At 43.3% G+C, this 121,896-nt stretch overlaps 1 protein-coding gene and 1 long non-coding RNA gene across 3 annotated transcripts; one reads left to right on the top strand and one right to left on the bottom strand.

Moving 5' to 3' along the window:
* Nucleotides 1-210: 210 nt before the first annotated feature.
* LOC141991707 (uncharacterized) lies at nucleotides 211-92,003 on the bottom strand. Its single transcript, XR_012640440.1, has 3 exons — nucleotides 91,946-92,003; nucleotides 20,360-20,529; nucleotides 211-298 (listed from the first exon to the last, which is right to left on the bottom strand). It is a non-coding gene; the product is annotated as an uncharacterized LOC141991707 (long non-coding RNA).
* Nucleotides 92,004-92,362: 359 nt separating this feature from the next.
* On the top strand, nucleotides 92,363-99,623 carry EMX2 (empty spiracles homeobox 2). Of its 2 annotated transcripts, XM_074960036.1 has the most exons (3): nucleotides 92,391-92,970; nucleotides 95,192-95,376; nucleotides 98,394-99,607. In XM_074960036.1, exons 1-3 carry the CDS (start codon nucleotides 92,580-92,582, stop codon nucleotides 98,559-98,561), a joined length of 744 nt encoding a protein of 247 aa, XP_074816137.1. In that variant the 5' UTR covers nucleotides 92,391-92,579; the 3' UTR covers nucleotides 98,562-99,607. The 2 variants fall into 2 exon arrangements, with proteins under 2 accessions (XP_074816138.1, XP_074816137.1); XM_074960037.1 differs by lacking the exon at nucleotides 95,192-95,376 and having other exon boundaries at nucleotides 92,363-92,970; nucleotides 98,394-99,623.
* The last annotated feature ends 22,273 nt before the right edge of the window (nucleotides 99,624-121,896 follow it).

The raw sequence follows: 121,896 nt of genomic DNA, 5'->3' as shown, positions 1-121,896 counted from the left end.
TGCAGGGAACATTCCTTTTCCCCACTAGGCTGTCTCATGGTGTGAGGAAGAGAAAACTTCACTCTACCCCATCCAACTCTCTCTCATTATATGAGTGGAAGAAGACATCCCTCTATTTCTTGCTGGGGGGAAGGGAGATATATCCCAACCCCTCCTTTTCTCCCTTTAAATAAATAATTTAATACATGTAATAAATAAACAATAACTTGCCTCCGTGTGCAGCAGGAGTTGAATCCAAAGCCTCCATACCTGCAATGGTGGACTGCCCTTCATCACCTCAGCGTTGGCTGCCTAGGAGCTTATATGGAGAGACATAAGAATGTAAGAACAGCCCTACTGGGTCAGACCAAAGGTCCATCTAGCCCAGTATCCTGTCTTCCGACAGTGGCCAATGCCAGGTGCCCCAGAGGGAATGAACAGGCATAAGTGCAGAGTACCAAGGTGACACGCATAGAGCTACTAACTCAGCATAGCAAGAGAGGCAGTATCTAATAACTTACACCTCTGTTTTGCTTAGCAGTAGTCAGATCTCCTTGTAAATTATTCATTCAAGAACCAGTGTATTTAAATAGGGACAATAATTTTGTTACTGCAATATCGGTGGGGCTCCTGGGGCATTTTTCTAATGATTAGGAAACTGGGTTGAAGATATTTGAAAGCAGCACTGTCAGGAATTCATATGAATTACCTTAATCTATAGGATTGTTATTAAAATACGAGTTGTGTATAAATAATTGTAAGTACTTGGTGTTGTGCAATTAAGTAATTTGAACCTGCTGCCATGTGTGTCCCTTTTGCAACCCCAGCGTTTTTTTTTTTAACTCTCGAAGGAGGACTAAATAAACAAGCATCATAGGAAAAGGGAGAGGGCCCTGTGGAGCTAACATGACCCCAGAATCCAAACAACCCAGACTTTGAAGGTTCAAAATCCAGAGCTGTATTTTGCAGCTTGGCTCATCGCTAACATTTTGTAAATATGCTACAAAACTTTTCTTTGTTGAGTCCACTGGAAAATTGCATGTTTCATGCTCATTTTTTCTTGTACAACATGCTTTTTAACTAGCAATGAAGCTCACTGTTCTCTAGAGATTTGAACCCTGTTCCATAGATTCCAGGGCCAGATGGGACCATTTTAATTATTTAGTCCAGGGGTTCTCAAACTTTTTTTGCTGGGACCCCCTTTGAAAATACTTCAGGCTCTGATGATCCTTCCCCCATACCATGCCACCCTTACCCCTGGGTTGCTGCTGGCGGCGGTGCTGCCTTTGGAGCTGGGTGCCCGGCCAGCAGCTGCCACTCTCACGACCCCCCTAAAGTAGTCTTGCGACCCCCTTTTGGGTTAGGACCTCCCCATTTGAGAAACGCTGATCTGGTCAGGTCTCCTTTATAACACAGGCCAAAGAATGTCCTTTTGAACTAGAGCATATCTTTAAAAAAAATCCAATATTGATATAAAAATTGTCAGTGATGGAGAATCTACCACAACCCTTGGTAAATTGTTCCAATGATTAATTACCCTCTGTTAAAAAATGTACATCTTATTTCCAATCTGAATTTATCGAGCCTCAGCTTTCAGGATCTTGTTAAGCTTTGTCTGCTAGACTGAAGAGCCCAGTATCAAATATTTGTTTCCCCATCTAGGTACTTCTAGACTAATCAAGTCACCCCTTAACCTTATCTTTGTTAAGCTAAATAGATTGAGTTCCTTTAGTCTTTCACTATGAAGCATGTTTTCCAATCCTTTAATCATTCTTGTGGCTCTTCTCTGAAATCTCTACAAGCTATCAACATTTTGCCAACTTCTCGAATTGTGAACACCAGAATTGGACACACTAGTCCAGCAGTAGTTGCACCAGTGCCAAATAAATAGGTGAGATAACCTCTCTACTCCTACTCAAGATTCCCCAGTTTATGCATCCAAGAATCACAATAGCCCTTTCGGCCATAGCATTGCACTGAAAGCTCATGTTCAGCTGATTAGCCACCACAATGTCTTTTTCAGAGTCACTGCTTCCCAGGATAGATCCCTCCCGCCTGCCATCTTCTATGTATGGCCTACATTCTTTGTTCCTAGATGGATATATTTACATTTATGTGTATTAAAATGCATGTTGTTTGCTGGGCACTCTACTTACCAAGTAATTCACATCACTCTGTATCAGTGACCTGTCCTCTTCATTATTTACCACTTCCCGATTTTTATGTTATCTGCAAAACTTTATCAGTGATGATTTTATGTTTTCTTCCGGGTCATTGATGATAGGATGACTATAACACCCCATGTGTAATAAAAACAATACACATGGCCTTTCTGTTCAGATACCATGGTGATAGATGCAGTATAAGAAGCTAACAGGTAGATATATTCCAGGATCTCAGAGGACTTTTCAAGCGCTAATTAAAGCAAGCTGTAGTCCTTCACATAGACAATTCAATTTTTCCTTCAGGCTGCTTTTGTTTTAATGTCACTTTAAAATAAAGTTGTTAAGTACTCTATATAAACCAGGCTGCTCTCAAATGACATCCCAACTGGACGTGAACATATTTCAAAGTGCCAGGTCTACCCCAAAGAAAGATAGTTGTTGAAGTAGTGAGGTGCTTTGCAGAATATTTTTGCAATACATTTCTATCCACTCCATTCCTGCTCTGTCCCCCCTGAAAAATTGTTTATAAATCTTTATAAAGGTGTTAGTACAAAGAACAATTTTATTAGATTCCATAAATACATTAGTATGACTCTATTTTGAGTCAATTAACTTGAAAAAATATCACAGACATCTTATAAATCTTTGTGGCCACTGGGTGTCGCTACAGATCTATTTCAAATAAGTAGAATGTATACTATGGGATAAAAAACAAAACAAAACAAACAAAACCCCCCTACCAATTTGAATAAGGTAAAATTTTGTTTTATTTAATAATGTTGTTTACAAGACATCATTAGCTCTTTTTCTTAAGTCAATATAGCGGGCCTGTCACCTTGTCATTCCTCATTTCTATAAAAACAAATTCATACCATCAATAGTTCCTCACACTGTCAGGCAGCTCCCCTCATGAGGGAGAGGAGGTTTCGGGAACATGTGGAAGAAGCCCTGGTGGCACAGCTGCTATGGAGATATACTGCCAGGGAATGGGGAAGAGTTGTAGGGAACTTCTGAGCCACCATGGAATGAGGCCACCGAGCTAATGGACCTTGCATGTAACAGACATTCTGAGATTCAGAGATCTCAGGAGATCTGCGGGGTCTGGGGACTGGACCAGCTGTTTCTTCATCCCTCTGCCCTTTCTATGCAGATGAGGGAAGATCTACTTTAGGATTTAGGGGGAATGGGATTGCCTCCAAGTGGTTTGTAAAATGCCATGCATGCCTTTAGTATTACATAAATACAAACAAATCCATTGCCAGCTCATATATTATTTTCATTACAGTAGAACCTAGTGGACTCAGTCTAGATCAGTTCCCATTATTCTAGGCACGATAGATCAAAAAGTTCAAGGCCAGAAGGGACCACCAGAGCATCTAGTTTGACCTATATAACAGGCCACTAATCACCACCCAGCCAGCCCTATACCAAGCCCAACAACAAGAAACAGACAAAAGTATTACAGCCCTGATGAGAGTAAATTTCTGTTTGCCACAGGCAGAAAACAGGAGAGACTGAGGAGCACCAATGCCCAAGGCCCCTTGAATGGCAGAGAATTGAGTTAGAGAGATATACCTATTTAATTCTGGCAAGAGGCCAGTGCTGCAGATGAAGGTGAAAAAAATCCAAGTTCCCTGCCAATCTGACCTGGGGAAAAATTCCTTCCCAACCCTAAATATGGCAATCAGTTAGACTCTGAACATGTGAGCAAGATCCACCAACCAAGCACCTGAGACAGAATTCTCAGTACCATCTCGCATCACCAGCCCACCCCATCCAGTGTCCAGCCTCTGATGCTTCAGAGCAAGGAGACCAAACCACCCCCCAAACTAGAATACATCCTGGGGACCCCTTTCTGACTCCTAGAGGTGATCAGCTGAACAATGAGATTTTAGGAACATAAGATATGATCTGGAAGGGACCTCCAGAACTGTGAAGCCCAGCCCCTCAGGATATCCTGTCATATAATGCCACTCACAAATGTATTGAGCTCTGTCTTAAAATTATTCAGGTTCTTTCCCCCCACAATGCTTACTGGGTGGCAGTTCCAGTGCCTCACTCTCTGATGGTTAAAAACCTTCTTCTAATATCCAGCCTAAATTTAATCATGGCCAGTTTATATCCATTTGTTCTTGTGCCAGCATTGTCTTTTAGCTTAAATAGCACTTTAGTCTCCTTGGTATTTGCCACCCGATTTATTTATAGAGAGCAGTCATCTCCGCCTCAGACTTTGTTTTACTAGGTTAAACAAGCCAAACTCTTTTAGTCTCCTCTTATAACATAGGCTCTTCATTCCCTTGATCAAGCTAGTAGCTCTTCACTGCACCTGTTCCAGTTTGAATTAATCTTTCTTGAACACAGGTGACCAGAACTGTACACAGTATCCTAGCTGAGGTTTTACTAGTTCCTTGTGCAATAGCTCCAAAGCATCCCTATCTCCGCTGGAAATACCTTGTTTAACATATCCTAGGATCACATTTGCCTTTTTCACAGCCACATCACATCAGCAGCTCCTAGTCATTCTATGATCGATCAACACGCCTATGTCTCTCCTCTTCTGCTGCTTTCAATTGATGAGCATGGGGCTTATAGCAGAAATTCTTGTTATTAGTCCCTAAGTGCATGGTCTTGCACTTTGTACTGTTAATTCATTTCTATTAGTCCAGTCCTCAAGGTTGTCCAATTCTTAATGCATAATATTCCAATCCTCAACTGTATTGATGGTGCCTACCAACTTTGTGTCATCAGCACATTTAATTAGCACGTTTCTACTTTTTGTGGCAAGGCCATAATTCAAGATGTAGTTTTCTGTGTGTAACAGTATTAAGAACGATGCACTGGTATATTATACAGTACTGTAAATACAAATTTTTTGCATAATAACTATATGGTTGCTAATGCCTTTCCTGTGAAAAAGATGTACCGTGATTTCACAATACATTATATTAATTGGCTTAGCTCCCCAACCACAGCTGAGGAGGCAAGGTAAAAAAAAAAAGCAGACTTAAGCTACTTTTGTGCTCCCTAAAACAGAGCTTTTAATCTTCCACGCCCCAATAAAAACCTTCCCTGCTACTTCCTTTCCTGATCACTATGGACAACACCACCATTCTGCCTGTCACTCAGGACCATAACCTGGGTGTTATCTTTGATGTGGACCTCGCTTTAGGTCCTCACATCCATGCTATGTCTAATTCTTTCTGCATAACATCTGTAAGATTTGGCCTTTTCTGTCCATCCATTACTAAAACTCTATCCAGGCTCTCATCAGCCCACATGACAATTACTGAAACATCCTTTTCCCTGGCCCTGACAAATGCAGTCTTGCCCTGTGCATATCCATTCCGGATGCTGCTGCAATGGTAATTTTCCTAGCCCATCACTTTGATCACATCACCCCTCTTTTTGCATCTCTCCATGGGTTCCCTTTTCTCTATCATATCAAATATAAGACACTTGTCTTCACTTCCAAGGGCAAGACACACACAAACATGATACAGGGCTCAGCTACTTGTTCATGCCTCCAGAGAAAGTGAAGACTAAGGCTACGTCTACACTACAGCCTATCTTGTTATAACTTATGTTCCTCAGGGATGTGAATAAACCACCCCCTGAGTGACATAAGTTACACCGACATAAGCGCTCGTGTGCACAGTGCTATGTTGGTGGGACATAGCTTCTGCTGTTTGTGGGGGTGGTTTATTATGCCAATCAGACAGCTCTCTCTGGGACAATAAGTGGAACTGGAGTTCCTCAATTTAGCATGATAGACAGCTCTTTTTACTTCCTGGTAGGTGGAGTTGTATTAGTTCTGTGGGGACTGGAAGAGAGAGGATCACATGCCTACATGTAATAGTCCATAGTAAGAATGATATAGTGGGTGGCTGAGACGGTTGGCCAAGCCTATTCCTCAAAAAGCAAGTAACTGTATTTAGGTACCTACTTTCTCATCTGCATGTAGAAAAGTTATTTTTCTCTTCATAAATCAATAACTAATGAAAAACAGCTCTCTCTCTCAATGGCTTCCAATACCCGAAAAGCTGGGTGAATTGCTATAGGAAAGGAAAAGTGGAAAATACTCAACAAATATAGGTTTTGTTTTACTTTAGAAGCTTGTGGGATTGGCAGGCTTTCCAGTTCATCTGATCTCAACATTGGATGTCTTTGTATACATTGGGGAGTATGGAGCAGAAGGCAGGCATGCAGTCTTTTTTCATTCCCTGCAGCATTCCCAGTCTGGCACAGCAAGTCAAAAGGCATTTCAACACACAAACAAAAAATAGGTATTTGGGGCCATTTCTGCTACCCTTACTCATGCCCAAAAGTATTTTAACTCCACAGGTAGTTCCACTGGTTTCATTAGAGCTACTCATAGAGTAAGATGCTACTTAATGTGAGGAAGAATAAATGAACTAGCCCTTAATTTGCATTGTAAGGTATACCTCATGGGACAAGGACTACATTTTTGTCACACTGAGGGCCTGATCTAGGTTCCCCTGATGCTAGGGGAGGGAAGATTAAAATCTAATTTAAATTCTGTCTCCTAGCATATCATCTAGCATCAACCTAATGTCACCGCCGCATCATAAAGTACACCAGGAAAATCGCATATTTTAACAGGAAGCAAAGACTGGAAGAAGCACATTGTTGTTTGAAGTGCTTTCTAGGCATATTGGCAGAAGCCTCATTTTCATACCACATCACATGCTGCACTGGCAGCTAACTTCTATAGCTTCTTAACACAAACTATATGTGTTTCCCCCTTTATGTTTGTATATTGCCCTTTGGAAATCTGAATGTGTCAAGTAGACATGTGGGGCTTGTTTAGACTGGCTCCTTTTATGAGCATCGCAAAGGATGACTATTATCAGGGGCCATCTCAACCATTCCACCAAACGCACAGCTACAGGGGGCCTTATGTGAGCAGGGGATCCTGTGTCTGAAGATTTTTGGAGAAAGTAATTTGCCTCTCCCACTAGCAAAGATCAAATACACACATTTGTGGTTTCGTAAATGTTCGTTTACTATGTGCATCTAATGGATATACAGGAACACATATGGTTTTGGTGGATATGGACCCCATTTAATGTTAATTTGGCTCTCCTTCGCTGGCATGAAAGAAAGATAAGAGGAGCATGTGTTTGTATGGTGGTTATGCACAATTTAATTCCTCTAAGGGCACCCTTTCTACTAGGGCACCTTACCACCTGTATGAGTAGGCGCATTAGATACTCATTTATCCCCCTGTTACCATTGCCCAAACTCCACATCTAGGGGAAAAAGTCACCACAACACAGAAAGAAATGAGAAATATAGGGCCTGTCTCTCCACCATCTTGCACTTTGTGTAGTCACCTATTCCTGTACAAAGTGGGTATAAAGTGCTACCAAATCAAGTAAGGTAAACTCACCGGATTATAGGGTTGCCTTAAGACCCACTTTACCATCAATGCAGCACATCTTTATTAGAGGATTGCACTGGCATAACTCCACTGACGTAGTTACATTGGTGCAAATTTCTCTAGACAAGGCCTAACTTAATCCTACAAAGATATTAAAAGAGTGGTTGAGGGAGCTTATTTTCAAATGTTGACGTTTTCTCATGCTTTGTATGTCTTAGCAAAGTCCTGTTACCCATCTCCCTGCGCTCCAGAGTTCTGGGGCCTTAATGAGGAAGGAGACAAAGAAGATATGGGCGTTTCTACTCTCCCATGGGCTGTATAACAAAACAGGACTTTTCCCTGAAGATTTCTTTTTTAAGTTGATTTTAATACTTTCCCCCCGTCTACAAGAAAGCTAAACAGATTGCGAGTCAGTGAATTTGGGAGCTGAAAGAGGTTTTTTTTAAAATACCTGCCCCCCACCCCGAGCAGCAGTTCTGATGTGATGTTTGTCCTAACCCAAGCAAAACTTCATTGGATACATGCAGCAGCCTAGCCTTTAAACTGCCCCTCAAGTTTGCGTAGCCTTAAGAAGTAATTTTCCAAGCACATGATGACAGCAGTTACTTGTTCTCATATTGACCTTTATGTATTTATAATTATGAAGAATTTTTAATGACTCTATTAGGCTGGTTGGTTCAAACTACCCATTCTCCAGGCAAAGGCGTAGGCACTGGGGTGACAAACTCAAGAAGTATGACATACACACACTTAGTTACTCACAGGCCACCAAATGATGATTCCAATTACACTGGTGTAAATCCAGAGTAACTCCACTATAGTCAACAGCATGCGCCATATTTACACTACTGTAATGGAAATCAGAATCTAGTCCACAATATCCAGCATGCCTGTGAGCTCTTGATTCAGAGCGAAGGTTAGGAACTCCTGCAATGAGCATTAGTTACAGAGAGACATTTAATAAGTTGTACAAAGCTTTCTGATAGCACTGCATAATTTTTGCCTTGTAAATAGTGTAAATTAATTGCTACACAAAAAGACTTTTAGTAAGGACATATCCAATAGGATTTTCTCTGCCTTTCATTGCTTATTTTTATTTTGAAGGTCATAGAGGGAAAAAAGGGATTTTAGTAATTTAAAAAGCTACAGAAAATTATGAGCTTACAAATGTACAGATGAAATACAATTACAAAGAAGGGGCACAGAAATCTAGCATTAGGGACAGTGTAAGTACAGAGGATAAAATAATAAAGGTAACAATTACAATGAAGTATCCCAATGGGATATTTAAAGTTGTATGAAACTATTTATACCAAAGGCTGACTGGTTTAATAGCAGGAACACTGTATTCAGTATAATAGTGGACCAAATAACAAAATATTCTGAATAGAGTCTATATTTGTAGCTTGTGAGCTTTTCAACAGAGCCATGATACCCCAACTTTACAGAACTAGTGTTTACAATTGGTACACAAGAATTGGGCCTTTGGGGCAGTGGAAAATCTTGCAGAAATTAGCAAGGAAAAGGCTCAGCTGGACTAGAAGCGAAGCATTCTTGGTATTTAACAGTGCTTTTGACACAATGATTTTAATTGGGTACCCCAAAATTTTACCAAACATATGTTTAACATTTCACAAACACCTAGACTTTGGAGGCAATCCCACTGCATATTCCCCACTTCAACAAATTGTACCAGTAGTACTGAGCATCACACATACCTTCTTTACAAGCCTTGTCTACACTAGAGCACTGCATCACTGCAATGGTGAAGAACATCTCCACTAGCCTGTCCTGTTTAGGGTGCACACAATACACTGAGTTAAAAACACAGCATGCCCTGTACCATTGCAACTAGCGGTACATTGTGTTTATATATCACACAATTCCTGGGACAGCTCCCATCCACTGCCCAATTCAGTTTCCTTCCTGAAAAATATAAACACTTGCATTTTATAAGTATAATTTGCAAACATATGAAACACATACCTGTACATTGGTACCTATGCTAATTGTATACATTTGAAAATTATATTTATAAAATTGACATGACTGTGAGTTATACATATCTCTACACATATAAAATGTAAATATATTTTAAACACGCAATATCACATCTGTTCTGGAGTGCAAAGGCTTGGCCAGAGGTCACTGTAGGGCACTGTGAGAGTGCGACTGAATCACGCAGTGCTTTCTGTCCTGTGTGCACTGCAACAAAGCAGAGTTACCTGATGCAGCATGCAGTGGAGGGAAATCTTGCACATTAGCAAGTGCATTCGCAATGGTGCTGGCAACACATGCAGAGCTGCAAACTCTTTTGTGTGTGGACATGTGGTGCGATACAAGTATGCACTACTGAAGTCTTGCGCTATAAAAACTACCCATTACTGACAACTTGATGTCAGGAATGAGTATAGCTGTAGTCTTGCTGAACACAGCTGAGCTGCAAGTGTAGACAAGGGCAAATTGTGTTCTGCACTGTTTCATAGATTCCAAAGCCAGAAGAGACCATTGTGATCATCTTGTCTGACCTTCTGTATAACATAGGCCAGAGAACTTCCCCCAAATAATTCCTTTTTAACTAGTGCATATCTTTTTAAAAAAAAATCTATTCCTGATTTAAGAATGGTCAATGATGGATAATCTACTGTCACCTCATTTACTGTTTGAATTTGTCTAGCTTCAGCTTCTAACCATTGGATCTTGTTATGCCTTTGTCTGCTAGACTGAAGAAACTGTTATCACATATGTCACTTGCTGGAGGATTCTCTGCTCCTTGAAGTCTTTAAACCACGATTTGAGGACTTCAATAGCTCAGACATAGGTGAGAGGTTTTTCGCAGGAGTGGGTGGGTGAAATTCTGTGGCCTGCATTGTGCAGGAGGTCAGACTAGATGATCATAATGGTTCCTTCTGACCTTCGTATCTATAAATCTATGCATTTGTTCTCCATGTAGGTGTGACCCATGTGCCTAATAGGGAGATATCTCTTTAAGAGACCCATTGGGGAGAGGTAGGAGTGAGTTGTGTCTGGGTCATTGTTGCGAGGCGGATTTAGCACTCCACATCCAGAAGCTTCTGGAATTGGGTGTGGTAGTTTTGGGTCTGCTCCAATAGGTTCCCTGTTGCTGGGGTTAGACTCCATGAGGGCGACCAGTCAGGGCAGCTGCTTTGCAGAAGGCCCTGTGTGAGTTGGGAGAAGCTGAGCCCAGGAGCAGGAAGCAGGCTGTTGTCCCTAACTCTGAAGCATTTTGCAGCAGGGTTTTCTTTAAATCTATATACTTAACTGAGTGGTGGGTTAATCAGTTAGCTGACTGGCTAGCAGTGATTTCAGCAGAGGAAGAGTCTGCATGAATTCCAACTGAAAGTTCCTACAAGAAAGTGGAGGGAAGATGTTGTTTTAGACCACGGGTGGCCAACCTGAGCCTGACAAGGAGCCAGAATTTCCCAATGTACATTACCAAAGAGCCACTGTAATATGTCAGCAGCCCTGCATCAGCTCCCCCACCAGCCTCCCATTCACCGGCAGCCCCGCCACTCAGCGCCTCCCGCTCCCTCCCCATCAGCTGTTTTGTGGCATGCAGAAGGCTCTGGGGAAAAGGGGGAGGAGAGAGGGCACTGCAGGCTTAGGGGAGGGGGCAGGGCCTCTTGCAGAGCCAGGGGTTGAACAGTGAGCACCCCCCGGCACATTGGAAAGTTGACGCCTGTAGCTCCAGCCCCGCAGTCGCTGCCTACACAAAGAGCCGCATATTAACTTCTGAAGAGCCACATGTGGCTCCGGAGCCCCAGGTTGGCCACTCTGTTTTAGACTCAGCGAACTGTCTAGATTTTGTGATCAAAGACTCTAACTGAGATTTAGGTGAACTAAACCTAAGCTTTTGGGAACTCTCAGTTTCTTCTCACTGTGTTTCTGTGGGGACTGAACTGTTCAGATTTTAATTTGGTTTCTTTATTTATATTTATGTGTAACTATGAAGATAATGTCTGTGGATTATAAAATAGCTAAGTTATGTTATAAAATTAGATTATTATTTCTTTATCATAAGATTTTATAAAGTTATTTAATTAATTTCATTTCTTTAGTTCCTTTTGGGACTTGAATGTGGGGAGGTTGACCCTGTGCAATCCTTGCTGAAAATCCTTAGAGACTGAACTCTGGGTCTCCAGCTACTTTCTATGGGAGTTGTTTTTTTTTGAGGCACTGGAGACGGGAAATGAAGTGAACTCTAGCCCACCCAAAGCTTACACAGGTACTTATAGACTGTGATCAAGTCATCCCTTAACCTTCTCCTTGTTAATCTAAATAGATTGAGTTCCTTGAGTCTATTAGTATCAGACATGTTTTCTAATCCTTTAATCAGTCTTATGGCTCTTCTCTGAACCCTGTTCAATTTATCAGTGTCCTTCTTGAGGGCCCTGGTCATAGTCCTGGTCTGACCTGGGCCAGTATACTGTTTTATCACAACTGCCTGCAGTGATAAATAGCTGTGCAAAATTTAGTGCTGTTGCTAAATTTCTCATGCATCCACAGTATATGGACTATAGCCAAGGCCTGGTCTACACACAGTGTTTGTACTGGTATAATCATTTTAGTTAGGGGTGTGATTTTTAACTGATATAGTTTCACTTGTACAACCCCTCATGTGGATGAAGTTATACCAGTAAAAATGTGCCTTATTCCAGTATATTTTATTCCATATCACATGCTGTACAGGAATAAGCTATACCAGCATGGTTACATCTACAGCACCCTAGAAGGTTTGTACCACTTTAACTATACTGGCATAGCTAAAGGATTATAACTTTCTAGTGGTAGACAAATCCTGAATTTAAAATGATAATCAGAATTTTAAAGCATACAAAAATCATGAAATAGTAGTTAAGGTTCTCATTACCATCAATATTAGCTCTCCCACATTGCACGCAGTATTCTTAATATATAGTTAAATGTGTAACTTAATAAACCAAGTACGGTATGTGCAGAGTCAGTTAATATTGCAGACAAAACTCCACTTTTTCATTTGCCAACTTCACTACATATATTACATTTCAACCTTAGCCTTGCATTTACATGAGTTGTCGCACTTAATATCAACTAGGTGGTAGCCTGTGATCAAGCTAATTGTCTGGGTCAATTTCAGTGAGGTGGGAAGGGGCCTAACACCAGAGTGAATATTTTCCACTTGGAAATTCTTTGGATTTTTTTAAAATTATTAGTAAAAGTTTATGGCTGTGTAGGAACTGATGACTAAGGAAAGGCTTAATAGATGTGATGGCAGTTTGGACCTTGCCCCTGGGAGAAGCTTAGGTAATTCAGGACAATCTTCACAGGTGTGGGACGATTCTCATCTTTGAAAAGGGATCTTGTTTCAGGTTGTAAGGGAAAAGATGCAAAGGGATCTTGCATTGAAAAATTGATGGGTCTTATTTACTTTCACACAGAGGGCCTCCTTCTCACCACTTCAGTGGAAGTTACTCATATCCTGTGATGGGAGAGTAGGGCCCACAGGAAGTCAAACCTTCTCAAAAGTCTAATCAGGATTGCACTCGTGAGTAGAGCTAAAACAGACCACTCTGGCAAGGTCAAAATTCTTCTGTTAGAATCAGTTGTAAATAAATAAAGTTTGGGGTGAGATTTTCAGAAGTGCTCAACGTTGGCTTACCTCTGTCCATACTGAAATCCAGGGTAAAAGTCCCATACACTTCAGTGGGAGCAAAGTTATCCAAAGCAGAGCGCTTTGGAAAATCCCACCCCCAATACACTGTAAATACAAAATGTTTGTTTATGTAACACGCTGGAACCTACAGGTGTAGATCATTTGGAGCCACTGATGAAGCGTGAATATGTGCGGTGTGAAGAAGTTTACTCCAAAGGGCAAAGGCTATCAGCAAGACAGCTTCCCCACATTCCTCTCTTTGTCTTTGTATAATACCCTAGCCTTATTTTACATCCCTGCAAAATAAAATGGTGAGGTTTCAATTATTTCCCACCCTTTGCAATTGATTTATAAAGCATTTAAGACCATTAGATCCATCCTTGATTAGAAATATTGCAAATACAATAGTGTAACTATTATATCATTAAAAGTGGCAAAGAGACCTGTGGAACCTTATAGACTAACAGACGTATTGGAGCATAAGCTTTCGTGTGTGAATACCCACTTCATCGGATGCATGTAGTGGAAATTCCCAGAGGCAGGTATAAATATGCAAGCAAGAATCAGGCTAGGGATAACAAGGTTAGTTCAATCAGGGAGCCTCTTCTAACAGGTGAGGTGTGAACACCAAGGGAGGAGAAACAGCTTTTGTAGTTGGCTAGCCTTTCACAATCTTTGTTTAATCCTGAGCTGATGGTGTCAAATTTGCAAATGAACTGAAGCTCAGCAGTTTCTCTTTGAAGTCTGGTCCTGAAGTTTTTTTGCTGCAGGATGGCTACCTTTAAATTTGCTATTGTGTGTCCAGAGAGGTTGAAGTGTTCTCCTACAGGTTTTTGTATATTGCCATTCCTAATATCTGATTTGTGTCCATTTATCCTTTTACGTAGGGACTGTCCAGTTTGGCCAATGTACATAGCAGAGGGGCATTGCTGGCACATGATGGCGTCTGTTACATTGGTGGATGTGCAGGTGAATGAACCGGTGATGGTGTGGCTGATCTGGTTTGGTCCTGTGATGGTGTCACTGGTGTAGATATGTGGGCAGAGTTGGCATCGAGGTTTGTTGCATGGATTGGTTCCTGAGTTAGAGTTACGATGGTGTGGTGTGTAGTTGCTGGTGAGAATATGCTTCAGGTTGGTGGGTTGTCTGTGGGCGAGGACTGGCCTGCCTCCCAAGGCCTGTGAAAGTGAGGGATCATTGTCCAGGATGGGTTGTAGATCACTGATGATGCGTTGGAGAGGTTTTAGCTGAAGACTGTATGTGATGGCCAGTGGAGTTCTGTTGGTTTCTTTCCTGGGCTTGTCTTGCAGCAGGAGGCTTCTGGGTATATCTCTGGCTCTGTTGATCGGTTTCCTTATTTCCTCGTGTGGGTATCGTAGTTTTGAGAGTGCTTGTTGAAGATCTTGTAGATGTTGGTCTTTGTCTGAGGGGTTGGAGCAAATGCAGTTGTACCTCAGCGCTTGGCTGTAGACAATGGATCATGTGGTGTGTCCGTGATGGAAGCTGGAGGCATGAAGGTAAGCATAGCGGTCGGTGGGTTTTCGGTATAGGGTGGTGTTAATGTGACCGTTACTTATTTGCACAGTGGTGTCTAGGAAGTGGACCTCCCGTGTAGATTGGTCCAGGCTGAGGTTGATGGTGGGGTGGAAGCTATTGAAATCATGATGGAATTCTTCCAGGGTTTCCTTCCCATGGGTCCAGATGATGAAGATGTCATCAATGTAGCATAGGTAGAGAAGGGGCGTGAGTGGACGAGAGCTGAGGAAGCGTTGTTCCAGGTCAGCCATAAAAATGTTGGCATATTGTGGGGCCATGTGGGTGCCCAGAGCGGTGCCACTGGTCTGGAGGTATATCTTGTCACCAAATTTGAAATAACTGTGCGTGAGGATAAAGTCACAGAGCTCAGCAACCAGTTGTGCTGTGGCATCATCAGGGATACTGCTCCTGACAGCTGTGTGTGGGATGTTTGTGAGGAGAGCCTCTACATCCATGGTGGCTAGGATGGGGTTTTCTGGAAGATCACTAATGTATTGTAGTTTTCTCAGGAAATCAGTGGTGTCACGGAGATAGCTGGGAGTGCTGGTGGCATAGGGGCTGAATAGAGAGTCCACATATCCGGACAGTCCTTCAAGGAGAGTGCCAATGCCCAAGATGATGGGGGGTCCAGGATTTCTGGGTTTGTGGATCTTGGGTAGTAGATAGAATAACCCCGGTCGGGGCTCTAAGGGTATGTTGATTTGTTCCTGTGTTAGTGTAGGGAGTGTCCTGAGTAGATGGTGCAGTTTCTTAGTGTATTCCTCAGTGGGATCTGAGGAAAGTGGCCTGTAGAATTTGGTATTGGAGAGTTGTCTGGCAGCCTCCTTTTGGTAGTCAGACCTGTTCATGATGACAACAGCACCTCCTTTATCAGCCTCTTTGATTATAATATCAGGGTTGTTTCTGAGGCTGTGGATGGCATTGCGTTCTGCACGACTTAGGTTATGAGGCAAGTGATGTTGTTTTTCCACAATTTCTGCCTGTGTCCGTCGGCGGAAGCATCCTATGTATAGGTCCAGACAGTCATTTCGACTCTCAGGAGGAGTCCATGTGGAGTTCTTCTTGTGCTGTTCAGTTTTATCTTGAAAGTATTCTTTGAGTCGAACATGGCGAAAGTAGGCTTTCAGATCACCGCAGAACTGTACCGTGTTTGTGGGGGTGGCGGGGCAGAAAGAGAGTCCCCGAGACAGGACAGACTCCTCTGCCGGGCTGAGTGTGTAGCTGGATAGATTGACGATATTGCTGGGTGAGTTAGGGGCCCCGTGTGGCAGGTAGGATGTTAGACAGCTTACAGTCCTTTTTCCTTTGTAGAGAGGTGAAGTGTGTAATGTAGAGCTCCTGTCTTATTTTATATCATTGTCATCCTACATGAGATACACAGAAAGGCTTCTTCAAAAAGCCATTTTCCATTACTTGTAATTTCAAATCTTTAAGCCCCTTTATGAAAAGCCATCTGGAAATAAATGTAGCTGGGCCAATTTATTTAATGAATTTAATGTGCCACTCTTCCATATTAAGGAAAAATCTAACAGGATGATTGAGTGGGGCCAAACTTCTCCAGGAAATTCCTTTATAATACCCAATTGAATTATTGTTTTTCTATTAGGGCAGCCAAAACATTTACTGTCCTTGATAATATAGGATATGTGCCACAACTTTCTGCCACTAAGCTAGGCACACTGCATCTGGATATGTGCCCAGTTATTTGAATATTTCCACATGAGTGATTTATTTTAAAAAGAAAGACTACACAAATTATACTGAATACTGCAAGTTCCTATTGGATTATATGACAAAGCTAGGTGTCTTGATGCCAAATGGATAAAATCTGTCCAAGTAATCCATACACATACACATTAAGGCCAAGACTTTCAAAAATGAGTGTCTAAAAGTCAGGCTCGTGGAATGGAGTTTTCAAATGATCCAAAAGGAGTGAAACTCCCAACCCCCATTTCAGTCGGAGTCAGGCACCTAACGACCTTTGGCACCTTTGTATATTGAAGGCCAAAGTCTTTATATAGGCACCTAAATAAGTGGCTTGATTTTCAAAAGCACTGAGCACCCAGCAGCTCTCATTTATGCGAGTGGTAGCTGCTGGGTCCTTACCACATTTGAAAATAAAGCTACTTATTTAGGGGCCTAAATAAGGCCCTAGGAGTCAAATTCTAGGTATCCATTCTTTAAAACCTTGGACCAACAGTTTTATCTGTTTAAGTACCATAGACTAAAGTGTTTGACCTAGAAATGACCAAAAGTGACCAAGCCAAGAGGGCACCTATATAACATGAAGGATGTCAGGCTTACAACAAAAGAGGCTTGCTTTTTAAGAAGGATGTTGTTAAAACAGGACTAGGAGATTTAGATTTTATTCCAGATTGCCTGTGTGAACTTGGGCAAGTCACGGAGCCCTCTCCCAGGGCTTTACGTCTGAAGGACTAGGACTCTCCTTCTAAGATCTGCAGGAAGTGTGGGATAGAGGGAAGGAGGGGCAAAAACCACCTACCTATCTCTCCTGCTGCTCCTCAGACCTCATGGAGGAACCACATCTTTTCCTGCTTGTGAATTCACCTCTGCTCTTACCCACAGTGAACCTTAGGAGGTTCATCAGGGTTCCCAATCCCCTAGCTGGCCTTAGGAGCCTCCGTCATCCCTTCAGTCTTAGAAGCTCTTTGGCCCCAAATGAGTCAGAACTGGATCCTGAACCACAATTGAGCCAAAGCTGAAGCATTAGGATGCCAGCTGTCCAGAACAGGCCTGCTTTTTCCACAGACTATTGCCTGCTTTGGTAGCGCACAGTTTTGGGTTTGGGCTCTCTTTATTAGAAAATGATACATCATTTCCACAGTTTGATCTGTTAATCCTCCTTAAATCTCCCCTGGCTCAACTGCCATAGAACATACTTCAGAGTCAGAATCCAGAGACCACACAGCACTATCTTGGTGGAGATCAAATTCTGAGCTTTGGAAACATCAGCTGAGCCCAGAAATGGGGTTAGTGTTTATGACACGGGCTTTGTCAGTAAGATAACAGGAAACTCCCTATGTTTCAGCACCCAACAGTTTAGAATAAGTCCAAGTGGCTCCATACCTGTTTCAATGTAGCTAACTATTAGTTCACAGACAAAGCTCTTAAGCTTGCTCTCCCCCTTATTGTGCTGACATTTCATTACATGTGCCCCACAATTCTGCATTTAAAGTTATTATGACTTTAAAAATTTAACAGACTACCCCTTTTATGGAGGGTACCAAAACCATCTGAGTGTTCATCATTCTGAAAGAATTCATCCCCTAGAGATTCAATTAATTTTTCATATATCCATAAACAGATTCAAGATGTTCTCTCTCAGCTGGACCATAAAGGTCTCTGCTTTCACCAAAGTTCTAGATCGGTATGCCGCCCACTTTGATATGCCAAGATTCCCCCAAAGTCATAACTGCCATCATCTGTATTTACTAACTCAGGCTTATTGGAATCCTGAAAAATGAGTACAGGAACTATTTCAGTGTGAACCTCAAGTCCGGATTGTCCCAGCCTTCAAAAGCTAGTTCAACTCATATGTAGCCATACCACCTTGGCTATGATCTCATAAGCTAAGCAGAGCTGGGCCTGTTCAGAAAATGAAATGGCTGCAGAAAGTGGTATTGATGAGTCATTCTGTGGCATGGCATTTTTTCCAAAGAGTCCATATTGAGCCAAAAAGAAAAGGAGTACTTGTGACACCTTAGAGACTAACCAATTTATTTGAGCATAAGCTTTCGTGAGCTACAGCTCACTTCATCGGATGCATTCAGTGGAAAGCTTATGCTCAAATAAATTGGTTAGTCTCTAAGGTGCCATAAGTACTCCTTTTCTTTTTGCGAATACAGACTAACACGGCTGCTACTCTGAAACCTGTCATATTGAACCAGTGGCTCAGCACCTCAAGAGTAGAAATGTTAAAATCTGGTATCCGGACCAAATTCCTGTTTGGGTAATTACACTGTCTATCAAAATTTCCTATGTATTTTCAATTGGATAAGGAATTCTTCACTCCGTATCCTAAGCTACAGTGTGATGTTGCAGTGCATTGTACAACTGCTACCATGTTTCCCCCCTGATATTGCCACATTTCAGTGGTTGGTGGAATTATTCATATAAGGGCAGAATTCTCAGCTGGTGTAAAATTGTCAGAGCCTGATTCAAAGGAGCTAGAACAATTTACACCAACTGAGGATCTTCCCCATATACTTTTAAAGCACTTTGGGATCCCACTGAATGAAAACTAAATTGTTACCAAGACAAGCACCCATCATATGCTCAGTTTTCCTTATGCCCGCATTGGCCTATGCAATCTCCATCAGAAGGCCATTTCAGAAGAGCTGTCATAACTCCCTTGCTGTAGACAGAGAGCTCAACTCTGTTACCTTACCTCTGCTTCCACATCCCTTAAAATCAGAAGACAAGTTATTTGTCCAGCGGTGGTTCTGGCCAAGCTAACAGTGTGTCCGAGTAATTTTAGGGGTCTTAAATAAAAGCAAAGGTTATTTGGTATAGGTTTGAAATAACGTGAAAAATCACTAAACATTAAGCTGAATGTAAGCACAACTAGACTAAATCCGACTTAAACCTTAACTAGCTGGGATCTAAGCCAAGTTACTGAGAAAACAAACCAAAAAGGTGAAAACATTGTATCTTAAAATGTCCTTTGTCTCAGCCACCTGCTGCCAGCCTATCTGTCTTTCAGTGTCCTAGAAAGATACTTGAAATGTTCCAGCAAGGGGACAAAACTTCCCTACTCCAGTTTTCTTACAATAAAAAATACATAGCTCTTGAATAGGGATTTTCATCAGTAGATCTCAAAGCACTTTACCAATGAGGTAAGTATGATTATCCTCATTTTATATGTGGGGAAAATTGCAGAGAGTTGTTTGCCCGAGGTTACCCAGCAAGCCAGCAGTAGAGCTGGGAATAGAACTCAGGTGTCCTGAGTCCTAGTCTAGTGCTCTTATCCACTAGGCCATGCTGCCTTCCCAGTCTGAAGTGTTCATGTATTACCTCATCCTGTAGTCCAGACATTAATACACAAAGACAATTGTATTTCAAGGTCATGCCAAATATGTATAGGTTGAGTATCTCTATCTTTTCATTTCCATCTTCTGTCTTGCATGGGTGTATATCTACACTTTACCAAAGCTCTTCTTCCCATATGATAATGAAGTCTTTGAACCTGTCTAAACAGCGAGAGCCATGTATGCACATCTTGTGAAATACTAGTTAAGAAGACCAGACATTTTACTTTTAACACCTTGGAGCCTTTTAAAGCACCCCCACCTCCCATTGCAAGTCTGAGCATATATCCTCTTTGGAACCGCTTCTGTTAGCATGTTAATGAACACTTCACCTTAGGGGTTCTCTCTGTTCCCCGGCTGAATAAAGTTTGGAAAAGTTACAATTCATAAAGTACATCTTTACATCCAATCTGCCATGGCAGCAAATACATTTCATAGCAGACAGCAAGAAAAGGACCATTACAGTCATCAAAAAGTGATTGACTTTAGAGAGGCTAATCACATATTCATCTACACAAGGACTTCTGCTAAAAATCCATCCAGCTCAGTAACCTATGCTAAATATGGCAGGTCTTACCTTCTCTGCACTTACTGTCTACCATACACATCTATCCAACGTCTCAAACAGTGTGGTATTTCTGGTTTACATGACTTTCAGTATCTATAACTTCTTTCAGTCTTGATGCAGTTCTGTCATTCCCCTCTGGAAACTTGGTTGCACTGGCGGATGATATGTCAAGTAATCACCTGGAAAACAAACAAACTGTGTAATAAAAAGAGGTGGAATTTTCCTCGATATAGCATTTTCCAAGGAGATTTCCTGTGTACAGTGTGGTGAATCATATCCCAGACCATAGGCAATACTTTCCTGTAACATTCATTAAGTTAACTCAATTGGTACGTGTGTTATTCCTGAACATTTTTAGCAGCTAAAAATGCCTAGGAAATATATATCTGCTTTTTCCCCCTACGTATGGGTACAAATATAGGGCCAGATCCTCAGCAGGCATGAATCAGCTCCATGGCAGTCAATGGAGTTACACTAATTGAAGATCTAGCCTATATCTATTTAAAATAGGCAAGGTGTCCTGAGGAGGCACTTCTATGATATTAACGAAGAGTAGCAGTCTGCAGAACATTGCAAATGTCCACATATGCCCTAAAGCCAGGGTATTGGTTAGTATGTGAACAGATACCTTTTAAAAAATGGGACATAAACACCAGTAGCCAGGAATCCATGCAGATATTTGCTGAGGGGAAGAATCTGTTCCAGGAAAGCTGAAATATTTGCTTGTATATGCTGATAAGGAAATAGCTACATTGTTCTCAGGGCTGATCCTGCTGGGAATGGAGCAAGTGAGTTCTGTTTACTCAGTGAGGCTGATGGCTTGTTTTCCAGCTGGGTACAAAGAAGGTGTCAGAATTCTTTAGGAAGAGAAGATCTAGGGTGTGGGCAGAGCAGTCCTGTGAGAGGAACTCTAGAAACAGTTAGTCCTGGGGAGAAAGTTTCAGATGACCTTTTCTTACTTTATTGTTAATTTCAGTGTTAAATTAAAACCGAAGAAGAGGGTGATTTTGGATTCTACATAATGTGTACGCTGTGTTTCAGAGCAGAGTGGGAAAGGCATCTGCTCACAGGGCCTTTGCGTGCTACCGCAATGCAAACAATAAATAATTTTAATTCATCTGTAACAAACATTAGTTTGAACTTCTCTCCACAGAACCCTGCAGCTAACTGGAATAACAGGCCTAATTATTGGAACGTGTACTTCAATATGTTTTATTTTTGTGTTTTTTTCTTTAATTGTTTTATACCATAAGCCTGCTCTAGAAATAACACTATTAAAGTTTCCTTTCAAAACAAAGATCAAAGAGACAAGCAATTATTTCATTATCCTTAAAGAGCTCATAACATAATGAAAGGAATGTTAAAAATAAACTAAATGGGTGTTTTTAATTGAAAGAATGTATCAGTCATGATGACTTTCCTCTGGGAATAAAATTTATCCAGGATTAAGTTTTCACTGCTTTGAATATATCATGGATTCTCTGTTTCTAATAAATAACTATAGGAGGTTTTCTCGAAAAATAATCTAAGGATGAAATTAGCAACAGTTGTATCTGCATGCAAGTAAATGCATGGGATTAAATGCTAGCTAATAGAGCATAGGGAAAAGTTAGATAATATTGGGCCCAATTGTTCCCTCTAAATCTGTGTATAGAGTGGACTCTGGACTCAGAGATCTTGCCCTTGTGCCACAGTATGAGGAGGGAGGGTCACTACTATTGTGACACCACCATTTCAAGTCTGCTGAGGTCACTCTGTAGGACCAGGGATCTGTGCATTTGAGTGCTGCAGGGACATGCATCATCCCTGACACTGAGTAGCAAACCTGGTGTCAGGCAGGACAGACTGGGCTGTATTTATGTTTTATCAGAATCCTGCTGTGCTTGGGAATGCCTCTTCAAACAGGGTTACAAGGGAAAACACTGGATGAGGAAATCCTTACAACATGGCTTTAATGTAGCTATGTTGCCTGCCAGGGGGCCCTGAAATCACTACTGAGATATGTTTCTCCAGCTGAGTGTGTGGCTCCATGGAGAGCTCCATGTATTTGCTTCTTTTAGAGAAGGGGTTAGGGAAGAAAGCCACCCTCACCCCCAGTGACGATTTGAAAATAGGTCTGTACAATTTATGAATTTGGTGTGAGATTATGACCCCTATGTGTCATGCTACCAACTCCATTTTGAATGTGCAGCCTTTTGGCTTCTGGAATCGGGTTGCCTAGGCAGCACTCTCTTGGGGCTCATCAGGGCATGGCTCACCCAGCTGCAGATCCCAGATGGTTGGGTGATGTAGTGCCTTAGCCCTCTGGCTATAGCACACACAAGTGTCGTCGTCCCCCCCCCCCCCCAGTCCAAGATATTAAAGACTAAAATAAAAGGATTTGTCGCCAGGACCCTGCCTCCTATTCAGAGCTTGTCTCTTGTGCAGCCAATCCTTTTTGTTAATCTTCCTGGGCTGCACCATCCCATCCACTGGGAGGCTTGCCCAGGTAGCAAGCTGTCCCAGGCTTTTGGCTGGAACCAGGCCTATCTTGTTGAGGAAGATGCAGAGTCCTGCTTTCCTTCCTGGTTAGCCCCTAACTGAGCTGAGTCTCTTCCTTTTAAGTACCCTCTGCACGCCTCACAACTAGTACAGGTGTAGTGAGAAGGGGCCTATTGTGTCCACAGGCCTTTGTTAACCCCTCCCTGGCTCCTCTGTGGAAGAGTGGGTGGGCCAAACCTGAGGGATGCTGCAATCCCATGCAGCAGGCCACAACACCAGAGCAGGGAGCTGGGCCCAGCCCCGCAGGACAGGATCCACTGTTGTGGAGTGAGTGTGGGGGTAGAGGCTCGCTCTCTAACCTCTCTCCTCCCCAGGCCTCACCTTTCAGCACCCCGACTATACTTTTGTGTATGTTGCTGTAAAGAAAATTGCATTATTTTGTGACCTTTCCGTAACTTATTGCTTTTCCCCCGCACCTCTGCTGTGAAATTTACTAAAAAAATTCTGTGCTAAAATTGTAGCCTTACTCATGAAGCAGGGGACTCCTGGACTGCCACCCCGGACCCAGATGTTACCCCATGGACTCAAAAGGGATGGGTGAGCTAGTGAAGGTCATTCCAGTTAGAATGTTTATTGTTTTGTATGATCTGAACTCTCTTGTACTTTGTATCACTAACTAAAAGAGTATAAATGTGTTAGACTCTGTGCAAAGTGTGTGAATGTATGTTACATGCATTCAACTACTGCATGCCCCTGAGAGAGTTAAACTGCCACCAGAAGCTTCGTAAGTGGGGTATCGCAGGGGTCAGCACTGGTCTTGGGGACCTATGGCAAGTGAGATGAGGAGCTCCGTTTCTGAGAAGGGGTAGCAGACCCAGAGTCAGTGCTCAGAAAATGTGCCAGAGAGGCCAATGGAGGAACCAGTGCTACAGCCTGCTGAGGCTCCAGAATCTTGAAACACCTGGGGATCCAGAGCAGCAGAGGCTTGGATTCCCCTCCCTGCAATCCTAGTGGGTGGCCCAGAGGAAGTGCTGCTCACGAGGATCTGTGACACCCCCATCCTCTCAATTGAAGAATTGGAGGAAACGGAGAGGAACCTTGCAGAGTTTTCCTCTCCTCAGCCCCCTTCTGTAACTATTTCCACAGGAGGGGGAGATCTGAAACATTACTTTTTTTTAAAAATGTTTCAGAAAAAAGTTACCCACTTCTCCCTGTGACTGGTGAGTAATTGTGTGCTTTCCAAATTGGGCACAGACTTGGCCATGGTGATCCATGCATCTGCGAACTGAAGTCTTGATTTCTGAAACTCATTATATTGGATTTTGTAAGAGCAGTCTGTCAGAAGTACAACTACTGGGGGACAGGGACAGAGGTGGAGAAGAATTATAATGGAAACTTTTGTGGCGATAGTTCTCTTCCAAATAACTTAGAAAAAAACTGTACAATTAGGAAATGTATAATGAGAAGACCCCTTTCCCTCTAGGCTACCTGTTCCAATCTAACCTAGCCTGCTAGTAACCTAAAGTTATCTGACAGCTGTTTGGTGACCTATCTGAGGAGAATTGGGGTGGTCTCAGCTGAGCTCCTAGGAGGCACGTATGCCATAGATCACCAATGCTAGAACTGACACCAGTTGACCTCCTTACTGACAGTCTCAGCAGAAAAACCAAGGACTGAATGAGCCATAGAGGGTGAACTACTCTATGTGACCTCTATATGTGATCCTTCCAAGATAAGGTTGAAGTACCTTGGCAGGGCAGAATGGGTAGGGTACTATGAGACTTTCATTGCCACTGCTCAGACTGTGGATGTTCTGTGGATAAAAAGAGGCCTAACAGTCTGGTTTCTTTCACAGAGCACAGAAATCCATTTAAAGAATAGGGCTGAGGGGGAGTGATCCTGTGTCCACTCCAAATTCATCCCTCTTTAGCACCAGTCAGCTGATGGCAAACAGGTGATATTAAGCCTCATGTCTGTTACCATACCATACCTGTACAATCCTACCAGAGCAAGAATGGAAAATAAGAATGGGAAAGAACGTGTTGAAGAAGATTGAGTATACACTTAAAATTTAGATCAATCTAGCAACATTGCTTAGGGGGTGTGAAAAATTGACACTCTTGAGGTCCATAATTAAAGCTGATCTACCCCCACTGTACAGGCAGCTAGGTCAATGGAGGAATTCTTCCATCAACCTAGGTACCACCCCTCAGGGAGGTGAATTACCTACATCAATGGAAAAAATCCCTTCCATCGATGTAGGAAGCATCTACTCTACGGTGTGAAGATTAAGTACATAAAAGAAGCTTTAAGGAAGCTCTCTCTATGTAGAATCTAAGTTATCAGAGATTGAAACAGATGTGAGAACAGCTAAGGTAGCATGTTATGTACCTAGAAGTCTCTTCCAAAGACAGGTAGCCATATTTTCAATAGAGCACCGCTCCCATTTTGTCACTCAAAATGAAGTGCCAGTGGGAGCTGCTGCATACTGAGCACTTTGAAAATCTGACCACCTCATTCAGGTGCCTAAATGGGTACAGCACGTTCTTTGACAAAGTGGTCCAGAAGGCCCTATTCTACCCACTGAAGATAATGGCAGAACTCTCCCTGGTTTCAATGGGAGCAAGAGCAGGCCCTAACTCTCAGAAATAGCAGCATGCTCATTACCTCTGTATCCCAGCATGACATTTTCACTGGTCTGCACAGTTTTTGTACCTCTATAACTAAATTGGATAAGGGTATCATAGAATCATAGAATATCAGGGTTGGAAGGGACCCCAGAAGGTCATCTAGTCCAACCCCCTGCTCGAAGCAGGACCAATTCCCAGTTAAATCGTCCCAGCCAGGGCTTTGTCAAGCCTGACCTTAAAAACCTCTAAGGAAGGAGATTCTACCACCTCCCTAGGTAACGCATTCCAGTGTTTCACCACCCTCTTAGTGAAAAAGTTTTTCCTAATATCCAATCTAAACCTCCCCCATTGCAACTTGAGACCATTACTCCTCGTTCTGTCATCTGCTACCATTGAGAACAGTCTAGAGCCATCCTCTTTGGAACCCCCTTTCAGGTAGTTGAAAGCAGCTATCAAATCCCCCCTCATTCTTCTCTTCCGCAGACTAAACAATCCCAGCTCCCTCAGCCTCTCTTCATAAGTCATGTGCTCTAGACCCCTAATCATTTTTGTTGCCCTTCGCTGGACTCTCTCCAATTTATCCACATCCTTCTTGTAGTGTGGGGCCCAAAACTGGACACAGTACTCCAGATGAGGCCTCACCAGTGTCGAATAGAGGGGAACGATCACGTCCCTTGATCTGCTCGCTATGCCCCTACTTATACATCCCAAAATGCCATTGGCCTTCTTGGCAACAAGGGCACACTGTTGACTCATATCCAGCTTCTCGTCCACTGTCACCCCTAGGTCCTTTTCTGCAGAACTGCTGCCTAGCCATTCGGTCCCTAGTCTGTAGCGGTGCATTGGATTCTTCCATCCTAAGTGCAGGACCCTGCACTTATCCTTATTGAACCTCATCAGATTTCTTTTGGCCCAATCCTCCAATTTGTCTAGGTCCTTCTGTATCCTATCCCTCCCCTCCAGCGTATCTACCACTCCTCCCAGTTTAGTATCATCCGCAAATTTGCTGAGAGTGCAATCCACACCATCCTCCAGATCATTTATGAAGATATTGAACAAAACTGGCCCCAGGACCGACCCCTGGGGCACTCCACTTGACACCGGCTGCCAACTAGACATGGAGCCATTGATCACTACCCGTTGAGCCCGACAATCTAGCCAGCTTTCTACCCACCTTATAGTGCATTCATCCAGCCCATACTTCCTTAACTTGCTGACAAGAATACTGTGGGAGACCGTGTCAAAAGCTTTGCTAAAGTCAAGAAACAATACATCCACTGCTTTCCCTTCATCCACAGAACCAGTAATCTCATCATAAAAGGCGATTAGATTAGTCAGGCATGACCTTCCCTTGGTGAACCCATGCTGACTGTTCCTGATCACTTTCCTCTCATGTAAGTGCTTCAGGATTGATTCTTTGAGGACCTGCTCCATGATTTTTCCAGGGACTGGAATGATTTGTATGGTATGATTTGTTACTGAAATAGTTATTCCCATGTCAACCCTAGTGGATGCATTTGTACCAGTCTAAAGGTGCCTTCTACAAGCATAATTTCTTCCCCTTCTCATATGGGAATAAGCTATCCCAGGATAAAGCATTGTTAATACTGGTATAACTATGACCACAGTAGGGGCAGTTGCACCACTTTAACTATTCCAATATATATAAAGCAATGCAACTTTCTAGTGTAATCAAGGCCTTGTACTGCAAATCAAACTTTCCATCTCACTGTTACAATTTTTTGCTGTGTTCCTGTCTCGTACATCATAGAGTTTAAGGCCAGCGGGGACCACCAGATCATGTAGTCTGACCTCCTGCATATCACTGGCCTCTAAACATCACCCAGCCACCTCCACACCAAGCCCAACCACTAGAATTGGACCAAAGCATTACGGACCTCAGGAGACTAAACTACTGTGTGTCAAGCAAAGAACAGGAAGGACTGAGGTACACCAGTGCCTGAGGCCCCTGCAGTGGTAGGGAATTGATTGAATGAGATGTACCCAGATGAGGAAATCTTGCTGGATCAATTTTTTTCACATTTTAAAACTGTTTTTTAATAAAACAAAATAGTACATTTTCATAATAGCTTAGCTTGGAAGATGAAGTCGCATGGGCTGCCAGAGGATCAGTAAGGACTGGATATTGGCTGTAGACAGTGATAGACTTGGGCTTTTGAAGCTAACCAGTAAAAATACTAAAACAGGCAATTCTGTCATCACATAAGAGACAGCTTTCAAGTGTACTAAATGTCTTTCTAGTTAAAAAGTTAATGGAAACCAGTCATGGTGATAAAATCTGTGACTGTCTTAAAGAAAAGGAATTCTTGGTTTCTTGTGGTAGAAAGAAGACTGGAATTTAAATTCTTGAAATGTTCCTATTTTGTTTTTAATTTTTCTCATTTGATAAAAAATGCCAACATTTTTCATATTAACAATCTAATACAGGGAGGGAAAATCCACATTTCAATAAAATAAAAATATCAGAAAATAATACAAAAAACTCTCAAACTATGGGGGAAAGAGGAAGAAACAAAACACACACAGAGCAAAAACAGAGGGCAATGAGAAGCCAAAGAGAAAAGGGCCAACACAGGAATCTCATTCGTGAAGGCTGATAAACACAGAAGAGGAGAAACCAACACTTAAACCACTTACAGTGCAGCAGGACAAAAACCCCCAAACCCAGCAAACAGGCATAGATTGAAGCTAGAGATAACACACAGAGTACAGAAACATTCTGAGAGATATGGGGGGGGGGGAAATAAAGAACAGCATCTGTTTGCATAAAGAGGAATATAAAATGACCAAATGTGCTACAAGACTGCAGAAAAGGAGAAGATACTAAAAGGAAGAAGTTATGAAAATGAAGAGAGGGAAACCCTATAAAGCTGATTTAGCTTCACAAAGTATTGAACATTTTAAAATCTCTCTATATACATAACCCATCTTCATTTGTACCATAACCTATTTTTCTTATTGCAATCACTTTATCGGCCAATTCTTACATCCTCAGATTGTAAATTCTTTGTTCTGTTACTTTAAAAAGGGGGCACTATTTAAAAAAAATAAATAAAAAAACACCAGGAGAGGAATGATTAGGACATAAGCTTTGTTTGGTTTTATATTACATTGTACCACTTGATAGAAAAAAATAGTATGAAATTAGATGATTCTTCATAAATGTTTAAATTTAGCAAGTCCACTCAATTTTGAGCATTTAAGATAGCCTTTATGGGATTTAAAGGTTAATGGACAGTGAATCATTATTATAAGTGTAATATTTTTACACCTGGACTCTTTTATAATATTGTTACTCCAATGCAAAAGTAAATGTCAGCAAAAGAAGACATTCTAAAAATGAGCTTTTAAATAAATGCACTATTGCACAGAAGAGGTAAAATGGTGATTAAGTACTAGTCACACCTGAATAACTAAAGAGCTTGTTTTTGTAGGAAAGCTCTCTTGTTTTACTAAAATAAAGAGAAAGTATCAATTACAAATAGATTATTTTAGAGGGTTTTTTTCTTGGTTTGGTGTCGAACTACAAGGAGAAGCTGGAGTTTGACAAGGATGACGCTATTTTAAAAAAAATATTACCAAAGGAGGGTTCGCAGAGATGAAATGCTATAGAAGAATTCCTGAATGGTCCAGGATCCATCACTCACTCTCATGGGGCCAGGTACTGCAATGGGCAGGATCCCTCTGCATGGGCAGACCCCTCTGCCCAGACATAGACCCATTCATTTCACTTCAGTTGTAGCACTGGGGCAGGGATTGGAAAGTCCCCATTGACTCCTATGGATGGAATTTTCAAAGCACTCAGTGATGGCCCAACTCTGGTTTGATTTCAGTGGGAAAACGTCCATTGACTTTAATGGGAGCAGAACTGAGTCATCTCTGGAATACATTTGAAAATCCCAGCTACCAGTCTCAGTACAAATAAATCCAAATACAAGTGTTTCTTAGGATTCTAAGTAGCTGTAAATGGGGAAACGAGAAGGGTTTATCGCTCACTCACTCGGTGCTAATCCAAGGTTTATAATTTATCTGAATAATTCATGAAAGAGTTCAAATTCTTAGGCGAAAAACCTTGATTTTCTAGAAAAATCTACTCGTTTCTCCCGGAAAATGGCTTATATTCTATAGCTTCTTTATTTGCTATCACCTGCAGTTGTTACTATCGTATTTCCTTGTTCAGTTTTGTGTCCATTCTCTACAGTTGTTCATTAGATATGAGAATTATTCTAACAGAGAATTTTTAAAAAAGAAAAAAGCTTGTTCCCTCAGTCAGGGCCTGATCCCAAAGCCCAGTGAGGTCAATGGCAGTCAAAGTAACTGACAATTAGAGTCAAACTAATTGAAGCTAAATATTTTCCCCAGTAAAGTAAAATAACCCCAAGCAAAGAAAGATTCCTGTAGATGTTTTTCTAAGAAAGTAAAACATCATTAAGTTAACTTTCTTTAGTTAACACAGTTATAATCACATACTGTTATATAAACTTTACACAGTATAGTATTTAATCTTCCTAATACGTAGCATCTTAGGCTGTCTGTTGCAAATACTGTTTCTTACTGCTGGAAGCTGGGGGTTCCCCCTTAAAAAAATACAATCTCTTTGTTTTTAACTTTTGAAAACGACAAACAGAAAAGGCTCTGAAGTAAAAAACAAAGAAAATACATAAAGAGGCACATGCAGAAGGAAGTGATATGAGAGAGGAGCCTTTAATAAGCCAAATAGGTTTAGCCTAATGCACGTTCATGCCTTTGTTAATTTAGCTGATGATTTTCAAATGAACGTGCCCCGCTACCCCCATTTTACAGACAATGTAGTTACTCTCACTGCCTGCCCTCTGCTGATTTGCTGTGGGTGAGATCATTGGAGATCACTTAATCTGAAGGGGGAAATAAATCCTCTTAGTTTTTTTCCCGAAAGCCATGCTGAATAGGCTAAGCGTGGCAATCGCGTAGGGGGGACAAGAGTTTTGTAGCAGATTTTCTCATGCTGCAGTCTCCACATTGCTCCCCCAGCTGCATGAGAACAACTCGCACTCGTCTAGCTTAAGCAAATCTTCTGAGGACTGATCCGAGACATTTTAATAGTTGTTGTTGTATCTGTACTGTACCCAAAGGCATGCTAGGTGCCTCACAGAGCAGACAGATAGGCCCCGGCCTCAAGAAGCTTCCCCTCTCGAGTTTAGACTTAATAAAACGAACGAGAGTAAGTAAAAACAAGAGGGAGGAGTTGGACAGGGTCACTTAGATGAGAGGCCAGTTGGCAACAAACTGGCACCACTGCCAATGCAGTGCTCTCCCTTAGAGCTGGCTAGCAGGGCATTGCTGTTCTTTCCCAAAAGCAGCTAGCCAGCAAGACAAAAAACAGAGCCAATTTGCAACTGGCCTCCGTTGTGCAAAATATAACAGGTACAAAATGAACTAGTTCTGTGACCGGTGGCCCGAAAGTCTAGCCTGGGAGTTTTAGTCGTGGTGCTGAATCAAGGGAGATTGCTGGAGACCACATTGAGCAGCAAGGAGCTGTTCTGTTCACAAATAACATAATTTAGTATGATTACAATAATCCACTTCAAATCAGTCAGGGGAAAATGTGATGCAAAACTAGGCCAAAATTCCATTTTGCTCAGCTACAGTTTGTTTTTTTTGGAAACTGTTCAATTCAGTGGGAAAAGTACCGTATATACTCGTTCATAAGCCGAATTTTTTTAGTAAAAAAGGGAAGCCTCAGAGAAGGGGGTCAGCTTATGAACGGATATAGAGAGGGGGAGACACAGCCCCTCCCCCCAACAGAGGGGCAAGGAGAGGCAGCGCAGCCAGCGCGGCCAGAAGGGAAGAGGCAGGGCCAGAGTCTCTCCGCTTCTGGCCACGCTGCTCTCCCTCCAGCCTCCGAAGCAGCTGCAGCTCTGGGGCTCGCAGGCTGCAGCTGCGCCAGTCGGCCCCGCCTGCCAAAGCAGGCTGTGGCCTCCCAGCCCGGCCTGCCAGAGCAGCTCCTGCCAGGCCAGAGACATCCTCTCCTGGCCCTCCCCAGCTAAGGTGGGAAGGGAGGGGATGGGGAGAGCATGGGGGTCCAGAGCTAGGGCTGAGGTCATGTGGGGGGTGGTCATAGGGGTTACTCCCTTGACCCCCAGCTTCTCCCCCCCCCCCCCCAAATTTCCCTACAAGTTGCTGTCCCGGCCCATCAGGGTAAGCAGCTGGTGCGCCAGGACACTTTGTTTACTTAGGTTTACCTCCGTGCCTGCCGACGCTCGAGGTAAACAAAACCATCTTGGCCCGCCAGCGGCTTATCCTGATGGCCCGAGAGCCAAAGTTTGCCAACCCCTCAATTATAGGGTTGGCTTCTGAATAGGCCATAAAAATTTTCCATTTTTACGTATCAGTCTTGGTGGGGTTGGCTTATAAACAAACCGGCTTATGATCAAGTATATATGGTAGCTTTCTTTCTGGTTTATTAACTATATAAGATCTGTCATTGTTCAAAAGTTACCTTCAGTATATTAATTCAGGAAGCTGCACCTCCAACTACTGGATTTTAGACGAGGAGGAGTTCCCATGGATTGGAATACATTATTGTTCTTATTTAGGCCCTGATCATGGAAAGGGGGCTCTGCAGGGGTCTGCCCACCTGAAATTGCTTACAGAATGAGGGCCTATGCATTTTACAGGCCATCTCAGCGTATCTCCTCTATGGCTTAAACAGTCCTCTGTTTCAATTTAAAGCACACAACACATTTCAAATACTTAACCCTTGCACAGCCTTTCTCTATCATTGCTGTGGCCTATCCTATCATGACCTACCCTCTTTCTATGGAGAATTTATCCTACTTTGGGCTCCAGTTTCCTAAGCACAATTTTGCGCTTACAATTAAGTGCTTGTATTGTATTGATCCTAATTCAAGAAGGAATTTTAAACTAAATGGCAACTGGTAGTAGCCAGACCAGGCAGCTAGTAACAGAAAAAGGTGTGTGTGTGTGGGGGGGGGGGCGGTAGGGAGGAGCGTTGGTTTTTTATTAACATGCTTGACCTCTGTGCAATGACAGTGTGTTTGGGAACTTGCTGAATGGTTACTGTTATCTAGCTCTTTCATGATCACCTGTTTAACAATTTGGTGTCTTCAAGTTGACTTCCTATATGTTGTACGACTAGGGTGATAGTGACAGATAGCAACTGTGAAAAAACGGGACAGGGGATGAGGGGTAATAGGTGCCTATATAAGAAAAAGTCCCAAAAAACGGGACTTCCCTTTTAAAAACGGGATATCTGGTCACCCTATGTATGACTGAAAACTATTTAACATTTACCTATCTGTGACCTAAATACGAAGAAAATGAAACTGCTGAAAACAACTACTTTTATACACAACATATCAACCCGTTGGACTCACTGCTACAAGATACAGAGGCAACGAGCTTAGAGGGACATTATTTAAGTCATCACTCTCCTTACAATGTGTATGATAAACACCCATTTTTTTTATGGTCTGTGTGTATATAAATCTCTTCACTGTATTTTCCACTTTATGCATCCGATTAAGTGAGCTGTAGCTCACGAAAGCTTATGCTCAAATAAATTGGTTAGTCTCTAAGGTGCCACAAGTACTCCTTTTCTTTTTGCGAATACAGACTAACACGGCTGCTACTCTGAAACCTGTCATTATTTAGATAGCAGAAATATCATCCACAGTTATACAAATGTATTACTATTATTTGTGACTTCTATTATGTTCAAGGATCAGGCACTTATTGTGCCAAATGCTATACAAATATATAGTAGGAGATAGTCATTGCACCAGTATAATTTATGACAAGATGCAACAAAAGTACAATGAGCAAACGGAGGGGAAAGGGGTAGGGAAGACAGGGGTAGCAGCAATATTAACATGTTATGTAGCCTAGCTATGTGCGCAATTGATGGTTTTGAGTCTAAAAGTTAATAAGGACCAGGCAGTAAATTAACACATAAGCATGTTACCGCATAATTGCCCACTGGGTGTGTATGGGGGGAGGGAGGGTTCTGCGGGGAGATTGACACTTACTTCTGAAGAATTTGGAACTGGACACTATCGGAACAGGATTCCAGTCTAGACGTACCCTTGGGCCCATCTGGTATGGCAATCCCTATATTCTTAAGTATATATTGCTCTTCCGGCCTCCTTTGTGGAAGAGTCTCTCTACCCTTAAATAAGCCCATGTTGGAAAAAGTTCTTGCTACAGTCCTCCAGCAAAGTGAGGATCATATCCAGTCACTGTAGAAAGAAATCTGAAATAAAATCGGTTTTTGATTAAAGAACTGTGTACAAGGCGTTCTTTAACAACATAATGCAGTGAAGAGCATAAATGTTATATTTACAGTACTTGAGGAGCAGCTATTGCTGCAGGCTCAAAGAAAACCAGTCCCCAGAGGTTTATTTCAACTAATTAATACATTTAAATTTTTAAAATATTTTTAAAACTCATTAAAATAATCCATATTTTATATACAAAGCACCTGTGTCTATGCACATCTATAATAACCCCAAGAGGCCACACAATGGGCCTCTGACTGGGGCTCTGAGGCACTACAGTAATACAGACACATAATACACCAATAAGGTCAAGCAGTATCACCCTTACCGATGAATCATTGACATTTTGCAGTTTTTCAGAGAACAACTTGAGAGTATTTTCACCATGATCCAGATTTCTCTGTCATGAAAGTTACAAACAGGATTTCTCCACTCACTCAGCTCCAATCAGGTAGGACAGGCTCAGTGCAAGCTATTCCCCTTTTACCTCCAGCTTTGTTTATTCTACTTCCTGTCCTTGATTTTCCTCACTGTAAAGGACTTCACAGTTATCTGCTTGTGTAAGCTTTCTCTTGGCCTTTTTCTGGGCACAACTGAGTAGCTGATCAGCCACATGATTTCTCCCTCTGCTTTGCTGGCATTTCTGTCCTCTGCTTCCCTTTTGCTGTCCCTAAAAGAGCTGGCAATGTGCACCTCATTTAAGGAGACATTAACCTTTCCAAAGCATTGGAGTTAACCAGTTTATTACATTCCCAATTGAATAGATTAATACTATTAACCTTTTAAATTTAAAGTAGGTTGTACTTTCCCAGGGTTCTGTACTTGCATAACATTACAGTAAAGAGAAAAACAACTTTGTAAGGACACCATGGAGTCTCATAGTCAAGCCCTCACAAAATTCAGAGTGGCAAGACTGTCCTAAATTCTGCACTCATGCTCCCTGTTTCATACAGCATTCATGGGCTTACTTCTGCAGCAAGATGGAAACACTACAACAGCTTCAAATAAACTGAGAAATACAGCATTATAGTGAATTAAATATGAACAGGACTAAAACTGTTGTCTAGTCCCTTGTGTCATTTGTTTTGGTATTAAATTCAGTTTTCTTACAGGTTTCAGAGGAGCAGCCGTATTAGTCTGTATTCGCAAAAAGAAAAGGAGTACTTGTGGCACCTTAGAGATTAACCAATTTATTTGAGCATAAGCTTTCGTGAGCTACAGCTTATGCTCAAATAAATTTGTTAGTCTCTAAGGTGCCACAAGTTTTCTTACAGTGTCCCAAATTTCCAGTTTTCTGCAGATTTTTGTTGATATTCATAGTAACTGCATTGCAGAAGCTGGGGATGTTGACCAAGGAGACTATCTTCAAGCTAATAATTTGATTAAATAGCAGTTCACCTACAATAAAAGCACACAGCAAACTTCTAACAGCGTATAATAAATACATAGTAACACCGTCCACATGCACTTTCCTTGTTTTAAAGAGGTCATAGGAAACACGTAAAAATAACCTCAACAATCCCTAGCAAATTTGACTTGCCTATAATACTCTCATATAAAATGTGCTCTATAAACTTTAACTATCCTAATTAAAGAGATTAAGAGTTCTAAAAATACATATATTGTGTCATTGTGACACAGCCTGTAATAAAGGGCAGTATGTTATTGCGGCACCATAGAAGCAGCCCAGGGAAGAAACTTCTGGTGTGGGGAGCCACAATTCCTTCCCTTCCTTTAGGGAGGTAGTAATATTCTTCTGACCCGTACCAGTGGTAAATTACTACCCACCCTCCCCCATTGGCTCATCTGCGTTTGCTAAGTGCACTTAGGGGCAGAGCCAAGACTCTTCCCATGTTCTCCTCCTCCCTGCTCCTGGAGTGAAGTGGACAGGCATGCAGAGGTGTAATTCAGGTTATTAATCCCCTTTGGGTCCCTGCGCAGGTACACACGATGAGTAAAAATCTATCCCATCATAAGACTGTAGGGCCCAGGCCTGCTCCTTGATGAGACTGCACCGCCTCCATTGTACCATAGCAAGAGGTAGTCTTCAGTATTGCCAGCCCAGAGGGTGATAAAATCATGAGTCAAGTTTCCAAAACTCGTGAGATTGACTTAAAAAATGAGAAGACTTAAAAATAAATGGGGGATTCTTTTTATTCACATTCTGGCTTTGGAGCCTTCAGGGTACGCTTACATTTTCAAGCTTCTCTCTAACGGAAACTTACTTTTTTGAAAGCTCAGATTCTCAGCTAATCACATGTCTCTGGGAGCTGGAGCTTTAAGAAAGACACCAAACATTGCAAAACTCATGATAAAATCATTAGACTTGGCAACACTGAATCTCTTTTTTAGGAAAAGGATGTCCTTTCCAGAACATTCATGGATTTCTATAATTAATTTTAATTCACAATCTCTCATGATTTCACAAGCTAATTTTAATGGTGTATTAGGATATTGTACTGCAGCAATTTTTACTAGAGGTTTCCTATTTCTAGTATAGTAATGGAATATTCCTCCTCTGAACTTTTTACACTTTTTTTGCCCAGTTAAAATAGAAAGAAAAACTGTGTAAAGTAGTCACTTAATACAAATGCCAATTTATCTTTCTGAAAACTTTCATAGTGTTTCCAGCATTTATAGAACAAATAAAAATGCAGGGACAATGGTGCTTTTATTTCATATGGCAGTGTCTGAAACTTTCAGCACCATATCATGACATATAGGGGCCTTTAAATCATTATGGCACCACATGCCCTTAATATGATCATAATAAGAGGGGCAATTAAACATACCAAGAAAGGCAGAAGACAATCTGGAATAAGAAAGTGGATGGACTCTTTCTGTACATGTGGACTTTTTCAATAATCGTGATTGATCCTGGTTACAAACATTGTTAATATAACACCTGCTGCACGTGTGTGTGAATTTTTTTCAGACCTCAGTCTTGCCCAACCATAAGACCTTCCTCCTCCTTCTGTAAATATTAGAAAATCAGGGCTTTTGATTTCAGTGACATTGTTAAAGCTTTGTGCTTTTCACAGGTCTCCATACTCCACATGCCAGATTGATTCAGAGCTATTTCTCTATACAGCTCAACACTGATAGATGGGAGATCTTTGTCAGCTCAGAACGATTTGTTGTTTCGATTGCCGTAGTGCCTAGGAGAAGCCCTGGTGCTGGACCTGGACCTGGACCCAAATCATGGTGCAAGAAGGCAGGAGCAGACTGCACCTTGCCTCACAGACACCTGCTCAGACTCCACTGGTTGGATCTCCACACCATGCTGTTCATTTAAGTTCCCTCCATCAACACCTTTACAGGTTTGTGCAGCAATACCACTTACAATGTCCCTTGTATCCTCTGTCCGTTCCCCAGTGCCAGAGAAGAAGAGCTCTCCCTTTCTAGGGAGCTCTGGGCTCAGCTCTTCCTACTCCTCCCTCCTGCAGTTCCTTTGTGTGTCTTTCTGATCAGTCTTGAGCTGATGGGCTAATTGGCTCTTTAGCTCACACCTGACTAGATTATTAACTCCTATTACCCCAGTCAGCCTACTTGAATTCTAACCCTTACTCTTACCATGACTCTCTCTCTGTCTCTAGATAAATCACTTAATTTCTGCCTCGGTTTCCCCTTCTATAAAATGGGGATCACAATTCAGACATGCCTACTGTGTGGGGACGCTTTGAAAATTGAACAGAGAATGTGTATGAAGTCTTTGGAATGGAAGACATAGTTTTTAGCCCAGACTCCCTTTCAGCATAAACAGTTTTGTGTCTACAACTATCTGTGGGAGGGATTTATGTTATTTGGTTTTGGGTGTAATGTGGCAGGTAGACATCATTTGTGTCCACAAATAACTACAAGCACAAAGTGGAACCCCTGCTTATTTTGTACCCACAGCTGGTAGGCACCACAAAGAGGGTGGGCTTGAAAACTCTAACTCAGAAACACTACACAATTGGCAGGTGTAACAGTAGCCTGAGGAATCAGTGGATACTAGCAACGATCATGTGAGAGAGGAAGTGACTTTTGGAACCCTGACCCGTGTCAGATGAGATGACTGAGTCAGGACATAAAATTCAGTCTGTTGTCAGCACTTGTATGTGTCACACATGGTACCTGGGAATTTGGACACTCAGATAACTTCTCATATACGCCCAGCACAGGGTCCCATTGGTTTCAGCTGATCCTAAAACATCATCCACTGACCTGCCAAATGAAGCTGATGTCTTCACATAAACATCCAACTGTGAAAAACATTCCTGTTAGGCAGTGTTAGGTTTCTTTACTGAGGGCATGTGTGAGCCTCACTGTCAGCACTTACCTGGGATCATTTTCTTTACCTGCCACCAAGAAAACACAGACATATGTGAGACACAACGCAATAAAAACTGACAGTAGCATAATGGAACTCTTCAAACAGCCACATTCTGGGTAACACTTTCTCCTGCTTCCTAGCTGAACCCTCCACATCCAGCCCTTCTATCTCTTCGGAGATGTCTGCTTTTGTTCACTTGCTCATATTGAGATTTCAATGGAAATCTTTAGTCGCCACGTGCCAACTAATGTTTATCTTCCTCTGGATGACTTAATACTTTATAGCACTCTACCTTTCCTAAGTGCTGTACAAACAATAATTACTCAATCCTCACATCATCCCTGTGAGGGAGAGAGAAGTACTATTATCTCCACTTTGCAGTTAGGAAAGCTGAGCATGAGAGGGTAAGGGACTTGCCCAAGGCTACACAGCAAATCAGTGGCACAGCCTGGTTTGTTACTCAGGAGTCCTGGCTCCTGGTCCATGTTCAGTGCATTAGAAAAGTGGTGCGCAAACTTTTCCAGTCACACCCCCCTTACCATGCATGGAATTTGTCATGCCCCCACCCCATTGCCACCCTTACTTCTGTGCTGCTGCTGGCGGCGGCGCTGCCTTCTGAGCTTGGCGACCGAAGAGCGGCGGCTGCTGGCTGGGGCATTCATGTTGTTTGCGGCACGGGAGGACTATTTTTTTTTAATCCTGCTCCTGTCCTGCCCTGCAATACCCACTCTATTTTTATCTTGCTCCTGCTATTATGGCAGTGGATCCTGTGGGACCCGTAGGCTCCCTGTTTCTTTGTGCCCCCCCCGAACTTCTTGTACCCCCAGGGGGCGCCCCTCAGTTTGTGCACTGCTGCATTTAAAGCAGACTTTAATGTATATATATATTTTTATTTTGCTATTTTTAGAACCAAGAAGGGCCTCTTTATTCTGTAGACACCCTGAACAATGAACAAAATATATAACCAATTTGTACAAGAACAATAACCCCAGCTGGTAACCCAGCACCATAACAATCAAACACACCTAAGACAGCCAATAATTTACAAAAGAAATCTCCCGCGCTCTTATTGACACCACCACACCTAACACACACAAAGCCTGGACAAATAAGCCTGAAATCCAACTCCTCACCAAAGGACCAACGTGCAGAGCTGCCGTACTGCTACGGCAGTCCCATTGATCCATCCCCAGCCCACCCTCAAAGTGACATTTTTATGGTAGACCCCCCATAGACCAGTGCAGAGACTGGTTCCACCTCGCATGTAGGGAATGTGCAGACATGCCTGCCCAACTACTCATACATGTGACCCCACTCCCATGCATTCCCTATGTGAGGCTTAAGTGGTGCAGAGGGCCTTTCTTTTGCCAGCCTCCCACTAAGGGAGTGAATTTCACCCTTTGTCATGACAGCCCTGTGATCGCTGCTGACAGATGAATCCAGCAGTGATTGCATGCAGGCTGTCGAAGGCTGCATGCCTGCACCCTTCTTCTGACCATGGGCCATGTCAGGGGGATGCCATGTGGGATTTTGAAAGTGCACCATTTTGCACATAGAAAAGGAGTACTTGTGGCACCTTAGAGACTAACCAATTTATTTGAGCCCACCTTGATTATCATACACATTGTAAAGAGAGTGGTCACTTTGGATGGGCTATTACCAGCAGGAGAGTGAGTTTGTGTGTGGGGGGGCGGAGGGTGAGAAAACCTGGATTTGTGCTGGAAATGGCCCAACTTGACGATCACTTTAGATAAGCTATTACCAGCGGGAGAGTGGGATGGGAGGAGGTATTGTTTCATGGTGTCTGTGTATATAATGTCTTCTGCAGTTTCCACAGTATGCATCCGATGAAGTGAGCTGTAGCTCACGAAAGCTCATGCTCAAATAAATTGGTTAGTCTCGAAGGTGCCACAAGTACTCCTTTTCTTTTTGCGAATACAGACTAACATGGCTGTTACTCTGAAACCTGTCATTTTGCACATGTGATGTAGAGAGCATGGCTAGAAATATGTCTTAGCTGCCCCCTCTTGGGAAGGTGGATTACCTGTGCTGACAGGAAAACCCCTCCCATTGGCGTAGGTAGTGTCTACGCTGAAGCACTCCAGTGACACAGAACTTGCTGTTCAAGGCTTACGTAGGTGTGGCTTTGACACCGGAGCTGGGCTTTCGGTTGGCAGATTCCACTGCAGTAAGCTTTCGCCAAATAGCTGACGAAATCCCTGCACACCTGCTTCCTCCAAATCTTTTGCACATGGAGAAGTTCTAAAACTGTTCCCCTCGGTGATATCTACTAAACAACTGTAGCTGTTAGGCACAGATTTCTGTGGAAAGGCCTTATTTCAAATAATTTGCCAAGAAAATCCCGTTGAGACAAAAATGTCATTGAGGGTGAGTATACAGGCAGAAATACATATCTGTGACATTACAAATAATAATTCATTCTTCCTTGGAAATACAAAATATCACACACATGGCAAGATGCTCCTTCACTGGCTGCTTTATCCTGCTGAAAAGATTTCACTTGACAATCCAACAACCTTCTACAAAAATTTCTTTGCTCAGCCCAGACGTTTCCCATCTGCTGTGGTCTGGGCAGGATCCATTAATATTTTAACCGTCTTGGCAACTATCCCACTGACATGTCCTGACAAGGCTAAAGCAAAATGGTGAGCTGATTTCTCTCTCCCCCCCCTTCTGGCATTCTCAGACTTCACTAATGATTCTTATTATTAATAATAATATTTGCATTGTAATGGTGCCTAAAGCCTCCAGTCAGGTCGAGGGGCCTCAGTCTGGGTTTGGTGCCCCATTGAGCGAGACACTGTACACTAGGGTTGGTTAAAAAAAAAGTCCCTTGCAAATATTTTTAGTAGAAAAATTGGGTTTTTGACTAAGCAAAAAAAAAAAGTTGTGGAAAGTGTCTGCTTTCTTTTATCAGAAAACTAAAAACTTGAAAAAATATCAGTTTTCAGCTGAAATATTTTTGGTTTTCAGCCATTTTTAGCTGAAAATGTTCAGTTTTTGAGTGAAATTTTTCTGGTTCTGCCAAACAAAAATTGTTTTTTGATGAAAAGTCAAAATTTTCTGTAGGAACAAAAAATTCCATCCAGTTCAACTGTACATGCATATATAATAAAAAAAAGATGGTCACTGCTTCAAAGAGCTTACAAGCTAAGTAATCTTTAAGCATCCTTAAAAGCCTTGGCTGCCATATAAGTCTTATTGACTGGAGTCAGCCTCCCTTACATCCTTTTTTATAGTCCAGATATCTCTTCAATTCCTGGCTTTATGATTATAATCTCCACTGACTTTTGCTCAGGATTATTCATGGCAAAGGAGGCAGAGGGCATAGTTTACATGTTTTGACATTTGTCTCCCTTATTCTCACTAAGAAAGTCTTTTATGGAATGTTATAGTCCATCAGGAGTTTGGGCTTGTTTTTTGTTTGTTTGTTTTTGTATTAGAGATGAGCTCAAACTACAAAACACTCATCCAGATTTCAAACACTTTAACGCCTGGCATTGTTTGGATGTGGAGTTTTTATTTAGCTCAACATAAAGATGGGCCATTTGCAAAATTTGGATCCACATTTGGAATTTAAACACCTCCGAGATTTGGAAATGTATGTCTCCCATGCTTTGGTTTGAGTCCATCTCTATTTAAAACATATTGTCTTTACTTTTGAGAGGACACAATAGAACCAATATTTCATAATCTACAAGGGAACTTTCACCAGAGGTTCTCAAAATACTTTGCAATTAAATCATTAAGGCTAACAACAACACTGTCAAGTTGGGGAGGGTTATTTTCTAGCTAAAAGGTAAATTGAGATATTGAGTGACTTGCTTGTAGTCACATAACAAAATTGCACAGATCTGGGAAAGGAATCTAGGAATCATGACTCTCTAATCTCTTGACCACAGCTTGTTGTTCACATATGTCCGTCATCACAATTTATCCACAGGCTTTCACTTTAATCCAGTCAATCACATTGACATCCACAGCATTAAATTACTGTTCAACATTTTTAAAGAACATAAACGCTTCTTGCTTTTTCCTTTTTAAAAAATCTTTGCATGCTCTAAAAGAAATTAGCAGGTCAAAATGTATAATCTCATGGGAACAGAATACAGCTCATACAACAGGGAAAATGGTTGAGTGGTCCCTAAAATAATGTCAGGTTAAAATGATGATTGCATTTATTCACACCTGCATTTTCAAATATCTATATTAACCTTGGTGGCCTCCTATATTGGGTGCCCAATTTGAGACATCTAATTTTCAAAGGTGCTGGGAATGCCAGCTGAACTGAACAAGAGTTGCTTGGCATCTCTGAAAATCACGCCCTAGACATGTAAAGTTGAACACCTATAAACTGAAGCCCTCAAATTAGCGGGCGCTTTTAAAAATGCCTGTCTGAATGATTAAACTGAGATGTGTGCTTGTAACTCCTCTTATCACACAGCAGATGGCAGTATATGAATGTAGGAGGGAAGGGGGTCACATTACAAGCTGTCCTAAATAAAGGGACAAATCAGAACAAGGAACACATTTGGAAAGAAGTAAGTATGCTTGAGCTTGGCAGTGTAAAAGGAGGATGAATGGATGGTCTGATAAGACACATAGAATTACCGCATAATGAAATGACAAACTACACAGCATAAGACAGATGGGTAAATATAATACGTTCCCACAGTGCAGGAGGAATTTGAAGGCAACCATAAGCATAATTCCCCTATTCCTCTAAAAAGCTGTACATTGGGCTGTGCCAAAACTTGTTTATCAGGGACACTACCACAGAGGGAAATTGACAAAATGCCTGGTGTGCAGAGGTTACTACCATCCTGATCTTAAAAAAAAGAAAGGAAGAAGAACACTAGGGCACTGTGGAAAGGAATAGGCTGTGTCTAGAGGAATTGAAGAGACATCCTTGGATCAAACAGATGTAACTAGATTAAAATGAAAGAAGTGGTACCATTTACAGCAGGGTCCTTATGTTCTGGGTTTGTACTGTGCCAGCAATGGGGTCCCGCTCCATGGTTAGGGCTCCTACATGCTATAGCAATACAAACAACAAATAATGTGGGAATGCAAACAATTAATGAGTCCTGAAAATTACTAGATCCCACTTCCACAGGTTGTGTAGCCAAAGTAGTCACTTCCCACACTTACTTCTAAAATTAGAAACAAACTTGGACCCCTTCTAGAAGCAATAAACAGCATTGTAATTGGGCTATGACCATAAATCTGTCAGCAACCAGTTATTTTGATTCCATAATGTGGCCAGTAGTTTTGAATATACTTCTGTGTTTCTCACATAGTGTAACATTGTGATCTGGTGTCAACAATAAGAACAAAGAGTGATCACACAATTCAGCACAAGTGGCTGCCTCTGGTTCAGGAGAAATCTCAGACTGAGCTGGTATATGATCAATGAACTAACTCTGACCCCTTCAGAGGGTGGTCCCTCCAGGTCAAGACTGAGGTTATTGACAGGGCAGATTAGGGAAACTCACACTGCAGCTGCCTGACTGTACATGGTCTGTCAATAAAAAGAAGTCTCCATTATTGCCAGCCATCCATGGGCACCTATTCAATAAATAAAATATGAAATACCTAATGCAATGACTTATTTTTCCTGGACTGAAACACTACTGCAAAGTCCACAGTTTGTACGTTACACAATAGGTGTTTATTTGTTTTAAAATAAACCCCACTTGATCCCAAATTATATCAAGTGGGAAACAAACAATGCTACAGAGTGAATGATAGTAATATCCTAGACCCAGTCATTTTCTCCCATGGAAAAGCTTACAGAGACAGAAAATTGATGTGGGTAAATCAATATGGTACTTTGTGTTTCAGATACAGCATATCATTTCTTCAGAGTTCAGACTGACAGCTTCATGGCAAGGACAGGACCTGCAATTTCAGGATACATCAAGGATCAACAGGAAATCACACCTTGGTACTCCGTTGGGGTGTGTGTGTGTGGTGTGTGTGTGCATAAGGGGAGGGATTCCCAGGTGGCATATTGCTTGCATAGAGATCATTCTGTAGGTGGCATGACTTCAATGCTATTGGACTCTGATGATCTCCATCAGGTAGAATGGCCCTTTAGGGGTGAGGTGGGGGCATTACCAGCCAACACAATTTAGAGCAGCTCAGAGGTTGCTCTAAGTTGCACTGATGGCCAAATGAGCCACATGATCAGGTAATGGAGGCATAAAGTTGGCATAAGTAACACATTTACCCCTCCTCAGCTGGGCCAAGCACAGCTTGGCTACAGGTGAAGATACAGCCCATTATCTTTGAATCTTTACAATTACAAAAAAAAAAAAAACTATTTTGAGTAACCATCTCAGGGGCAAATCATGAAAACCTGCAGGAGGCCAACATTAAGTAGAAAATATAATGTGCTTGTATTTCAGGGGGCAGAGTTTGTTTCCTCTGTGGAGTGGCTCTGCAGATTCTCCTCAAATCCTTGGAAATAACCTAATCTCAGGGTATCCACAAACGCTTAATGCCTTTGCACTGTTCTATGGATACCCTGTTCACCATGGCAGCATTAATTCTTTTGGAGTCATGCCCCCAGTCTTCCCCTACCAGGCTTAGGCCAATAACCCCTTCAGAAAGGTTTGTGGGAATGGAGTGTTTGTGTGCCCTTGCAAGTTTTAGCCCTCACAAGTTTTAGCCCTCACTATCTTCTCCGGGAAAATCCCAGTGGGTTTGGAAGGGCACGATGCCACAGAGAGTGGCCCTTTTCCAGCACCATCCCCTCCACACTTCGCATGCTCCCACAAAACTGCAAAGCCCCAAACACACAGAGGTGATCCATAGAGGTTGTGAGGGAGGAAAGAAGGGAGATGAAGCAGTAGAGACTCTACTCCCTTCTCTCTAACGTAGTGGGTTTTTTTTTTTTTTGCAGGGTTTAAGGCACGGCTTGCCTTCCACCCATGAAAACAAGGGGCACAATCTGGTTCTGGATACTGTGAGTATCTTACATAAACAAGAGCACACAACAAATGAGAGTTGATATATGAGGAATTTTGTGTAGTGCCATGTACCATCCCACACATGACACCAGGAAATATCATTATAGAACTTAGACATAAATATTTTTAAACTGACTAAACTCATATATTGCCATCACCTGCAGGAAGAAATGGCTAGCAGCACATCAGCACATTATTCTTTGTTTATTATTAATTATTATTAATATTATTATTTGCAGTGTTGTAGCCATGCTGGTCTCAGGCTATGAGAAAGACAAGATGGGTGAAATAATATCTTTTATTGGCCCAACTTCTGTTGGTGAAAGAGACAAGCTTTTGAGCTCCAGAGACCTCTTCCTCAGATACTGCAGTAGGATGAGCTAGTTACAGTATTACCAACCCCAGATGTTCAAAAATCATGAGTCAGGTCTCTAAAAACTGATGAGATTGGTGTGAATAATCATGAGATTTTAAAGGAAATAATAAATGTGGGGTTCTCTGTATTTGTCTTCTGAGTTGTGAGCCTTTAGGGGTCATGTTTTCAAGCTTTTCTGTGCAACCATGAGAGCTAGAAACCTTAGCCCATATGTAAAAGAAAGCTGAGCTCTCACAATCACATGACTCGAGGAGCTGGGGCTTTAGGAAAAACACCAAATATTTTGAGATTGGGATAAAATCACTAGAGTGGGCAACATTGTAGTTATACAAGGGAAAACTGGAAGGTAGGAGGGCAACCACTATATTAATTGTATAATATACAAGACCCAGATGCCTTTTCATGGAAAACCCAAGTGAAGGAGAGTCAAGGGAAAGAAATCTCCATGAGGACTTCCTTGGGGAGATCCCCCTACATCAACCTGTCAAGGGTGCAGTGTTTTCTCTCTTCTGACTTGGAAAATACTGTCCCAACCTGATAGATCTTCACGGATGGTTAGGAGGCTGGAGCTCTATGCCCAGAGCCAGGTGTCTCTGTAACAGTTCTGGCCCTGAGTAGCTCTCTGTAGTGCAGCTCCACCATACAATTCCACTAACAATTTCCCTGGGGTGCAGCTCCCCACAGGACCCTGGGGGAGAGGAGAGCTCCACAGAAGTATACAGCCCACAGGACTGGAGCACTGGGACAATTTGCAGCCATAAGGGCCTGTTCTGCGATACTCACGCCTGACTCTGGCCTTCCCAGTCTCTTTGCTTCCACCGGGTCTGGACATAGGTGAGTGCAATGCTGCAGTGCTGGCTAAGCCCCCCTTCCATGCAAAAGGGAGAAGATATACACACAGAGCATCTTCTCTATGCCTGGATCTTGCAAAGGTGATGTGTGTGTGTCTCTGTGTTAGAACGCGATTCAAAATTGCCTTTTAAGAGATATCTGACAATGGAAAAAATTTTAAACTGAACAAAATCTAACACTTAAAATATTCCGAAGCACTTACAATAATTAGCAGTAACTACAAACAGAGCCAAAATAATAGAATCATAGAGTTAGAAGGGACCACAAGGGTCATCTGGTCTAACCACCAATGTCTGCCTTTGAACAGTATATTCTTTATAAGAGGGAGCTCTTGGAAGGCAAGTATTGTTGTGCCTTGTGAAATTGAAGATTTACTCAAACATATCTTGATCCAGGGGCCTTTGGACACTGTAACAGTGCAGCGGAGCACACAGCTCTAATTGTATCTGAGTTCTGGGGCAAGATTCTCAGCTGGTACAAATGGGCAAAGCTCCATTGACTTCAACTACTGTAAAAAGAAACTGCTATGTTAACTTCAGTGGCACTACACTGATTTACACCAGCTGAGACTCTGACTCCCGACTTTAGAGCTGATGAATACTCACCTAAAATTAATTAATTAATAATAAATAACTAATTTTAGCAGGGGGTACCTAACAGAACTGGTTCTGCAGATCTTTAAAATATCACCTATTTATAACCCTAAACAAGCTTTCTTGTCCTGTAAAAACACATTGGAACATCCTTCCCCCTTCCCCCCCCCCCCCCAGTTTTCCTTCACTTTAATGAGCAAGAAAAGAAGGTGGGGGAAATGCCAAGGAGCAATTATACAAAATATATACTGTGCTCATTAGGGATTCCTTTTCTTTAACGTCAAGAAGACTGCTTTGAGTTCAAATCTCTCTCCCTCTCTAATGAGATATGGCTTATGCAGCTCAGAACAGAAAAAAGATACAATTAACTTGGGGGGAAATGCAACAGTTTTCGGAGAGAAAAGGAGAGGAAGGGAAGAAGTTGTGTTACAAAGGGGAAGCATGAAGGTCTGGTCCTGTAGGCACTTATTAAAGGGAATAACTTTACTCAGTTAAAAAGTACCATTGACCTGTGATGTAGGAGTTTTCAGGATCGGGCTGTAGAATAATTCTCCTTTGGGTTCCATGGTGCTGGATTCCACCCTTCCCACTGAAATCGATGGGAGTTTTGCCTTGGAAGCAGGATCGGGCCCCATAGCGGCAAATGAGAAAACTAAAAGAAAGGTGCAAGAGACATTTAAAGGCCAGAGCAACACTTCATTTCAAAGAAATCCATTGGGAACCCTTCTGGGGGAGGGGGTGCTCTTAGCATGGCATTCCCCGGAGGGATCTGTATGCAACGTGTCCATATGGATCCAGATCCGCTCCCAGCCTTTCGCTGACAAAATGCCACTCTAGCTACATCCCGGTTATTTATTTGCCTGTTACCGCATACGCCGTTCAGAAAACTCTTGGGGATTAGGGGCACAATCCTGCAGTTCTGACTCAGACAGAATTTTTCTACTGGTGTGAATGGGTTTAAGAGTGTTTGATTGGTCACTTCATCAACTAGCTCTAACAAGCAGCCCTGCAGCTCAGCAAGCCATGAAAAGCTGGGTTAATAACCAGAGGAGTCCAAAAATTCCAACATAATCATTAGGATAAAGGAAAACTGTCCCGATTTACCAAGCGCGCACAAACTACCAGTGTTCGGTGAAATACGGGGCTGGTGAAATTGTATTTATTCAGGGACACCCGCTAATGGCTTGATCATTCAGCGGGAAGAGTGCTTTTCTGTGTGTGTGTGTGACAAAAAACCGACCTTTTCATGGATCATAGGAGGATTATAATGAAGGATTGTCCCCAGCCTTTGAGAACCGAAGATTGATCACTTTTAATATGGCAAAGCGGAGGTGTTTTCAACGCAGGCATTTTGAAGAATCAGTTTGAAATTGCAGGCGTGTGATCAGCCTGTTTGGGGGGGTGGGGGGTGCCCGCACGCACAAAAGGTGCCTTCTTTCAAGTGGATTTTTTTTTACGGTCGGAGTCTTCCTTACTACTGTAACCTCTGCTGAAAATATTCTCCGTCTTACATAAACACGCACCTAAATAAACCAGGCGCGGTTGGGCAAGCAAGGTGGGAACATGTAAGTGAGGTGTTAATGGGCCCGATCCTGTCTAGCCAACTCCCACTGGCTTCAACGGGAGCAGGATTTGTACACGGCGGAACCCTGCTTCAGGGTCCAGCCCTTGATTCGGACCTCAGGTCTCCTCCTTTGTAAAAAGGAGTCATTTCTGGAAACGTAGAAGGGGGGTGGAACGGTTAGGAAAGTCACTCCAGAACTACCCCGCGGCGAAAGGAGCAAATAACCGTGCGGAATTCAAGGGTGGGAAACGACACAAAGAAACAAAACTTTTAGGAGCACACTCTGATCTCTGCCCCAGACTGGGACCCACGCTGATCTCGGGAACGGCTCAGGCTACCGTCTGAAAGGGGAGTCTGGAACACAGCACGATCCAGCTTCACTGCAAACGAAAACAACGGAAGAAAGAGAAGGGCTTTGTCTGTATCCTTGCAATGAACCTGCCCAGCATTTCTTGTGCACCCAACTCTTCCATGGAGTCTACAGTGAGGGTTTGAGGTTTATAAGGAATGCAGGATCTGGCCCCAGAGGGACCATTTTCGGAGTAAAATACCATGTAATCTGACCTCTGCTTAGCTGCGATTAGCGTATCACTAGACTCCATATTAAACCCTCGAATGGAAGGATGGATGGATGTGTGGGTAGGTGGAATTCACTGAATTACCTTTAGACCAAAGTCTTTTTTATATATACAGCCATTCCTAATCAGCATTTTGTACAACCCATGTGTAATAAAAATGTACGGAATCGTTATTTATAAGGAGGAAAGGCTCAGACCTGAACTCAGAGTACGTTCCAAAGCTTGTCTCTCACCACCAGAAGTTAGTCCAATAAAAGATATTTTATTTCTCACCCATCTTGTCTCTGAAGCCCTTACTTAACATTTAAACAGCGAGAAATAAAAATATGATCTGGAGAGGGAGGGGGTGTATATTTCAAACTTGAGCGAGCAGAAGCAGTTTATATTCTGGAGACCCAGCTATGTGTGTAAATATCTACGTGCTGATGGGAAACCTTTGGAAGCAGCGTAAGACCCAAAACCGTAGATCAAGTGAGTTCCTACTGGTGTAATGACATGATAAATCCATAAGTGAATCCTAATGAGTTCCTATAGTGAAGCGGAGCACAGCTCCCTCCAAACCGCAGATTCGCACACGCTCGGGAGATGAAGCTGCGAGACTTCAAAGTTTCGAGCAAATTGAGATCGGGTAAAAGCCAAAAGCCTGGAACATAAATATGGACTCTGGTGTGTCATGAAGGGGTCTCGGATTGTGAGTAATGACCGTACGTTATATACGTCTGGGTTGCAGGGAGTCACACATCGGCTTTAGAGGACGAGTTCCTTGCACTTTGGTCTAAAGCTTTCCGCCCCGAAATCCCGTCCTGCTTTTCTTTTGGTGAAATAAAGCTCATTCTGCAAGGCAGTCCGATGGAGGGTGGGCTGCTCGTCGGCGCTGGGCCAGGGACAGACAGAGTCCTTAGTTTAAAGGATCATTTCACTAGCACCTCGGCCCTTTTGATCCCCGCTGTCAGGACAGCCCGGTGGGGATTGCGCCCTGGGGCTAGGAGAAGGAGCTGGGGTTGCTCTTGGACCCCTGCACCCGACTCGGAGGCTAACCTGACCCTCTTCCTCGGGCACCTTCAACTCGCTTTGCCCAGTGTCCTGCGCCTGGCTGGAGTTATTCTGAGCGGTGTTTCCCCCTCTCCGGAACAGGCGGCAGGTAAGTTCCGCGGGCCCCTTGCTCGCTACAAGAGCGGACCCCGCAGAAGTGGGTCTTGCGGGGTTTTCCCCAAGAGCGCACAACAGGGTGTGTCTGCCCCCAAACAACTCGCCAGCGAGCAGAGGCCAAAGGGGGGAGGGAGGGAGTTCTCCTTTGGCGCATCTACACGGATTTCTCAAGGGCAGGTTCCGCTCACACCCTCCTAGGAGGCTCTGCCTCTCCTGGACATTGGGGGGAGGGCTCAGGAAACGACAAAGGGTTTGCAAAGTGGGAAGCCTGACGTGACGCGATTTCTCGTTTCTTCCTTCCTCTCCCCTCCCCTCCCCCCACTTCTTTCCTTCCCTCTCCCCCCACCAGAAAAGAAAGAAAGAAAGAACCACACTCAGACAGCCCAAGCGGGCGTTTCGTTGCACCGCACACTTCTATAGGAAATCGACGACAACCCGGGACAGATCGGCCTCGTGGGCCGGTTGAATGGAAGGAAGCGAACGCAAATGCAGGGCAACCCGAGGCACGCCTTTGTGTGCGTGTAAGGCTGGTCCGCCCCCCACCCTTGACCCTCAGGGAAAGGGGAGCGTCTTCCCCCCCCCCCACCCCGCCCCACAGCTGACTCTGAGACAGCCCCAGATTTCAGCCCGTTGTATACTCCATGAAGATCCCCGATAACACTGAGTCAACAGAAGGAAGTTTTTATAGGGGGCGGGGGGCATGTTCTCCCCTTAAAAATTCCCTGCTTGTCCTAAGAAGGGACGGATGTGACTCTTCCAAAGGAAACCACCTCGGGGATGTGGAAGCTACAGTGGACTGCAGGATTGTAACGGTCATTAGAAACAGTAATAAATACTGCAGATTGAAACCAGGAGCTCTTGGGCAGGGACTGGCTCGGAGCGGGGCGCAGGTCGCCGGGCGGGTTGGAGGAGGAACCGGCTGCCTCGCCCCGGAAAACAGACTTGCCCATTTCATTTCACTTTTGCTTGAAAAGACCCAGCAACAAGCGCCCCCTCCCCATCTCTTGGCCTTTTCCGCCATCACGGCAGACGAGATCTTCAGCCCCAAATACTGTGGCGGCAAAGCGCTGCGATTTTAGGGAAAGTCAGGGCAGAGTTTAAGGAAGAGGATATTTTAATGTGTGTGTGTGTGTGTGTGTAATCAGCTCTTCCACCATAAAGGACTGAATCTCCCAATTTCCCAGTCAATCGGGATCCGAATCAGGTTTTTTTAAAGACCGGGTTTTTAGAAATAACAATCTCTTGCGCTGCGTTTTGCACGGTCCCTAGATTGCTCTGCTCACTAGTGAGTGGAGCAAATACCCTCGGTTGCTTTCACTCCATTGGCGCCTGGCCTCTTCGGTTTGCATTGCAACTGCATTGTAAATTGCGGGTTCAGGGATCATCCCGCTCCCATTAAGACAAGGTTTATTTTCTTTCTTTGATTGTTTTCTGGGGCCGTCTATGGGAATTTTGCCATTGACCGCCGGGGGAGCAAGATCGAAGGCCCACTCTCTCATGCGTCCCCGTTTTTGTTTAGTTCCATTCCAACATTTGTCTGTACGTCGGATTGTTTTCCAGTCACAGCGTGTTCTCTGTGGGTTTCTCCTCCTCCCCGTTATCTTTCCCCAGGGGAGTCAAACAGCGTGGTGCTGGGGGAAATGGGATCCGATTTAACAGCCAGCACGTCTGTAGTTCCCCTGTTTGCCTCTTGTTATTCTTACATTTATGACGGGCGCACTCCAAGTTCCCTTGTCTACTGTTCTGCATCGCAGTCGCTTATTCCAACCTCCTCCCTTCCTTTTGGCTGCCCTGATGTACCCAAGGCCAATGTGTATGGTGCTGATCTCCCCTAAGTATCTTCCCTAAGTACAGTCAATCTAATAAGCGAGGATGTTAGAAACACTAGCCGGAGTGTTAAGTTAGAAATTCTTCTTAAACATCGAGCGAGGTCACAGGGGGAAAAAAAGCCCTCATGAACATAAATTGGACACAGGAGGGCAGATGTAGACTGAACAGGAAGTGCTGGCCCAAGGCTAAATGAAACAGCTGGTGCTATTGTTCTGGATAGAAACTGCCTTTGCAAAGTCCGCACCGCCCAGACTCCGAAAGCAGATGTTAGTCATTACAACACATGAAAAGAAGGGCACAGGATTAGGCAAGTGACGAAAAAGCAACGGGACCAATAGATTTATTACTCGCTAAGGCGAAGCAACAGCTATCCAGGAGAGTGTCAAAAGCCAGCATTTAACGCTCCGTGCGCCCAATTCTTCCTGTAACACCAACCGGAGCAAAGTGTGTCCCCTGCTCATTGTCCCTCCGCGCTGGGATTGAATTTGCCAAGCTATCGGGGCACGAGCCCCTGAAGAGCTAAAAACACCACCATCAAACCCAAACCTCTTGCCTCGAACTATGCCCCCTTCGCTGAAATCCCCGTTGGCCGAGCTACGCTGAAGTTGGCTGTAGCCACCCATTCCAACAACTGCCTGGTTAAATACATGTGGGGGGTTGGCTGGGGGACAAGTTGGGGTTCCTGCTTTTAACACTTTTACTGTAGTTTGAGTTCAAAGTCAAGTACGGCAGATGAGTGACGCAGAAAACATGAATATCAAGGCAAAAATCTCCAAACGTGGGTGCCTGACCATAGGAAGGCACCTAATAAATGACAGACTGAACATCCGCAAACCCTGCAGTGGAAGCTACAGGGTGCTCAGACAACCAGACCCTTCACTGATTGTGGATTAGGGTGACTCACTTTAGCGCCCACGTTTGAAAATGGCGGGGTAGGATTTGAAGGTACTTGGGTGAGACAGTTACTCTGCACAGTTTGGCAGAAATACCGAGTAAATGGGGGCAAATGCGGGATGGACTCAGAGGCAAGCTCAATGTCATCTCCCCACTCTCTTTGAATAAGCAGGAAAGTGAGAAAGGCCGGCGCTTTACATTCCTTATGAAAATTCTCCAGCGCCTTTTCATATAATGATGGCTGGAAAAAAGAAAACTCCCGCAGCTTTTTGTGTGCAAGGGGTGGAGAGTATAAGAAAGGTTAGTCAGAAGGTAAAGCATGTGTTTGCCATCTTAGCTCCTGATATGGGAACCATATGCTTAAATACACCAGCAAACATACTTAATATAACACTCTTTTTTATTAAATGTGGTTTTCCGAAAGCTATCCACCTTCCATCCACGAGTGACTTCCAAAGAGGTCACATATTCCTCGTTGCAACTATCAGTACATAGTTGGGGTAAATTAGACCCCCAGATAGACTGTTTCTGATTATTATTGCAAAGGGAGCAAGAGGGCATCTTATCCCCCCACCCCCCCGATAAATTAAAAGAACTGTAATGGGTGATTTTTGCAACCTGTAAAAAGGCGAAACCATCTGTGACTCATTTAGCATCGGTTTAAAGAAGATTTATTTGATTAATTCAGGCAGAATATGGAGAGAATATAGGGTTCCCCCCACCCAAGTCCTACTGCTCAAGGGGAAAAAAAAACCCGGTATAGACATTTCAGGAATGAAAAATGTGTAACGTGTTATTAGAAGTGCAGAGTCTGCTGCCTCAGTGGTGAGATAGCAGATTGTTGCCCTGCTAACTGGATGACCTCAGCTCGGGAATGGCTTTAATATCCGATCGGCCCTAAGAATTGTAACGGGGCAGGAATCAGCCACCCCGAGCGTGGGTCGGAGAGCATGGCTGCTCAAAGGGAACCGCTTCGCAGGCCGAGAGGGTCGCCAGAACCATGCTGCAGGAGGCTGACTGGAAAGGTGCACGGAAGAGCCGCAGCCAGAAAATGCGGCACGCCTTTGGCCAGCAGGTTGCTAAATAACCCAGTGCCTGAAGGCAAGCGGTAATCTGTGAGCAAGGGGAGGGAGTGGGTGGGAAAGGGGGGCCAATTTTCCGTCCTTGAAACAGAGCTTCCTTGTAGCAACTGGCGGCATCTGACCTAAACTTTACCACCTTTATCTTGCCTGACAAGCAGGAAGTATGGAGAAGATCAAAAGAAAGTGGAAATCAATAGGCTTAAGGTATTGAAATTCTTCTGTTTTGCCACAGGCTGTCACCCTTACGCCACACATTGCTCAGCCGGACAGGATTTCTCTGGGGAAGGCGAAGGGAGGGAAACAGCCCCAGAAATTCAGAAGTTTGCTCCCCCTTATTGGCTTGCCGGTTCTGAAATTTAATCCGCTTGAAGATTTCCAGCAATCTCAACTCGCGCACACACGTTTTGTTAATAATACTAATATATGCATCTTGATACCACACACAGCATCCAACGGGGCCCAGTTGGCAGCCTGGGTCTGGCTCCAAAGCAGAGCATCTCCTGACATCTGTATCGCTGCTGGGGTTTGCACATGGCAGGGGGAGATGCGGGGCCATGTGCGCTCCATTTGCACTTTGACACATGCTAAATTACTTACGACTCTTGGTAATCAGATGCTCAAAGTGGGCCCGAGACTGGTCGCTGGCCAAACTCCACTGAAGTGACTAGGTGGATTTGCCTGAGTAGCTTGGAAAGGTTTCTCATTCGTAGTGGAAAGAGGCTGGCCTGCCGCAGAGTAAGGCGCCTGGGTCTGGTTCAGAGCTCACTGGAGTTAAAGGGCGTCGTTTTACTGGTTTCACCGAGCTTTGCATCAGGCCCTTGGCAAGCCCATTATTCTAGATGCCTCTTTTGGCTCATGATCCTGAGCCATCGACTTTGAAGGACACGCTTTCAGCCTGGTTCCCAAGGACTTGGCTGTGCATGCAACCCTCCTCTCAAAGTGAGTTGTGCAGCTAAATCCGTACCCTGGCCCAACATCCTGCAAGCTGGATCCTCTGCAAGGCTGAGATCACATGCTGGTCTACGGTGCTCAGCACCAGGACATACCCTGCCTCTGATTACCTGGGCAAAGGAAGAAGGGGCGGGTGTTGGATATGAATATCAGCCATTGGGGGCGGTGGAGAAGTGGGACATATCTCAGGATCAGGAGTAACTGTGCCCTGCCATTCCCCCCGCTCCCCATCCACCCCCGTTGCTGCCAGTGGTGAGTAAATACTGTAGGAGCACTCACAAACTGTGACGAAGTCCCTTCCTCCGTTTGTGGTGGGAACGGGAGAAGCAGATTTCAGAAAAGGTTCCGGGCATCTGTGGCCAGAACTCTATTGATTTTGGGGAAAATCAAAAAGAGGGAAAATGGGAGAAGACCTACATCCCCAGCCAGCTCTTTAGCAGGAGCACAGCCTCAAGCACCTCTGCAATTGTCCATAGATCAAACCAAGTGATTGATGACTCCCATTAACACTTTACAGCATAACAGCACACTGATCTCATCGCTGCTTATTCTTCCAACAGAGTTTAAGGACTTGTCCACACTTAGGCCTGGTCTACACTGGAAAATTAGGCCAGGTCTATGCTACAGACCTATATCGATATAACTATGTCACTCAAGGGTGTGAAAATCCACACCCCTGCCCAATATAGTTATATGGACCTAATCTCCCCTGTACACAGCTCTATGTCGAGGGGAGAGTCTCTCCCATTGATATAGCTACTGCCTCTACACTACTGCTGAAGACGTCACTACTTGTGTCACTCGGGGTGTGAAAAAACCATCCCCCTGAGTGACGTAGACTACATCAACTTAAAGCAGTGTCTACATCACCCTATGTCAGCAGGAGAGGCTGTCCTACCTTTGGCCTCTTGGTGAAGTGGAGTTGACAGGAGAGCGCTCTCCCATCAACACAGCGTGTCTTCGCCATCGACGCAGCTGTGTCGATGTCGTGCGGTAGTGAAGACAAGACCTCAGGGAGGTAGATTAACTAAACTCTCCCATCACTGTAGTAGCATCTTCACTAAAACGCCACCATGTAGACCAGTGGTCTCCAAACTTTTTGGCTCGCGCACCCCCAGGGTGAAGACCGGAAGACCACTGATGTAGACCAGCTATTAAAACGCTACAGTGGCACAAGGGCGTCTTTCCAGCTGTGCCGTGGGAGCACGTCAGTGTGGGCCCTATCTATGCCAATGGGAGGGGTTCGCCCATCAGCATAGATAATCCGTCTCCCCCAGGGGCAGTAGCTAGGTCCACAGAATTCTTCCATCTATCTATCGCTGTCTGCCCAGGGACTTAGGTCAGTGTAATTATGCTGCTCAGGGTATGGATTTTTCACACCCCTGTAGTTTTGGTCAGCTAATTTTCTACGGCAGACCAGGCCTAAGATGGTGACAGCATGAATAACGTGTCTTCCGGACAAATCATGATAGTGGGGAGGAAAAAGGGGAGGGCTCATGGGGGAAGGTAGGTAATGGGGCATGCATGCACATGGACTCTGGTATGAGGGGAGATGGGGGACCCTGGTATAGGGGGAGGAGACACACAGAACCCCTAGTGCAGGAGAGATAGCGGGACTCTGCTATGGGGGAGGAGGAAGGGAGGCACATAGAGTCCCTGGCATGGCAGGAATGTGGGAATTGGGGGGCACACAAAGACCCTGCATGCGGGGGACGGGGGGAGGGGAATGGGGACAGGCACACAGAGCTCCTGGTGTTGGGGAGAATGGGGGACCCGTGTATGGGAGATGGGAGAAGTGGGAGACACACAGAACCCTTTTCAGAGGGGAGTTGCAAGGAGTCCCTGAAATAGAAGGTGATGGGACAATGACACACAGGGAGCTGGTGGGCAAGGAGCCCTTGGTGTGTGCAGTAATCTCAGCCTCCAAAAGCTATGAAATGTGCAACTGCCTAATGAATGTACATAAGGCAGGTCTGCTATGGCCTGGTTTTCCTGATTGCTAATTTTGTGTGGACATCCTTGGCACATTACAAACTAGACCCACTGTAACTTGTCCTTGGAAAGTCAGATCCATGTCACATCTTTAGCTTTGTTGTGATTTATACAACCAAAGCCTACAGGATCATAACTTGCCTTCCAGCTTTCCTGGACACCAGTGGAACCTACACTTCATATCTAGAGCTTGTCACCATTTTTAGAACTTTTGAAATTGACAAAAAAAATTTCACCAAAAATGGAAAAGAAAATCACTAGACATTTTCCCTTTTTTGTTTTTGACCATCAATATTCAGATCAAAGCTGGTATGGTCTTGACTCCTGAGAGTTATAATTGCTTGTGTTAGCTGATCGGTAAAAACAGGAGTGTTTAGTGCACAGGACAATGATGAATTTAGTGTTTCCTTCCTTCTTGATTACTATCTTTCCAAAGCAGATTTCAACCCAAATAAGGAAAATTAAAACTGACTTTAGTGAATTACTTTCTTTCAAGGACTATATATTTCCCATGGTTTGCTTGATCATTGCCTGTATGCTTAAATAAACGTCACCAGTACCCCCTCAAGTTGTTCAGTGATGCTGGTACATTACTTAGACAATATTATGTGCATTGTATTATGCTACACATTTTCAGAGGTGCCTCCCATCAGACCCTTCCTTGTTCTATGGTCCTATATCTCCATAGGAAGGTTATTGATCTTTCAATTTACATGTGGCTTAGTAGGTTGGGAATGAAAGATGAACAATCTTTCCTTTCCCTTCACCTGTCTTTCCTTTCAATTTAATTCATTTTGTGTTTTGTTATGAGATACTCTGGTCCAATATCCCACAGACATACTCATCACTTGGACAGCTTTAAGCACAATACATGGGCATGTCTGGGTGCGATGCTGTATGAAATCTGGGGCACACTTGAGGATATTATGAATACCAACATTGTAAAATTGCAATGAGTTGTGCCAGATATGCCATGTAAGATATCTGCAAAAGTGTTATCATTTGCCAGATATGATAATCTCATTTATGTGTTTGTTTCACCTTTGTATTTGAGGTTATAGATATGTATGTAAGTCTGTATTACAAAACTTGTACTATGCTTCTGGGTGACACCCACAGACAGTTTGGCATCAGCACTACTTAGCCTGCTTGATGGTCCATTAAGGATCATCAGCTACACAACTGACCCACTGACAGAAGGCAAGGGATACACTTCATGACTCAGCATGACTCACCTCATGCAAAAGGCTTCCAAGCCAGGTGCTGGGCAGCTTGTGTTTGAAACAAAGGTAGCACAGGCCACATGGCAAAAGACTATGAATGGCAGCTGCATCGTCTCCATTTTGTGTTCAGTTCTGCTCAGGGCCATCCCTAGGAGGGTGCGGGGCCCGGAACGTTAGAAACTCAGCACCTATCTGCCGGGGCGGGGAGGGGGGTGCTCCCGCTAGCTCTACCCAGGCCCCGCCCCCACTCCGCCCCTTCCTCCAAGGCCCCACCCTGCCCCACCTCTTCCTGCCCCTGCCCTGCCTCTTCCCTGCCCAGTTCCGCCCCCTCCCCCCCAGCATGCTGCACACTTGCTCTTCCCCCCTCTCCCCCAGCACCTCCTGACACCGTGAAACAGCTGATCTGCAGCAGGTGCTGGGAGGGAGGGGGAGGCGCTGATTGGTGGGGCCCGCCAGTGGCCAGGAGGTGCTGGGGGGAGGGGGAGGTTCTGGTAGGGGGGCTCCTCCTCATCCCCCCAGCCTGCCTGTCCACCTGCTGCTCACCTTCCCATTTGCCTCCTCACCTCGCTCACCCACCCGTCTGCCTCCCGCCTCACCTCCCCACTCATGGGGCCCCCCAAAGTGCGGGGCCCAGTGCGGTGGCCCCAATTCACTGTACCCAAGGGACGTCTCTGATCCTGCTTCTTACCTCTGGAGGAACTTTGCTACAAACTGAAGCTCTGAACAAAGGACTGAATGACCCATCCAAGCTGTGGATGTGATCCAGAGGGACTTTCAAGCCAGCAAACTCACCAATACTGCTAGGAACCTGATATATGGACTTTGAAGTCTTTGTATGTATGTGACTGTTTTACCAGTTAGCATTTCTCTCCTTGTTCTTTCTTTTTTCTTTATACTATACCTTTAGTTTTAGACACTAAAGGATTGGCTGGCAGCGTGGTATTTGGGCTAAGGTCCAGACCTATACTGACCTGGTAACGTGGCTGACCCTTTGGGGTCAGCGGAACATTTTGTATATGTGAGCAGAGTTTTTTTTAAATAACTTCTCTCTGTACTGGACCTAGGTGCTGACTGGGAGCCAGAGAACTGGGATGCAATAAAGGGGGCTGTGTGATTTCTTTTTTGCTTCTTGATAACCGATGTAGGGAATCAGAAGCACAGTTTACGAGTGGTTGAGGTGTTTTACTTCAGTGTTACCCACCAGCCTTGGGAGTATCTGCTTTCCCCTTTGCAGCCTGCCCTGACCTTGGCATTTCCAATGCCGGCTGCCCCAGGCACCACGGGTCACATTCGCTTAGTCAACAGGATCCACAGACCCAAATCATTTGGGTTTTGGATCAGAACCCCACGCTATTCCAAATTTGAAATTTAAAACTGAGAGTGTTAAAGATTAAAGTTAGTCACCATGAGTGATCCACAATCAAAACTGCAAGCCCTGAGAGAGAGCCAGCATCTTCAGCATGAGAGAGAAATGGCAGAACTTTGAATGCAAGAGAAGCAAGCCTTGGCCCAGCTGGAAAAAGAAGCTGAGGAAAGAGCCAGGCGAGCTGAGAAAGGAACCAAGCAAGCTGAGGAGAGAGAGAGAGAGAGAATCTCACAGGAGGTGAATGGAGCTGCTGCAAGCTGAGACCGAAGTTGCCAGACGAACTCCAAATCAAAATAATGAAAGAACAGCAGGAACTATGTTATCCTGGAAGCTCAGCTCCACTCTACATCAATGATGGAGATACAGTCTGTTCAGTTTCTAAGAATGTTGGTATGTTGTTTAATAATGATGTGGTAACTATGTTAAATCAGGGTAATGTCATAACCCAGTCCCAGAAAAAGTATAAATGGGAATCCTCTGTATTATCTCTAACTGACAAGGAGATTTTCGAAAGGGGGCTGTGTGATTTCTTTTTTTGCTTCTTGATAACCAGTGTGGGGATCAGAAGCACAGTTTGTGACTGGTTGAGGAGTTTAACTTCAGTGTTACCCACCAGCCTTGGGAGTATCTGTTTTTCCCTTTGCAGCCTGCTCTGGCCTTGGCATTTCCAGTGGGGGCTGCCCCAGGCACCACGGATCACACTGGGCACCACATGAAAATACCTTGTTATTGTCTCACTGTAGATTATATTCTGTTGCTGTAATACATAACTCAGAGGCCCTTTGGGTACTTGCTTATATTGTGAAAATGTAATCTAGTTATTAATTAGTGTTTTAATAAAAAGCGGATAGCTCATTCAAGCTTTATTATTGCAAAACCCTGACCCTAAAAATCTTCTGTTGGTTCAGAATGCACTTGCTTACTTAGCAAACTAGTTCTTGGAGGAGAACACATCACCCCAATGCTCTGCTCTCACCACTGAGCAAGGTTTCGATCCTAATCTCCAAAGCCCTCCCTGGCAATAGGCGCAAGCTATCAGAGAATCTGCCTTATTTCAGGGAACCATGACTTCCCACAAGTGCCATGTCAGGTCTGTCAACCACTGGGGTTGATACTTGTGAATGTGGGAGACCAAGCTTGCTTGGTATTTGACTAACGACTAGAATTCACTTCCACAGAGATTAGGTTGACCATGAATCTCCTTAGTTTCAGAAATAAATGTAAAATTTGCTTTGACTGAGCTTTCCCACAATCTATATAATAAGATTCCAGGACTGTGACCAGTCCGTTTGTCACTCTGAAGCCTGGAAAGTCTGAGTCAGTGTGAAGCCATTGAAACAGCTACAAGCATGGATGAGGGCTCTTTTTGTTCAAATATCACCAGATTCAATCATCACTGGGTTTCACAAGCTGTTACCACCCAATTTTTAAATTATCAACCATTTTGACTTTACAAATTGCACCCATGCAGTGTACTGCTACAGCAAGGCACATAACTATGACTTGCTAAGAGTCCTAAACCGTTGTGATATCAGAGGTAAGTCAACCAATCGCCACCCTTACTTTCACGCTAATTTGCATGCAACAATTGCATTGATTGTATGTCGGACACTGCACAGATGAATTACTTGGCCCAACTGTGACACTCATGCGATAGCATGGGCTTTCAGCTACTAGTTAAAAATAAATTGTCCCAATTGGGGGGAATTAGATAAACAGATAAACCACAATCCTCACTAACACGGGCTTTACTTTTCAAAAGTAACTATGATTCTGGGTGATTTCCAGAAGGGCTGACCATCTGCAGTCTGAAACTCAGGCCCCCTTTTAAGATGTCTCAGGTTAGGCACCCAAAATCACTAGTTACTACTGGAAACTTAAGCTACAGCTTTTAGAATTTGTATGGTGCACGGATACATGGTGATGGGTGTGGTATAAATAGATAGATAGGAAACTGATCTTAATTCTGAAACAGTGAGACTGAGAATTCTACGTATTAATAAGGGAACTATTAGCCTCTTAATATGGAAGCCCTATGACTCCAGTACATTATTTAATCAAATATCAGAACACTCCTTGATTCAGTTTTCTTTTTCCTTCTTATTCTGCAGTTCTTAACCATGTGTTTGGAATTTATTAAGCTTGCAAATCAAACCCTGGGGTTAGAGGCAACCCTGTCTAAATATCTTATCATTTATAAAAAGATTATCTTTAAACGTCATATGGAGAAATTCTGAACCAACGTAGGGTCTGCAAAAAGTGCAGAAAAAATGGCTAATGTGTCTACTTTTTAATTAAATGTAAATACATTTTGTAGAGCCTATGAGTTTTAAACAGGGAGAATTTACTCGGACTAATTTTGCAGCAGGAACCTTATACATTTTCCTTTTCTGTTTAAATTTAGGTAGGAGCATACCTTGGTTGTTCCGAAGAGTTTTGTAACTAAAAGCCAGTTACCTCCTCCAGACCCATCATTCCAACCTTAAACATTTCCACAGATGTTTCCTGTTTGTCAAAAGAAAATCATCCTAATTTAGGTCACAGTGTTTTATCTCTTTTTAATTACAAAAACAAAGTGTGAAATTAGCTAGTGGTAAATGCTTATGCGTAACATATGCAGCAGAGGGTCTGCAGAGAGGACACCGGAGAGCAAAATGGCATAAACTGAAAGAGGGATGGAAACTGCATTCATTTTGTCTGTAGCACTGTTAGGTTGAGATTTTTAAAATGTTAGCTGCACAACTCACGTTCATTCCAATAGGAATTGTGTGGCTAGATCCCATAGTCATCTTTGGAAATCTAAACCTTCATCTTCCTTCATTTCCCAGCTTTACTTGAGACTTGCTGCTTTTGATTCATGGACTCAAGAACACTTTTTAAAATCTGGTTATTAAATTTAATTGATGAGTGGTTCAGGCCAGTTCTTCTGATGAGGGCAAAATTCCTATTGACATTAATAAAGGTTTTGTTTACATAAAAGCATAATAATGTTTTGCATTATGTTATTCCTTTCATTGTACTATCTCAGAATACTTTGCAGGCCTGATAACACTAACTGGGGCAGATAAGTATTATAATAATCTGGTTATTTGTACAATTGTCTGCTACTGAAAGGAATCAGAATAAATTAGCTGTGGGTCATAGCCCCTGTACTGCTAACAACTAGGCAGAGTCTTCTTTACCTTAAATGGTAGGGACCTGTGCTCTTGGAGCAAGGAGAGTATGACTCCTACCAATGCTGTCACAATGAAGTTCTGAATAATCATATTGTGCAGCAGAGTGACAACCATGAAGTCCAAAGATACCTATGGATTTTTTTACTCTGGGCTCGTCTACGTGGACACATAGTTTGTGAGAAGAAGGATGTCCCAAACTAGCCTGCTGTGCATGCATTGTCTGTGTGGATCCTGTTGTTGCACACTAAATGTTCCCAGATGTGCTTTAATCTGCTCTCACTTCTTGGAAGGAGAAAACATTGGCTGAAATGTTTGAAATTTCCACAATTTCCCCCCCTCAAAAAAAATTCTAATTTTTCAACCGGCTCGAGTGGGCATCTTGAAAGCAAGATGAATAACCACTTAAAACATTGCTCAGAGAAAAATTATTACATTTGGGAAAGCTGAGACCTGGATAATTTAAGTGACTTGCTCAAGATCACAGAGCTTTGACCTTTCAAGCCCTAAATGGCCTGGGATCTACTTATCTAAGAGATTGCCTCTCTCCCTCTGAGATTCTGCCACAGTTGCCATCAGCAGAGGCTAGAACCCATTTGGTCTGAAACAGATGGGAGCCTACCAGAAGGGCATTCACTATGAAGGCCTCTCTTCTTTGGAACTTGCTCCCCACTTTAGTTTGTATTAGCCTGAGCTTGTTAATTTTCAGGGCATGACTCAAAACTCAGCTCTTCATCCTGGCTCACAGGGAGTTGGGAGATAGGTAACGCCAGGGAATGGCTGGAGAGGCACTCCGGTGATTTTGTTGTTGAAGTTTACTAAAGTCTTACTTATGTTGCTGCCAGGGTAGTGTTATCTGGGGGTAACTGCTGGAGTCTGGCTGTTTTGTGTGAGACGTGTTTTAACGTTTATTGAGGGTGCCCAGAGCTTAGGGTGGGTGTTCGGTTTACAGTAATGTAAATAAATCAATAGCAGAGCTGGGAATAGCATTCAGGTGCCCGCACTCTGATCCAGTGTTCTAACCATGGGGAAATGCTCTCTCCTTGTATGAAAAATGGAGATGTGGGGAAGAGGAAGGAAGATTTCAAAACTCCCATTGACTTCAACAGAGCCACGGTTTCAGCCAGAGTTGCTAATTTACACTGACGCCAGCAAGCCTTTATCCATTAAAAAGAAATTAGTTATTTCAAAGTTGTTTGCACTAGTTTACAACTTGTTTGGGATGTCTGCAGACTTTTCATCTTTATTACTGCAGACAGATAGTAAGGAACATATCTGTATTTGCCTGATCAGAGTAACTTACTCAACTTCAACTAATGCAAAAGTGATTTCTTGGTTATTTTAATGTGACAAGCAAATATAAAACGTTTACAAATACGTGGCCAGGATAAATATTCCCAACAACACACAGATGTCTAGATGCCTGCCAGCTTAGTTTAACACTTCTCTTATGGTTACTGGTTCAAAGAGTCCCATAAAAAATCAGAGTTAATTTAAAATAGAGAGCAATCCATGGGAATATGTCTTACTCACACGATAAAGGCCTTTCTTACACACAGGTTTGGTTATGTCCTATAGCTATGGAACAGTTTTAGACCCCAGTGCAGGAAAGCATCCTTATTCAGCAAAGCACTTAAGCACACACTTAACTTTAAGATTATACATGTGTTTAAGTGCTTTGTGGAATAGGTATAGACTTAAATTGGGACCTTAATTATTTGCAATTTTGAAAAAAAAATCCCATCAAAAACACTCTGAATTCAAATGGAGCTCCAGTTATTAGTAAATCTTCATTATTTATTATGTGGACTAAAGTAGGATCCAACCCAAGATTGGGCCCCTTTGTGCTAAGCGTTGGACATACACCTTGTAAGACACAGTCACTACTCTAAAGTCTAAGGCCTTGGTGCATTTGATGCTGAAGTCAATGGGAAACTTTCCACTGATTTCAATGAGAGTTGGATCAGACCCTAAGTAGATAAGAGAGAGACAAGGGTGCAACACACAAGCAGAATGATCAGAGCAATAGTTAACCCAGTTGATGTATCATAACCAACCGCAGTGTATGGTGTCCCTGCAAATGCTGTGATACATCAGTCTCCTAGATATTTGGTAGTGTGCTGAGTGTCCTATGAGCTTGAAGGCCGGCATTGTGGGTGCTCTAAGCTCTAGCCTTTCCAGACTCCAGCCCACAAGGAGTTCCCCAAAACACTTTTACACTAAATAACAGAGAGGATTTCTTTACTGGGGCTGCCAGAAATAGAAGGTGCAAACACATGAGGCAGACTTGCTTTAACAAAATGTAAAAGAGAGGGGAAACCAACAGTTCCCTTCCAACCCAGACCCTATGGGCAGTCCAGTCCAGGAGTATGAAAATATCAGAGTTCCAGTGTAACCTCTTCACACTGTGCTCCTGGCCTGCAGATTACAGCCCTATGTCCTCCTGCTGTGGCTACCACTGTCCCCGTTCCAGCAAGAGGGTGTATCTCTGCTCAGTTCTCTGGTCCTCCAGTCCCAGCCTTCAGTCTGCCTGATAGCTAGGCCTCCCTCTGCAGCTAGTTCCCTGGCTTCTCCCTATGACCTATTGCTCCGGGTCACATGCAGCCAGAGGCAGGTTCCCTCTGACAGAACTTCCCTTTCCAATACTATGGAGGTTATGGAATCCGGTACTTGCTGGACATTGCCCTGGTGGTTAGCACAGAGCCAGCAGGCTCTTTATAATGTTTCATATCCAATATGCAACCAGCTGTTAGCTAGGCCCTCAGGGCTCAGTTTATCCATCCACCTCATATGGCAGTCTGCACTCTCCTGGAGACTCTGCCAGTGGTACATCCACTGACAGCTCTAGCCAGACCCTCTTCCTGACCAGCATCACCCTCTTTCGGGGCTGCACTGGCTGACTTCAGGTTCCCCTGGGGAGTAAGAGTTGTGGGTACTTTCATCACTTCACTCCACTCCGTGCAGACTTTCTGCCACAGGACGCAAGCACAATCTTGAGGTCTGTGCAGGGCACTAACATAATCCTGGCTTGGAACAAGCCCTCGGAACACTAGCAACAAGCGTTGCCCATTAGCTTTGTGTTAGGCTCACAGAGGCCTAGGTTCAAAGGAAAGTATTCTTTATCTGCAAGGAACAGTAGTCCAATAAACTGAAAGGCAAGTTCCCAGCTGCCTACATGATCCTGGAGAGACTTAAACATGTGGCTGTGGGAGGGGGGAAGGGCATGGGAGAGAGAAGGAGAGACCGAGGCTAGCGTGTGAGCTGGCTGCGAGAGAATCTGCAACTAAACAGGATAAATAACACACTAGAGAGGATTGCAGTGGTGGGAGCAGAGAATGCAAGTACTGTATGAAGAGAAAAGAGAAGGAGGCCTCCCCACTGCTTCTGAGAACAGAGGGCTAGGTAAAAAAGCTAGTGTGATACCAGCAGACCCACAGGAGACTCAATGGGTTGTCTCATTATTAGGGGCAAACAGAGAAAGCTCATGAGTTTGTAGAGATAGGAAGCTTTTATTTATTTATTTATTTTAAAGAGCTCAGCCTCCAAGAGGGGTTTTTGCAGCTCAAATGCTTTTATTTTGTGCCAATTACTTATGCAGGGTCTGCATTATTTCAGTAATCAGTCTAAATGAAAGTCAAACATGAAAGATTCCTAACAATGAGCTAATTGGAATGCCATTACAATTTAGATTTAATAAGGTAGTTGTAATAAAACTTGCCCTCCGTCTATAGAACTGTCTTATTCTCTCAGACCCTGCAAGAGTGTAAGAGGCAACATTTAACATTTATTCTCCAAGACATTGTGTGTACACTTCAAAATGTTCGAAGCTTGCAGCACTGTTAGTGAAATGGCAGAGAGGGGAACTCAGGGCCGCAGTATGCCATTGCTTTGTGTGTGTCTGAAACTCATCAAAGTTAATGGGAGTTGTGCTAAAATTCAATGGCAGATTATGGTCCCAGTGATCTTTGCTGATTTGTACTCTAGCCATTTTATACTTTAGGATGGGTCAATAAATATCTTCCTGTGCTACCTCATTACTTATTATTTGTATTTGAGAGAGTGCCTTTGGGTCCCTGTCAAGGTTCCTTCCCCACTCTGAACTCTAGGGTACAGATGAGGGGACCTGCATGAAAGACCCTCTAAGCTTATTCTGACCAGCTTAGGTTAAAAACTTCCCCAAGGTCCAAACTTTGCCTTGTCCTTGAACTGTATGCTGCCACCACCAAGCGTGTTAACAGAGAACAGGGAAAGAGCCCACTTGGAGACGTCTTCCGACCCCCAAAAAACCCTCAAGCTCTACACCCCCTTTCCTGGGGAAGGCTTGATAAAAGTCCTCACCAATTTGTACAGGTGAACACAGACCCAAATCCTTGGATCTTAAGAACAATGAAAAATCAATCAGGTTCTTAAAAGAAGAATTTTAATTAAAGAAAAGGTAAAAGAATCACCTCTGTAAAATCAGGATGGTAAATACCTTACAGGGTAATCCGATTCAAAACACAGAGAATCCCTCTAGGCAAACCCTTAAGTTACAAAAAGACACAAAAACAGGAATATACATTCCATCCAGCACAGCTTATTTTGCCAGCCATTAAACAAAAGGAAATCTAACACATTTCGAGCTAGATTACTTACTAACTAACAGAAGTTCTGAGTCTGCATTCCTGATCTGTTCCCGGCAAAAGCATCACACAGACAGACAGACCCTTTGTTTCCCGCCCCTCACCTCTCCCCGATTTGAAAGTATCTTGTCTCCTCATTGGTCATTTTGGTCAGGTGCCAGTGAGGTTATCTTAGCTTCTTAACCCTTTACAGGCAAAAGGGTTTTGCCTCTGGCCAGGAGGGATTTTATAGCACTGTATACAGAAAGGTGGTACCCTTCCCTTTATTTTTATGACAGGCCCCAATTAGGAATCAAGGTCTAGGCATTGTACACACTCAGAACAAAAAGACAGTCCTTGCCCTCGCAGAATTTAAAAATCTAAATAAGTAACTCAGCTCACAATCTACTTTGGATCCCCCTTGTCCAGTCTATGGCTGTAAAAGTGAACAAGATATTCATGCTCACTTAACTCGGAGGCAAGTCTCACAAGAAGTTATTTCTTCTACTGTACATTTATGAGCAAATTCTGCCCACTCAAACCAACCCTGTGTTCAGAGAGCTTTTCTTGCTGTGCAGCCAGTGACCCTCTGCTGCCCTTGGGCTGAGGAAAAGGCCAAGATACTTTGGGTTGCACACACCATGTGGGTTAGGCTCTAGCCCCAGGGCTTCTCTTTCTGTGGCAGTGTAGAGGGAGGTTGGGATGGGCCAAGGGAGCAGCAGGCTAGGCCCATGGATATGCAATTCTGTGGATCCACCTGCCAAGCTTCCCTCCTATCCCAGCAGAGCAGCAAGAGTGCAGGAACGGCTACAGAAATGCTTTGTTGCTGCTCCACAGCCTAGAGCAGGAGAATTCCTTCCAGGCCCCCACGGTATCCTCAGAACGCAGCCTGGTTATGCAGGTAATTTTAGGCATGGTTGATAAGGTGTCCAGTGGTGCTCCAAAAATGTATACATTTCTCTCTCCGATGCTTTTAAGAGACTTAGGCCAGCAGGCCTATACTTGAAATTAAGTCTATGCTTTAGTGCTTTGCCGGATTAGATTTTGGGGACTTGCAAGAGGGTGAAAATCAGTATATCTCTGGATGTTTCCACAGAAGAGAGGGTGGTCTAGTGATTAGAACATGGGCTGAGAAGTCAGGAGTTCTTGGTACTAATCCTGGCTTTGGCACCTCTGGTAAATCACTTAACCGATCTGTGCTTCAGTTTACCCATCTGACATTTTTTTTTAATCCACCTCACTTTGGTATTGTGAGGCTTAATATGTGGTAAATCTCATGATTTTGAGATCCTCATGAAAGGTGCAATAAATATATAAATTAGTAGTAGTAGTTTATTTACTTCCTTTACAATTCTTTTGAGCCAACCTATGTTGCCAGAAACGCAATTTACTCTAAAATGGCTTATATTCTTATGAGAATCTGGAGCCCAGAATATATCCCAGCCTTCCCAAGTACCTGATATTAATGTATTTATGAGTCGTATGTGTATATATAGCTAATATGATCATGCGCTATTTTTTCCTACAGCGAACCATCCTTGTTCAATGTACAAGATGGACTGTGCTCAGCAAATGAGGCAGCTGTTCAGTGTTTATTTTTATCCTCACTCTTTGCTGGGTGGCTACATTTTATACACTATTCACCATCCAACCTCTGTAGTGGTTCCAACAGGGCTTCTTCCAAATTCATTTACTCTGACTGGCCAAATCTACCTGATTCACCATTCAGCAGACATATGTGATCACATAATCAGAGACTATATGACAGAGGAGACTACTTACCAAGTTCCTGGGGGGTGCTCGACCCCTGCTCCACCCCAGGCCTCACTCCCACTCTACACTTCTCCCAAGCCCTCACCCCTGCCCTGCCTCTTCCCGCCCCTACTCCACCACGCTCCACCTCTTCCCGCCCCCGTCCTGCCCCTCCCCTGCCTCTTCCTGCCCCCACACCTCCCTCTCTCCCCCACCTGCGCCTCCTGCATGCTGCTGAAGAGCTGATCATGGCGGGAGGGAGGGCTGGTGGAGAGAGGGGGAACTGATCCTTGGGGCTGCTGGTGGGTACTGAGCACCCACTATTTTTTTCCGAGGGTACTCCAGCCCCAGAGCACCCATGGAGTCAGTGCCTGTGCTGTATCATACAACAAATTTTGTCATTTCTAAACTTTACTTTTTAGACCTTAGTGTTATTTTAATGCAGGTTAGCATGGAACTTCCTAAGAGTGAGGAGCTTTTAAATAACAACAAAAATAATCCCTAGAGAAATTACATCAGATGCAATTAACACTCTTCTCTGCACACTATGCAGAAACAATGAAGTGGGAGTCCTAGCATCATTCTGTACACACCTCTTGTTGAAGGAAGCCCTGTCTTCTTCCATACCCTGTCATCAACCATATTCCAGATACACCTTAAAAAGGATTCCCTACTTAACTTTCTTATCCAGACTTTATCAGCTCCACTCCAATACCATGGGATCATCTTTTCAGTCACCACCACCGATAAGCAGTTCAGCACTAAAGATAAGTATAATATTCTCTACATTTATTCATATTTTTCGTAGTGATGATTCACTATCAATCCCCATTATGGTTCCAGGTGTGTTAGTTGACTTCAGTGGACTTACACCAAGTCATATCAGCCATAGATCTGGCTTCCTTCCTTATTCCTTTCACTTACTCTGATGTAAATCAGGAGTAACTCCATTTAAATCAGAGAAGTTACAATGAAGCAAAAACCAGTATAAGTGAATCAGGCCCATTGTCTCCAAATAAAACCACACCCCCAATAGCTTTTATCAACAATCCAAGTGCCATTTGAAACTTAGATGTGGATTGTAAAAGAACAGACAAATGATAGTATTTCATGACATTATTACCATCATTTTCAGTCTAGAGGCTATTAGTATGCCATAGAGAGGACATGTAAACAGCAACTTATGCCAGAAGAGGATGTAGAAGGTGCTGCAAAGGAGGAAAAAGGCTAAGGCCCTGATCCTGCAATGGCTTACAAATGTACCTAACTTTACATACATGAATAGTTCCACTGACATCAGCAGAGCCTTGACTTCAGTGGGGCTACTCTCAAACACAAGTCTTTGAAGGATTGAGGCCTAAATGATACGGTGTTTTGCTACATTCACTGCTAAAGCATTCAAAAGGATCCAGGATGTCTCTGTGGACAGATAGTGCGATCTATGGCCAGATGGGAGTAGTCAGCAGACTCGGCAGTTACTGCATGTAACCTACATTAACCTAGTATGGGCCTTTGTCCCCCCCATGTGCTGGAACATACAAGAGATTTATGAGTCCATCACTGCTTCCAAGAGAGTGCACCTGCTCTGTTAGCTCAAGCAGTTGAGACACATGCCTTTAGATCCATAAATCCCAAATTTAGTCTCTGCAGATGATCCAACCAGGGACATCATTACATGCACATGCTATCGCTGCAACTGTCAGCAATCTCTTTATGTATGTGTGTGGTGTGTGTCTAGTGAGTAAATGTCCCATAAGCTAAGGCGGTTAAGCAGCATTAATCCATGATGCACTGACACAAAAACAAGGCAGAAAAGGTTGAATGGCCAAGAATGGCATGGATGAGCCAGGAACTCCCCCTTAAGGGTAGGCCATGTTTGTCAATACATCCCATCTTACATACCTATGGTGAGTGTTAGGGTGATGTATAATTGTGGCCAGTACTTTTGCAAACATCAGCACCATGAATGGCTTCTACAAGCTATCACTGTGACCCTCATGTTCCCCCCTCCATTGTGTGCAATCCCACGCCCCACATTGCATCTTATCCCTATTTAGGTATGGCCCTTACATACATGGTTAATGTCCCGCACTGTAATTGGTCCCATTGACTTCGATTGGATTACTCACAGTGCATAAAGTGAAACATATGCTTAAGTCTTTGCAGGATCTGGGCCTTAGACTGTAAGCTCTTTGGGGGCAGGAACTGTCTTATATTTTGATCATAAGATACCCAGCACAATGGGGCCCCTATCCTGACTGGGATTTACTTAGAGCCAGATATGTACTATTTTTATATCTTCCACCGTAGATTTACAACTGAAATTAATTCATTTCAATGAAGATCATTTTTAAAAATCCCAAGTAAAACCAAAGAGTCATAGAATCATAGAATTGTAGGACTGGAAGGGACATCGAGGGGTCATCTCGTCCAGTCCCCTGCACTCCTGGCAGGACTAAGTATTATCTAGACCATCCCTGACAGGTGTTTGTCTAACCTGCTCTTAAAAATCTCCAATGATGGAGATTCCACTACCTCCGTATGCAATTTATTTCAGTGTTTAACCATCCTGACAGTTAGGAAGTTTTTCCTAATGTCCAACCTAAGCCACTCTGGCTGCAATGTAAGTCCATTGCTTCTTGTCCTACCTTCAGAGGGTAATGAGAACAATTTTTCTCCCTCTTCTTTGTAACAGCTTTTAGGTACTTGAAAACTGTTATCATGTCTCCTCTCAGTCTTCTCTTTTCCAGACTAAACAAACCCAATTTTTTCAATCTTCCCTCATAGGTCATGTTTTCTAGACCTTTAATCATTTTTGTTGCTCTTCTCTGGACTTTCTCCAATTTCTCCACATATTTCCTGAAATGTGGTGCCCAGAACTGAACACTATACTCCAGTTAAGGCCTAATCAGTGCGGAGTAGAGAGGAAGAATTACTTCTCGTGTCTTGCTTACAACACTCCTGCTAATACATCACAGAATGATGTTTGCTTTTTTTGCAACAGCGTTACACTGTTGACTCATATTTAGCTTGTGGTCCACTATGACCTGCAAATCCCTTTCCACAGTAATCCTTCCTAAGCAGCCATTTCCCATTTTGCATGTGTGCAACTGATTGTTCCTTCCTAAATGGAGTACTTTGCATTTGTCCTTATTGAATTACATCCTATTTACTTCAAACCATTTCTCCAGTTTGTCCAGATCATTTTGAATTTTAATCCTATCTTCCAAAACACTTGTAACCCCTCCCAGCTTGATATCGTCCACAAACTTTATAAGTGTATTCTGTCTGTCATTATCTAAATCATTCATGAAGACACTGAACAAAACAGAACCCAGAACTGATCCCTGCACGGCCCCACTCTATATCTCCTTCCAACTTGACTATGAACCACTGATAACTTCTCTCTGCGAATGATTTTCCAATCAGTTATGCACCCACCTCATAGTAGCTCCATCTAGGTTGTGTTTCCCTAGTTAGTTTATGAGAAGGTCATATGAGACAGTATCAAAAGCCTTACTAAAGTCAAGATGCACCACCACATCTACCACTTCCCCCCTATCCACAAGGCTTGTTAGCCTGTCAAAGGAAGCTATTAAGTTGGTTGGACACGATTTGTTCTTGACAAATCCAGGATGACAATGGCAAACATGGGGGCTGGGGGGTGGACGGGGACAACACAGATACTTGAAAGAGAGATGTGGCTTCAAACAGCACAATGAGTCACATGTTCTGGGCATGTTGCAGTATCATTATTATATTCTTAGTAGTACTATTAGTAGCCCAGTATTCTAGAGGGAAATATTAAAAATATAATGTAATAATATACATTTTGAGATATAGTGATTGTCATCTTTGGTCACGTGGATGCCCATAAACACCAATTCTAAGGCTAATATATTTTAACTGCAAGCCTGTATTATTGCAAAGGCACCTATCTTACACAACTACCACGCCACAGTGAGGTTAAACATAGCACACTTATACACAGGGATGAGCGAGCCAAAGTTTTCTTTGGGGAATAGGACTAATTATTAAAGGTTGGTTGATATGCCTAGGTTCAATGTTTCTGATTTACCAATCCCATGTATGCTAAATTATCTATGTCTGAGATATTGTCATAAGCAAGATATAGTTACTTTCACTTAGAATGCATGCATGTGTGTACATGTTGCTTCCCCTGATTCTTCTCATTATATGTTGCATGCATGCTGTGCATACTGGATGTAATTATTGTATTTAATTAGTCTATTATGTTAATCCTTTTTAAAAAAAATCTAGGAAGACAAGTGAACAGAAAAGAAAAGGACCTATATGTCAGTATTTACTTTTGCATGGTATTAGCAATAGACTCTTCCATAGTTTTCCTAAATGGGCTAGACTAACAATAAACTGGGAGCATCTGTAAAGTAATTCCTAGATAGGTAAAGACTGGAAAAAAGGAAAAATCAATGGCCCAAAATAATAAAAAAAAATCATTAAAAAGCAGGGGTCCTGGGACAATTTTTATAGTGGGGGTGCTGATGATGGAATCCGTGGAAACCAAATATTTGGTGTTTGTTATTACTACTTCAAGCCAGGGTGTGCAGCCGCACCCCCAAACCCTCCTAGTTCCAGCACCGCTGTTAAAAAGTGATCATTTTGATCTATTGGTCATCTGAATAGCAAATAGTGACATCCACATCAGTCACGCAATGTTTTACAGATCAATATATATGAGTAGAAAGCAGGAAAATGTAGGATTGATTTTATTTATAGCATCCGTACTATGTAATTATTGAAAGACAGACTTTCCATTGAGTCTGTGGGCCTGGTATGTCTTTGGTACTGCATTATCTCATATTTATTGTAATCTCCTTCTAGTGTTAACATGCCTAGAGGCAGTTTCCCTTCTAGAAGGGTGGGAGAGTGGTGTCTTCTTAATTAGAGTCCATCTTAAAATTTTATGAAGTAATCAGTTGTGTTATGTATTGTACTTTTATTTATTGCCTTTTTAAATAAAATAAAACGTTTCTTTTCAAAGGAAAAAAAATCTTGAGAAGTTTGAAGTGAAAGAGACATGTAACTCTCACAGGCGTGCTGGAACAATTTTTATAGTGGGGGGTGCTGATGATGGAAACCATGTATATGCTGTTTGTTATTACTACTTCAAGCCAGGGGGTGCAGGAGCACCCCTAGTTCCAGCACCACTGAACTCTAATATGGCTTAGTCTGTCCCTTCCCACACTGGCCTAAAGACAGAATATCCAGCGTAACTCCGATAAGAATTTCACACCAGTGCAACCAAGAGCAGAATTCAGCCCTTATTTACTGAGGATGTCTGTATTTTATTATTAGCAATGATTAATTACTAATCATTTATTATTAATTATTATTATTAATTAGTTTGTAGTGACCCATATATGCTAGGTACATTTCAGAAGGAGTAAAAAGACAAAGGTTCTGGCCCTGAAAAACTGGTAATCTATTGGCCCAATGCTGCAACCTCTTGCTGCCAGAAAAAGTATTTACTATTGTGAGAAGCCCATTTACTTCAGTGGGACTAACACCCAGTAGTGTTGTCAGAATCAGGCCCTAATTTTACACAGCACATTCTGAGCAGAGAGTTACATCAGTAAGGAGGGGATGGGGTCAAGAAAGATGAGAATTGCTCAAATTAGGTGTGTGATTCTATGGATGGTTTAAGTAAAAAGTTGTGTGTGTGTGTGTGTTTAATCTCCTCTTTGCACTGGTATCTTTTACTAAGTTTTACACATTACACCACACAGATTTTAAACAGGATGCATTTAGAGTCTAAATGCTTCTTCTTTTTTTTAGAAAGCTGCCTGAGAGCAACTTAAAGTTCAAGCACATGATGCTTTTAAAAAACTGTTAAATGAAAGGCTACAAATGAAAAGAAAGAATGATAAGTACATTATGTTTTATAGGATATGGTTTACAAATGACAAGTGTTTGTGTGCAAACATGGGCAGTTAGACTCCTAACTAGACCTGATTTGAACACACATATCTGGTATTTGCTTGCATAAAATTGGAGCTCCGTGCCTATGTTTGACAAGCAGACTCAATGAATATGGTGTGGTCTGATACTTGTGCTAAGCAATTGAGCCAATAATTGCAGTTGGAATAGATGGGGCAGGGGGATTATTTAAAACTGATCATTCCAAATCATCTACCTTGACAATTTTGAGACTGGCAGAAAGGTTTTATGATTCATGAGTTTTTTCTCTTTTTTTGACAAACATTTCTTTCTCATAATAACGTCACAATAAAAGGGGTCTTGAAAGTCGGTCTAAATATTTTTCCTTGGCGTATAAATACAATAAAAAGACACATTCTTACCTTATATTTTTTGCGAAACCACAACAAGAAGCCATCACTATAACCCCAGAATGCTTTTGGCAGTTTTGACATAAAGTATCTTGCTCACGTGGTGAAATGTGTTGGCCAATTAATATAGGCCCCAGTCCCGCAAAACACTTAAACATGTGCTTAACTTTAAGCATATGAATATTACCATCTTTTTGAAAGTATATGGCTACTGCATGTTTGTTGGGTTGTTTACTTTGTTTCAGAGCATGTATGTGTGGTATATTTTTTATTAGAGATTCAGGGTGGATTCAGTGCTCACAAAAGGTGTCAGACTAGCAACACTAAGAAAGTGCAGTAGCAGTGATGTCCTTCATACCAACCAGCCAAACTGTATTGGCCTGTTGTAAATGGAATACATGTGACAGTGTGAGAGGAGATTTAGGTGGTTAGAATTATCAATCACTGGCTTCTATGCTGATATGGCCAACATGGATGACTATTCTTAGGTGGACACCCATCCATAGGATAGCATGCCCTTCTCATTTTACATAAGCACAGGACCCAAATTAGCTGTTAATGACTTCTGGCTAGTCCTAGGTAGAATTTGAAACAGTGATCGGCTCTGTACTGCATTACCCATCCCCAGAGACACTCAAGTCCAGAAATAACAGAAGATGAGGCATTAGTGGCTACTAAAGTGGAGCTAATACAAAAAAACTTAAGGCCAAAGCAAAAGAATAATCTGCACCATTTTTGCCCCTCCATCCTAGGTTTGATTTTTCTCTCTCTTTGACCACAGATAAGGGTATATACTGCCACTATTGAACATGGAGATGTATAGAGTGAAATCCTGGCCCCGCTGAGGTCATTGGGCATTTTGCCATTGATTTTAATGGGGTCACAATATCCGCCATATTTACTGGTGTCATTGCAGAATTGCCAGTTTTCCAGCTGTCTCTGACCCAGTGAGGATGGTCTCATGGTTTTGTGAGACATATTCTTTTCCTTAGCACAAACAGGCCTATACACTGCTGTCCTCTTCAGGATCAAGAAGATGGCAGGAAGCTTCCTCTAGAATCTGAACAAGGTTATCATTTAAAAATCAGCCAAAATTGTGCAAAATAGACTTTCTTTTTACTTTTCCCAAGCATTGGAATGAGAATTCACATCTACAGTATTCTCAACCCAGAGCGTAAGAGCAAATTTTGTATCAAGCTCAAATAATTCACATGGCTGTTGATGGATGACATATTTCTAGATGCTAAATATTTAGTTATATTAAGTAAAAAGAGGGTATTTACATTGTAAGATGTATCAATGAAACACCATTGACAGTGATGTAGTCACTGGAAGAGTTAATAATGTAATTTAATTCCTAAACCAATTTGCCAGCACATTTTCACTACTACTCTATGTGTTATGCTTCAGCCATCATATATTGTGCCAGTACAGTTTGCTCTGTACTTTCCTTTAAATGACTTTCATAGTGGGCTCTGTCTATATACAGAATATCACATATCAGGTCTATCGAAGACTGTAGGGAAAAATGAGATATTAGATGGTATTATATGAGAATTAATATCTGATTGTGAAACTGACTGCTTTAACCATGCTAAAATAGGGCTTGATCCTGCACTGTTGAAACCAATGGTCATTTTGTTATTGACTTTAATGGGAGCAGGGGCAGAAAGAGTTAAGGATGGTCATTCATCCTTAACTTTACCACATGCTGCTTGCATCAAGAGGCAACTTCAACATGCTTAAAACATACTTTTTGCATTTAATTTCTTTCTCTCTTTCTTCTAAAGACACACATTATAATCTTACCTAGACCTTTGGGGGCAGGGACTGTCGTTTTGTTTTACATGTGTATAGTGCCTCGCAGAGTGGGATCCTGGCTCTTGACTGCACCTTTACGTGCTACCACAAGGCAAATAAACAATCAAACAACTCAAAATAAGGATCTTCAGACTCCAGGGCTTCAGCGCTCTGCTGGCTTGTAGATGATTACACAGAGTGGGCTAGGCTGAGTATTACAACCCCAGGATGTTTGGAGGGACCATGCTGCAGCAGGAATTCCTGGGGAAGAATTCCTACTGGGGAGTACATACCACACTGGGGCCTCTGTCACCTTGGCATAGAGATGAAGGGGTGTGCCTTTCCCTTATCTCTCCCCATGCCTTTTGGGTGGGTGATGCAACCACAGTTCTAGCCATGTACAGGCACTGAACTTCTCGGTCATACTGTGGTTAATGCAGGGGCTTTTTGCATTCTCTTCTCTTGTCTTGCCCAGCTACTCAGGGTCAGCCAGAATCTAGCCCAGCCCCCCTGTGAGATATTCACATGCCTAAAGTTAAGCACATACTGAACAGGCTAGGGTGCTCAGCACCTTGCAGGATTGAGCTTCATGGTGAGCAATAGACAAACCCACAAGAGATAAACAAAGACACTTCAGAAAAGACACAGCTGTTGCCTCATATTTTAGTAGGTACCTTTTAAAATGAAAGTGTTCTGCTATCTGGCAGAAACAATAATGATAAACTATTTTAAGTATAAATTATGCTAATTTCTTTGTCCACATTAATTTACAGAATAGTCACTTCTGGATGTACTTTTCTAACATACACACACAGTGCATGCTGCACCAGGCTTTTATACCTCTTTCCAAGTGTTCATTCCTCTACCATTCCAAGTGCATCAATTGAAGTTAATGCTTCGTTCAGTTTCTGTTCACATAGACTACAGAATTTGCCTTTACCAGGAAGTTTCCCATTTCTTGATACTGAAATGCTTTAGCCAGTACTAATGTTTTTAGCAATTAAATCTTCCACACAATTATGTTCAAAGAGTTGATTTTACCATATATGGGGAGTTTAGTTTCTTAAAACTTTCCATGCTGTCCAGTACAGCAGACTAGGCTAGTGGTGGCTAGGTGCTATTTTTAGACAGCATTGGTACAGACTATTGATTTGTTGTTATAGTTCTATAATTATGAACTGCAAGTGATCACGTACAATGATAATTTCCTTATCTGCAACTATTTTCTAGCTATTGTCTTCAAACAGTTAAATGAGAGACAGTAAATGAAATGAAGGTCTCTTTATTCATATGTTAGGCAATTGCAAACAGAATAGAGACCATCAGACTCCTTTTATTTAGTATTTAGGACCTAAAGGTGAAAGGCCGGTATTAATCTACTGGACACATACAGATAAACATATGCTGAGCTACACATGTTCATTTTAATTCATTACACCCGTTTATGGAGGACAGAAATATTTGGGCCTATGAGATTCTTTTCCCCCTTATAAAACACAAACGAGACATTCACAACATAGCACGTCATTTTGAAGATTGTAATGTGTTTATACAATGTGTTACATTGTGTCACAATTTAAAAAGCCACTTTACGTGTTATTCCAGGTGCCAGTTTTAGCCCTGGTTATTGTACACTGGTCTAAATCAGGAGTAACTATATGGAAGTCAGTGTAGTCACATCGGTGTAAAACTGGTATAAGAAACAGGAAGATCAGGCCTTCAGTGTCCAATTGGTTTTCAGGGAGCTGAAATGGCACCCTGGCAAGTATGAGAAATCTGTTTTTCAGGAATGCAGTATTCAGTGCCCATGGCAGAAGATTAGATCCCAGCCTTTATGTAATGTTGTTTAAAAAAAAAAAAAAAAAAAAAAAAGAGCTGGCCTGGATATAAAAGTCAACATCCATTACTGAGGTTAAAGATGAGAACAAATCCCCTTGCTCCCACATAATAAATAAATAAATAAAAATAAACTGAGTTCCATTGTTTGGAGTGAAAGATGTTTAGGGCTTTTAATTCACAACACAAGGTTTTGATATTGTTGAGCCAACAGCAGACTAAAAGCCAGATTCACAGCCGCCCTTCCTTTCAGTACTGAAGCTGCATACATTTAGTGACTCTCTACAACTTTCTCTATGGAGTGCACATGCCACCTCCTTTCCAATCTCAGCTGAAAATGAAACTTCTTCCTCAGCTACGCTTTGGAATTTCTCTCTTCCTCTGCCTACTATTTCATCTATAGGCCAAATTCCGCGCTGGTGTCAATGGACAAAAATCTATTGAACTCCATGGAGCTGTGTTTACACTAGTAGAGAATCTGGCCCTGCATTTTTATTACTTGGCAAAGCATATTAGGATATGGCTTGTATGAAAAATGCTACACAATATAAAGGCCATTTCTGCAAACTCTTACACCTTCAAGGAGTTCGTACTCAGGCAAGTAGTTCTGATGAAGTCAGTGGGACAACTCACAAGAGGAAAAACTACTTACAGGAATAGAGATTTGTTGGCTTTGCCTCTAAAGTTGTATTGTATCTTGTCAACAATAAAGATAGTCCCAGGGCCATTGTGAATGGGTGCAAGTACAGGAATCTAGATAAAACAGAATGGAAAATAATGTAGCTGTTTGTAGCTCCTCCATGTCTGGAGTGATTCGTAGATAATTAGAGACCTCTGCATCAACTAGCCAGCTGAAATTTTGCAAAATGGCTACCTAAAAAAAAAAATGTGTATCCATTTGAATGTGTTTGCAAAAGGGCATATCTAAAATAAGGTTAAAAGAGAAAATATTCATTCGTTTACTGGAGGCCAAGGTAGTTGAGATCCGATATGATGACAGAGAAAAAGAACTCAGGAAAAATTGATCATGCATTTTACATATGAAACAAAGAAATATTCCTTACCAACAACTTTTAAATATTTATGCACAGATCCTCAGCTGGTGTCAGCTCAAGTCAATAGCGCCAGGCTGGTTTACACCAGCTGAGGACTGGCTCATTCATAGGGGTCTCTTAAGAGATAAGGGTTTATTTGGGTTCTTCACCTCATAGCTCAGAACAATTTAGTACTAGCTGTTCAGAAATACTGAGAAACACTCCACATGTGCAGTAAATCATAGCTAAAATATGCACATCCAAGCCATGCAGCTTGATAATTGCTCCAGCTATTTGCTTTTCTTACAGCATGGAAAGGAGTTTCAAACACATAAGCAAAAAAAGTTTGCCTAAGGATTTAGACCATCATCATCATCAGACCCAAAATATCTCAGTGACAAACAGATGCTGGTGTATTGACACAAAGACACACATTGTCTATTTTACCACAGTTCTGCTGTCATTAGATTTGGGATGGGGGAGGAGGACAGACGGTTGGGCTCAATGACCTTGTGGAGCACTAACAATTCAGTTCGTGATGCCCAGTGTTATTTAAAATTGAACCCCTCCTACTTATCTCAGTGTATTGGGACTGGAACCCTTCAAACTATATTGGAAACCAGTTTTGAGAGCAGTTTTGCTCCTTCCCATAGTTTGTATTTATCTTGTAAAAAATAATACCACAGGGTTCTTCAGCAATGGCCCCCGAAGAGGACAGCTTACAATAGTGTTACTAAGAGCCAGACTCTGCCATTCATATTAAGGTTAAGAAATCCAATAGATTTCACAGGGACAATTTGCAGAATAAGATCCTACTTCATGTGAGCAAGAGATGCAGAATCTATCCCAGCTCTTGGGTCCATTGTTGTAGACTGTGGCATTCTAAGTCTTACTCTCCCCTGCTTAGTACTAAACATTAGCATTTGTCCTTTGTCTGTACACACAGAGAGAAAGCGCAATATCCTTTTAAAATTCCCATTTTTAAAACTCCTACAGGATAGGCTATTTTGTATCATCCCTTGTGTAAAGGAATGGCCAGCGGATGGTTTGAAAATTCCATCGACTATCTGCCCTGACTTTACTATAAATATTATTGTATATAAGAATAAGATGTAATTAAAAGCTAATATTTAACAAATTATATCCCTACCCTCTAGGAAATAACACCCTTCATTCTGAAAACCTTCCAGATTAATTTTGCTTCCCCGTCTAAAATGAGGCCAGAATTTCATTTTCAAAAAATCACTCAGATCAAGTATCTCAGCGCTCACGCTACAGCTGCAGGATATATAGACCCCTTTCCCAGCTATTTTGGGTTGGTTAGCATGTAATTTAGGAAAAAATAAAAATAAATTAGAAGTAATTCCAAAAACACAGCAATAACACTTGTGGTATTTCCATCATTATAATGTCCCTGCGACCGAGTTGCTGTCGGGTAATTCCACACCGATTATTTCACAGTTAAATTATAACTAGCAAAAAACGTTATGCCTGACCCCCAACTATTTCAAAAACAACCCCTGCACATAAGGGTTGTGTATTTAAAAAGAACCAACATAATTTCGAGGGATTAAACCCTGGAGCATTTTGAACTTTATTTAGCAAGTATCAATGTGAAGTGCCAGATCTGATACCTGCACATAGATGCTTCGATATAAACGCTGTTTGTGTACCTCTTGATTGGTGTGTAAAAGTTAATTGGATACTCGAGCAATTCTTTTAGACTCATATTTCTGGTGAGTGGTGGTGGGTTTTGGGTTTTTTTTAAGAAATGACTGAAATTGTTAGTGTCACTTTTGAGATTTCGGTTTTGTCGGTGGCCGAGCAGCACCGCTCGGCTTTAGCCTCTTTATACAAATGGGTCCTTTCAGGTGCCTTTGCGGAGTTCCAATCTTCCAGTAAACAAATATCAACTACTGTACTCTGGCAACTTCTCTTCCCCTTTCCTGTTTTCCAGTTTATTTGTTTGTAAAGTCCCCGTGCTACCGCCCCTGGAGCATATACAGCAAATTAGATTGTAATAATGCACCATGGGTCACCTTCAAATCAGCACCACGGTTACCCATCACAGTTATTAAAGCCATGCTATAAAATGCTCATACTGACTCTGCCTTGCACGTCCGCTTTTGGGCACAGTCGCACTGGGCTTCCTTCTCTGGCTCTGCCTATTTCAGCGGCAGCTGCCGGGCGGCCAGAAGCTGCGTTTGCTCTGGTGGGACCTTGCTGGGAAGCTGCAAACCGTATTTTCAGCAGCAGTTTCTTGTTCCGCAGATGGATCCAAGGCTGCCTTGTGTTGCGGAACAAGCTCTCGGCAGCCCCCGCCTCACACACACACACACACACACACACGCACGCACTCCTGAGAAGAGATCCGGAGTGCCGTGTAGCCCTTGCAGATTACTTGCCGCCGTGGGGGTTCTCGCTCCGGTATAGAGATTGAAAACAAATACGTCAGGAGAGCCCGGTTCAGGACCCTTTCGTGGGCAGCCCTGAGCACAGCTTTCACGGGTGTCAAATGTGTATATGCTGGTCGCGCACCTCTTTGGAGGACCCACCGAGGAGTGTGTAACGCGCCCTTTCACCCAGGTTTTAGTCTCCTCCTCTGACCCGAGAATGATAGAGGAACTATCGAAGAAAACACACGTTCTTTTTTACTGTATGATTTAAAAAAAAATGCCTATATAGAAAGCGAAAAGAAGTGGGAGGCAGGAGACTTCAGGGCGAGAGAGAAAGGAAGTTATGTGCACTAGTTAGCCATATGGAACACATTAACCAAGAGGGCAGACTTCTGCTGTATTCTAATATCTAACTACACACAGCCCAGATCCTGCCCAGGTTAAAGAGATGGATAGTTTAGACTCCTGGCTCTCTTCAGGGTAGAGCCAGTGGCCAAAGAATTGGAGTTGTTGTGAGTTATGCTCCTTGGGAGTATTCTTTCATTTGTCTCCAGTGTAGATCTGCTTTATTAAAATGCCATCATGCAGGGCGGCCGGCTCACAATGGTGATCTAGTACAAACAGAACCGGATCACTGACAGATAATGGTGACCTGTTACAACCAAAGGCTGGTCAGTAGCAACAGAGATCTGGGACCCTCAGAACCGCCTTCCTTTTACCGCCACTAACTTTGGAATCAAAAGAAAGCATTTTATTAAAATTGATTCGAGTTGATCAAGTTACACCTTTCAATGTCTTTTGCAAAACTGCCGTTGCACAAATATAGAAATCATGTTGTTGTTTCTGACCATGAGAAACTAATGTTCTAGCAAATATCCGGTCGATCAAGCTAATTTAATAAAATCTTATCACTGGGTTCAAAAAGATGAACGGCCTCCCGTTTTTAGAAAGAAGTCAAATCACCGAATTAAAAATTCCCTTTAATATCTATTGTTTGCCTTCTCTCTGGCACTCTCACGTGGAGTAGAGTGGTTATAATGTAGGCGAAACACTTTGTTATGGCTACCCTTGAGTTGCCGGACTTTTCTCCCTCTGTCTCTCCTGCGATAAGATCTTTGTACATGTCTAGCGATCTGTACTCCCTTTAGCAAGTCCTACAAATAGGACCTGTAGAAAGCATATTTAGGAACACTCTCTGGAGTATTTACCTTTCAGCTGAGTTTCTCCTTAATGGGGGACTCGCTCCCTGTTCGGAATTAAAGTTTCCTAGGAGGCTGGAACAGAGTTTTGTCCTTCAGACAGACAGACTATACATTCACGGACAATCCTGTAGGTTGCATGTACGGTTCAGGTTGCCGCATACAACCTAGCGTAACGTGGCTGTAACCTGATCGATTCGCATCCAATTTAAGAAAAACCCGATAGTGTTTCACATAAATTAAGCGTGTATAAAATGTTATGCGGGGTCCTATAGGCCTGAAATATACACGGAAACTGCTGCTTTGCTTAAGGAGCTGTTTTATGACACGCTGTACGTGCTTCTGTAGCGTGTAGATTCTTGACTGTTTGGCAATAGACATGAACGAGAGACAGAATTCAGCGAGGTTGTGCGTGTCAAAGCAGAATACTTATGTTTCTATTCTGAGATGCCACTGCAAGCAATTATGCACTTGAAGTCTTTGAAAAAGGCACGATTTAAAAAGAAATACGTATTAATTAGTATACTAAATGACACTTTAATGTGCTAATATTGAATCTCGACTTTGGAAGTTTGGTGAATTATTTGAGATTTATTCTGACCCATTCCCTTCAAATTCCTTCTGTCGCCTGTAATCCAAGCGGCGGTTGCTTGGGGGGAAGGGGCGGGGGTTTTCACCCATCATACCCAACGCCATTCTTTAGGGTTTGAAACTTGTCAAAAGATGATATGTAGTAGACTGTATCTAAGTGTCCAGGCCACTCTAAAATTCTGAACCGCGGAGGAGCGTGAAGTTAAACCATAGGACATGTGGTGGGCATTTCTTTCATATTTAAACAAACACAAACACTGCTGGAAATTGACTTTAAAGTCAACACAGCTGAGTGACCAGTCTCCAACTAACTGCGACCAGCGATCGACCCTTGTCGCCCGGGTAAGCCCTGTCTGTACAGCTGGATTTCTCTGTTAGAACTTCCTGCAGGAGAAGTCAAAGAGACACACACTACTGTAGAGACTCAGGTAGGACCAGCATGGGATTTGCGGCTGGTGTTAGTAAACACATGACAACGACAAACTACTGGAGCTGGTTGAAGAGATGGGCGAGCCCCTACCGCACAAAGCTGCTCTCTTTACACCGGCAAAACTCCCAAGGAAGTGAAAGAGAACCATGCCAGTGTGGGCATTAACAGCGTTAACAGTTTTGTCACTTTAAACAGAAGATGCCCGGGGCTAGCAATGAAAACGGCCCCATTAATATTAAAAAGTCGAGTATTACTTCAGCAGCAAACAGCGTAGCTCAGCAGGTCGCGGTATGGCTTCAGATTTTAGCTCTGCTTATGACATATGTGATCTGGAGAATGTTTTCACAGGGATCTCACTGATCGATGCAATTAAATCGGGTCTGTTCGGAAAATAAGGTCTCTTTCCAACTCTTGAAAAAATCAGACGGGACTCACCTAGAAACGGAACATGCTATTAATGGCCATCTTCAGAAAGACAAGGGGCATTCCAAATCATTGATTTCAACGCGGGACTTTTAATAAATAATAATAATAATAAAATCATGGCACTGTACAGCGCAGATCATGAAAACAGGACTGCCCGTCGTTTGCAAAACAGAAGGTTACGTACATTCAAATCAATGAGAATGTGTATTCCGGGGAGGGGGAGGGGATGAAAATGATGGGAAATGCCAATGGATGAGGGAGAACAAAGTCGAAGAGATAAGGCAATTATTACTCTGTAAGAAATGAAAAATCAGGAGGCATGTCTCTCAATCAAGAGCGAGGGCTCAGCATTGCACTGCCCCTTAGGAGGTGAAATTAACAAGGGGAACAGAGCTCGCGGACTTCCTGAGTGAGAACTCCGGGATCGAGCCCCTAAAGGCATTTATCAGTTCAGCTCACCCTGCGGTGGACTGTGTGCGTGTAACCTTACTTCGGGAATGATGCGCTTCTGTATTTGAATGCATTCCCGTCCACACACGAAAATAAGTACCAGGTGCACTAGGTTCTCGCTCACGCTCCTACTCTAGAAATGTATGTTCTCCGGTGTCTCCTAGTCAGGAAACAGAGTAAACTTTCTCATGTGGTGTCCAGAGCATCCCAGCACAAATGCACCCTCCTTTTGGCCTGGAAATCTGCCCCTGATATTTATTTATTTGTTGGGTCTGGTGGGTCACACAGCGCTCCTCCTGTGGTTGGAACACACTACAGAGCAGATTTGGCTCGCTCTCTGTCATCTCTGTCTTCTCTCCATCCGTTACCCAGTGGATGGACAGTCAGAGAGCCTTTTAATCTAGGGGGGAAACGGTGGGAGCCTTGCTGCTGCTAGAAACGATGAGTAAATTCTCTTTCATACAACGTTGTAGGGGTACAGGGCACTTTCCTGGCTAAACAATATCGGTATTCAAACACTGCCGGAGCCCAAATAGGCCGCAACTGCGGGACATGTGAGAGATGAGATACAATTTTTAAAACTGCCTTTTCTCCACCCCCCAAATCAGAAATACAGCTACGATTGTCTTTTTACATAAATATTATGTAATTAGTTATGAAAAATCTGAAATATACCACTGGCCAAGCATTGTCTCTTGTGGAAATTACACACTTTAGATATACGCCTGATCTTTTCATAGGTAATTGTCGCTTTAAACTAATATCTCCGTCAATCTAATACGTTCGCATTTTGGAAGGTGTTTTTAAATTTTAGATGCCCTTTATAAACAAAACTATGTTTATACTATTTGTATATCTTTTGAACTTTTGTCATTAGGACAGAGTCGTACTAAATAAAAGTCCCAACATGGAAATAATTTGCTTTTAGAATTCATCTGATGACGTTCGTAAGGCAACGTCCACTTATCAATCCGGGTGTGTTTTGAAAATGATGGGGGAGGGAGGCTGTTTTGTTGGTGGTCAATTAAAATCAAACAGCAGAAATTTTACGCGTGATTTCTCTTGGGGGGGGGCGAGGGGGGTCGATGGTAAATAGCCGTCGCCGCTTTCCCACCAGCCAGCCAGTAGGTGGCGCTGCATACACACAGATTCTAAAAAACTGGCGAAGGCCAAGCTGCTTGTCAGAGCCCAATGACTGACCATCACCCTACAGTATTTATTTAACATTTAAACACTTGATCATAAACACACAGGTTAGAAATAATTTAAGCCCCGAATACATCTGTAAAATAGTCTCGGTTGGTGAGCTGCTTGTATTCATTATTCATTTTATTTTCACACCAAAATGATGATCTCCCCCCCGCCCCCGCTCATTTGCCCTGATATGTTGACATTAAAAAACTATCCTCATCTAGTGTTTGGTAGCACTCAAGGCAGATTATGGATTCCCCTGTAAAGCTGGGGAACCTGGTTGTTGACTGTGATACTAATGCCATTTTAAACCGCAAGTCAAATGTTATCCAGAGGCAGGTGATTTGTAAAACATTTCTATGGGATTTCTTAAAGACTGCGAGCTCTTGGGCCTGCGTGTGTGTTTGTACAGTTCCTAGCACAATGAGGCGCTGATCCTGAGCGAGGCATTTATGCACTAGTGTGTATTACTATTCATATTGTTGTTAACAAAGGCATCTAATGTTTCTGCTTGGCTGTGCAATGAGATGTGCTTTGCGTGCTTTTTTTGTGTGGCTGTGAATTGACAGGGCGCAAATATTCAATGTGCAACGTACTCCTATCAAAGATCATCACATACCCCCTTTACCCTTTGCCCCTCGTGAAACCTGCCCCCGGCAGTGCAGTCAGGAACTTCCCGCATTCACGAGGGTGTCTTCCATGAAATCAGCGATAAACGCCAGTCCTTGCTCGCCAGCACGCATGGAGATCACCAGGATAGTTTGACGGACCATGGTTGGGCCGGGTCTTTGCAGTTCTTATTCAGGAGAAATCAAGCAGTCAAGGGAATAGGGGTTTTGCTGGAGCGAGGACTACAGGATAGGGCCCCGCCGTTTCGTGGAACGATCTTATTAGCATTGCATCAAACTATTTTGTTTACATATTCACAACCAACAGAGCAGGCCTTTTTAAACAGAGTTGTCCGATTACCTGAAACACAATACAGAATCGCCTGGGAAGTCAAGCCAGAGAGTCGTCAGATAACCCTCCACGGGCCTAAACAGCGTTCAGGAGAACAGAACTTTGTGCATAAAAACCATGTAAGGGGATGTGATTTGTTTACATCCAGAGACCTGGGAAGTAGCAAGAGAAAAGCCTCTGGCATGGCTCCCCATTGCAAACAGTGTGTGGGTGTGGGGGAGCACGGGAAGCTCATCTCCAAACCGGAGCGGCTCCTCAGCACACCGCACTGGGCTCCACTTTGGGTGCTGCTGGGAGATGCAGCGTGTTTCTTTTCTGCTCCGAGACGCTGTGCACCAGAACGCAGAGCTCACGCACCGGGGACCGAGGGCCCCTGGAAACTGCCAGCCAACCTGGGGAGGGCCCTGGCGGCGCAATCCACCTGCTCGCTGTGAATCTCTCCAGGAGACCCGAGCTGACTGAAACCAGAAACCCACCGACCTAGAGAGGGCAACTGGGGCCAGCGCCCAGCTCCCGAGCTCCATTTCCATGGAGGCCGTGTTAGACTTTCCCCTGCAAACGGTGTCTCTCCTTTAATAAGTAACTCGTCCCTTTTATTCCTCGGCACGACACAGGCCCCTTCCCGTGTGATCTCTCCTACATTATTGCCACGGTACAGGCTCTGGGTGCATGAATTACCATAGATTACGCCGCTTAATGTGCTTTTAAAGGGCTCGGAGCACGCTTAAATCTATTTATCGATAGTTAGGGCTCATATCACCGACTTAAGTTGTGTGTTTAGCCAACTAATTGCCCGCTCCCCTCCACCGCCACCGCCAACTTACTTTGTCACCGAAACTTCTAGCTAAAGACGCCTAACTCTCGGGAGGAAAACCTGGATCGCCAAAGGGGCTGAGCTGGGAACACAAAGAACTGGCTTCATACTCGGGGGGCCAGACCCCCTTTCCTAACGTTCAGCCGGTCTCAGTTCATAAAACAGCCCAGAGAGGGCAAAGATCCGAGGCCTTCCCCCCGCCCCGCCCCCCTTTTTGTCTCTTGCTCTGAGAGATGAGCATTACTTCGGAAACACAAGGCTAATGCAGTTGAGGCCAGACATGTAATTTGATTGCAAATCCAGTGCACCACTCCCTCCGAGCTATTCTGCTTTAAAGAATATTTTAAGCAAATCGTGGATTGTTATCACGGGGCCAATGCCAGATTTTCTGTGCTTCTCCGCCAAGAAAACATCAAGACTAGTCAATCAAGAAGCAACAAGCTCTATATGAGAAGTTCAGAGAGAACCGCACTATAAGGAGTTGAGATGTGACCAGGAGAGGTATAGTTACCCACAGCAAGCACAGCAAGCGTTTCTAAGGACTACCGCTATCCTCTCTCTCTCTCTGTCTCTCTCTGTTTGATGTAGCCCTTAGAAACACACGCATACACACAAAACTGATCTAGCCCATAGTGTACATATATGCACAGTGTATATCTGAAACCCGCCCTGTGTTTATTTGCAGCTATGCAGCTACACTCTGGGCCATAAACGTTGATAACCGAGGAATAGCCCAGGATTATGAACGGGGAAACTAGTCCCAGATTGTAAACAATTCGTGGGGAGGGGAAAGTGTTAGCGATGGTTTCCTCCGTCCCTCCCTCCGTCCCCCCCCCCAAAGTAAAACAAAACAAACAAATAAATAATGGCCTGGGCCGGTGGCCTTTCAGAACAGCTTGCCCTCCAATTCCGAGGCCGGGGCCGGGAGAATGGAAATGACACACTGTACCCAGAGCTTCGGCCTGCTCAAAACTAAGACGCTGAGCTGCTAAGGGCGAGCGAACCACACCTGGCAGCGCTATCCCGGGGTAAATCCCGCGGACTTTACCCGCCCGAGGCTTCCTACTGACTTTCTACTGAGGAGGCCCCTCGCGTGAGTAAGGAGAGGGAAAACTGGACCTCAGGATTGTTGGACCAGACAATCAGGTTTTCTGTACGAAATCGGGGATTTAAAGTGGAGATTCCCCCCCCCCCCACACACACAAACTGGGGTTTCCTCTTTTAGGTATAGACCGCGGATTGCCCCAGCCTCCTTCGCCGAGCGACGGAGAAAAGGACCCCTTTAGGGAAGGAATTTAGAACTAAATAGCATTTCTTCCTCATAACATAACGATGATAATTTATATTTCATGATAGGGTTCTTTTGTGTGTGAATTTTGCACACACACACACACACACACACACACACACACTGCTGATGTCTTTGATGCTGTTTCCAAAATATCCTCGCGACTATGTCAGGATGGATGGAACTAAGGACCTAAAGTTGAAGAATGGCAAAGCGGTCAAAAGCAGATTCATCCTGAAAACGCAGGTAAACGTGAATCGGCTTTAAAAACACACACATAAAACAGAGGAAAGTTGTTCTTAGGAGCAAGAGGAAGTTTCCCTTTTATTTTGCATGCCCAGTAACAATGATCAAACCCCTGTTCGGTGAAACAGACAAATCACAGTCATCTTTAGCGTACACTGTCAACGACACTGATTTTAAGAAACAGAAAAGGAACCCAGATCTCGGTAACAGTCACCATAACACTGTATTATGAGATAGAGAGGACTGGCTGCCATGAGCAAAAAAAAAAAAAAAAAAAAAAAAAAGTTAAGACATTCTCACGACATGATAGTGATTCAAAGGGCACAGACCACAGGGGGCCACAACTAGGCTAAGAAAGAAACAAAATCTACCTCTGAAACAAACGCAGCTCAGCATGCTTATGATCTATACACACATATACATCGGTGTGTGTGTACGTGTGAGAGAGAGATTTATCCAAATATGTGTAACTTTGACATAACTGGTGTAAATTCTAATAGTAGAATTGTGTGACAGACATGCAAACTATACTGTGTGTTTTAGAGTCAAACACATTTATAAAGGCATATATGTGTATAATATTGTTACACCAGATATTAAATTATACATACAGTGTGTACCTATACAGTACATATTATACATTGGTAAATATGTATACACATAGACGCTTGAATATTTATACACATAGATACTTGAATGTTTGTTATATATATATATATATATATATAACATTCAAGTATCTATGTGTATAAATATTCAAGTGTCTATGTGTATACATATTTATGTAACACAATCCATATATATATGTAACAGAATTCTACCTATTTGCTATTCTCCTGAAAAGATCCGTTGGGTGCAGAAGAGTCGGCTGCTTAACACAGAGAGTGGAGAAGAGGAGGGCGAGAGAGTTAAGCTTGCTAATTACGGGGAAAGGAGCAGGGATATTTCTATATGACGACTGTAAAATATTTTAACACAATAGAGTAAATGAGTAGTTGTATTTAAAGAAAGAAAAAGGAAAAATAAAAGAAGGAAATGTTAGGCTGCTTTTACAAGGCTTTTTCCAACCCCTAGTTCAACAGAAACACTCATTTATCTGAGCAATTCTGCATCTTTAAGATAAATTACACAGCAGCGTAATAAATTTAAAGTACACCCGATTTTTTTTAATCATTAATTGTAAATGTGCAAAATACCTGCTGGTACTTCACTTTAGAAGAATGTAATTGGCAAAAATAGGAGGCTGATGAATAGATAATAGACCCTTAACTACCAATAAACAGTAAGCAGCAGCCAGCAGTATTAGGATGTGATCATAATTATTCTACAGCACCAGCCAATAGGAGCGGGAGAACTCGGCCCTAAAATCACTCCCAAACCTAAAGGTAATCTCGAAAATACGGATAGGGCTGGAATTTCTGACTTGCTCGCCTGTCCCCGTGCAATAACCCCGCGTGTCCTAGGTTTGCATACTGCAAGCATCTTCCGGGGTGCTCTCCTTTGTGCCCACCGCGGTGGATTGAGTCTAAGCAGGTAATAGCCCGTAAGGAAGCTCTCAAACAAACAAACAAACCAAAACAAAACACCAAAATCCCAGGCGTTTTCGTTGCAAACAATTATTTCAAAAGTGAATGCCTCTACCAGTGGGGGCATCCCAGGGGGACTCTGACATTCCCATGGTTGTCCGGCTTCTCGGGGATCAAGGCATCCATAGATCGGATTTTGGAAACACCTTTGCATCAGGGGAGAGACTAGGCGGGCGAGTGAGGCTAGCAGGATGCACAACGCTGAACATGCAATCAGTCTGCTGAAAGGCTGAATTGGAGCGAATCCACTCAGCCGATTTTAGAGCATCAGGAGTAACCTCCCGCCCCGGGATTCGAAGTGGGAAATCCCTGAGCTCCTGCCTACCTTAGCTGCATCTGGCTGGGCTGCTGGAGGGAAGGACGGATCTGCGGCTGGAGCGGTGAGAGGAGCCCGGCTGGGACACCAGCTGGAGTGAGTGGAGAGAGACACACTCCGTTCCGGGCCCTGGATCCATCCCTCCAGGATCCCAGCCGCCAGAGCTCGCCTCCCCTCTGACGCACTTTAAAGAGTCTCCCCCTTTCAACCTCCAGGCGAGTAATAGCGACCAATCATCAAGCCATTTACCAGGCTTCAGAGGAAGCTGTTTATGTGATCCCAGCACTAATTAGGCTCATGAACTAACAAATCGTTTGCACAACTTGTGAAGGGACCGATCACATCCATGGATTGTCTTTGGACGTAGAGTAGCCGCCTTCCGCAGGAGGGAAACTTCTCCAGGCAACTTTTTTGGTGTGTGTGTGTGTGTGTGTGTGTGTGTGTGTGTCTCCCTTTTGGGTGCCGCTTGCCGCCGCCTCCTCTCCTCCAGCCCCTGTCTATTTATGTGTGTATCTAGCCCTCCTGAAGTCACTCCCCGCTGCAAACTTCCCCGGCTCCGGGCGGACTTGGGGGGCTGCGGAGCCCGCTCCTCGTGCACCAGAGGCAGACAGAGCTTTGGCCGGGGGACTCCAGCTGCCGCAGCATGTTCCAGCCCACACCCAAGCGGTGTTTCACCATCGAGTCGCTGGTGGCCAAAGACAGCCCCTTGCCCGCGTCTCGCTCCGAGGACCCTATCCGGCCGGCGGCGCTCAGCTATGCCAACTCCAGCCCGATGAACCCTTTCCTCAACGGCTTCCACTCCACCGGCAGAGGGGTCTACTCCAACCCGGACTTGGTCTTTGCGGAGGCCGTCTCGCACCCGCCTAACCCGGCGGTGCCGGTGCACCCCGTCCCGCCTCCCCACGCCTTGGCCGCCCACCCACTGCCTTCCTCTCACTCCCCGCACCCGCTGTTTGCCTCGCAGCAAAGGGACCCTTCCACTTTCTACCCCTGGCTAATACACAGATACCGATATCTGGGCCACCGGTTCCAAGGTACGTGCCACTCCTCTTCCTTTGCCAGCCGCGCGCCCAATGCGCTCCGGATCCATTCTGTCCCCACACCCTGGCCTGGTGGGGCTGGCTTGGGGGGGGGGGGCGGTCTGGAAAGCTTGGGAGTGAAATTGACGGCTACAAACCCCAGTATATGGTCTGCGGTGTGGGGAACGGAAGACGCCTTTTAAAAGGCGAAGAAGGGGAGGCAGGGTCAGAGCTCCGCTGAAGTCCTCAAAGTGGGCGCCGGTTTGCTCGTTGTTGGGGAAGTCGGCTCTCGTTTTTCTTTGCCCCGCTAGCGAACTGGAGGAGCTGCCAGCGGAAGCGGGGTGTGCTGGGTTGGGGGTGGGGGGAGGAGGGGGGCAGGCTAGGGCCGGGGGTTAGCAGTTGTTTTAAAGTGGTTTAAAGATCAGGCATAAAAGTTGTGTTTTTTTAAAAAAAAAAAATCACCGCGAAAACTGTCGCAAGTTTTCAAAGGGCTGGCCGTCCGTCCCAGTGGCACTCCCGCTCTGGATCTCGGCCTGCCAGAAACATCCAAACAAACAGGGCTGCGGGGAACATCAAACGTCGTTGCAGACACGGAATATACCTCGTCACATTTTCGGTATATTTCTCCCTTGACAAGCCAGATCAGCGCAGCCAAGGCAGAGCCGGCGCCACGAAGAGTTTCCGTTTAAAAAAAAAAAATTCCCCGACTTCCTATTGTTCACAGTAACAAAATAATACCAATAAAACAAAGTGAGCGGTTATTGTCTTAAAATAATACGAAGGCCGATGAGAAAGAGAGCGAGCAAGTTTGTTTTGTTTTTTTGCGGGGGGTGGGGGTCGGTGAATTTCACACAGAGTCCTTCCAGTCACCAAGTGACTAATAACCAGTTGAGGGGAAATAACCAAAGCTTATGGCCCACAATCAATAAACAAATCCCCTCTTGCCCCAGTTAATTTAACCCTTTGCTAACAGCTTTGTTCCCCCCCCCACCCAAAGAAAGATCAGGTTTCTTTTCTACGATGTCCCATTCAGTTTTGTGTGTGTGTGTGTGTTTTGACGTTCAAGCCGTTTAAAAAAAAACAACAACAACCTTATTTATTCTGAAAGCAGCAGCCTGTTTTTTTAGGCTGCAAAATGCAACCCCCGATGTCCCTCCGCAGAGAGCGAGAGCCTTTCTGAAGAAAGGGAGAAGTGGTTCAAAACGGATTATAGCCTCTCAGAACAAAATTACAGGTTTCGCTGACCAAATTGTTTGTCCCGGTTATCAGCAGATTGGTAAAGAGCGGGCGGAAATTTCCCAGTGTTATGCCACAGACTGGTTTAAATCACAACCTCCTAATGGGGCGATCTTTAAAGAAAACTGAAAAGGACCTAGCTGGTTCTTCGTTGGTTTTGTAACCTTGCAAGAAGCGATTCCCAGTAGTCGAAAATGGCGATCCTTCTTAGGGAAACAAACCAACCGATCAACCTTTCACGCCCGCAAAACGCGTATTCAGATTTACGCTCCCTAAAGTTTGTTGTTTGTGTGTTTATTTTTATGAAAATGTGTTAATCCCGCTGCCGCAATCGCAAGGGGGCTGGTAAACAGAGAGTTCAGGGTCACCATCCCCTCTCTGGCATTAGCATTGCATGTCTGCTGCAGTGCCGGCTTATAAACGGTGTGTAACTATTTAAAAGATACCGTTCAAAACAAACAAAAAAAGGGGTTCTGGAATGTAGTTTTCGGAGGGTCAACCAGGGTCAGATCTGAGGAATACGGGGCTGTCTCTAAACTGCCAAGTTATGCACAGAGATCACCACACACTCCCTTGCGCATCTGCGGAATCTATAATATTGGAATAGCTGGACAGCTCGAATTGTGAATAGTTTGCCTTTCTTATTAGGTTTAAAATATAACCATAGGTTTAATCTACACCCAATTGTGAATTCCTAACTGCTACTGCAATAAATAACACAGATATGATAGCGGTGATTTCTCCATCCATTAGTTTTTAATACACCCATAAAGGTGGATTTTATTTTATTGATTAATTTCGCGTGCTGATCTGGAGTCTCGCCTTTTTTCTATATGGTAGGGAAAACAATCTATAAAGAAGGAGGTGGTTTTTTTTTTAAACGAGTAAGAATTTTCTCCGCCGGGTAATAGTGAGAAAGTAACGCTAGGGCTGAATAATACGAATGGCGTGTGTTTGTGGAAAGGTGTGTTGCTAATCTCTGTTTTGCCCTGCTGTCCAGGGAATGAAACCAGCCCAGAGAGCTTCCTCTTGCACAATGCACTGGCCAGGAAACCCAAACGGATTCGTACAGCTTTCTCGCCATCCCAGTTACTGAGACTGGAGCATGCTTTTGAAAAGAATCACTACGTAGTAGGAGCAGAAAGGAAACAATTGGCACACAGCCTCAGCCTCACGGAAACTCAGGTAAGGGCACAGATGGGAAGTTTCTGGGGCCGGAATGTGAGGTCTAATAATGTAACTAACAAAATACGCTGCCAAACTCCAAGGTGCGGAGTAAAAGATATACAATTTTTCTGCAAATGTAGGGATTCATATCTAATATAAATGGGGAGGGGGGCGGTGTATTTCTAGCTCAGTCTGCCTTTCCACTGCCTGGTTAATATAAAATACGTCCTATTTATTAAAACAACCCACCTTCCTTAAAAATTACAGGGGTCACAATTATTATTATGAATAATGTCCAAAGTAAACCATAGTTATTTTTTCCCCTGTGAGTTATCTGTGATCATTCAGTTCTAAATGCTCGCTGTATAGATAATACGTGAAGATGATAAATGAATGACTACATCGCTGTTAATATTAAAAATCTCGATTTGCATTTTCAAAGGACAACTTCTTGGTCAATGTGGGTTTTTCGTGCCAATTTGAGTAACATTTGGGTTAAAAACTGTTTATTTTAAGGAAAGAGACATAGTTTATAAGGCGAATTTTCTATCCCTGTATAGAGCTCCTGCAAAATTGGGATATTTTACTTGCGGAGACATAAAGATAAAAATTAAACACAGACATCTTACTAACCCAAATGACTTTAATTATATCTCTCTGTGTCGGCTGAGGTCCAGAATTTTAATGCGGGATATTTTTGTTTAGCTGATCTGTATATTTCAAGTGACAATTACAACTCTGCCTTACGTTGTATGGGTGCAAAGCGAGCAGTGCCTCGGACGGCACCACAGACAGATTGTTTCAGTCAGTCTGAATGGTCTGGGCTTGCATCAAAGATGTTGGAAGGAAACAGATTGGAATAATTGAATTGTTTTAGAATTGTCAAGACAGATCATATTGGGTTCTTGAAGCAAATACAAGGCTAATTGTACTTCAGAGGCTTCTTAACGATCCAGCCGCAAGAGTTTATGGTGTGGATGAGCCATTTCGTATTTAGGATGCATGTGAACTGTCTAAGGCGTGTGTTTAAAGCCAGATGGGTTATTTAGATAGAGATTTTCAGTTTCTTCGGAACTCTGCTGCTCAGGTCTCTTACCTTTCACGCGGTTTTGTTAGTGTCAGGCTAGAGTTGGTTTTTCTTGGGGCGGGGGTGTTCGGGAGACCCACAGTGAGGAGTTGCGGAGGGGATTGTCTCTGCTGCAGTATGTGGCACTGTATCTAAGGGGGGGGGGGGACCCATCTCCAGTCGCAGCCTAGTTCAAAGTTCCCAGTAAACAGTAACGCTCTCTGTGCGGATTAAGTTGTAACACTTTTTTTTTCCTTTTCGGGGGGAAGCAATAAAGAGGTTGGCGCTTTTGTTTTAAAAAGTCTCCCTAACAAAACAATAAAAAGGGATCGCCACTTTTATGAGGTTCTCCGAACAAGGGGCCGGTCACCGGCTTATTTCCACTGGAAAGCTGTATTTAAGGTGGTCTTTGTCCTGCTTGATTCCGAAGCTGGTTGGGGTCTTTTGTCCAGATGTCAAACCCCTCGTTCCCTACAAACGAGCTCCCTTTTGGAGATCAGCGGGCAGAAATGAACCGTCCTCCCCTTCAATTAGCAAACTAAAAGCAAATTAAACTCACCCCTTGTTCCCCGCTCAGCTTTTTAATGGGAGACTTTTGGAGAATATGAAAATGCAGCAGAGATGTGTGCCTGGCATGGTAGTAGCTCTGTTCTGAAGAGCCAGCGAAGCGGGTTAAACCAGCTTATTAAAATGCTCCCGTTCCCCCCCCCTCCCACTTTGCTAGGGCCTTTATCAGGCACTTTCAGACAGAACCAGAGTCTGAACTGCTTTAAAAAAAACCCACCCGTGTTTACCTTTGGCCACTCCAAGGAGTGTGGCCAGCTCTCGAGATAAACTTCTGAATCAATACTATCTGTAATTAAATGACTGAAGTAATCTGGTGTATATTTAAGTCAGATTTATTCCACTCTGAACACATTTCAGAGAGGCATTTTTTTTATGGCACTTGAAGGGTTCGCTTTAATACGATCGCTTCTGGACGCCACTGGCACAAACAACTGCTGTGTAAAATGGGTTTGTAATGTTTGCTAGGGGTTTTTTGGCGAGGAGGGGGAGGAATGTTCTCAAGGAGACGCCTCTATAATGCTCAGAATCCTGTTCCCCTCCTCCCCTGGGAAAGTAAAGGCCCTAGTGGGATTTTAAAAGGATCGCCATCTCTTCTTTTTAATTAATATCATTTTGAAGGGAGTTTGAACCGTTGCACTGTCAGAATAGTTACTCCAAGGTTCAGCTGGTCCAGAATGTTAAAGAACAGTCGATGCTATAATACAGGTTCACCCCCCCTCCTCCAAAATGCGATTAAACCGATCTATCCAAGACTCTGTTCCAAGGGGCCTACATTAAACAAATGTATTGCAGTTTAAGGGATCACTTCCCAGATGTTGAATACTACTACACACTTACAAAATAGAAGGGCCGATGATTTGTTTGGATTGTGACTGGAGTAGTTGGTTCTTTTGAAAGATTATGTGCAATTGGTTGTAGAATTTATTAGTCGTTTTTCCAAATTAGATATTTCATGTGTAATGCAGAGTATAGAAAACTCACGCGTATTATGCAGAGCGTATGTGTGTTTAGAGAGAGTATATGTGTGTGTGTGTGGTCTATATACGTGCATGTAGTCATACATTGTGTGTGTGTATGGATGTGCACACTTTCTCGTTATATATCACCCTATATAGACAGACAAACTGTATCCACCCAAGTGTCTGTCTCTATGTATACGCAAGCTGTATATATATGTACACACACATATGCAGACGCAGAGTTCCGGACCCCCTTCCAAACAGATTTCTTCAACCCCTTGAGAAAATAGAGAAAGAAAATAGACCTAGATTTTTTCCCCAGACAAGATTCCTTAATGGGGACAGAAATCTTCAAAGGGAACCACTGTAATGAGCTCACCAATTTTCTGGAGTGTTAAAGGGAAACCAGCCAAGTAATCCCCAACTTTGTTTCTCATCTGCAGGTAAAAGTATGGTTTCAGAACAGAAGGACAAAGTTCAAGCGACAAAAGTTGGAAGAGGAAGGTTCAGACTCACAACAGAAGAAAAAAGGGACTCATCACATTAACCGGTGGAGAATTGCCACGAAACAAGCCAGTCCAGAAGAAATAGACGTCACTTCAGACGATTAAAAACTGGCACTTGGACATTCAGCCAACCAAACAAAAAAGTGTTAAAAGGATCACACACAAGAAAGCGGCGTTGCAGGGAAGATACATAAAGGCTTCATCAAAATGCAATTCTCGTCTAGGAGGCAGCTGAGAGCGAGCGAGCGAAAGATCCAAAATGTGGCACTGCTGGCACAAGTCTGGCAAAGGGGGGATCTGTCAATCAAAGCCAAACCACCGAGACAAGGTGATTGACAGGTATTCCGTTTCTCGCAGTCCACTTTTAAAAACAAAATAACGAGAGAGAGAGAGAGAGAGAGAGAGAGAGAGAGAGAGAAACCCCCCCGTAACAGGACATATTGCACTTCACGGTTTGTCCAGTCTTTAAAAGAGAATTCCATACACAGCCCAGAACCACACCTGTTTCAGAAACTTGAATTGCATGTGTAAAAGCCCAGTGGGCAAAACCAGTTCCTAAAGACAGAAATGGATTGTCATTTGTTTCCCCTTTGAGACAGGTTCTGTGTGCTTTTTAATTTTATATTACGAGAAATGTGCCGTCTGTAAACATTTTATGATAACTTCTGGCGTCAAAGTGATTGTGAAAGCTAAATGAAGTAGCAGTAACCATAGTGTTCCTCCCAAATGGACAACACGGTGGGATGGGGTGGGGATGGGTTTGACTTTTGCTGCAGCGAAAAAAAAAATCATTTAAAATATAATAGTCCCATTATGAAGCTTAATTTTTTGTTTAAATCCAATGACCACGTTTGATGAGAGGGTCCCTAATTGGCCAAACTTCCAAACCTGGCAGTAGCCGTGTAGAGGACTCTGTGTAAAGGATGGGTTCTAAATGGCCGTCTTCATTGGAGGCAAGTTTCAAGCACTGAGCTTATAATATTCCAAGATTATAGAGCTACTAAAAAAAAGTGACAAATGTTTCCTTAATGTCTTCTATACCAGAATGTAAATATTTTTGTGTTTTGTGTTTAATTTGTTAGAATTCTAACACACTATATACTTCCAAGAAGTATGTCATTGTCAATATTTTGTCAATAAAGATTTATCCATATGCCCTAAATTTTTAAGCAATATTTTTCCACGTTTTTTTGAACCTTGGAAGTTCGTTTCCCCCCCCCTTTTATTTTCCATTTTTTGTTACTGTAGTGACTTCACACCCTAAACATTCCTGTCAATTTCCGCACCAATGAACCATTCATCATACGCGGTGCACTGACTGGCCTTTTATTCATTAATTCAGTCGCTTATCAATAGAACGTTTAAAACAAAATAACCCAGAGATGAGAACCACTTTTTTTTTTCTAATACAGAAAGGGCAAGAGATAAATAATGTAGCCAATTGCAGCCAACACAGGAGAATCCGCTAATTATTTTTTTTGTTGCGGGATTTCTGATTTTTAAAAAAGTTAGGGTTTTTTTTTTTTTTTAGTTTTGAAAATGAGGACACGCGAGATGTATACAGTGACCGTTTGGCGGGTCGTATGTTTGTCGCGGGGAGTGATTTTGGGGAAAACGTTAAAACTCAAACATTAAAGTATGTGTGTTGGGGGACGCATGGGGGAGGGGGAGTTGCAACCAATCCTTGAGGAAACTAGCTGGTTTTCTGGGGGTACACAGTTGTTTGTTCATGCTTCATTTGCTCCTTAGCCTGATAGACTGCATTAATCAGTTTTATTTCCATTGATAGAGAAACCTCGTCTGCTCTGTTCGAGCTACAAAGAATCCTGCAAGCTTTTGTGAAAGTGCAAATCAGTTTAGGCAATTATCATACCAGGAATATGAAGGGGAAAGAGGAGGCATTGCCCAGTGGTCTCCTTTAATCTCTTAATCCGTGGGTCCAGGGGGGCTAGTTGGACATAATTTAGGACAATCTGACTACCCTTTACACTGTGATAAGGCGAAGTTACAATGCATCGCGAAAATACGAGCTTTGTTAAACATCCTGCCTTGAAAATTTAAGATTAGACATTCCATGCACGTGTTGGCGCGATAGGGTACTATGTCATTTAAAAAAAAAAAAGTCCAATCTTATTTTTAAACATCGCTGCTCTTTATTCAGTAATGGTGACTTTCCATTCAGAGCAGCTACAAATATTAGAGGCCCAGAGGCGGTGAGATTTATGTCGCAATGCAGTTCCCTATATCTAACCCAAGATCATTATTTAGCGAAGCTGTTCCCCAAGTAAACTTCTCTCTACGTTTCCCCACCTAAACAGCTGGTTGCACGGATCCTGAAATGAATCCGGGCGCCTTTGTCACCTCAAACTCGCCCAACTTCGCTTGAGTTCTACTTCAAACCCATGCAAATGTGCCAACATTAAACAGATCGCAGTTAAACAGCAGACTTGGGCCTTTCTATAAATTGTTTCCCATCTTGATAAAAGGCTTATTTCTGCAGGAGCTATATATATATTTTTTTCCACTGCAAGGAAAGAGAGAGAGAGGGAGAGAGAGAAAATTTAAGCGTCCTATGTAACGTAACAGCAATAAAATCTTCAGAGAATGCCATTAGCTTTGAAAAAAAAACCCTAAAAGCTTTATTACAAACCAAGCTTTGAAAATAGGGGGGATTAGGAGTCTGAAAGGGTCCCACAATGGTTAGAAGAAAAGGTTTCATGCTAATGAGGTTAATGCCCTTTGTATCTCAGGACTCCACAACTTCATTACTCACTATCTCAGGCAGCACCGAGCGGCTCAGAACACTGCAATCCACTCCAGCTTTTCCCTTCCCTGCCTAAAGAAGGATTTGATAGCAGCTCTGTTCAAACTAGATAATTATATCTTTTCAAGTCGGAATTAAGATAAAGAAAGTGAAGCAAAGGCGGCTAGCCTTGATCCACTGCAAACAAATTTGGCGCACTTTCTAGTCTCTCTCCCCCTGCCTCAATAGGCAGGACAGTCAGCTTATTAGACCCTCATTTGCTTTATTAATTCATCTATTTAAAGTGGCAGGATTAGCGAGTCCAATGTGGACGCTGGGTGCCAGGCAACGTTGAAATATAAATATTTGGGAGATGCTATCCGACCGGGCTTTTAAAAATATATTTTATATTAAATGGCCGTGGGAAGGGGATCGTGTTGGCGAAATAGAAACTTTGGAGGATTTTTTTTTACGGCTTCCCAAATCGGTTCAAGTGCAACATTTGTTCTGTGTTTAGCCCTGATCATTTGGGAAAAAAACCCCTTGAATTCCATACCAAGGTGTCAAAGTCTAGAGAGACAAATAAAATAATATTTTAAGAAAGGCTACAGGGAAGGTTGTTTCCGAGCGCTGGCGGTGATTTGGTCAGGTGTGTGCGGGGGAAATAGATCGGTCTGGAAATATTTCGGGATGATACTTGACCACAGAGCTAAGCAGGCACGGCCCTTCCTTCTCCCATGTGCACGTGTCCATTCGTGCTCCAGGGAGAACTCCCAGCGCACAGGAAGCTAACCTTGTCCGTGTGATTTCAGGGCAAGCTCAGTTCGCAGGGTGCGGACACGGCCGTGGTTTGTGGGTTTTGCAGGCAATCGAGATTACTACACACTTTTTTTAAAAAATTAAGGCTCTGCAAACCTCGTCTAATGGCCGGAGCTGCTGGTCTAGATCCGAAACTCTGTCAGTCCCAAGGCATATATTTCTTCGGTTGCTCGAAGGAGCTCAGCAGATAGTTTGCAGCAGGAATTTGAAGGTGCCATGCAAGCTGCTCAGAGCTTTTTGGGAGAAGAGGTTTTGGGTCAGATTCTGGTCTCAGTTGCACCAGTGTAAATCCGGAGTCACTCTTGGTTCTCTTCGTTGGGCTCACTCCGGGATCAGATTTGCACCGGTGTCACTGCTGTCAGAAGCTGGCCCCTTGTTTTTTGTTTAACCCCGACGGTTCCGTAGACCAAAAGCCGGGCCTCGGCTGTATTGTGAGCCCACGTCGGTTCAGGTGACGTGTGTGAGATTTCCCCTTTGCAACTCGCCCCTGCGCGCGGCGGGCAGCAGAAATGCCCAGAGCGCTGCGCAAGGGGAAAGCTGCTGCCCTGGGAGCTGCAGTTGCGTTTTGTGTTTCATTTAAGCGCTGTTTATCTTCCCCCTCCCCCGGTTGATGGACAGCTTTGTCACTTCGCAGAATTTGACGGAAATTAGCAAAAAGTCCCCGCCTGGCTAGTAGGAAATGGAAGAGAAATGGCAGTTCCATCTAGATCCGATTCCCTGATAAGCGGGATCTTTCCCATCCCCTGCTCCCTCTGCACCACTGTTTCATAACCACTTAGAGCTAATATATCAATTGATTTACTTCTCCAAATAGTCCCCGCTGTGAGCTGGAAGTGGGAGTTTAGAGAACCTACTGACCCCTAGCCGTAACCTTGCTCCTTGCGATACCTTCCCCTGGTGGGACCCTCTCAGCCATTAAAACCCAGGCCCTGTCACACTTGAAAGCGAAAGGGTCGATTCATCAGCATCTTCTCTCGCTCGCTTTTTTTTTTAAATTGGCCCTTTGTAATGATCGCCTGTTGCAGCCGCCTCCGGGGAAACGAGAGGTCAGAAGTTAGCGAGCCTGGGCGGGCCCCGCAGCTCCGCACCTTGGCGTGGAACGAGTTCACCCGCTCCCCATGCTGCTGCCCTGGGTGGGGATTTCGGGGAACCCCTTCCCGGCGCTTTCTTTCCTCCTTGCTGAAGCCGTCCATCGCCTCCTTCCAAGGACTTCCAAGCCCCGTGCCGCCGTGGTAAACTCACCTGGAAAATTCTAACCTCAGGGGTGGAGGAGAAGGTGGCAAAGAGGCTGGTGTTATTTACACCTCCTCTGAATTCAATCTTCCCTCGCACAGCCCCACGCACACGCGGCTTTAGTGACCCGGGCTCCTTCTTTCCCCAGCTCCAGCTAAACGAACGAGCCTAATGCAGTCTCTCGTGTGCACAGCCGAGGGGAGGGGAGTGATCGCACTAACACCGGCGCAGTTAGAAACCCGAGCGGTTCCCAACGCTTTGGGGTCCACCAGCGCTCCCAGGAGAAAGCCGCTGGCCAAATATCACCCAGCCCCCGTCCGAGTCAGCACGAGATTTATTTTGCTCTTGTTTTTTTTTCTTTTGTTCAGTATTAGTTTTTAAAACAAGAAACAGGGGAGCCCATGTCTAAGAAAGGCTAGAAAGGTTCTGAAAATTAGCTAGGATCTCCTAGACCTTCAGTCATAACAATTACTTTGTGCATCATCTCTCTCACTTACACACACACACACACACACACACACACACACACACACACAGAGTTTCAACCACACCGATCCAGCAGCACTGTACATTCCTGTCACCCAAGTCCTCAGAGAGCTGTTCCTATTCGCAGGTGCCTGGGGGGGTGTGTGTGAGAGAGAAAGAGAGAGCCCCATTAACACCCTTTCCCATCCCTTGGGCTGGTCGTTTAAAATGCGCCTTCCCTCCTCTGCCCCTCCGTCTCCCCTCGGTAGCGATCACCTTTTTCTTTCTCTCCAGCGGGACAGACCCCTGACTAGCTACTCCCTCCCTCTCTCCCTTAGAGAGAGGCCTTTTGCCCCCTGCCAACACTTAGACCCCAATGGGCCATGCAAGGTTGGACCTTGGACCGCTGCGCCCTCAGCCCTTCCGCCAATCGCATCGCCGCCCCTAACTCTAACCCATCCCGATCCAGGGGAACCCGACTCATATTTATAGTCCAGGGCTCCGTTGCATTCGCTGGACCTGACGTCAGGAAGAACTTGATCTAGCCTGCTTCGCTCCTGCTTCTGAAACTGATCCTTGAAACGAGAGAACAGACTCCACACAATTCCCATGGCCTTGACATAAGGTACAGCGATAAATATACACCACTAATGAGCAATTACCATATAATCACCTTCCAATTAGCTCGCATAATGATGAATTAATCATTCTAGCCCGCTGGATTAGGTTTCTTACTTTGTATATTATTTACGAAGGCTAGCTTCTGCGGAGCACCAAATATCAAATTAGATAGGGAATTTTCGGTTGGGGGTAATTATGCATTCACTGCATGTCCTGGGTTTTTGTCACCAGCCGTGTAAAAAGCATTGGAAGGTAGTGTCCATCCCATCATGCCTTTTCTTTTTGATGTCTTAAATAACACCCTTTTCCACAAATACCCTACACGTTTCAACCCTTCCCCCCACCCCACGGTTCTGTACTTTATTGTAGAGCACTGCTACTTTATTGTAAAGCCCTGTTGGCTTTTTCACCAGTGCAATGAAACTACCAAGAGAATAACTTTGAAATGGGAAGGACGCTGAAGAATTTAAGAGAATGTTTAGATGTTACTGGACAAGCATCAGTGCCCACGGGTCTTTTTTGTGCTGGGATTCAGGTGATATGAGCCTTACTGTTAAAAGAAAACTTTCCGAGGGGCTGATACTTGGCACTCGACAGATTTCTCTCTTCTTTGCCCACTAATTAGTCATAGCAGAGGTTATCCTCTTTTAGATGCTTTTATTTTTGCACTGGAGCATAAAACTTAAAAGGATTTGTTCACAAATTATGTTTGTCAAGCGATTATTTGAAAATGAGGTCAAACGCCTCAAGTATTTAGGGGGAATATATAGAGATATAATTTTGGAGAGTGGCCACTCCTCAGTGATTCTGCTTTGGAAAATTGATGTCGAGTCTTTATGCCATTTCATGAAATATTCCATCCCTTATGAAAATAACACGTAAGATTAAAAAAACGAAAGGTTTGAATATTAAAGGGTGGAATTAAACTGTCAAAAAGCAAGGACATGCTAAACTAAAAAGGTTGCCACTCACTGTTTAGGTTCAGCAGCGGATGTGTGCATACAGAAGACCTATGAACAATGTGGAAAGCTAAGGATTGAGCTTCATCCCTAAATCTGAATTTCCTGGCTTTTGTTGGTTTAAACTGGACCCTTAATGTTTTTTTAAGTAATCATTGGTGTGTGAGTAAACCTCCATCAGGAGTTTAAAACCTTGCCCTAAAATGTGTTCAGGGCAAACATTTGGCAAAGACGATCTCAGTCCAAAAGCACTCCTCACACCCTCATTTTCGATTTTAAAAATCTAGTTGGTGAATTTTAACTCTGGAAAGAATTCCACTCGGTTAGCTCTAAAATAAAAGCATAAACTGCCTTGACTTCAAACGGGCTTCTGCTACTGGATTGCAAAAGCAGGCAACTTTATTTTTATTTAAAATGTACTGCCTACACATCGCTAGCACTTTCCCAAAGCCTAGGTCTGTATCGTCTGTAATATAATAATAAAATAATAACACTCTCTGAAACATTCTAAAGAATCCCATTCAGAGCCAATGAGAATCAAGGGAGCAAATCATTCTATTAATGGCGTTCTCGATCTACCTGGCTCTCTTTTGGCATATAAAAAGTCAAAATAAATCGAAGGTTGCATTTCAAAATAATGTCAGATACATCTGATAGGTGACCTCAGCCTGCACAGATCATTTAGATATAATGTGAAATTTAGTTGTCAGACACTGAATGAGCTGGAAACAGTGGGTAAATCTAATGTATTTGTCTATCTAAACACCAAAGAAGTAAGAAGTGTCAGAATTTTCTTGCTTTCGTGGGTTTCATTCATAGCCTTGACATTGTTTGAACAACCTTTTTGTGATTTTGCTGTGTACACCGAATCCATAAAGTCCTGACTTTCCACCTAAGGCCGGACAGTGGAGAATGCAGAAAGAATACAAATGTGATTATTATTTTGTCATTAGATCAGCAAGTTGCTTTCAGAGCCAGGGAAGAAAGTGCATTCTTGCGGGCTGCAAGAATGAGATCTTCCTAGATAAACTCCTCTATGATCTCATTCATAATCTAGATCATCGTAGTTATTTTGCGTGGCATATTGGGGTTCTGGATGTGATATGTACTGTTACGAGATGTTTGGAACTCAGGTTAGATTGTAAACCTGTGACAGCCAGGTTTCCTGTCGTGTCATATTCACCGCTTCACTGTCATAACATTTGGTGACTCTTTGAAGGCGTTCATAATATACGAACCATGACTATTCTTTAGTGGGTTAGATTTTCTTCTGTGAAAAACAAGAATGAAAAAAAAAAAAAGATGCGGAATATTGAAAACGTAATGGCCATATTTTTAAACTAATCCTTTCACAAGAACAAGATTACTTTCACTGGCAAAATATTAGAAAGTCAACTCTTTGCTAAAAATGTCAAGCAGGCATTTTGTTTGTTTGTTTGTTTGGAAGGTCACTTTAAGGTCGCAGTGTGACAAAATGCGAAACACTGGGACACAGGGAATATGATGAAGGCTCGTGAGCTAAGTAATTAAAAAGTTAGGGAAGCTCCGGGAAAGGTGTAAGTTAGTATTGTTCTGTAATATTCTGCTGAAACTGTGTATGTGTGAGTGTGTTTGGGGCGGGTAGTACACTGTGAACTATTTCGTACAGCCCCTAGCACAATGCAGGCTCTTAACAAAGACCGTATAAAGAACGAAAGAGAGTCAGGAATGAGAAGTATCCAGTCAAGAGAGATCGTGGTTACTTTCTGTATGTTACCTGTACAATGCATGACTACATTTTTCAAAATATCGGGTGTTTATTTGCAGTACCGCCACCCTATTTTAGAAACGGTCCGTTTTCTTGTTCAGGAAGCACGTGGGTTTCTTTATTCGGCACATTTAAGCTCTAGGCTATTCTCTCTCTCTCACTCTCTGATATAGTTCTTGTACAAACGCCACTGGGTCCGATTCTTCTGCAGCTGGAGTCACATTGACTTCAAGGGGAGCTAGATTTGGCTCAGAGCAGGGCATTTACTTTTTTAAAAAGCGAGCTGTTAGAATCAAGGTGCAAGGAAATCGACTCTGTGCACCTCAGCTTCTTCTGTGATATCACCAGAGCACTGCACTGGGGCCTGATCCTGCTAGCCTTTCCCCATTGGCAACTACTCACTTGCAAAGGCGGGCAGGATTGGCCCTTGTGCAAATCCCTCCAGCCCCTGGCGAAATAGGCTTCCCCACCATGGACTTTCATATGCATTTGCCTTCTCTTGGGATCATCTTAAATTCTGCTTGTGTTAACCACACACACACATTGCCACAAGTACTCTAAGGTGCCACAGGTACTCCTTTTCTTTTCGCCAATGCAGACTAACACGGCTGCTACTCTGAAACCACACATTGCCATGGTAACTATTACAACTGCAGATCAAAGTTTCCTGCAGTATGACTTCCCCTCCTCTGGTATTGCATGTCATTCTTCACCTGCAGCAAACGCTCGGGCTGGAGAGGTCACCGCGATAGCTCCCATCCAGCCAGCGTTGTTTGCACCACTTCTTACATACAGGGGCAGGGGAAGAAATAGACCTGCACCTCTCCCAGTTGTAAGTCACGTTTTTCCCCTTGGGAAGCTTGATGACCCTGCTGAGTCCCCTCTCTCTGTTCATTGCTGTTCTACTGTTGATTCACTTCATTCTCCATTGGGCGTTACGTAGACGTGTGCTCTGGTTCCGCCAAAAACGATTGGGTTCTAGTCTAGACAGGGCTTAGTAGGTGAAATTCTCTGCCCCGTGCTGAGCAGGAGTTCAGACGAAATGATCACAAGGGTCCTTTCTGACCGTAAACTCCGTTAATCTGGGAATAGAAGCAGCTGATTTGCGGGAATATATAGACTCTCTTCTCTAAATATAAAAGAAACTGAACACGAGGGGGTTTTATGATTTGGGGGGCTCCCAGGAAGATCCCTATAAAACATGTCATCTCTGAAGTTCTCAAGGCAACTCCACAAGGAGATTGTCCGCCTTCCCCCCTTCCATAGCTCTGGGGATGTAGTTAATTGGGATCATTTGAACTTCTACACTCAAAGGTTTATCTGTGGCTTCTTATTGTGTAGTCCATTCTTTGGCAGGAACTGTTTCAATATTTGGGCGGCAACAAAGGTGGGAGGGGGAAAAAAGCGATCTCCAGAAAGGCAGAAAATGAACGTAATGCATTCCGGAGCAGGAGCAAGGCTGCCGATGTGTGCATCCCCCATTTAGCAGGGCACAGCCCTTCGCTCTGCGGCGCCTTGACGCTTTACTCATTATGTGGAGAGCTTCTTCGGGGACACTCACAATAATGTGCTCTTTGATCTCAATGGGCAGCCTAGGGATACACCCCAGGATCAAAATAATCATCCCAGAGATGGGAGCCGGAGTTCTTTGGTCCGACCATAAAGCACCCCCCTCTCCCGGTATTTAAACGAAAGAGGAGTAAAAGGAAACATTTACACCAGTTTAATTGGGAGCGACTCTTGAACGCTCGGGGGTAGTGGCACCGTTTAACATGAACGATTCCTACAGGAGGTTTCCCGAGCTCCTTCTTTTGATCATTGTGGGTGCCCAAGAAGGTTTCTCGCTCTCGTTAACATGGCCCTGCTTTCCCAGGCGCAAAGCCCCGGACGGCAGGGTACCTGCAAGAAAACGAGGAGTTGGAAATACCGCAGCTCTTTAACTAGGACAGCCCCTGGGGAATACACCCGCTCCCGAGCTTTCTCCTTACACCTGCGCTTCAGCCCCATCACGCCTGGGACCTACCTGGGCGGATCTGCCTGTTTAGCTCGGGACTAAGTGGATTTGAAAACAACACACGCCGACGCCCCTAGAAACGCGCAGTACTTTCCCCTGAAGTGGTGCGCGCCAACTAACGGCGGTCCCCGAGCCTGTGGCAGCGGCCCTGAGTCTGCCCCTGGGAGGGAGCCGACTGGCTCTTCCCCTGCTCTACAGCGCCTCCAACCTGGAGATTAGCGGCTGCACGTGGGTGGTGGGGGACACTCAGAGGTTTGGGCCGGGAGATGATGGCGGCTGGGGGAGAGTGTGCGCTTGACTGGGGGGGGGAGGGGGGAGGATGAGCTGAATTGCCCTTTCCATTGCTTCAGCACCGCGTGGGCAGCTTTGGTGAAGCTCTGCTCCCCTGTCCTGGACTCCCCCAGGCTCACTCCCCCAGCGCCCTACCTACCCCTAACTCACCCTGTGGGTCTGTCCTCACGCAGGGCCCGATCGCATCAAGCGATCCCCCCTCTGCAGCGAAAACGCTGCCTCTGCTTCGTGCCGACAGCTCCCCTCCCCATCAGTACATCAGCACAAGACATCGCGGGCAGCAGCCTCCCGCTGAAACCAGCATGTTTATTTCCCACGAGCCCGAGGAAGGTTGGAGCCAAGCTAGCCTTTGGAAAGCGAGGTGCTGCGGGGGGCGAAGGGAAGAGCAGGGCTCGTCTGCAGGATCTGCAGGATCCGCGCTCTTTGGCAAGAGCGTCCCCCTTCGCTGGGACGTTTCTGATTCAGTTTGGTAAATGACCGTAATTATGGATTTCTAGGGGGAGGGGAGAACCCACAACAAAAAAGTGGCGTCAAATAATTTAAAACAGCTCCAGTGGAAGGGCTGTCAATTCTGTAAGGAAACGAGCTTGTGTTTATTCAGATGTTTCTCTCCATAATTGTTATCTAGGGGGAAAACACAGGCTACACTCATTGAGGCTTGTAGCCGACCCTGATTTGGTGCTGATTTATTAACACAGAATGTAGGTGAGAGGAGAGCAGAGGGAAAAGGGCCTTTAATTTGAAGTTGGAAACGGGGTTAGACCAGAGGAGGGTTCATTTCCAAACGAGAGAAAAGGGGTGGGAGGGAGAGAGATATTCTATAAACTGGCTCCAAATTTATCTGCCACTGATTCGTTGTTTGAACAGGTTGAAAGCGTGATAATGAGGTTTTTAAGAACCCTGAACAAATAGTCTTTCTATAAACCTGATTATACTGTCCTGGATGGAGAGGGGGGCAGAGAAAGTGGTGGGAGAAGATTGTTTGACTACTCAGTGATGAGTTCTTTTCGAGTGTGTGTGTACACACCCGTATCTATCAATCAAGCTTTTATAGGGTGTCAGCAGCTGGGGTGTTGGAGGAAAAGTGCATGTTAAATGATGCCATTAGACTGCAGTGCAACAAGCACAGACAAGGTAATTGGCAGCAATTCTCAGACCCAGTCCGGTGACCTGTTAATCTGTTGCCACCAGCATTCCACCAGGGGAAAAAGAGCTGCGTGGTGGAGAAATAGTCTTTCCCTTATCTCAGGCCTGGCCAGCTTGTTAATGTTCAACTTGACAAGAGAGAGGGGCTTGCTAGGGTGGAACCTGTCTCCATTCAATCAGATTATTACTCCAATTGCTGAGTGTAATTTACAGCCCATGGTTTAATTTATTCTCCTGTTTTTTTGGAGCAGGGAAGGGTTTGGCACCAGAGTGTTGGAAAGGAGAAACAGGAGGTCTCAGTGGAGCAGGGAGCACTGTTCAGCATCTCCGACCTTTCACTTTCTCAGCCAATGAGTTTAGAAAAGGCCCAAGTTGCAGAGGGACATGTAGGCCTGCACTCTCCACGGTGCCTCCGGACTTGGCCAGAAACAAGCTCTTTCCTTCATTCATAATAAAGTGTCTAACTCATTCCTGTCCAGTTTGCACAGACGGGGGATTGCTTGGGTGAAAGACTTTGTACAATGCCTGGATCCCTTCCCAAACACTTACAAGGGCTGTAGGTGTAAACAACAAACAGAAAGCAACCAGAAACAACTGTTTAAAGAACAATCACTTCACAATACTGCTTTGTATCTGAAAAAAAAAAGCTAGTCCCAGAGATGACAAAACAGAATCCAAATGTCGCAACAGAGTCATCAGGATGTTTCAGAGTATCCAGGGTAGGAACAATAACCATAATTTATCAGCCTGTGGGTCACAAAATACCATCAGCACAATGTGTTTTGTAGTAGCAAGCTGGAGAGGGAAAGTCAGGCTTTTAAGTGTGTTTTGTTTTAATATACTTCTACTCCAGCCTTCCAGCTTCCTCCAGTTTTATGGAGTTGATAATTCATTGGTAAAAATTAGGTCTGTTAATACACACCTAAGGCTCAAAACTATGGTCTTTACTCGGGATAAGTTGACAAGGGCCTGCGAAATGACAGCTAGGGTACATAAAAGAAGATTTGGGGCATTTTATGTTATTTACAGACATCTTGAGCAGGTAAGGTGAAGACTTCTTGCTTGTAACAAGGCTGTTCTACACACACAAAACTTAGTACACTTACTTGAACTTAATGCCAAATTCATGAACAAATTACACAGATGGGTTTCATCGTTTCCATATTTGTTATATAACTGAAGAGCAAGAATATTCAGCTCATTAGGATGGACAGTGCCATGTGGGAGGGGTCAAAAACTATGAGCATGGAAAAACAGCTCATTTTTCCCCATAAAATGGCTGATTGCAGGGTGAACAGCTGTAGTTTCCAAACGGCCCCTTGTTTAATAACATAATATCAGGAATCTTTTGAGGGAGTCCAAGAGCAGTAACTAAACAAATGAGAGAATTAAAAATAACTCTGTGGCATGAAAGGGTACACTAAATGTTTTTTGAAAATTCAGAGTAACTCCATCTAATGAAGTAAGTCCCTGTTGTTCTGAAATTTTCCCTTTTACAAGAAATAACTGTAATTTCTTCTATAACCACTTAAACATTTGAGAACTCCGTTCAAACAGGTGTCAGCAGAGCTCTTTAAATCAATTTGAAAGTGTATTAAAACCCGGGGAGAATTTATATGCTAGAAAACAGTCCCACAAATTTTTAATTTTGATAATTTAAAGATGTAAAAGAACGTGTATGTTTACAAACCATGCCATTTGTCAGCATTGCACAGTATATTGCACTTATTCCAAGGTTGCACTAAATGACACTTTCCTCTCCATTGTCACCACATATTGATTAGCTTTAGTTCAAATTCATTTCTAATGGAACCTGGGTTCCAAACTTTGGAAACCTTCCCTTCTGGTCAAAGAACAAAGGGGGTGATTTGAAATGCAGCAAGTGATCTCTGCATGCGAACCTGCACTCACTTTGAGCAAAGCAAATAGCAACCACGCTGAGATGGGTGGAAGAAGTTTGATTTTTGTGTGTTAATAAATGGAACTTTTAAGCTGTGATAAATGAAGCTGCCTTGTGACCTGACTGTTGTAGTAAACCTTTGTGTTTCTGTGCTTGGTGGCGGTGTGAGTGACTTGCAAGGCCGCAGTGCCACTGGGAATGTTTCAGCTAATGGTACACAGACATACCACTGGGAAATTTAAGCTTCTATTCACAAGTCTTTCCTCCCGCTTCCAACTACCTATTGCTATTTCTACTCTACTGATTATTTGACTCTTACATTGCTGTCCAGACCTATGCTGTGTGCTCTACACAGGGCCTTGAACATTTCCTGGAAAGACTATTAACAGTTGTGTCTCCTGCACCTTTCTCATTTAAGAAGCGTCTCCCTCAAAGATACTGCTCTGCTGATCATTTGAACACAGGGTGAGCATACTCATGTAAATAGTTGGTGTGATTCCTTAAATATGCCACACATGCACTCTTGTTGACCTATTAAGGCCCAAATGGGGAACACCATATGTGGCAAAGACCCCAAAGGAGGGACACACAGACAAATTGTTAATGCAGGAAACTAAAACTGATGTGGGATTAATTTCTTTAGTATAAATAAAGCTCTTTGCATAAACTCAGTCTTGCGATTCTTTATTTCTCATGTAAAGAATTTTCATCAATAGAGATGATGTAGACACTTAATGTGTGTAGAAAGTAAGCAGCTTTGTGACCTTTCCTTGAAGTGAATTGCAACAGAGAGGTACGCACGCATGTGTGTGAATGTCATGGAAATGGCAGAGCTCTTCATTAGGCACCTGATCCAAAGTCCATTAAATGAACAGAAAGATAGTCATTGGCATAACCAGCTCTTAAAATCTCAATGAGCGCAGTGCCGTGGAGTTGTTAAAACTCTTAAATGGCAGGATTGCTTAGTGGGTAGCATGAAAGAGTGAGACACAGCTGGCATCATTCAGAAGACACAGCCATACAAATCTGGTTCAAAGCACACTGTCATCCAGACAACTTAGAATGCGTACCCAGATGGCAGCAGGGAACAGAGTTCTGAACAGTGGTTCAGATGGTGAGCTGAACTCAATGGAGCAACGCGGGTTTATGCTGGCCGAGAATGGGGCCCAGTGTGTTACCATATAATTCAAGAAGGAGCTGGGCTTCTGACAAATATTTTAGATGTGGCTACATACAACTGACAAACAAATCTTTTATTCTGTGTTTCTATAGAGCCTACCCCGATGGCATCTAGGCCCATGACTGGAGCTTCTAGGTGCGCTACGATGACCCAATATCTAGAAAAAAAGCGCCTTTCCTATTATTTGTGAGTTATTCTGAACAACATAGGCCCCATTTTGATCTTAGGTACTCTGGTGTAAATGAGATCAGGATCTGGCCCTGCAACTTTAAGATCTATCACCGATCAGCAGTTTGAAAGTGCTCACCATGCGAATGTCTTGGCACTGTGTGGCTGGATCAGTTCAGTGCAACTGCAATAGCAAAGTGCTATTTTGCTATTAGCAAAGCAAAGAGAATGGTTTGATTTATAGTTTTGTGGTAAGAACAGTTCAGTTTGCCAGGGTGCTCAATTTAATTAATATTCTTTGGGGGGAAATTTGCTATTGTTTCCTTAACTGCATGCCTTCCAATATAAAACAAACTCTTGCGGTTGGGGATGTGTTGCTAATTACCCTAAACAGTTCTAAAAGTTGTGCGTTGACCTCCTTCTACATTTTACATGTACAGTGTATCATATTGACTCAAGAGTATTGTGTCTACCTGTACTTAACAAGAAACAGATACCAGGTGAATTTTAACACTGCTAAAACAAGAATGTTACCCACTGCATGCAGCATTCCCAAGTGGAATGTGTGAGCAAGACAGCGAGGATAGCTTATAAAGCAAAGTTAATTGCAATATTACCCGTGGATCTAATTCAGATCACCAGTACAAATAGGCAAATGTTTGGATATAATATTACATAACGTATGTACCTTCTATAACACAACATAGAATAATTATGGGAAAAAAGTATATCTTTGCATGCATATGAAGGGTCAAATTCTGTCATCAGCTTTTAGGCAGAACATCCCCATTGATTTCACCTTCCTCTGGCTCTTTGGAATGCAAATTACACCAGTGCAGACTTTCTTAGATTCAGACCTCCTTGTACCTGCTCACACACAACGAAGTGTCACTTACACCACCTCTGCATCTGGCCCATTGCTTGGAATGTATCAGTCTTATAGGCACTCTGTCTGCCTTTAAATAGGGTTCGGTTTCAGAGATGGTGGACCCCTGCCCCATCTCCATTGACTTCAGTGGAAGCAGAAATGGGCCCAATGTTACAGTGTGTGATGAAGAGAGTGTGTGTTCTTTTGTGTAGCTGAGGCAGCAGGGGGAGTAGGCTTTGTTCTCCCTTATGTAGAACACAATAAACAATTTGACTTGCATCATACTGTACAGTTTAAGGGCCCATAGACACTTATGGGAGCTTTGTTTGAATGAGGACTTTAAGATGAGGCCCTTATTTTTTTTTAATAGTGTCTTTCAAACACACTGTATCCCCAAATACTTTGAGTTAATTAATGAAATGGAAGCATTGAAGACCAGCAGAGAGAGAGAGAGAGGCAAAAGCAATGCAAGAAAGAGGTGGAGAGGTGTAGGGCAATAGCTTTCTAACTTCTTGCTTACAAGAATCCACCTTACTGAATATATCCCATCACCGTAGGATGAATTAGGTGTAATTCTACTGTCTGAGTTATGCAGAAGGTGAAAACAGGTGATGATAGTGATCCCTTATGGACACTGAATATCTATGAAATATATTAACCTGTCTGTGACTGACCCCTGCAGCGCCTCCTGCTGGTCCCTCAGGGAATTAGCTCTTCCAATATCCGGAGCGCCCTCTGCAGGCCAATGTCCCACATGCCACTGGCCCCCATGTCTCTCCCAGGCCCTGGTGCCCCTTTTACCCAGGGTGCTGCCCCCTGGCAGTACCCCCACAGTCTCTGGGTCTCCCCTCCCCAGGGAACCCCCACCCACTATCCCTACCTGGCCTCAGTCCTTGGCTACTGCCAGTCACCATTGAGCCCCTGCACACTGGGGCAGACTGCAACATATAAGCCAATCATCACAGGCAAGGGGGGTTTGGACCTTCTGCCTCTGCTATCCATGGGCTGCCCCCTGCAACCCCAGTACCCTTTTTGGCCTTCCCCTAGGCCTGCAGTCTGGGGGATTTCCGTGCCAGAGCTCCCCAGCTCCTCTGGCCTTCCCCCAGCCCTGCTCCACCTTAGGTATCCAAGTATGCTCCCCAGCAGCCAGGCCCTTCTCCCTCTAAAGGCAGAGAGAGGGACTCCCTGCTCCTGGCCCACTGCCCTCTTATAAGGGCCAGCTAAGCCCTGATTGGGGTGTGGCCACAGCTGAGGCTGCTTCTCCGATCAGCCTGGGAGCTGTTTGCCCCCCCAGCCACAGCCCTCTCCTGGGCTGTTTTAAGCCCTTTAAGGCCGGAGCTGGTGACCACCCCGCTACGCTGTCCTTCCACCATATTTCCAGAGTGCAGCATGCAAACAATTATTTTTTTGTTTTGTTTGAAAAGTAATGTCCAAATTGTAGGGCTAGGTTAGAAGTATTTTTTTCCCTGCTATGCAATGTGTAAACAATTTCTTGAATGGTCCCAGAAGACAAGCCATAGCATAAACTTTGTACAGCTACTTTTATTCAAGTGTGACACACCAGGTCAAAATGTATTCATACAGTCATGCATAAAATAGTCAAAAAATAAAACATGTCAAAATAGCTAACAAATTTCTTTATAATGTTGCTGTTTACATGATTGTTGTAAATGTGGAGACAGATTTACTCTGTTCTGAAACATATTGTAAACTCATAAAGGGCACGATTTGTGACGAATTCACTCTAGAAAAATGTAGGTCATGAGACAAGGGTAAATGCCTCCACAACTTGTGTCCGCTAAAACTCTCTCTGTCTTGTACACCACTAATTTACATTCAAATGCAAATCCACAGAGAACTGGCTTTCCAACTGGGAGACCAATCAGACGAGGTTCTTGACTCCAAATAGCCAGTTAAGATCCCTTCACTAGCACAGAATGTGCAGAAACAAAGAACATCAGTGAAGATGCATGATGCATTAATTTCAGTTTTGCTGTAGTTGACTGATGCTATTTATACCCTGGACTAATCAAAGCCAGGAGTGTTTCATCATACTAAATGTCATGAAAAATATATTCATCCACAGTGAAATTCTGGCCTCACTGAAGTCAATGGCAAAACTCCCATTGACTTCAATAGATTCAGGATTTCACCCTGAATACATATGACTAAGAAAGCTCATGACAACAGAGTTTTATACATCGTCTGAATGGCAATGGTTTATTGGTAGATATTATTAATAATTGTTTGGTGTGTAAAATTGAAATACAGTTATATATTTACTCAGCCTTTACAGAGCAGAGAACAGGTTTCATCCATTTATGGACATTCAAGCTGAATATATGAATATATATTATGTACTTCCGTGCAAACCGTTAGAAAAAATATCTGAATGTGCTTCAACTTCTTCAAATGGAGTTTCCCAAACAAGCTCTTGGGTTTGTATTCAGATGATCCAAATGTGAATACTTTGCTTTCTAGTACCTCTCAGGGACTCAGCTGTAATAAATGTATCAGAAATTATTGGATGAGTCTGTTGGACATAGGAAAGAACCTATAGTTCTCCCAGTCTCTCTTGCTCCCAAATGAATTGAACACAGCCTCTGAAACATAGCATCACCATGCAGTCCTCAACTGAACTAATCAGTCACAGGAAGGACGGCTACTTCCCTAACCCTTCCACATCACAGAATGTGCTCCTGCTATTTTTGGCGGGGTTTGAATTTTGTCGGAATGGTTTAAAGAACTATCAAGCCCAGCCGTCTGCTTATTTAAAATAAAAAGAGGTTCGTTGTGTTTTTGCTACCATCCGAGTACAGAAAACAAAGCCTTATGATGGGTAGTCTTCCAAATGTACAGATGTCGCTCTCTGTCTGTGGATAATCTGAAGTCTAAATTCACTGGATAAATAGTTCATTGTGGATTGGTCTCCAGCTGTTTTCTAAACTTCTGGGAAAGGGTCACAGGATCTTTAATAGCAATAAGTGGTCATGACCTTGATTTTGTATTTCAATCAAAAGTACAGCTTGTCAAAAAAGGGAACCTTTTTCAGTGATTAAAAGGATCAATTTTTCTGTGAAAAGTTCTGTGATCTCCCCCCCCCCCGTCTTTTCAAACAGTGAATTTCAAATTTCTTTTGAGGAAAAAAAGGATAAATTGTATGACAAATTGGTCCTCTGGTTTGCGCAACTCTAATCAGAAGGGATAGCGTTATCAGCACATATTCCCTTAAAACCATGCTAGGGCACGAATTCAACACGCAGTGATAGGGAAAAGTGGTACTTACTGAATCGGCAACGTTTTTAGATTTTCCTTGGGTGTGTAATGGGCCCCTTTCGAGTCATGACCAATCTTAATCTTCTTTAAATGATAAGATTAGACAAAGATCACAACCTCAGTTGTTATGGCTACAACTGAAAAAAAAAAGGTTAACTTTTATAAAACTATTGCAAGTAAATAAGCACAGGAAAATAGGCAAAATCTGCCTAAGAGGTAAGTGTCTAGTCACTTTGGAGCTAATTCCTTTCCCAAACATTTGTGCTTCTTTAGCATACTGCTTCCCAAAAGAAATAGTTCCTTGAGATGGATATGGTAATGATCAGAGGAGAGACAAAACATGACATCCTGTATAGTCCCCTGATGATGGTCCTGCCCAATTAGGTTTAACAACACAAGGTTGGAGGATCATCCTAAAACATATTTTGAAGCGGAAAATAGAGAACAAAGAGACAAGAGGTCTCAAAGGACTGGAAAAAAGAGTTTCCAGCCATCTTGATGAGTCTGTTTAACCACAGCTTGATGGAGAGAGAAAAATGGGTAAGATCTGGCTCTGAGGATTATCACATAAAACTTGTCAGTTCTAGGTCTGTAGCCTGAATCCATGAATCAGAAGTCACTATGATCTCACAGTGGTTCAGCGTCTTGTCTGAAACAAATTGATGGTGTCACATTCAGGTCTTAGGAGACGTGATCACATTGAAACCAAACCAAACAACACTTTTGCACTTGGCTACCTTGTTGGTAGGGGAGAGCCCAAGGGGCTGAATGGGCAAGGAGAAGCAATGACACATCCAAATGTGATCCCCTTAGGTCAGGGTTGGTATGCACTGCTCCTGCCTATCCTTTTACCTGGTTTGTAGATACACTGAGGTAGAGCCAAACTGCCAGAAAGACTGTCAGCCCTGTGCCTTTCATGAGCACTGCATTCGTGTTTGAAAAGAAAAGTATCACCAATACATCGTAAGGACTTGAACATAGCACTTCATTATTTCCATGTTGGCCCAAAGGTGGTAATTTAAATGCATTTTGTGTTATGTTGATTTATGGCAGCTAAATTAATGTAATAAAACTTCACAGATCTGTTTCATGTTTATTATTGATAAAACTCTCACTAAAAGAAATGTGAAAATCCATCTTTATGAACTTTAATACTTGGTTCTGGCATCTGTTTTCAATTTAACAAGTTGACTGAAATGAATGTAACTACAAAAACTAGAACAGCCAAATGTGTACGTATCATTGCACAAAAATAGTTATTTCCTCACTCAGTAATAATCATTTCTGATTTATTTGAACTGACTTTCAGGATCTGACTGTCAGTTCTTGTCTGGGATTTGAGTTCAACCGGGAGTTTTGCTTACGCAAGGATTGCATGATCTGACCCTTGGAGCTGCATTTGCAAAAAACCTTTTGGAAACAGCCGTATGGCAAGTAACCAGTGTGAATCAGAAGTGCTGCAAAAATATTAGAATTTTCATTCCATAATAATATTTTGCTGCTTTGGAATAGAAGTAGAACATATACCCGAGTACAAATGTCTCCTGTGCTAAAGTGATGCCATTTGTGGGCTGAAAACATTTACAGATGTAAGGAAACTGGCTTTTGTCATACATAGACCTGTGTAAAGATCACATAAAAGATTTAGGCATGAATGTATTTGAAAAGAGATAGAGCATGCTGTAAATTATTCATAGCCATAGGAAAATGGTGCACAGTAAAGAAGAAAGTGCCTAGAGACTAGCTTGATTGTTAGCAACCAAGTACAAGACTAGCTTAGGAGTGACACCAAAGCTGCATGAACTAATATTTATGTTTCTTTTGAGCCTATACTAAATACCATATTACAATTACACCTTCCATAGTTTTGTACATGACTTCAGTGCTTACACATCAGTAAGAGAGCACAAGAGAATGCAATCTGATATAGATATAGCTAGATTGTTCACACGGTTTTATGTATATCTATCTAGAGAGAAAGAAATCAAATGTTTATAGTTCAATAAGGAAGCAACTCCAGCATCCGTCTTCACACTTGCTGAGGTCCCTGGCAGCAGAACTGGTGTAGCATTGCTGGGCAACTGGGGGACTGGATTTGGGGGGATGCACGGTTTGTGCACCCCTTGCACAGTGAATACAGTGTGGCAAGGACAGGACAGGCAAAAGCCTGGGGTGAGTCTAGAATATCCTCTGCAGAAGGTTCAGTTTGAGGGTTGCAAAAAATAGTCACAACAGAATTCTTAAGGACACTAAAATATTTCTAACACAGCTTCTTTGTCACATACCCCGCATGCATGAAGTTGTGGGGTGGTATGAAGGTTTTACTGGTGTTATACCAATAAAATAAAAACCAGCAGGATCTTATTAAAGGGGAAAAGGCAAAATACCACATTTATTGTGAATACAGAAAGAATCATAGTAAGCAGTTAGTTATAGCTATAACATTTCATTCAATCTCATCTTTATTCACACATTCATTCATACAAACACACACACACAGGTTCTGCAAGGTTGTTATCATAGTTACCAGCCTTAGAGTTGCTCATGCCAAGCCACTGGCCAGGTGGCCTGGACATGAGGAGGGAGTAGGGCCTCGTCAGATGCACATCTGATGCTCCTGGAAGTTGGTTTGCAGAATCAGACCCCAAAGTTCTCACTTTCTAGAGTCCATTTTTATAGGAATTTCTTCCTATGCCAGTCTATGGGAATTGCTTCATCATGCTGTTGTTGAATCAATCAGCAGATGGCACATTCCTGACGGCTCCGTGCTGCTAGATGTTATCTTGTTCTTTGATTCTCCCATTCTTGAGGCTGTTGGGTGGATTCCAGTCTGCCCTCTGGGGGTCCTCTGGTTATTTCCACTTGACGCCTTCTTCAGCCGATGGACATTGGATTCTTAGGCTGGCACCTCCCTGATCATTCAGTTATTATCCGCACCAAGCATCCATCCACATACATCCTCTATCTCTATTTTAATCACAATTGTTAACAAAGCAAGATGAATACAACAAAAGGGCGGGGAGTCTCTGGGTGCTGTTTCTGTTGTTACAGAGTATTGCTTTGAATCTCTCTCTGTGTGAGTAGTTGTTATTACAAAGAATTGCTTTGAGAACAGACTCTGTCTTAGAATGTACTAACGCAATTAGCAGCTTGCAAGTTTCACGCATAGAGGGAGAGAAACAGTACCAAAAACCAAGAGACCTTTTAATTAGTAATACCCTGGAATTTAAACTATGGGGAATCAAACTCATTTATGATTTTAATACAGAACTTCTTTAATATGATCCAACACTGGCACCCCTTTAGGATAACTGGCATAAACTACTCCTGGCTTCACTGCTTGTGAATAATGCAACCATCCCAATAAAACCTTTCTACCCCACTGCACCATCAGTGCAACAGAAGGGAAGTTATCTCTTGGGTTCACATGACAGCTGTTGACCACCACAAAGCAACATTAGAAAGTGAAGGAGAATATCATATTCATGTGGAACTGGAAAGGACATTTGGCAGGGCTACCTATTGATTCACCAACACTTTCTACAATGTCCTGAGTTTTCCATGGGGATGACTCAACCAAGCACTTTTAATCTTCAGGGCACTGCATAATTTGAGAGATCATAGCTCAAGGCAGTATGGCTGCAGAACACAATTAACAAAAGGCCAAATCCTGAGAAATATTGGACAACTCATGAACACTTGCATCTCTCACTGAACCCAAGGGGAGCCACAGATGCTCAGAACTGAAGTCAGTGGGAGTCCAACCACCTACTTTAATGGGAACTGGACTCACCTAAAACTCACCTGTTTGTTGCCACACAAGCAAATAAGCTGTGGAGGTTTGTTTTTTTACTTTATGCTGGCTTTGGCAGGTGATTAAACAATTCTGAACTTTCAAGGGAGATAAGAAGTTAATTACTAAGGCATGTTAGATACATGGTTTAAGAGCATTTAGTATTTCTATGGTAACTTTTTTTGGGGTAGAATTGGGCAAGCTAAGGGTGAAACCA

Source organism: Natator depressus, chromosome 7 (genome assembly GCF_965152275.1).
Source record: "Natator depressus isolate rNatDep1 chromosome 7, rNatDep2.hap1, whole genome shotgun sequence".
NCBI lineage: Eukaryota > Metazoa > Chordata > Testudines > Cheloniidae > Natator > Natator depressus.
The sequence above is the reverse complement of the archived record's forward strand: the minus strand, read 5'-3'. Positions and strand labels throughout refer to the sequence as shown.

What these genes read in the sequence shown, in the direction of transcription:
- EMX2 (XM_074960036.1), top strand. Translation starts at nt 92,580, where the DNA reads ATGTTCCAGCCCACACCCAAGCGGTGTTTCACCATCGAGTCGCTGGTG. An exon ending in TCTGGGCCACCGGTTCCAAG is followed by an intron (nt 92,971 to 95,191) that starts GTACGTGCCACT and finishes CCTGCTGTCCAG; the next exon opens with GGAATGAAACCAGCCCAGAG. An exon ending in TCAGCCTCACGGAAACTCAG is followed by an intron (nt 95,377 to 98,393) that starts GTAAGGGCACAG and finishes TCTCATCTGCAG; the next exon opens with GTAAAAGTATGGTTTCAGAA.